Below are 144,179 nucleotides of genomic sequence, written 5' to 3' on the forward strand. Positions count from 1 at the left end.
GCATACATCTAATATAATAATAATCGGAGTTAAAATTCCACTCATAAATAATCTAATGCAATTATCAACTCAATTCATTATGTATTTCAAGTGACCTACTTAAATTCTGTAATTTAAGAAGTCCTGGTTATTCCTCTGTGCCCATTGCCACAGTCCCTGTTTACAGCCACCTCTTTCCTTTCTTTAATGGGCTCTGATTTCTCTAATGGGCTTTGGGCTTTAATTTAGGCTAGATGTGTCCTTCTATCCTTTCCCAGCAGATCTTTAGTCCCGTGGGTAAGTTCCTTCTCTTGTGTGATCTACATTTTCAGAGTCCTTAATGCTCCTTAATGGGCTTGTAGGACCAGTCATTTCATAAGAGGGCACCAAGCCCATGAGGGAAGGAGAATCATTCCTACTGCTGGATTGATGGTCGAAATTTATAGAGTCTGCTTTACAGGTTACAGATCCATCATCTCATACACACACTATCCTCTCTCCCAGAGTTTGATTATCCTCCAGGGCATTTTGCTCAGAGCTTCAGTCTTCCAAAGTGCACCTGTCATATCAGGCCTTGGTCTATCAGCTTCAAACCAAAATACTGTGAGGTCTATCTCACGTTTCCTTTTTCTTCTTACTGTGTAATCACTATAAATAAACTTTCATGTGGAAAAGAAAATAATTAATGGTATAGTTTTCATTGTTAAGAATGGAAAAAAAATCTTCAAACAACACATTGGACATGCTTGTAGATGAATACCATACAAGCCAGAGACCAAAAGATACTTCCAGAAAATTTCTTTCAGCACAGCTTTATATTGAAAAGAGTGAGCAATGCAAAAATGCATTTGCTTTGCTGTGCTCAAAATTACTTTGAAGATATATTGTTATATAAATGAACTAGAAGTTCTTGAACATGTGAGATCTCATGAAAATGCATTAATGAACATACATGCAATATTTTTAAAGTGAGAGTCACATTATACACTTCCAAGTTGCTCTAGGTCAACTTTTCCACTGAACCAGAAACTGGATCTTGAAAATTTGTCGAATAAATTGAGGAATAAAGCTAATTCTGTACCCTAAAGAGAAAAAACAAAGGTGATCTTCTACTAGGAATGTTCTGAGGGACCAATAAGCACATAGCCTGTTTTATTATGTTGATATTTTTAGTGATCGACAGATCAGTCATCGTCAAGGAATCTACAATGGTTTTTCTTCTAATTAGTGAAAGTGACTACCTTTCCCTAAGCACATTCTAGAGTTTTTCTCTTAGGATTCAACTAATCAGTAACAGTGCTTTGACTGTCACCCTGTCCTCAGAGTTCTCAGGAACAGCATCCCACACGTCCTTGGATAGAGAAGACTACAGAATGCGGTTGGGGGAAACAGCCTCTTTAGAAAAATGGTTCTGAACTTCAGTCCTGTGCTTAAAGAGGGGGCACTAAGACAGATTACAAATCCATGTTCTTCAAGTTTGACTAGCAGAGGATAAGGTCAATTTAAATTTCCCCTTGGTGGGAAGTGCACATTTAGGGAAAGCACATATACTAAAACAAGAATGATACATTAGCATGGCCCCTGAGCAAGAAGCACACATATTCATGAAGTGATCCAACATCAGACCTAAAATCATAAAAACTAGAATAAAACTTAAGCATAAACAACTTGACTTCAATCCTGATGATTATATTTAAGGTTTGACACTGCAAGCAAAGGCAACAAAAGCCAAAATAAACAGCTGGGGTTACATCAAACTAATAAGCTTCTGTACAGCAAAGGAGACCATCAACAAGATAAAAGCAACCTACTGAATGGGAGAAACTATTGGCAAATCCTACTTCTGATGAGGAGTTACTATTCAAAATACATAGAGAAGTCATGCAACTTAATAGGGAAAACAATCTGATTTACAAGTTGATGGAAAATCTGAATACCCATTTTTCCAAAGGAAACATGCAGACAGCTAACAGGGACACGAAAAGGGACAAAACATCACTATCATCAGAGAAATACAAATCAGAACCACAATGAGAGATCACCCCACACATGTCAGGATGGCTGTCAGCAAAAAGACAAGAAATAATAAGACTTGGTAAGGGTGTGGAGAAAAGGGAACCCAGGTGCACTATTGATAGGAATGTAAATTCCTGTACCCACGATGGAAATATGGAGAGTTCTTAAAAAATTAAAATAGATTCACGTGATCCAGCAATTCCACTTCTGAGTATTTGTCCAAAGGACATAAAAACGCTATGAAGAGATAACTGCACCCCATGTTCATTGCAGCATTACTGACAATAGCCAAGATACAAAAACAACCTGAGTGTCCATCAGTGGATGAATGGATAACAAATGTGATACACACACACAGAGGAATATTATTCAGCCATAATAATTCAGCCACTTTCCCAAACCCACACATGAGCTGCAGCAGAGAAAGACGCAGGATTCAGTGATTACTAATCTGGGGGAAAGTGGCACCCCAAACAGGGCAGCGGCCCGGGACCCGCCTCAGGGTCCGAACGGGATGTGTGGACCGGACCTCACCCACGCACCGCTCCCTGTGCGCCTCCCCAACGGCACAGCCCAGGCCTCACCCGCTGGCTCCCCGACCTGCGCGCCCCCACCAGCGCCCCTTACCTGCTCGGCGGCGGCAGCGGAGGCGACGGCACGCGGCGGCCCAGAACCCAGGCCGCGTTCCTCCTCCGGGAGCTGGTCCAAGAGCACCAGGCTCCCACCCAGCTTCCCCGCACTCTGTGCTTCTGTGCGCGCCCCTCCCACTCCCGCCCACAGCCCGGACGCCTGACTGGGACTCTTGCATTAGGGATGCTGCGAGCGGGGCCGGGTGCTGGGGCGGTGGGGCGGCGGGGCGGTGGAGCAGCGGGGCGGCAGGGCTGGCCAACCTCGTGGATGGGCCCCAGCCCCAACACCCCCACCCTGCCACCCACAGGGTTCGGGCACCCAACTAGAACCACCACAGACCCCGGGGCCAGGCCACACCCCCAGCCCCATTTCCCCTGCTGGCCTCCTCCCACCCAGTCACTGCCTCTCCACCCCAGACCAGGCCTGGTCCCCGACTGATGCACCCCCAACACATGGCTCTTTCTCCTCACACAGAAGTCCCCGCCCCCACACTGTGCCCCACTAGGTCCTAAGCTACAGCCCCCACAAACCAAGCTGACCCCTCATGCCTCACCTCAGGTCCCCCCACCATTCAGAGATAGCCCCCTCACCCTTCACCCCAGAATTGCCCCCCAATCCTCAGCCGGGTCTTCCCACTCCAAGTGGCCCTCACCCTGGGCCGGGCCCCCTAACCCCACAGCTGGGTCACTTCCACTCCCAGTGACCCCTCACCCCTCAGTCTGTCCTCCCATCACTGCGGGATCCCCCCACACCCAGAGTGCAACCCTAACCCAGCTGACCCCCTCACCCCTCACTTCGCAGGGGCAGGGCCATCCTGGATCCGATCACCATGGCAAAAGCCACCAGTGATCCCTGGCAGTGTGCAGGTGCAAAGCCCTGTGTCCCAGGCTCCCGGGCCAGGGTGGGCAGGGCTGGAGGCTGTTCCAATTCCTGCCTGGGTGCCCTGCCCAACACCACCCAACACTTCCACCCTGCACCACAACCACTCCCTCCCCACCCCAGCCGAGTGCCCAGTGCCTCATCTGAGCCTATGGAGAGGGTGGTCCTTGGTTGCACAGTGCTTACCAGTGGGCTCTGGGTGGTTGATGGCACTGCTGGGATGGACAGCAGGCAGCAGCACCGGTGGTAGCGGCAGAGGAGGGGGGCTGCCCTGGGAGAGCCAGTGGACTAGCTCTAATCTCCACTGCTGCCTGGACTGGGGGCAGCCTCTGCTGCCGCAGGCTTCTTGCAAAGAATTTCTCCCTGTCAGCCTGCTCCTGGGAGGCAGGTGGAGTGTGGACAGGGGAGCATGACGGCACCAGCAGCAACTGTAGGACTGGGGCTGCCCCATGCTAGAGTTGGAATTTGCTCCCATTTCCCACTTTCACTGTCACTGTCGCTGTCCGTGCCCCCACCCCAGCACCAAGCTTGACTGCACCAAGCTCGCCTCTCAGGAGCAGGCTGACCTGAGGACATGCCTCCAGTGAACCTGGGGCAGCAGAGGATGTCCCCAGGCCAGGCGGCCAGGAAGATGGGAGTAAATGCAAGGGCTTGCACACGGCAGCCTCACTTCCACCGTCACCACAGTCCTCGCCCCTGACTGCACCATACCAGCCTCCTGGGAGCAGACTGACCTAAAGACCTGGGCCCAGTCAACCTGGAGCAACAGAGGCTACTCCCAGGGCCAGGCTGCAGGGGAGATGGGAGCAAATGACTGGCTCCCAAGGGGCAGCCCCCCTCCTCCCACCGCTGATACTGCCGCTGCCACCCTCCCAGCCCCCGACTGCACTGAGACTGCGGTCTTACCAACGTGCCCGTAGAGGGAACACACCCCAATGTAATCAAAGCTATTTATGACAAACCTACAACCAGCATCATACTCTACAAGAAAAGATGAAAGCCTGTCTGCTAAAATCTGGAACAAGACAACGATGCCCATTCTCACCACTTCTATTCAATATAGTATTGGCAGTCCTAGTACAGCAATTGGACAAGAAAAAGAAAGAAAAAGGATCCAAATTGGGAAAGAACAGGTAAAACTGTCATTATATCTGGAGGACATGATACTACACACAGAAAACCCTAAAGGCACCACATAAAAAACTGCTAGAGGTGACAAAAGGTTCAGCAAGGTAGTGGGATACAGCAGCAATATACAGAAATCAGTGGCATTTCTTTACATGAAAGTACTAATCGCTTTTAAATCCGCATCCCCCAAAATAAAATACTCAGGAATAAATCTGCCCCAGGAAGTGAAAGGCGTCTATGCAGAGACCTACAAAACCCTGACTAAGGAAATTAAGGAGGACTTAGAGAAATGGAAGGACATCCCATGCTCTTGCATTGGAAGAATTAAGCATGTTCAAACGGCCATGCTGCCCAAGGCAGTCTACAGATTTAATGCAACCCCTATCTAATTACCCAGGATATTTTTCACAAAAATACATCAAATCATCCTAAAACTCATATGGAATCACCAAAGACCCAGAATTAGCAAAGCATTCCTGAAGACAGAGAACAATGCTAGAGGAATAACCCTCCGAGGCTTCAAACAATACTACAGAGCTACAATTAAAACAGCACGGTGTTGGTACAAAAACAGACCTACAGGATCAATGGAACAGGATAGAAAGTCCAGCAATAAACCGACGCACGTACGGTCAATTGATCAATGACAAAGGAGGCAAGAGTATACAATGGAGAAAAGACAGTCTCTTCAATAAATGGTGCTGGGAAAGCTGGACATCTACCTGTAAAAGACTGAAATCAGAACATTCTCCAACATCATGTACAAAAATAAACTCAAAATGGATTAAAGACCTCAATGTGAGACCAGATACTATAAAACTCCTAGTGGAAAATACAGGCCCAACACTCGCAGACATCCATTACAGCAATGCATTTTTTGAACCTGGAATATTGGAGATAAAAGCAAAAATAAACAGATGGGATCTAATTAAACTTCAAAGCTTTTGCAAAACTAAGGATGCCATCGACAAAACAAAAAGACAACCTATGGAATGGGAGAAAAATCTTTGCAAATGATGTGACTGACAGGAGACGAATTTCCAAAATATACAAAAGCTCATACACCTTCATAGCAAAAAAAACAAGTAACCCAATCCAAAAATAGGCAGAAGACCTAAACAAGCAATTCTCCAATAAAGACATACAAATGGCCAACAGACACGTGAAAAAATGCTTAGCATCGCTAATCGTCAGAGAAATGCAGATCAAAACTGCAATGCGTTATCTATCACCTTACACCAGCCAGAATGGCCATCATTGAAAAGGGTACAGATGACAGAAGCTGGAGGTGGTATGGAGAAAAGGGAACCCTCCCACACTGTTGGTAGGAGTGCAGACTGGTGCAGCCACTATGGAGGACAGTATGGAGGTCCCTTGAAAAACTGAAAATAGACCCACCATGTGATCCAAAAATCCCACTCCTTGGTATATATCCAGAGAAAAATAAAATTCAAAAATACACATGCACCCCAATGCTCACAGCAGCACTATTTATGACAGCCAAGACATGGAAACACCCCAAACATCCATCGACAGATGACCAGAGAAAGAAGATGTGGTACGCACATACATACATGTGGAACACTACTCAGCCACACAAAAAGAAGAAAATAATGCCATTTGCAGCCATATGGATGGACCTGAAGATTGTCATTCTAAGTGAAGCGGGTCAGAAAGAGAAAGAAAAATGTCATATGACATCATTTATATGAGGAATCTAAAAAATAATAACAATAATAATAAGGCTGCAAATGGACTAGTAATCATTTTCATTTCTTGATTATGTGTAAGCACATCTTGCTGTCCTTTAGGATCGGATTCTTATTTTGTAGTTGGCTTTATTCCTTTGGTAACTATGTAAGTTTCAAAATGTAGTCTCTTCTTAGAATCGGTAAGTAGTACACATACGTAAACTAAAAGACAAAAAAAGTGCAGTATACTGTGTATATGTCTCTACATGCAATAGAATGCGTATGTGCAGTCAGACTGTAGTAATTCGACCTAATAAAACTGGAAAAGGAGGGGGGAAAAAAGACTGACATATGGGTCAATGGAACAGAATACAGAGCCCAGAAATAAACCCAAAACTTTTGGTCAATTAAGCTTTGAAAAAGGAGGCAAGAACATAAAGTGGAGTAAAGACAGTCTCTTCAGCAAATGATGTAGGGAAAACTGGACAGCTGCAGGTAAATCAAGGAAGTTAGAATACTCCCTCACACCCTACACAGAAATAAATGCAAAATGGCTTCAAGACTTAAACATAAGACAAGACACTGTACACCTCTTAGAAGAACACATAGGCAAAACATTATCCGACACACACATCAGCCAAGTTCTCCTAGGGCAGTCCACCCAAGAAATAGAAAAAAAAGCACAAAGAAACAAACAAATGGGACCAAACTGAATTTATCAGCTTTTGTACAGCAAAGGAAACCATAAGCAACACAAAACGACAACCTAAGAGATGGGAGAAAATATTTGCAAAAGGTGAGACTGACAAGAGGTTAATTTCCAGAATACAGAAACAGCTCACACAACTGAATAACCAAAAATCAACTCAATCCAAAAATGGGCAGAGGAGGAGCTAAAGAAGAAATTCTCCAATGAACACATACAAGTGGCCAGTAATAGGCACAAGAAAAGAGGCTCAATGCTGCTGTTCTTTTATCAAAGGAAACTAGTCAAAACTACAATGAGGTGTCACCTCACACCAGTCAGAATGGCCATTATCCAAAAGTCCACAAAGAGAAATGCTGGAGAGGCTGTGGAGAAAAGGGATGCCTCCTGCACTGTTGGTGGGAATGTAGTTTCGTGCAGCCACTGTGGAAAACAGGACAGGAGAGAGATTCCCCAAAAGATGAAAAACACACTTGTCAAAAGCTTTTGATCTCAGGGGCAGGCCAACAAGCTCCCAAAGGCCCAGGCCTTGCCCGTTATTCTGCCCCAGGCCGCCTGTGCCCCACAGGGTCAGGGGCGGCCTCCGCTACCAGGGCAGGTCCACCTACTGCGGGAAGGCCACTGCCTGAGGGCCAGCCCGGCGCCCTCCCATCTCCCGGAGCTGCTCGGACTTTCCCAAACCCGCATATGAGCTGCAGCAGAGAAAGACGCAGCATTCAGTGATTACTAAAGTGGTGGGGAGGGGGCACCGCAACCGGGGCAGCGGGCCTGGACCCGCCTCAGGGTCCTGACGGCCACGCGGCCTGGGCCTCACCTCCGCACCCCTCCCTCCCTGTGCGCCTCCCCAGCTGCACAGCCCCGGCCTCACCCGCCGGCTCCTTGACCCGCGCGCGCCCACCAGCGCCCCCTTACCTGCTTGGTGACGGCAGCAGAAGCGACAGCAAGCAGTCGCTGAGGCCCCAGGCCGCTTTCCTCCTCCGGGAGCCGGTCCAGGAGCACCCGGCTCCCGCCAGCGTCCACACGCTCCGGGTGCGCTCCCGCGTCCTACGACGAAGGAGGCAAGAATATACAATGGAGAAGAGACAGTCTCTTCAGCAAATGGTGCTGGGAAAACTGGACAGCTGCCTGTAAATCAATGAAGTTAGAATACTCCCTCACACCCTACACAGAAATAACTTGAAAATGGCTTAAAGACAAACATGCAGACAAGACATTATACACCGCTTAGAAGAAAACATAGGCAAAACATTACCTAACACACATCTCAGCAATGTTCTCCTAGGGCAGTCTACCCCAGCAATAGAAATAAAAGTACAAATAAACAAATGGGACCTAACTGAACTTACAAGCTTTTGCAAAGTGAAGGAAACCATAAGCAAAACAACGCAACCTGCATAATGGGAAAAAATATCTGTAAATGTTTGACTGACAAAGGCTTAATTTCCCAAATATATAAACAGCTCTTAAAATTTAATAACAAAAAACAAACAACCCAATCCAAAAATTTCAGAAGACCTAAACAAGAATTTCTCCAATGAAGACTACAAATGGCCAATAAGCACTTGAAAAAAATGCTCAGTATCACTAATTATCAAAAGAAATGGAAATCAAAACTACAAAACACCAGTCAGAATGGCCATCACTCAAAAGTTCATGAATGATAAAAGCTGGAGACGATGTGGAGAAAAGGGAACCCTCTTACCCCGCTGGTGGGAATGTAGTTTGGTGTAGCCATTATGGAAAACAGTATGGAAATTCCTGAAAGAACTGAAAATAGACTTAACCTATGATCCAGCAATCCCACTCCTGGACATATATCCAGAAGAAACTCTAATTCAAAGAGATACATGCACCCCAATGTTCATAGCAGCACTATTTACAATAGCCAGGACATGGAAGCAACCAGTCATTGACATATCAATGGGTAAAGAAAATGTGGTATATAGACACAATGGAATATTACTCAGGCATAAAAAGGAATGAAATAATGCCATTTACAGCAACATAGATGGACCTAGAGATTATCATACTAATGAATTAAATCAAAGACAAATATCATATGACATCACTTATATGTGGAATCTAAAAGAATAACACAAATGAACTCATTTACAATACAGAAAGAGACTCACAGATGTAGAAAACAAACACGGTTATTGGTGGGAAGGCGGAGGGAGGGATAAACTGGCAGTTACACATAGGTGGTGTTACTAGACACAAGACAGTAATCTTAGGCACAGTATTCTATCAGGGAAATATTCTTATACTCAGAGGGTCATGGATGTGGTAAATATTCAATAGATTTGTAAAATGCTGTTTTCTTAGGCTTCTTTAAGCTTGTCTATAACCACTGTTCTAAGACAAAATAGAGAATCCCTTTCACTATGCATGTAAAGTCTTGCTTCCATGTCAGAGATTCATAAATACACATGGCTGTTGCTACCTGTTATGTGAAAGAACTTTAAACTTTAGTCAGAGTGTTCTTGCACTCTGGAAAGGAAGCTATACTCAGTAAGTGAGGCATGCAGTCAACTGATGAAAAGACCTGTAGAAGTAGTGTTTGCTGTGGAACTTAGACATTTTGCTGCACCTTGTATTCTAACAGTCCGTAGATGAGAAAGCCTGCCCAGATGCATGTAAACCCTTGTTCCCATGTGGATAGATAGATAGATAGATAGATAGATAGATAGATAGATAGATAGATAGATAGATAGATAATCACACTTCTTAAAATATCTATAAAAGTAATTTTAGACACAGTGTTTTTTCAGTGACAGAAAGTTACACACAGTAAGTGAGGCTAGGATTAAGTAGTGTAACAGACCTGTAGAGTTAGGTTTTCTCAGGAAGCTACTTGGAAGCTGAGTCATATCAAAACTTTTTAACAGTGAATTGATGTAAAGGCCTTTCATAGTATATATAAAAATTCCTGTTGAAATGTTGATTATATATAGATGTTGTCTTGAGCCCCATGATAGAAATGGCAGACAGTGTTTTTTCACAGCTATATTGTACAGAGTCATGCACCTGTGAATTAAGAAATCTCTGGACACTCCTTTCCAAGGCTTCTGTAAGCTTTGCTATACATAGTGTTCTAAGAAAGAGAATGAGAGCGTCATTCTCTCTGCATGAAAAGTCTGGTTTCCACACTAGGTATATATAAGGAGAGATACAGATGTATAGCTTTTGTAACTAGCCATATGAAAGAACATTTAGGCACAAGGTTCTTTCAGGGAGAAGCTGTACCCAGTAAGTGATGCATGTAGTTTTAACAGTGACTGGAGAGGAAAGTCTTCCTGTGTGAACGTAAAACAACAAGATAGACAGAAAACTTAGACACAACGTTCTTTTGGAGAAACACTGTTACACACAGTGAGTCATCCCCACGGTGAATCATTTAACATATTTATAGAATCTGATTTTACAGACATCTCCAAGCTTTGCTATATACAGTGTTCTTACAGACAATAGATGTGAGCCCCATCACTCTGCATGTGAAGTCTGTCTTTCATGTTACATATACATGCATACCTGCTGTAACTAACTATATGAAAGAAATTTTAGGCACGGTGTTCTTTTAGTGAATGAATCAAGTAAACAGCAAGTGATACACAGTCAAGTGAGTGAAGGACCGGTGGCCATAGGTCTTCTCTTGCTACATAGAGCCTTTGCTACACCCAGGTTGTTAAGCAGCCTTGGATGACAAAGCCCTTCATCTGCATGTAAAAAATTGTACCTGGATTAGATACATAGCCTTAGTGGGACTTTATGAAAGAATTTTATACACAGTGTTCTTTCAGCAGAACAAGTTACAGTGAGTGATGCTGGTAGTGACATGTTTAACAGACTTGTCAAACTACTGCTTCCTGGGTTTCTTGGAAGCTGAGTCAGAGCCAGGTTTTGACCGTGAAGATATGTAAGAGCCTTTCAGGAAAGTCTTGCTTGAATATACCTTATATACACATGCTGTCACTAGCTACACAGTAAAAATGCAGGCACAGTGTCCTTTCAGAGAGATGCTGTTGTATCCAGAGCGTCTCGCATGCAGTGAGTATTTAAACAGATTTATAGAAGCTGTTTTCCTGGGTTTCTTCACACTGCTATTCTGTGTTTTAACAAAAAATAGGTGAGAGCACCTTCCAACCTGCATCTAAAATCTTACTCCCGTATTAGATATAAATAGCTGTCTTTAATGTCTACATGAAACAGATCTTAGGCAGAGTTTTCTTTCAGTGGAAGGAAGTTTGCCTAGTGAGTGAGGCACATAGTCAGGTGAATAAAGGGCCTGTAGCAGTATTTCTTTCCTTGCTACAAATGAGCTTCCCTCTGCCCAGGGCTTTAACAACCCTGACATGAGAAAGCCTTCCCATCTGCATGTAAAGCCTTGCTATCATATTCAGTATAAGTATAGAGTTGCTAATAGTCCATGAAAGTAGGTTTAGACAGTCTTCTTTCAGTGAAAAAAAAGGACAAAAATGCGCAGGCTGACAGCGAGTGGTTTAACAGGCCTGTGGGATCACTGATGCCCATGCTAGCTGGGTGCTGGCTCATGCCTAGAATTCTGCCACTGGGTGGATGGCAGGGACGTTCTGAGTCCATGTAAACTCCCATTCCCATGTTCCTTATACTTAGAGGTCCTTACCTGCTGGCTTGCAGAAATCCTAGGCATGGTGTCCTTCCAGAGAACTACTGTTAAATACAGAGTCATGAGGTAGCGAATCTTTTAACAGATTTAAATGCTGTTTTCTCAGGTTTCTTTAAGCTTCCCCATAGCCAGTGTCCTAAAAGGAAGTAGAGGAGGGAGCATTTCAGCCTGTATGCTGATGCATGTAGTTTTTCATATTTATACACTGATGTGTGCAAACTAACAAGCTTGTGTATCTCTAATGTGGGAACGAGCTTTTACACATACATGAGGAAGTTTCCCACTTGGGGGCTGGCTGAGCACAGTGAAGACATTTCTCTGTAGCAGGAAGAACTCTGCTGCTTGAGGTCCTCTGTTCAGTTGAGCGTGTACATCACTCACTGGGTATAAGTTCCATTCACTGGAAGAGCACAGAGCCTACCATTTCCTTCATAGCTCTGCTAACAACAGCTGTCTGTCTCTAACATGGAATCAGGACCTTACATGCAGGGCGAAAGGAGCATTCATCTCTTGCCTGTAAGAAAATGGTTTATACCACAGTGGAAGAAGTATCAGCAATAAGCTTCTGTGAATCTGTTAAATGATTTACTACATGAATGACTCTCTGTGTATAAAAATGTTTCTCAGAAAGAACAGTGTGCCAATGATTTCTATTCTGTGTCTAATAGCATCTCTCTATATGTAATACGAGGATAAAACATTTATGCACTTGGAAAGCTTTCACATACCTTCTCTCTTAAAAACAAGGTGTGAATCATCTTTCAGGTAGCCCGGGAAACACTCGTTCTGTGGGTCTGATTTAGCGTTCACTGCCAGCTTCACTCACTGTGGGTACTTCCTGCCACTGAAAACTCACAAAGTCAACACCCTCTTGCAAAGAGCAGTAACAAGAGCTATACATAACTAATAATGCAACAAGCTGTTACATGCCGGTGAAAGGGATTTCTTGTCCATGAGCTGTTAGAACACTGGCTGCAGGGAAGCTTCTAAGTAGCAAGAAAACACTACTTACAAGTTCTTTATTCAACTGACTATTGTCATCACCCTCTGGGAATAACTTGTGCTCACTGGAAGAAATCTCTCCTAAAATGTCTTTCACACAGCTAGTAAAAACAACTATATACATGTACTATGGAAGCAAGATTCCCATACAGGCTGAAAGGTTGCCTCCTCTACTTCCTCTTAGGACACTGGATATAGGGAAGTAAAGAAACCTGAGAAAACAGCATTTAAATCTGTTAAAAGATTTGCTACCTCATGACTCTGGATTTAACAGCAGTTCTCTGGAAGGACACTGTGCCTAAGATTTCTGCAAGCCAGCAGGTAAGAGCCTCCATTTGGACGCTGAGTCATACTGAGAGTCCTAACGGTGCATGGATGCTGAAGCCTTTCTGACTGCGTGTCATACGGTTTCCACATTCTTTATGTATGCAAGTTCTTACTAGTTACATAGAGGGCATCTTAAACTCAGAGTTCTTTCACAGAAATGTTGTTATGCCCAGAGAGTAGTACATATAGTGAGTCTTTTAACAGGTTTATAGAAACTGTTTTCTCAAGTTTCTTCAAGCTTCACTATACCCAGGAAACATGTGAGATCCTTTCACTCTATGTAAATTTTGCTTCCACATTAGAATTTCTGAGCTCTTGCTCCTAGCTATATGAAAGGAACTTCAGACGTGCGTTCTTTCAGTGAACTGACATTATGCCCAAGGAGAGGTGCATGATGCCAACTGCATAAGGACCTGGATCAGCATTGCCTCTCCTGCTCCTCAAAAGCTTCCCTGTACCCCATGTCTAAGAGCCCACAGATGAGAAAGTCTTCCCTCTAGTGGAAATTCTTGCTCCCATATTAGGTACATACGGACCTGGTTAAAACTAAAGACATTTTAGACATGGTGCTCTTTCAGGAGAAAAAAGTCGCCTACGGTGTGAGGCTCGTGGTGAACTGTTGAACAGACTTGCCAAAGTGCTGTTCCTCAGGCCACTTGGATGCTGAGTCACGCCGAGATGTTTAACACTGAATGGATGAGAAAGACTTTCCAAGTCCTCTCTCCATGTTCCCAACATACAGATGTTCTTACTGACTACGCTGTAGGAATCTGAAGCTCAGAGTTCTTTCACAGAAAAGTTGATAGATTCAGAGTCATGCATGTAGTAAAAATTTTAACTATTTTCTTAGGTTTCTTCAAGTTTTGTTATACCCAGTGTTCTGACAGGAAATACAAAGGACATTTTTTCACTTTGCATGCAAAGTCCTCCATCATAGAAGCTGTTGTCACTACCTATAGGAGAGAAATTGTAGACATAATGTTCTTACAATGAAAAAAGTCATGCTCAGTGAGGGATGTATGTAGTTTAATGAATAAGGGACCTGTAATCTTTCTCTAATCAGAAGCCTAGTTACAGCCTGTGTTCTAAAGGCCATGGGTGAGAAAGCCTTTTTTCTGCATGTAAAAATTTTTTCCTATATCACACAGATATAGACTTCTTAGTACACTATGGAAGAAAGTTTAGACAATTCTGTCAGTCACAAAAAGTTAGACTGTGAATGAAGCTAGCAGTACATAGATTAACAGACCTGGACGGTTCATTTTTCTCTGGCTGCTTGGGTGCTTAGTCATTCTTGAAGTTTTTTCAGTGAATGGATGGGAAAGCCTTTTCCAGGGCATGTAAAATCCTGTTCTAGATTTTCAATATTTCGATGTTCTTGCTGGCTACATAATAGAAATCTTAAGCTCAGAGTTTTTTTCACAGGAATATTGTTATTTCCAGCGTTTAAAGCATGTAGTAAATAATTTAACAGATGGAAAGAAGCTGTTTTCTCAGAATTCTGAAAGGCTCACCATGCCCAGTGCCCTTACAGGGAACAGATGAGACCAACTTCTGCACTGCATCGAAGCCTTGCTTTCATGGTGGGCAGAGCGCTGTTGTCACCAGCTGGGATGCAAGACCTTTTGGCATAGTGTCTTTCAGGGGAAGAGCTGTACCCAGTGAGTGATGCACACAGCTAACTGGAAGACCTGGGGCAGCAGGTCTCTTGCTCATGAGAAGTTTTGTTATAACCAGTGATTTCACACCCAATAAATGACAAAGCCAATCCCTCCTCATTTAAAAGAATGTCCCCACATTAGATATATGGAGACTTTTGAATAACACTAGGAAAGAATGTTTAGACACTGTTCTTTCCTTGAAAAAAGTTACATGCAGTGAGTGAAGCTAGTGGTGACTAGTGCAAGAGACATCTAGAACTGCTGATTCCCAGGCTACTTGGATGCTGGGTCACAGCCAGTGTTTTAAGAGTGAATGTTTAGCAAAGGCTTTCCTAGCGCTGTAATAGAGAACAAATCTGACTCTATATTGGATCTGTTCCTTTCATTTTAACCACTGTGCCCGCCCTGCTTTCCAGGCTTAGTCTTGCCAGCTCTGCACCTTTTGTGAAACAATGTTGCCTTTAGCCTGACATCTACAGGAGAGCCTATTCTAGGGGCTCTGACCTTTAAGGATGGTAGCTCTTCTGCACTTACATAGAGATAGCAAGTTGCAAATCAGAGAATAACCTTTGTTTTGTTGGAGGTTTACAGGGACACCATGACCTGACCCACATGGATGGCTGAAAGAACAAAGAATGCCTGCAGCAAGAAGTTTGCAACAACCAAACACAACCTCTCCCCTGTTTTGTTCTGTTTTGTTTTTTGTATAAAATGAGCCTGCATTCTGACTGGAGCAGGATGGCTATCCAAGACACTAGTCTGCCATCCTCTGGGTCTGCCGGCCTTTGCAATTAAGTTGCTATTCCTTGCCCCAACACCTCGGCTGTCGTGCGGCAAGCAGAACGAGTTCTGATTGGGTAACGCTCCCCTGTTTGTTGCAGCATCAACAAAGCTGATGACAGTGGAGTCCCTTCTACCCTGAAAGGGGCAGCAGTTAATTCTGATGGGAATAGACACATTTTACAGATATGAGTTTGCCCACAGGACCTTAGCCATCATCTCTAAACAATGTTGAAACCACCAATACAGGGTCGCACAGGTTATCACCTCAGACCAAGGGACCCACTTTATGTCAACAAGAGTAGGAGTGGGCAACATGGCCAGGGGACCCACTGGGTCCGATCACATGATCTGGCACCAAGCAGCTGTCAGGCCCACACCTCCATGAATGATCCAGTGTCGGCCCAGGACAAGCTGCCCTCCCCCAGGAAGCTGTGTGTATTCACGTGAGTCACATGTATGTAGCTCTCCATCACCGACAGAACTCAGGGCAGAGGAGCAGAAAGGTGAAAGGAGGCCCTACCCTGACCGAGGGACCCACGTGAGGCCCTGGTGCTTCCTGTCCCTGCAGCCTCGGCGTCCCACCCTGGTTCACAAAGGTGAGAACACTTCTACCAGGGCACATGGCGCTCCAGCTGCTGCCCAAACCCTCTGAGATCTACAGGTCAGCACCTGGACAGGGATGACTCACCGCGAGGGCCGGGAGGAGGGAGACTTGGTGTCGACAGGGCGGGCAGGGAAGGGTGAAGTCTCGGGTTCTGCTTGGCCTTCTCTTGCTGCTCTCTGGCCATGTGTTGGTTGCGTGGAAAAGTACAGCAGGCAAGACCCAAGAAGGGGATGCTGACCTCTCCGGGATGAAGGTCAGGGTCATAAATCCAGGAAAGCCACTGAGACCAGCGGAGGCGCCAAATGAGGGTTAGGGGACCCTACAAAGGACAGAACAGGAGGGGACGATGAGTCCATGTATGGATAAACCCTTCTAAGTTTATCCTAAGACATGAGGACCCCCCGGAGCACTGGAGTTGTTGCTCCCAGTGCCCACCTGAGAAGCAGATCTGAACAGTGACTCCCAGACCACCCTCCAGGATCCTGGAGCACATCCCTCAGCTACAGGCAGCACAGGTACCAGGAATCAGCTCTCAGAGGCCAGTCAGAAGGATCACCTCCTCTGAGGATGGCGGCTCCACCCAGGGTCCTCCTCCCTTCCGGAGCAGCCCCACCCCCAGTGACGGATGGATGTAGGGGGTTGAGGCTCGGCCTTCCTGCCCCAATTTAGGACAATTCCAGAGGGCCCTTCCAGCCTGAGAGCTTCATCCCTTCCCACACTGCTGCAGATCAGATGTTGATCCTGGGACCCACTGCAATACACGGGAGGCAAGATGGCCCGAGTTTCCCAAGAGCCGCTCCCAGCTCAGTTCCACCATAGATGACTAGTTTCTACAGCTCTGTCACCTAATTACATTCAGAAAAGGGGAGGGGGGATCTAAACTTGACATAGCTTGGCTTTTTCACTCCTCATTTCATGGCAGGAGGTTATAGAGCCAAAGGTTTGTAAGAACCATCCTCCCAGTGTCCCAGCTCCTTCCAGAGTGTATTAGAGACCAGAGCCTGAGGTCAGATGAACGTGACAACATTGATGGGGAACACACAGCTGCTGTCTTGAAGCCCCCTTTTATGAGAGAAGAAACGACAGTGTGAATTCACTCTAGCTCTGAGAATGAGATGTCAAAACTGGTCCTGCTGTGGAAAATTCATTCAGAAACTAGTCAGCTTTCTTGTTTCTGGGTTGGGGGGAGGTAATTAGGTTTGCCCATTTATTTTTAATGGTGGGACTGGGGATTGAACCCAGCACACCATGCATGCTAAGCACATGCTCTGCCACTGAGCTATACCCGCCCACCCTTAGAAACTAGTCAGAAATACAAAGGACCAAGAAAAGCCAAGACAATGTTTGCAGAAGAAAAATAAGAAACAGAGCTTTTTCTACTAGATAGCAACGTCTTTTTAAAGGTGCAGTAGTAATTAAGGCAGCGCGGTTCCGATGTAAGAAGAAAGAAACAGACCAACGAATGAAAGAACCGTAAAGTGGACTCATACATACGTGGAGACGATTTAAAGCAGGGGTGGTGCTTCAGAGAAGTGGGGAAAGGGTGGCCCTGTGAATAAAGGATGCCAGGGCCACTGAATACAGATCACTTAAAAAAGAAATGGAAACAAATGTGATGCTACCTCATACAAAAATCAACTGCTGAGAGGGGGGAAGGAAGCAGCTGTGGTTATGAAGAAGGCAACATCGAGGATCTGACTGTGACGGTGGGCACACAGACCTATGTAGGTGAGAAGATTGTGTAGACCCTAATTCACACACACACACACACACACACACACACACACACACACACACACACAAATGAGTGCAAATGAAACTAGGGAAGAAAGCCCATAGCAATGTCCTGGTTGTGATGGTTTACTACAGTTCCTCAAAATGTCACCATTATGTGAAACTGGGAGAAGTGTACAAAGAATCTTGGATTTTTATTATTATATTTTTTATTTATTACTTTATTTGGGGGGAGGTAATTGCATTTTTATTTATTGATTTTTAATGATGGTACTGAGGATTGAACCCAGGACCTTGTGCTTGCTAGGCACACATTCTTCCACGGAGTTATCCCCTCCCCCTCTGGACTATTTCTTAAAACTGCATGGGAATCTGCAATTAACTCAATACAACCTTCTATTAAATTCCAGGTACAGCCAGACCTTGGAAATACTGCGAGTTCAGTTCCAGACCATGCGGTAAAGCAAATATTGCAATAAAGCAAGTCACACAAAGTTTTGGCTTCCCAATGCGTGTAAAAGTTACCACTATACTTCACCGTAGTCTATAGATGTGCAAGAGAGTTGTCTAAAAAAACAATATTCACACCTTAATTTAACAGTATTTTCTGGTGGAAGGAGGGTAGAGCTCAGTGGTAGAGCTCATGCTTAGCATGAACGGGTCCTGGGTTCCATCCCAAGTCCCTCCACAAACAAACAAACAAACCTAATTCCCACCCCCAAAAAACCGCCAAAATAAATAAATAAAAATATTTTCTTGCTAAAAAATGCTGACCATCACCTGACAAGGCAGGATTACCACAAACCTGTAATTTGTAAACTAACACAGTATCTTTGAAGTGCAATAAAGGAAAGCACAATAAAACACCGTATGCCTGTAAATTATATATTAAATGCAAAAGGCAAAACTACATGCGTGTGCCCCGGGAGACTGTTATAGACTGAGCTGTATCCTTCCCCAAAATTCCTTTGTAGAAGCCCCACCCCCAGTGGGGCTGTACCTGGAGAGGGGGCCAAATTAAGGTTAAGTGAAGCCCTCAGGGTGGAGCCCTAATCTGATAGGACTGGTGTCCTTCTAGGATGAAACACCAGAACCTCTCCCTCCCCGACCCCGCCACCCCTCCTCCTCAGCTCATCCAAAGCCTTTGGACCCAGAGAGAAGGCAGCCATCTGCAGACCAAGGACAGAGGTCACTCCAGAAACCACCCACAGTGGTATCCTGGAACTTGAACTTCTAATCTCCAGAACCCTGAGAAAATAAATGCGGTATTCTGTTATTGTATCCTGAGCTGACAAATATAGGAACATACACAAGACTGTTCAGTGTCATATTCGTTACACTAGCCTAAACCTGGAGAAAACCCAAAAGCCCATCAATATCAGGAAGGATAAATGATTTGTGATATAAATGTATATATATGAACATAAATACAGTGAAAGACTACACAACAAAGAATACAAGACTGTAAACCAACTATATTTCAATTAAAAATAAAAAATAAAGGAAAAACAACTACACAACAAGGAGATGAATGAAACACAACTACAGGCAACAAAATGGATCAATCTCATAAACCGTGCTGAATAAATAGTGCTGGACACAACATCATCCAATATGTATTTTTCTACTTTTTCAGAAATAAAGTAAAACTTACATATAACGTGCAGGAGCAAATGCTTAGATGATAAAACTACAAACAAAGACAAGGAAGTGATTACTATAAAAGATATTAGCATTTCTCTAACTGGTTTTAATGAAACTGTTAGAATGTATTCGGTATTCACTACAATGATAAAGGGGCACATGGCATGGGACCCTGGACTCCAATCTCAGCTGCCTGTGTGACCGTGAGAGAGTTGCTTCGTTTTTCCATGTTTGAATTTCAAGGCCATAATCAGAGGATCTATTTCAAGGGGCCATTTTGAATATTGATAATATCACATATCTAAAGCTGAACAGGACCTGTACTTAAGCTCTCAGATGTTAGCAAATATTTTTTTAAATGTTCTAGCCACTTTTAGCATTTAAGAGAATCTATCAGATTTGTGATTTAGTTAAATTTTACAAGTTTCATTCAATATATACATTCATTTAAAAATTGGAGCAAATTACACTTGTAAAAGTGTAAGTTTGGGATTATTAGGTGTGAGAGTAGTATACAAGCATTTAATATTTTTTCCTTAGAGAAATGTTGATTAATAGTCATAGATTAAGTAATCAGAGGTAAAGGAAGGTGTAAATAAGAGTATTCTTTGCAGTTTGGTACAGCCATTATGGAAAACACTATGGCAATACCTTAAAAAGCTAAAAATATACTTACTATATGATAAAGCAATTCCACTCCTGGGCATTTTACCCAGAGGGAACCATAATTTAAAAAGACACATGAACCGCAATGTTCATAGTAGCACTATTTACAATAGCCAAATGTAAGGAATCTAAATGTCCATCAACAGATGACTGGATAAAGAAGTTGTGGTGTATATATATAATGGAATACTAATCAGCCATAAAAAATAAAATGCCATTTGCAGCAACATGGATGGACCTGGAGATCTTCATTCTAAGTGAAGTCAGAAAGAGAAAGAAAAATGCCATATGATATCACTTATGTATTTAGTCTTAAAAAAAAAAGACAAATGAAGTTATTTACAAAACAGAAACAGACTCACAGACATGGAAAACAAGCTTATGGTTACTGAGGGGAAAGGGGGTAGGAAGGGATAAATTGGGAGTTTGAGATTTACAGATACTGCTACTATATATAAAGTACATAAGCAAAGGTCCTACTATATAGCACAGGGAACTATATTTAATGTCTTGTAGTAAACTATAATAAAAAGAATATGAAAAAGAATATATGTTATGTATATGTATGACTGAAACATTATGCCGTACACCAGAAATTGACACAACATTGTAAACTGATTATACTTCAATTAAAAAAAAGAGAGAGTATTTTTTCTCTTCAGGCAAAAGGAATCTCTCCAAAAGGCTCCCAGAGTCCCACCCTGTGTGCCTCCTGTTACATATGTTCCACCTTCCAGAAGCTGGCCCCTCCTCCAGGGCCCTGGGTTTGCCTCCCTCTTGCTCTCACAGGGCTTTAGGGCCACTATCATCCCCACCTGCCTCTAGGTTGTTAGCCTCTCCCTCCCCCAGCATCAGACCCAGCCACCATCCCATCGTATTCTACAGGGGGAAATAAATTAGTCATTGACTCAGTGCCCTCTTCATCACCAGCTATTTCTCTGTTCTCCACCTCTACAAAGATTACCCAGGTGTAACTATCCAGGAGCATCAATTTCGCTTACCAAACACAACCACTAGACATATTCCACACACGTTTCCATTTAAATTCTACAATTCCCTCCAAACTGGCTTTGAAAACTCACAGCTGCAGCTGAATTGTTCCTGTAAAGCTAGCAGAGAGCGGGGGTACACCAACCAAGGAATAGTTGTTTCCCTTCACCTGCCTGGACTGCTGGGCTGCACCCCCCAAAACAGGAATCTCCCTCCTTGATGCTCCCCCCTCTCCCTGGTGGGGGCCCAGGCAGGAAAGGCCAGCTGGATTCCAGAGCCAGGGTACTGGGGACTCATCAGATTCCATCACCCCCTCCCAACACTGTGAGGAGATGAAACCAGTTTTTGAAATTTTTTTCCTTTCCCCTTCATAACCTGGAAAAAATACTGACCAAGATGAAACCAATGAGTTGTTCTCTCTCTTGCCTTGAGACCACTGGCATTCTCTATGGAGTGTGTGTCTCTCTAAGTAAGCTTGCTTTCACTTAAACAAAACAAAAAAGGCGAAATCAATACAGATCATTTACTATAAAACCACTGAAACTTTCCTTAAAAGCTCGAGCTTGCAATAAATTGAAGGTAACAGAATTAAGGATGGGGGTCCTCATACCCATCGTCATCTGCGTCTTTCATGGCGCCTTAGCCTCCTGGACTCCATCTAGCAGAAATGCTGTCCCTGTGGTGAGGTCCGCCACCAGCAGACGTCTGGATAAGGGACTCAGCACCGGCCCCAGCCTTAAACCGACCGCCCGAGGCCCGTGCAGAATTTAGCACCCGTCTGCTCCGGGCTCTGGCTAAAATAAAAAGAAAGCAGCAAGTTGGGTGCAGGCCTTGAGGAGATGACCCTAGAGCGATGGTTTTCAAACTCTGGTGTGTATCAGAATTACCTGGAGGGCGTGTTAAAACACAGATTACTCGGTGCCACCCCTAGTTTCCGATTCCATGGGTCAGGGTGGGCGCCAGAGTTTGCAGTTCTAACAAGCTCCCAGGTGATGCTGATTCCGCTGGTCCAGGGACTAAGCTTGGAAACCCGGTGTCCTGGTTATCTAAGTGGTAGGGCAGGTCCGCAAGAGACTCTGGGGAAGACATCTCCTAAAGATGCTGCTCCGAGGACCCTCACCCCAGGGTGCATATATGTGTTAGATTTTCACCTTTGGGTCTAACCACAGACTCCTTCCCAAACTTATCGCTCTCCCTGCTCGGGACCCTGGACCCACACCCAGGGGTTTTTAAGAATTGGTGGCTGTTTTCGAAACTGTCCCAGGCCCCCACACTAAAGAACTGGAATGAGCCTCAAAGATGTGGGGAATGAAATTCACCTTCCCGGGCTCCTGGGCGGAGGAAGCATTCTCTGCTGGGGCCCCTGACACCCCTACCTCGGTTGTTGCGGATCCGAAGCTGGAAAGACATCGCCACGATGAGGAGCATTGTAAGACACTGGTAGGAGGGCGGTCCAATAATGAAAATCAGGACTCCGCATCCTGGGACCGCGCTCACCACGAGTAAGACCCCGAACCACCGGTGGAGCGCCGTCATCAGTTCACCTTCCAGGCCTATGGAGGGGAGGGGAGGGGTGCTGAGCCTCGGGGCCCAGGGTCAGGAAGGGAAGGGGCCTTCGGGGCCGGAGTCCACCCAGACTGGCCCACGGAGGGTCCAGGATTCCGGGAAACTTCGGGGGCACAACAGAGCCCTACCCGTGAGGAGTGACGTGGGCGGCACCGGACCGGATGCGACCTGCGGGCATCCAAGGGCGCGGGCTCCTGGCTCACTCACCGAACAGCACGGGCAGCACCCACAGCTCCACGTAGAGGATCTCTGGGTTGTGACTTGCCTGTCGTCTCGAATCTATCTCAGACTCAGGGCGCGAGGAAGCCCCAGGCACCAGAGCAGTGCCGGGAACAGCATCTGCCGGTCGCGGGGTGGAGGGAGGGATGGAGCTGGGCAAAGCGTCCTCCTACTGCCCGGCCCCGCCCCTTCCGCTCGCCCAGACCCGCATCCCCGCAGCCGCCGCGTCCCAGCGCCTCTCCGAATCAGCGATCCCCGAGCAGGGACGCTGTCAGCCACCAACTCTGTGGGCTAAGGGGCCTGGAACACCCCCCAGGCCTGCTAGGCTGGAGTTTGCCAGGGTCTCTGGCCGGCTGCACTGATGGGGCTCCTTGGGTGCCAAGCGGAGGGAATCCGGGAATGGGAGGAGGGGTGAAGCGGGGCGGCAGAAGAACGGAACCCACCCAGCCTTGGAAGACTCCACCGTCCTCCATGTCTTCTAGAAGGCCCTTCTCTCCAGGCTGAGGTCTCCCCTAGCCCTAGGAACCACACCCTGCCCACCTCGGGGGACCATGCAGCCGCTCACGGAGCGGGCGGTGGGACCCTGAGCTCCAGCTGAGTGCCTGCCCCTACAATTCAAGAACTCTTTCCAGGAAACGCATGCTCCAACACCTGAAACAACTTGTTTGGAGAGAGGAAAACTTGCATGATGTGATGAAAATGGTCCTTGACCTCTGATCTTCCTCCCCAAAACCTATAATCCCACTCTAATCTTGGTGAAAACCTTACACGATTTCCACGAGGGGCATCCTGTGCGCCTCAAATCTGTCAAGGTCATCAAAACCTATAGAAGCCTGGGAAAATGTCACAACCAAGAGGAGCCTAAGGAGGTGGTGATTATGGCAGGCAATGTGGGGGTCCTGGAACAGAAAAGGGATAGATGGTAAAAATTAAGGAAATGGGAATAAGTAGGGACTGTTTCATAGTAATGTGTCACTGTTGGTTGTTGACTTTAAAGATTATTAACAGTGTATGTAATACACTCTATAAAGGACGCAATGACAGGGGAAACTGCTAATATACAATATGGAACTCTCCTATCTGCTCAATTTTTCTATTAATCTAACACTATTGTAAAAAGTTAAGATCTAGTAGTAAAATTAACTACAGTTGACCCTTTAACAACACGGGTTTGAACTGCACAGGCCCCCTTGGGCGTGGATTTTTTCAGTAGTAAGTACACTTGGGAGTTGGCTGACTCCACCTGCCTGGTGGCAGGCAGGGAGGAACCCGGTATACGGAGGGGGAGCTGTGAGTTACCAGTGGATTTTCCACTGTGCGGCGAGTCGGTTCTAATCCTGGTGGTGTTCAAGGGTCAACGGTGATTAGGAAATACTTACAAATGAAATGATACATCTAGACTTTGCCTCTGAACAATCTAAATGTAGGAAATATAATACAAATGAGATTACTGGTTACTTTGAAGCTGAACAATAGATAGATTGGTTTCCTTACACTGTTTCTCTACCTCCTTTTGATCTATTTTTTGTAACAGAAAGTTTAATAGAAAGGAATGAGTTAAATCTATATGCCCAGATATGGGAAAGGAAAAAAAAAGAAGTCTGAGAGTATGTTATGAAAATTAGTTAGAAAAGGGAATATCATTTGTCATCTTATCCTTCCATACTGTTTATATTTGTATGTGTGTTTAAAATACAACATTAACTAGATAACTTGGCACACTTCCTACAAAGGAAGAAAGTCTATTTGAACCACAATGACATTTTTACTTAATCCTCCAATCTCAAGATATCTTTTTTAATTCCTTAAACAGAGTAATAGGCTTCTGTGTAATAGGCAGACCATAAATCCTGTGAGTTTCCCGCCTTCTGTTTTAGCAGTGTGGTTGGCTTACCTAGCACGTGCTGGGAACAGTGTGGAATGCACACTGACGGCATTAAAAAAAAAATCACCTCTTGTTTCAGGAAAAGCTTTGTTTTAAATAAAATACATCATTTTTAGATGCAATGGGAAAGTAAATCTTCTCCCTGCCAGTCTCCTAAACTGTGATCCATGAAGGTGATAATGAAATCTGGGGAAATACTTATTTTTATTTAAAAAAATTTTTAAAACAGGTACTGGAGATTGAACCCAGAACCTCATGCAAGCTAAGCACGTGCTCTACCACAGAGCTGTACCCTCTCCCCTCTGGGGAGATATTTTAATAAATGAAAAAGTCCAACAACGAGGGACATTTACAGAGAATAAAGCTGCCCAGGATGATGAACGTGCCAGGGAGTTCAGGGTGTTTTTTGTTGTTGGTCGTTGATGTCATTCTTTTTGCTTTGCTTTTGTCACAAATCATAAAAGACTACCGTGGTGACTGCTGCCTTCTGTGGAGCCAGGGGTTTAAGTAGCTTTTGTACCAGGAAGCCCTTGAACTAGCTGGAGCCCACAGGTTGAGACCCATGGCCATTCCCCAGGTGACAATCCTTCCCATATACGAGAAAAAGAGTTTGATAAATAACAATCTGAAGAGCAGGACATCAAGTCTGGAGCCATGCACTCCCTTCCAAAACAGGATTTACTCAACTTGCATTCCACAGGGCAGAGGAGGGGGGATGAGGAAATGAAATGTCCTTCAAAATCCTTCACTTGCTCTGGGGGGAGGGTATAGCTCAGCGGTAGATCACATGCTTAGCATGTATGAGGCCCTGGGTTCAATCCCCAGTACTTCCATTAAAAAAATAAATAAGTACACTTAATTACCTCCCCCCAAGAATTTTTAAAAAGATTTAATTTGCTCTATTCATAATCCTGTTTATCACTTTGTATTATTTTGTTTTGTTTTGTTTTTACTTCTTTTTTTTTTTTTTTTTTTTTTTTGGTGGGGGTAGGTAATTAGGTTTATTTATTCATTCATTCATTTATTTTTTTTTCAATGGCGTTACTGGGGATTGAAGCCAGGACCTCATGCATGCTAAGCATGTGCTTTACCACTTGAGTTATACCCTCCCCAGCTCCACTTTGTAGTGTTTTTATTAACACATTAAAAAAAAAAAAAAAGCAGCATTATCAATGCCCTGAAGTAGAGATAAACTTTTCTTATAAATGTAACCCCTGTCTCAGGAATGAGAAAGAGAAGCAGTTTCCTTACCCCCCCCCAGGGATCTGTAACCAGGCTATGTCTGTGGGCTTGGCCATCAACCAGCCTCTTTTCTCAATCTACTGCTCCAAAGAAGAGACAGGGCTGGACAATGGTCTCTTAGACAATTCAAGTCAATAAAGGGGCAGGGTATAGCTCAGTGGTAGAGTGCCTGCTTAGCATGCACGAGGTCCTGGGCTCAGTCCCCAGCACTGCCATTAAAAATAAATAAATAATCCCACTCCTGGGCATATATCCAGAAACAACTATAATTTGAAAAGACACATGCACCCCAGTGTTCACAGCAGCACTGTTTACAACAGCCAAGACATGCAAACAACCTTAAATATCTATTGACAGATGAATGGATAAAGATGTGGTATACATACATAATGGAATACTACTCAGCCATAAAAAAGTAAATAAAATAATGCCCTTTACAGCAACATTGTGGACCTGGAGATCATCATTCTAAGTGAAGTAAATCAGAAAGAAAAAGAAAAATCCCATATGATATCACTTTATATGTGGAATCAAAAAAAAAAAAAGACACAAATGAACTTATTTAGAAAACAGAAAGACTCACAGACATAGGGAACAAACTTATGGTTACCAGGGGGGAAAGGGGACGGCAGTCACCGTCAGTGCCGACATGAAGGTTTCTGCAGGGCCGGCAGGTGGGGCAGGTGGAGGGCAGTCTCGCGGAGTCTACATCTTGTGTATTCTGCAACCTGTGATCAGTCTTCTGATTCTCTGCTTTGTTACCAATTCATAATCATTCAAACAGGTCTGACATGTTTTAAAATATAAACATCAGAGTTGGTCATTCTAGAAAACGAGCCAGTGTAGACAAATCCTGTTTCCAATATCCTGAGAAAACTAGTGTTGATGCACACTTCTTCCCAGTGTGCTTAATTTTAAAGTAAGAATTTAAATTATGGGGTAGGAGGCTATAGCTTAGTGGTAGAGCATGTGCTAAGCATACACGAGGCCCTGGATTCAGATCCCCAGTACTTCTGTTAAATAAATAAATAAACCAACCTAATTACCTACCCCTGGACCCCCCCACCCCCAATTTAAATTATGAAAAATTTCACACATTCAAAACAGTTGTATAACAAAGGCTCATGTACCACCCCCTCCCACTTAAAAATGTTAGGATTTTCCACAGTTGCCTCACTTCTCTCTTCTTTAAAATAGATACCACTAAAGCATCTTTCCTTTCCCTCCCCACAGGGAGTCATTGTCCTGCAGTTGGTGTGTGTCTCCCATGTATGTTCTGCTACTTTCTCCAGTGCATTTCCAGAAATATTCTTTGACAGTTGTTTTAGAATAAATGGCATCTGATATGCAAACAGTTTTGTTCTTATAATTAGTTATGATATGTTTGCTTTTTTTTTTTAAATCCTGTAAATGGAGAGTGTCAGTCATTTACATATAAAGGGGATAATTTTAGTGCGCTGAATTCCCTCATTACATCATCTAGGCTCCAACAGTTATCTGAGAGGAGATAGTGAAACTAACTTTACTGGAGATTTTTATTTCTTCAATTTAATGTTAGAAATCAACATAATAATGCATACAAGTTGTAAAAAAAAGTCGGGGTTATAAAGTAAGTCTCAGTCAATTAACTAATTTTTTTTCAACTGTATGTATTGTGAATATCTTTTAGTTTAAATTGCTTTTCACCTTCTTTAAGGTGTCTTGTTTGTTTTGGGGGAGGGAGGTAGTTAGATTTATTTATTTATCTTTTTTTGATTTAGAGTGATACATACTGCATAGAGTGCACGCTGTTTCAGAAGGCGAGAGAAAAGCCATGCTATGTGGGGGTTGGGTGTTCAGGTTAAGGTAAGAGTAGATGTGCACTCCATAGACAGAGTGCAGAGTGCATGCGGTCTGGGAAGACGAGGGAGCGAGGGAGGGAGCGAGGCATGGTGTTGCCAGGTTTTATGGGCTCGGTAGCTTCACATGTCAACAAGTGGGGTATTTATTTATCTTTTAATGGAGGCACTGGGGATTGAAGCCAGGACCTTGTGCATGCTGAGCACGCACTGTGCCACTGAGCTACACCCTCCCCCAAGGTGTCTTTTGATGAATAAAGTTCTTAATATAGTCAGGTTCATCAGCCTTCATGGTAAGTGCACTCCTTGTCCTGCTTAAGAATTCCTTCCCCACCCTGAGGGCTAGAGACATTCACTCTCCTTTCCACTAAGAATGCTGGCGTTTCTATCATAATGTTTAAATCCTTGAATCATCTGGGGTTAATTTTCTTAAATTAGGCATAATGTAGGGATATAACTTCATCTTTTTATAAATTGATAGTTTTGTGCTTGAGCCATTCTCTTAAGGCTACATCTCCAACTTGAGGCCTCTTCAAATCATCTCCCTGACATTTCTGAGACTCCTACATGGAGCTTGAGTTAGCCACAAGGCTGGTTTGTGGCTGCCCAATCTCGCATGCTCAGTGCCCTGCACACCCCACCCTGTTCTCCTTCTCAAGAGGACAAGCTCCCACCTTCCCATCCCCTCCTCTCCCCTCCTCCAAGCGCTGGGGGGCCCAGCCTGCTCCAAGTTTACAGGGGTTTCCACTGCTTTGACTCATTTTTTCTGGCACCAGAACCCCTTGGCCTTCGGAATGCGTGGGGAGAGGATGCTGTCAACTCTTCCCCTAGAAACAAGTGTAATCTGTCAATGCAAGGGGAAAATGTGAGTTTTTACAGTATTTGATAAAATGTCATCAATAGAAAACTTTGTTTTCCTACACTCAGTGCCTTGACTGAAATTAACCCTATGGTTGATGGAGATACTTTCAAGGCCACTGTGCAGCACCGCAGGGGGTTGCATTCTACTCTGTTAATATTTTCCTGTAACAAAGAATAATAATGCTTGGGTTAGAAATGTATTTACAGTAACTTATCCCAACCTCATTAGTGTCATGGGACTATGAGAGCCTGATTGATTTAACATCTGATTCCCAGATGAAGCAAAATTTCACTGAACTTTCATGAAATGATTTTTGGAGCAGCCTGAGTCAGGAGTAGACAAGTGTTGCAAGGCATGCAGGTTGTGTACTGCTTCATTTACTACCATGCACCTGTGTGAAGCAGGATTTTCCTATTATGCTGGGAAAAAAAAAAAAACTAGATGTGGATCTGACTTAGCATTACCACACCTAACATTAAGCAGATATGTGATAAAAAGACACAGAAGCACTGTTCTCATTAAAATCGGAGGGTTCTGTGTGCCTCTTTATAACCAAATATAAGATGCAAATTTAAAATGATTTACTTCAAAAAAAGGAAGCTAATGCATTTATTTTTCATGAGTGAAAGCATATGATGTGGTATATTAATTTGCAGGTTTTGGTATCTGAGGCTGACTCACCAACACAGTGGGTAATTCAGTAAAGCAGGAACATGGGGTGGCAATCATTTATTTCAAAGAATATTAAGGTAAAAACATCACATGACTGGGCTTCAAGATGCTTACATTCACTTGTCACACCAGGGAATCCTTCATGTGTCCACTTCCATCATTAGCCAAGATCCAGGAGGTTCATGATGCACCCCAGTGTGTTTGTGTCACCTCTCAGCCATTTAACTTGCCTAATTGTCATGTTTTCTATTCAAAAAATAAATAAATTTCAGTACATAAAAATGAAGAGTGTAACAAATGATAATATATCCAACCTGACCAAAGAAACAAAAAGTACAAATGGAACAAACACACTGTGTGTACCTCTTCCCAACTGCCAGCTTATGTCACCTGGTGGCCCCACATGGAGCATCTCCTACAAGGCACTCTACTGGGAGGGTGTGTGTGTTTGTATGCACGTGTGTCAGCGTGGGGTGGCACGTTGGCCAGAGAGGTCCAGCAGTCATTCAGAAAGCACACAGCTTACCCAGGCAGGGGCCAAGCTTCAGACCTTCCCTGCTGAGCCTGTGCCCAGGGAGATCCGCAGCTCACTCTGGCTGGAGGAGGCTGGGTCACACGTGTCCCTCCATCTCCAGCCCAGCTGGAAGCCAGAAAGACACCCAGGTCAGCCCGTGGCCCATTTTCAGCCCTGCCCCACCATGGCCTGTCCAAATGCCACAGGGACTTGTCACGCATCTGGCTGGCAAGCGTTCCGAGCCAGAGCAACTATCCCCTCTTCTCCGCGTTTGCCCCCTGCCTGGCAGCCCTCTATAGCTGCCCTCCCACTCCCCGGCCTCTCAGCGCCATCTCCCCTCCTCCTCCCCGTAGTGTCTCAGCGTTTTCCTGCCTTTGGTGAGATGGGGCCATTTCTCTCAAGTGTCATTTTAAATGTTCAGGCTTTTAAATTTTTATTTTATTGAAGTATAGTCAGTTTACAATGTGTCAATTTCTGGTGTACAGCACAATGCTTCAGTCATACATGAACATATGTGTACTCATTTTCATGTCCTTTCTCACCATGAGCTACTACAAGATACTGACTATGGTTCCCTGTGCTGTGTAGTATAAACTTGTTGCTCTATTTTATATTTACCAGTCACTATCTGCAAATCTCGAACTCCCAGTGTATCCCTTCCCACCCCGTTCCCCTCTGGTAACCATAAGTTTGTTTTCTATGTTTAATTTCTTTTAGATTCCACATGAGTGTTGTTATATGGTGTTTTTCTTTCTGGCTTACTTCACTTAGAATGATGTTTTCCAGGGCCATCCATGTTGCTGCAAATGGCATGATATTATTTTTTTATGGCTGAGTAGTGTTCCATTGTATACATATGACACGGCTTCTGTATCCAGTCATCTGTTGGTGGACATTTAAGCTGTTTTCATGTCTTGGCTATTGTAAACAGTGCTATGAACATTGGGGTGCAGGTGTCTTTCTGTATTAAGGATCCCTTTGGATATATGCCCAGGAGTGGGATTATTGTATCATATAGTAAGTGTATTTTTAGTTTTTTGAGGACTCTCCATACCATTTTCCATAATTGCTGTACCAAACTACATTCCCACTGACAGTGTACAAGGGTTCACTGTTTTCCACACCCTCTCTAGCATTTACCATTTGAATATTCATGTTTTAATTATTTTATTGCAGCAGCGACATGTAAGAATGAAAAAGTGGCATCCTGGTGGCTGGGGGATGAGCCTATGTGTGTGTCCCTGTGCATGTGTGTATGTTCCTGTATGTGCATGTGTGCCCTCCATATGCCTGCATGGGGGTGGGGAGTGGGGCTGGAGCCTGTGTGTGTGACTGACATCTCAGGCACGTGGGCCTGGAAGGGTGTGTGAGGCTATGCTGGGCTGAGAGGCTGTGACCTGACCAAGGCCACACAGCCCGTCTTGGGGCTCAGGGCCCCACCCTTGCTTCCAGGCCTGTCACCAACCAGCTGGGGTGTTCCCTGTCATGACACAGGGCTTGGAGTCCTGACCCTAAGGGCCCCACAACTTCCCTCAGGAGGGTCTCTGGGGCAGGGGGAGAGGCTGGGCTTGGCATGGGGAGGTGGGAGCAGGGAATCCAAGGGGGGCCAGCAGCAGTGAGATGAGGGGAGTAGGAAGGGCCTCCTCACCAGGACTGGGTCTGTCACCCCAGCCAGGGGAGCCGCTCTTCTGCACAAGGGCCAATTTAGAAAAATGTGGAAAACCAAGTTTCAGGCTCCATGGTAGGTAAGTCCCATTCCAGACGGAAACAGCAAGATGTGACCCCAGAAAAAGTGGTAAGCGCACGTGAGCCATCGTCCCACCCAGAAAGGAATTCCCCCCAAGAGCCAGAGCTCACCCCACACCCACCCAGGGGACTGGGAGGCCTGGAGCGATGGCCCTGCTGGGGTCCCACTTCCCAGGAAGATGGGGAGAAGGGCCGCTGGTCATACAGTCAAGGCCCAAGGAGGGGAAGAGACCTGCCCAGGTCACCCAGCGCCAGAGGGCAGTCAGGTGGGACCCAGGCCTTTGGGCTTGTCACAGGCCCCCTTCTTAGTATAGGGGCACAGGCCTGTCTGGGAAAGAAGCATCGGGAAAGTGAATAACCCTGCAGACAGGGCTAAGTCAGCTGGCTGGCTGAGCCTCAGTTTCCCTTCTGTGGAACGGGGATGGGAAGGTGTCTGCTCACAGGGTCCCTGTGAAGCTAGAGATGGTGCCGCTGTGGTGCTGGGGAGAGCCCTCCTGGTCCTCCTTACCTGCGAAGTGGCCGGAGGGCCCTGGGCACGGCTCTCAGCCCTGTCCTGAGGGCCGATGGTGCCTGTCTAGCTGGGCAGGCTGCTGGTCCCTGCAGCCCTGACAGTGGCAGCTGCAGGGATTGGTGAAGGATGGGCCAACTCCCCTTCCCAGTCACCCTGGCCCATCGTCCCCCACCACGCACCCTGGGCTGGCTCCCTCTCCTTCCTGCCTCCTCTTGTCTCTGCTTCCCCCTACCCGGTGTCCCTCTTGTCACCTCCTGTCCCTCTTTAGGACACGACCCCCACATTTCTGTCACTCACACACTGTCTCTCCCTGCGTGTGTCTTTCTCTGCCTCTCCCCCAGGCCCTCAGGCCCTGAGCTCAGGTCTAGCCCTGTCCAGGGCCACAGAGACACAGGGCCACATCTCTCCCAGCCCTCCCATCCTCACAGCGATGTTCCAGCCCCAGCCCTGCTCACAGTGGAGGAGCCCGGTTACTGAGCTGCTCCTGCTGGCATTTACTGCTGCATCGCTGTTCCCCCCACTTCCCAGGCAGCGCAGCAGTCTCACCTTGACCTGTTTGTGGCCCAGCCTGGACCCCAGAGCTGCTGCAGGGCTGGCTGCCTCCCCCACCTGGAAGGAGGGAGGGCCCCGTGGGCTCCAGGGACAGCTGGCGCAGAGTGGAGTGGACTCTTTTTATACCCAACACCTTCTCCCTGGCAGTGGTGGTGCCCCACCCACTGACCCTGCCCCACCCACCTCAGAGTCAGGAGGCTGTGGGAGGATGAATGGCGCTCACGGGGCTCACTGAGAGCACTGCCGCCCACAGCCCCCCTCAGGGTCTGCCTGGAGCCGGGGCTGCCGGACAGCTGATGCGGGGTGGGGGCACGGGCCTGGTCAGTGCAGGGCCTCTCGCTGGATGCCCATGGCCCCCCCTGCACCTCATCCGTTCCTCACCATGAGACACGGCCACTTCATTCTGGTCATCTAGCTCACGACCAGACACCCCTGTCTGACAGGCCCCACATGCCCAGTGAGTGTTTACAGACTGAAGCAGCACAGCCATCACTAGATCTAGACACAGGCTGTACCCACCACCCAGGAGGAGCCCCGGGGCCCCTGCGGTCACAGCTGCCCTGAAGGGGTAACCTTGTGTCTGACCTGTCATCCTAGTTCCTGCTAGTTTGTGAGTTGTGTGCCCGTGAATCACTGCATGCCCTCAAGAGGGTGTGACCACTGGTCCTCCAGGAAGCAGACACTGATAGAGAGAACTGTGACAGATTCATTAGGGATGACAATAGGAGAGAACAGAGGAGGGGGCAGGATGGAGCAGGGAAACATTCGGGCCGTAATGCACCTCCGACATCTTCTCTAAACACATCATTGCCACAGCTGAGGGGCCCCTTCAGTTGTCAAACTGACTGTGCTATAAGGCAAAAAGAGTTATTTACTTAAATAGGATCTTATTTTTTCCCGATTTTGTCTTCTCTAATGTATGTATGGCCTCTGACGGACACTGTAGTCTGTGTGTGCATCTCTGTGTCTATACAGAATGAAAATAATTATTTTCACATCTGAGACACAGATCTCAAAACGTGCACATTCTCATAATTATGTTTCCTTCTTTAACTAGTAGGACTTAAGATTTAATAGAAGAAAGGGATCTTTTGCCTTATCTTTAAAGCAGAGAATGGTAAGCTTTGGGCCTGAGCTCTTATATCTTCAGTTTAATTTAATGTACTTCCTGAGGTCTCTTTTGATGATTCTGTGCAGACACTTTCTTTTAAACTATGAGAATGCTGAGTGAGAAATATGTCCCAGTCATTTCGCAAAACAATGTGTGTGCTTGACCCAACTCTCTTCACAATGACGTCAGGGAGCAGCATTACCCCCGGCTCACAGACAACGCTGAGGCCCTGTGGGGGCCCCACTGAGTCTTGGTGTTAGGGGCTGAACTGCAAGAATTCAAAGAATCAGAAATTGGATCTTGGGACATAAATGTGGAGATGCCAAGCTGACAGTGGTCATGGTGACAGGAGGGAGCAGGGGTGTGGGGACAGGGGTCCTACAGGGGGTCTCCTGATCACCCCTGACTTCCCCCAAAGAACCTGCCTCATGCTGAAGGGCAAGGCACCTGCTCAGCTGAACTAAATCCTGCCTGCACTTTTCAAATCACTGGGGCAAAAGAAAACTTCAGCCACACAAAATACCCCGAAAAAAAAACAAGCTAAATTTCAGTTTCTCTGGTATCCAGAGATTTCATCCAGACCCAGAACTTTCAGAAACCCAAGAGAACAATCATCTTTATATGAGGTTGTGAACTGAGGGCTTTCTGGAGGCAGTGGGTTCTGAAGGGGATACATGCATGGCTGCACTGAGTCCCCTGCACACACACGTGGCTCTGAGTGGACCTCACGCTGCATTCACATGGCCCGCCCTGCCGGGAGTGACCTTCCAGCTCCATCTGAGTGAACACAACAAACCGCCACTGGGCAGCCCCTCAACTTCTTTCTTCCCCTCCACACCCTCCTATTCACTCCTGTGTGGCTCACGTGTCCCTCTTCTGCACTCTGGGGCCCTGCATGGGCATGTCTGCTATGGTGACAAGCTGTCTGTTGTGAATGTCTCTCTCCCTCACTCGCTCCCTCACCTCTCGAGGGAACCCCATGAGCCCCTGAACTTAGGGATGTGCTTCACCCCTCACAGACCACCACATCACATGGTCCATGCAAGAGGCACATCTGCCAAACTGGGACTTCAAATTCATTTGATATTCTGTCAAAAGTCTCTTCTGTTCTATACAAGAGACGCCTGCTTCCCAGGTCAGGATGGGGAAATGACACAGTCCATCAGATGTGTATGCTGGGACGCTAGACAGATGTTACAATGTCCCAAGTCAGCTTTCCTCAGGCATCGCAAGGCCCTTGAGTGCCATCTCCCCTTCTGCAAAGACTCGACAAGGGAGAAGAAGCACATGCTCTCATCTTACCAAGTGCAGTAACTAGTGGCAGTGGGGGTGGCGGTGGCTGAGACCGCAGAGGCCACAAGGGTGGTGGGGGTGGAGGTGGCGAATAGCCTGAGAAGTGACGCTGGGCGGCCCATGCGGTGAGGCACACCAGGTGGTCCTGGAGAAGTACCAGGATCTTTGGAATCCACAGTGACCTACAGAACAGAAGAGAGAGCTGTGTTGGATGACAGACAAAAGGAACAACACCAACAGAACCTGAAACCCAATGCAGCAGCTGTCAGCACAGGGCACATTCCCCTCCACTGGGTGCCCAGACAGCAGCACAGGGCCACACACTCGACCTTGGGGATAAAACACTGTTGCCACAAGACACCACCAGTGTCTGTAAGTGGAGGAAGGCGAGAGTCCTTCCTGAGACGATGTACAGAGGTTCCAGCAAATTGATAAAGTAGGGCCTCCCAAACAGGAAGCCTCTCTATGCAGGACAACCCACCCTGACACCTTCCCCAGCTCCACAGAAGCATGGTCTGCATGAACCAGGAACACAGAGAAAGAAAGGAAGTGAAGGCCCGGTTTTCCACACATAGAATCAGAGCTGCACCTAGGTACTTGCTCTTTCTGCAGGACCCTGCCGGACCCTCTACTCCCTGTTCACAAAGGGCCCTCCTCCTCCGCCCTGCAGGGGCTGCCCCTGGGCGCAAAGAGCTCTGGGGAGGTGGGCATCCCAGAGTCCTGCGGGGGAGCTGGCCAAGGGCTCCTGAGGGGACAAGGCTGTCCTCAGAAGGGAGTCAGGCTCCGCTACAATCATCCCTATCCTCAGGGACGTCTGGATTTTACGTTCGCTAAGGAACGCACCCTACCTGCGTGCTACGGGAGAGTGACGTGGGGAGTCTCAACCCCACACCTGACACCAAAGGGACTGTTCTAGCTCGTGCGCAAGACCCCACGGTGTGCCATGAGACCAGCGAGCAGCTCTGACAGCTTCCAGGGCAGGCCCGACCCGGCGCAGGGTGGCGAACACAACGTACGCACTCTGGTGTGCATCGGAATTCCCCCGCAGGGAAGGAGGCATTTTCATGGCGGGCTCTTTCCCTTCCAGCCTCTACTCCCTGCTACAAATGCACCATCTCCGAGAGTCAGGCTTTTCTGCCCAGAGCACAACTGGAGGCAGCGGCCAAGACACACTTACCTCCTGAGAAAAGACAGTGACGGGCTGTGACATTTACCACACCCAGGAAGACTCAAAGTTGCACAAAGCACACGGTATAAAGCTGGAGGGCGGGCTTTGCCTCTTTTTCAGTTACCAGGATCTGAATGGACATTCTAAACAGGAGAATCACCTGGCCTGAGCCGGGAAACCAGTCAAAAGAATGATGACACAGAAATCTGTCTCAGTGACGCAGGAGCAACCCCAGGTGTAGGAGGTCAGGAAGGAGTCAGCTGAGCCAGGAGAAGTCAGTGTGGAGCGAGGGCTCACCCTCCTCACGCTGTTTCGAGAAACCCACAGTCAGAGTCTGCGGGCCCCAGCCTCTAAGCACTCCCTCATGGCTCCTGCAGGCACCAGCCAAGGCGACGGGCTCCCGGGGGAAGCAGCCCACTGACTCCTGGGCAAGAGTTTGAGTCTGAAAGGCAGCGACACACCACGCCAGACCTGTCACAGAACACACAGTCTGGAGACGAGGCCAGGAACAGCTGCCGGGAAAACAGAAAGATCACCTTTCCCAGAACGACGTCCAACAGAGCATGACCTCCTCACTTACCTGGGCCTCCGGGTCCGCCGCAGGTGGGCGGGCACTGCCGGGCCACACCGGAGCCGGGCCAGGTCCCGCATTGGCTAAAAACCACAGAAAAGGATGGAGGATTAGGCTTTCCTGTGAGGACACTGCTGAAGCAAAACAAAACCTTTGCGCCTTCCTTCCTTCCTTCCCCGTATCACACTTGTTTCTTGGAGGAACTGGATACTGACCCCAGGAACTCCTGCATGCTAAGCATGCATTCTGTCTACTGCTGAGCTATATATATACCCTTCCCCCCAGAGCACACTAGTTTCTACGCACAGAGAAAAAGAAATGTCACCCACGTTCACTAACTTACCCAGTGTATAAGCTTTGTGTGCTCCACCAACAGAGGTCAGTGTGTTGTGATCTGTTAGTTCCTCTGGAGCAACTTCTACAGTCCCAGTAATGTACTCTAGTTTTTTTTTTTTTGTTTGTTTGTTTTTGGGTTTTTTTTTTTTTTTGTATTCTGGTTTTTTAATTTCGGGCTCAGTCTCCCCTTCCTAGGAACACAAAACAACATAAAACAAGAACCGAACTTCAGAAACCATCATGTTCATACACTTGGTCATTCAGTCAGTCAGGAAGACAACAGTTACTTAGTGTATCTGTCAGATCATAAGCCCTATCCTGGGAAAAGCTGGCAGTACAAATAAAAGGCAGATTCTCCTCTCTGTTCTGCCAGAGGCACAGGATCCCTGAAAACAAATCAGCACAGAAAATTTCCAACAGCTCTACAACTGAGGTGAATGGGTACAGTAACACCACAAAGGACAGGAGAGTCTGCTGCACGTGGACAGCTCAGGGAATGCTGGGAAGACCGCACTGTTTCACAAAAGAGTGATCCAGTGCAGAGGGGGGATGTGGAGGGGCTTTGGGGAAGGGCAGCCTGAGTAAAAGGAGCAGGTGGGAAAGAGCGTAAGGCATTACGAAAACTAGAACACTGTTACTGGCAGTGGAATGGAAAGACCAAACATGCTGCCTTCAAAATGAAACATCATTTAATTAATTTCAAGTGAGGACAGCTAAAACAAGAACCAACTTCAAGATACACCTAGCTTTCCCAGGGATGAATTTCTTTTCAATATCCTCTAATAAACTCTAACAGAAAGACCCTGAAAAAAAGAATTCACATACAGACACTGATTTCACTAGGTGAGTCTGGAAAATTAACACAAATGCATTATCCAGTCCTATGGCATTAAGCACAGAATCACATCCTAAATTGTAAGTTAAAAATATGTCAAAAATTCTCATCAGCAAATCCAAACGTGAAAATGCACACTTCACACCAACCACCAGTTTATGTTTCAGAATCCCCTGATACTTATATATTCACATGAGGACATTAACAACAAGAGACAGTACCTCCTTATCAGAGGAAGAACCTTTTCCTTTCTGTTCTCCAAAGTGGCGCACTGACATACCATCTGTAAAATGTAGTTACAGGTACGTTAATGAGAATATTCATGAATGTAAATTAAAACTACCATATGTGTCTATCTCCGTCCATGGATATGTCAAAACAAAAGTGGCAGAGAAGAATTTCAAAGAGTTAGAGCATTCTCTGAAAAACATGCTTAAGTCATGGTTGGGATATATTTCAAACCAAGTAGTAAGAGGAAAACGTAAAAAGAATGGATATCGAAGTTGGATTTGCGCACTGTGTATTTCTAACATTTGAAGTTCTTTTTTCTTTTTCTTTTTCTTTTTCTTTTTCTTTTTTTTTTTTTAATGGAGGTACTGGGAATGAGCACACGGAATTCTGCATGCTAAGCAAGCATTCTATTTACCACTAACCTATATCCTTCCCCAAGTCAACTAGCTTCTCGGCATAGATAAAATAAAATACAAAAAACTTTCACTGTTCACTACCTTACAAAACATGTTAGTTTGCTGAAGCACAAAAGATCTTTGAGGCTTTCTTCGCCGTATCACATTAAGTCTCACATCAGACCGAGTGGGAGACAGGTCTCAGGACCAAGAGAGAGACCACAGGCCACGGGTTCGGGTGTTTCTTCCATAACTGATCATCGGCTGTGGAAGGTCAGGGCTCCACTCGCTGCAGACAATGACAGGGGCGGGCTTCTCCTCCAGGGAGTCCGGAACGTGGTCTCTGTTGAAGGCCCGTGTGCAGAACCGACACGTCTGCCCTCCGTCAGAGGGCCCTCTTTCCTTCTACAAGAGACACCTCCCTCCCCAGGGCAGGACGGGGAAGACGCGGCCCATCAAGTGCGTCTGCTAAGGGACCAGAGGGACACGGCCGTGAGCCCAGTCAGGGCCGCCCGTGCACGGGGAAGCCCTGGAGAGCGATCTGCCCTTCTGCAGCGACTCAAGGAAGAAACAGAGGAATATGCTTTCCTCTTATTGAGCAGAGCAGATGCTGGTGGTGGGCATGGCTGCACAGGGCACAAGGGGGGCCCAGGTGCAGGTGGCCCGCTGGAAGACGATGGGCCGCTCACGGGGAAGGCCACGCGGGCTGGTCCTCGGAAAGGTTGGGGCCCTCCGGCATGCAGGGTGCCCTGCAGGACAGAAGGTAGAGCTGGGTTGGATGACAGACAAAAAGCGCCAACACCGACAAAAGCCGAAACCCAACGCAGCAGCGGTCGGCATCGGGCACCCTCCTCTGCACTGGGTGCCCGGGCGGCAGCTAGGCGCCATGCACTCCACCCGCCCCAGGGCCTGCCTGAGGCCCCGGCTGCATAGGAGGCCTTGGGGACAAAACACTGTCGCCACACGTCAATGTGATCATAGGGCATATGTATCCAGGAATACTCAATCCATAGGCAAGGCCAGGAAAGGATTGTTCGAAAGGAAAATGGTAGTTCCAGAGATAATTTCAACACAAAATGGCCACTGGAACACAACTGGAAAAAATTATTTACCTGGGTTTCCTCTGCCTCCTGAGCTGGGAAGGCAGTGCCATTCCTCACAGGGGAGCCACCCGGCCCTGAAGCTGTAAAGGGAGACCAGTGCTGAAGGTGGATTCTCTCTGACAGAGGCCGTGCGGGGGAAGCATGAGCCGAGCCCTCCGTGCCCTCCTCCAGGAGCTCTCACTCCCGCCCGCGCCCCGGGCTCTTCACAGAGACCACGGGTCTCCCTCATGCCTCAGGTGACCCCAAGGACGAGGGGAGACTGGACCCCTGACCCATGATGAGGACACCACAGAGCCCTGATTCATGTGTTTTCATAGCCTATCACCCTGGATGGGGGCTCAGGGCTCAGATCCCTGGCAACCAGCACTGACACAGGGTACTCACAGCACACTTCAGGCAAATCAGTCTGTACACAGATTACACATTAAAGTAAGAAGAGTCTTTCATAGGAAGAGTATCAACAACCCCTGACTGTGAGCTCCACCTCTTCCTCCTCAGCCTGTTGGTAAACTGTTAAAATCCTTCTGTCTGACAGGACATGTCTTGTATAACTGACCAGATGTCATGTAAACATTTATGAAAGAAGTGGCCTCAATGACTCATGTTGTAATAATCGGCAAAAGAATGGTGAGTTATATGGAGAAGCTGGTGGGAGATTTTAGAATTACACATTAACTCTGGGAGAGGGAGACTACGTAGTCATGTCACTCACTAATTGGCTACTCTAGGTCACTGTGCAAGCTTTTTTATAAGAACGAAGGGACCTGCAAAATTAGTGAAGAAATGCCTGCTGCCTTAAAGCAGATCTTGAGTAGAATATTTATCCACCAAGGCAAATGAAGAAAAATGTTTTTCTCATTATGACATACTGCCTTCATTCTAAAATGTCGTCCATTTTCCTTAAATGAGAAGAAAATTCAGCCTTCAACACCGTGTCCAGGCGGGAAGAGGGGGCTGATGCTCACATCTTCTAGCGCACAGAAACCAGCCATGCCAGCCACGCCAGCCAACCAAGAGCCTGGGGGCGGCCCACAGTCCCTGGAGGGGTGCGAGCTCCACTGCTCACAGGGGACAGAGCCCTGCTGGCTGGTGGCATGTGAAGAAAACAGCATCTGTCACCTAGCTGTGAACCTGTTCCCTGCAGTGAGTGTGTGGTGTGGTGTCCAGGAAACCCGACAACTACCCACGGGGACAAGTAGCCCACTGGGCGGCTCCTGCTGCAGAAATGGAGCTGCCGCACTTCACAGTGCGCTCCTTACCTCTCAGGGGAGGATGCAGCCTGTGTGGTCCTCCTGGGGTGGGCTCCTGCCTCATGTATTCCTCTGCCTGCCTCCGTCTGCAGATTGCATCCAATCTTAAAGATAAAGAATGGCTTCAATATGAATTACACCACCAATTCCTCTACTAGGCACAAAACAACCAGTCCTTAAAAATCTCAAAACACCTGTAAAAATGTGTCAAAATTCTGTACCTCTGTTTCAGGTGGGCAACTTCCCTTCTCAGCTCAGAGTTTTCCCTTCTCAACTCAGAGTTTTCCCTCTCCAGCTACTGAGCCCTGAGCTGTGGAAGAAAAACACATCCACGTTCAGTTGTGGCCGACTGTGCACAAAGGGAAGGAAGGAAACAAATTCTTACCGAGCTGTCTTGGGCCTTCTCGGCAAGAGCGACCTGAAAAAGAACACATCAAGAAACACCCCATGGCTAGGGGTTCTCAGGGCCACAATAACTGTCTGCATCAGGTGCTGAGGACTCGGTGTGTCAGGAGGAAGGTAGGTTACCTGGTGTCTCCAAATGATCTCTGCTTCCCGCATTTGCCCGTGACATTCTTCAAGTCTTATCCTATGAGTTACAAATTGTTCCGTCAGAGAAGACACAATGCTGGGTATGCTGTTAAATAACCTGCCCAGTCCACGTTATCTGCACTGCACACTCACACACATCATCTCACTGCTCAAGACACACTGCACACGGCTGCAGAAGCACAGCAGGTGCAAAGCTGTCGCTGCAGCCACTCCTCCCGTCACTGTTACTTAACACCTGCAGGGTTCTGCGCTGACACAACTCCCCCTCCCGTTCTCAGCATTTCCCTCACGTGTCCTGTGCTGAGCATCTTTCATCATAAAGCTTGATTCTTCCTTTCCTTACATCCTGACCCTACTTCTTACAACTGGGTCTCCCCAGCAGCATGGGCATGTTTATTGGTCTGACTGACGCTACACCAAACTGCTGCCCTCAGGGTGAGAACGGTTTATAGCACCTTCAGAAACATCACTGTGAACCATCTCTCCTCTCAGTCTGGCCAGCACTGGGGACCAGGAAATTCTTAGTAACTTACTACTTGTTAAACATTTAACTTAACATTTGTAAAACTTAACACTTTTCCTCCAGTGTGAAACCATGTATACAAATGTCTTGTTTGGGTCTGTTTATGATATTGTGTCTAAACATTTTAGAAAAGTTTTCAAAAAATCCAACAGGTGTTTTCAGATCCACAGGTGTGGAGGAGCTGAACTCACTTGTACTGTTGTGTCTCCTCTTCAGCCAACTTTGCCTCCTCCTCTGCTACCAACAGCTGCTGCTTTCTCACCAGCTCACATCCGTTCATGTTCACTTTCCTGAGAGGGGAAAGAAACTCTGAAATTCTACCAGTTTCCCTCCCAGAAATTGGAAGGAAAGAATTCCATGTTCCTTTCGCCCTTCCCCATAAATGTTCAGGCTGATAAATACACAGGAAAGAATTAAAGTCCCCCCAGAAGTAAATATGAAAAAACTACACTCAGGCCTCTGACAAGTGTTTGGTATCTGGGCTTCCCTTCAGCGTCCCCACCCCTACACATCTGTGCATAAAGTAAACACACAGGAAAAGCCCACATGAGGTGTGCTCTGTGCCCCCCCAGGCTCAGTCTCCTGTGACTGGGACAGCACGAGCTCACTGTGTTTCAACGTGGGAATCAGGGTCTGACCAAGTCATCACAACCAAACACATTAGGGTAAAGCAAGCGTTCATGACTTGTTTGATTTCTCCCACAGAGAGCCCAGATTTCAGTCAAAACCTGGAGCAAAACCTGATCCTTTAGGAAATATAAGGAAATGTTTGTTTTTGAAAGCAGGTTAATGGGTGTGACGTCCATGACCTCTCCCTGAGAATGACAGGAAACTCTGGACTAACTATGAAATCCATGATCGAATGTACCAAATCGCTAACAAGCCAGGAAGGGACATGAGGCCAAGATGGAGAAGAAGAAAGCCCAGGACTGGGCCCACCTTCCCGGGGTCACCCGGTAACTGCAGAGGAAACCACTGAGATGCAGAGCAGCCTGGCAGCCGGTGCCCCCTACGCACGGGCACCGCAGTCAGGCAGCTGGAGCTCACGGTCCGTCAGCAAAGGTGATCCCTAGAGAGACCCGCAGGCCTTAGCTGGGATCCACGAGAGCTACGTGCCAGGAACAAAGGTGGACAGGAGACACACGGGCCTCACGAGGGCTGGCTGCACTGACTGATCTCAGCTGCTAACTGGGTTAACAGGATGCAGTGCTGCTGGCGCCCTGACCACCTCCCAGCTGTAATGCCCACCCTCTCTGCAGCAAGTTAACCTCACACGAGGCCTCAAATTTTCTCTATTTTCTACCCAATGTCTAGAGTTTATTAAAAATGATAGACACATGGCAGGTCATGACACTTTGATGTGGTTGAAACCTAAGGACAATAAAAATGGGCCTAAGGGGATCCAGATAATGAAGTGACTAAATCTGGTCCAAAAACCTGCTAGAATCTCAAACTAAATACAAACAAGACTCTGGTAACCAGTTAGAATGAACAGAAGCAGCAGATTACAGAAATCAAGGTCGAAAAATAAATGCACATCTGTACTGATTGAATATGGTAAAAAAAAAATATGGTGGTAAGTATTCTGAAACATATTACAATATCCACATAACTCCACACACCTATTCACACATTGTCATAATTAACACGGGAACGTCTTACCCTTCAGTGTCCATAGTTCTCTGTCCACCGATTTCATCAAGAACGTGTACTTTCTTCACCTGCCTTTGGAAATTGTCTTCCTAACCTTCTTTCAGAGATCCCGATGCAGCATGGTGGTCTTGCATTTTCTTTTTAACTTCTATAAACATAAAACAACAGGCTTTGTGTGTGCACATGTGCACTCAAGAGCTTGGCTGTGCTGGGGAGTGGAGAAAGGAGAGAAATCTGAAGGCAGGAATCCACTTTTTACCTTCCCAGTGCAAATTCATTGCTATTGCAGGGATGTTTCATTTTATTGCCCTCCCTGGTAATGCATATTTTTAAACAATTGAAGATTTGTAACACCCCTGAGTACAGCAATTCCATTGGTGACATTTTTTCTGGCAGCATTTGCTCATTTCTTATCTCTGTGTCACATTTTGGTAGTTCCTGAAATATTTCATTCTTTATCATTTTAATTAAAACAGGCATGACGTTCCTTTAAGGCAAAGCCTAATCCAGCGGAAGTCCCTAATTCTCAGCAATTCTATAAATCCTGAGAGAGGTGAAGAGGCTTCAGAAGAAAAGTGTGAAGCCAGCAGGGGTTGGCCCATGAAGTTTAAGGCAAGATTCCATCTCCACTGCATACCTATGCAAGGTAAGGAGGGAAGAGCTTACCCAGAAGCTGCTGGAAGTGCTCCAGGAGATGAAGCTAAGACAGCTAATGAAGGCTGATCCACTAAACAACAGGTTTTCAATGCAGAGAACTGCAAGGGGAAGCCACCCAGCGCTGTCACAGCTGGAGAGAAGTCAGTGCCTGGCATCAAGGCTTCAATGGACAGGCTGACTTTCCCATTAGTGGCTAACGAAGCCAGTATTCATTTAACATTATGAAAAGCCTATGTCCCATGAGAATCAAGTGAAATCTACTCTGTGCTCTATAAACAGAACAAAGCCTGAATGACAGCACATCTATTTACAACATGAATATTTTAGCCCATTGTTGAGACCTACTGCTCAGAAAACAAAACAAAACACACACAAAAAAATTTCTTTCAAAATATTACTGCTCAGGGACAATGCACAAGTCATCCAGGAGCTCTGATGGAGATGCATGAGATGAATGTTGTTTCCATGCTTAACACGACATTTATCCTGCAGCCCATGGATCAGGAGTAATTATGACTTTCAAGTCTTATTATTTAAGAAATACATTTTGGAAGGCTTTAGCTGCCATAGACAGTGATACCACTGATGGGTCTGGGCAAATGAATGGAAAATTTTCTGGAAAGGATTCACCATTTTAGATGCCATTAAGAACATTCGTGATTCATGGGAAGAAGTCAAAATATCAACATGAACTGGGGTTTGGAAGGAATTGATTCCAATCCTGATGTGTGACTTTGAGGGGCTCAAGACTTCAGTGCAGGAAGGAGCTGAAGATGTGCTGAAAATAGCAGGAGAACTAGAGTTACAAGTGGAACCTGAAGATATGACTGAATGGCTGCAACCTCATGATAAAATGTGCATGAATGAGGAGCTGCTTCTTATGCATGAGCAAAGAAATTGGTTTCTTGAGATGGAATCTACTGGTGAAGATGCTGTGAAGAAGGTTGAAATAACAAAGGATTTAGAAGAGCGTATGAACTTAGCTGATAAATTACCGCAGGGTTTGAGAGGACTGACTCCAATTTGGAAAGAAGTTCTACTGTGTGTAAAATGTGTCAGATTGCCTGCTACAGAGGGCTTGTTCCTGAAAGGAAGAGAGAATCCTGTCACAAACTTAATTGTGGTCTTATGTTAAGAAATTGCAAAAGCCACACCGATCTTCAGCAACTGCCACAATGACCAGTCAGCAGCCACCAACATTAATTCAAGACCATCCACCATAATGACTGTAACTCAATAAAAAAAAAAGTTAAAAAAAAGACCATCCACCAACAAAAAGATTACACCTCACTAAAGGCTCCAATGATGGCTAGCAGTTTTTAGTAATAAAGAGTATTTTCATTAAGTTATGAACATTAGGGTTTTTAGACACAGTAGTATTGCTCACTTAATAGACTACAGTATAGTGTAAACTCGACTTTTATATGCACTGGAAAACCAAAAAAAAAATAAATAAATCATTTGAATTATATTTTATTCTAGGGGTCTAGAACTGAAGCCACAACATCTCCCAGGAATCCTGTATGTAAGGTTTTATTCCCAACAAGCAACATACCTTCCAGGCTGCAGTCCCCAGTTGTCACAGCTCTCTGCATCGAACCCTCAGATCTGGTCTTCGAAACACCTGGCTGTAAGATAGACATGAGAAAAGACATTCAAGAAGTACTGATCCACAGCAATGTGAACATACTTAACACGAGAGGATTGTACACTTGGAATCAGCTAAGACAGGCCATCTGCTTTACGTGCATTACAGTACAATTAAACACTGACACAGTGATGCTCGGTTCTCTGAGGTAAGCATCTCTGGGGGTGAGTAACATTCCTTACTCTCTTCTTGCTGCTGAGCTGAACGTCCTCCTGCACATGCATTTCTTGAGACTTCACTGTGGCTTCACAGACATGAGATTTATTAAGAGCAATTTCAACCTAAAACATTCTCATTGATGACTAAATTCCCAAGAAAAATAATTTGAGTAGATATCAACATTTAATCTTCTAAGACATGAGATTGTTGTTCCTTGTGAAAGCTAATGTGTACAGTGGAAATCCTGCTGCAACTGGAGGCATTTACCTCAAATTCCTGAACTGTTCATTGAAACAGCACCTTTCAAGTTCTCTGGAGATGTTCCTTTTTCCAGTATCTTCACACAGGACACAAATAAAGTATGTACTAAGATTTCAATGAAAACTCAGGGTGATATGCCTAAAAAGTGTAACTTTTTTTTTTTCAAAAACAAAGTATTTTGTTAACTGCAAAACAAACCATAGAAAATAAATATACTAGCCCTGGTACATGTCCAAAGACTTTGGTGAGCATTCTCTCCAGAAGATATTAAGGCAGTAAATGATTCTGAACATACAAATTTTATAAAGAAAGGAAAGCAAATGTTATACATTCCCTTACACATGCTTGAAAGCATCTGGGACTTTCCCTGAATTTCGGTTTGGGGCTGAAGACAGTGCTCCATTTGAGAGTTTACAGCAGACAGGGCCTCTTCTTTCAAGTTCTAGCACTGGGCATCCTAGCAGCTCGTTCTGACCCTTTGCATCTTGCATTTCCTTCTTCAGCTGGTCCTCTTCCACTGCCAGCCTGCCAATCTCTTCCAGAAAGTCTTGGTTTGTTCTGATGGGCAGTTGCTTCTCTTCAACCCTTTTGGAATCCTGACCCCTCTCAGCCAGTATCCAAAACTACCCCTAAGTTTACTGTGATGGCAGCTGATCCAGGCTGGGCCCAGGACAAATGTCAAGCCCATAAAGAAATGCAGAAAAAAGAGACCTCCAGGCGCAGATATTTCCTCACCTCCACAGACTTCCTCCTCCCTGGACAATGGAAGGCACGACTGGACAACAAGGGGAAGCAAGGGTGGCAAACTGCTCATGTCAAAGAGCTCACAAATGAGTGTCCCTGGTGAAATATAAATAAAGTTTACCCAAATTCACATGGAAAATTCTGTTTAACATCAACAGGGCAAGGAGCTGTGCACCTAGTCTAGTAACTTCCTTCACCTCTCAGGTATTTCCTGGCATCTTCTGCGTATCTTGGAAGGCAGTGTGAGTGGTAAGAAAACTCTCTAGTTTGTGAAAATAAGACATATTTCCTAGTCTTTGAAATAGAAAAAGTCACAGAGGTTTTAGTCCATGAAATTCTGGGTCATTGTTCACAGAGAGGTTCCGCTCCTGGGCTCTCACACTCCGCTGTGGCCAAAAGCAGGAGGAGCGGGAGCGCGCAGCTCACCCAGGGCACAAAAAGCCTCAGAAGCCTGGCTATGGTCAACGTGGCAGCTCTTACCAAGTGTGGACTCTTGGCGTTCTGGTCCCTCACTGCCTGCAGCTTAGCTTGAGCAATCTGAATGATGTCATTCAAATATTCACTCGCCCTCTCAATGGTTTTCAAGTTCTCCTTCAACGAAACACTGAATTAGTAACAATTACTCATTACTTTCATTTCTGTTTTCAGAATGTAATCTAACAAGAGAAGAGGTTCGTACCTTAAACTTCAGTGCTTTCTCAGAGCGCATCTTCTTTTGCCTGATGGTCTCCTCTAAGCATTTCTTTGCGTTGTTGGTCTATGCAAAAATGTAATGAAGGAAACAGAATTACAAATACTAATTACACTGCTAGCTGAACCTATCTTGTGTGTGACCCCTTCCACTAATACAGAAAGTGGTGCTTTACATCTACGACACTTGCTTTATTTTTTTACTGAAATATAGTCAGTTACAATGTGTCAATTTTCTGGTGTACAGCATGTTTCAGTCACATATATATATATACACCTATGTTTGTCTTCACATTCTTTTTCATTATAGATTACAAGATATCAAGTAGAGTTCCCTGTGATCTACAGAAGAAATTTGTTTTTTGTTTTTTGGTTTTTTGGGTTTTTTTTTTTTTTAATCTAGGACACTTGCTTTGAACCTAAACCTCTTATGGAACATATGGAACAGGACAGTAGGATGAAAGAAAAGAGAGCCAAATAACTGAACTACCAGAGGGGGGAGGAACTGAAGGTGAAATCACAAAAAAAAAAAAAAAAATAGCAAAAGGACAAGGATACCTTCTGCACCCAAGCAGATATATTTTCTGCAAGTTCTCTGTTTTTGTTCTCCAAATTCTTGATCTGCTCAGTCACCTGCTTTAAAGTAACTAAAAGGAGATAAAGCAATTTCTCATATTGGCAAGAAAACCCAGTAGAATAGAATTATCATGATTTATTAGCAGTAGAAACATATCTGGCTGGCACTATGAGTATAATTAACTTTTTAGCTTTACTACTGTGCCTAAAGGAAGCAAATCTTACTGGCATTCTAAATGTGAGATCATTGAGATTCCTAGTTTAATTTTTTTCAAACATGCAGAAACACAATAGAAAGTCTTCCCCTAAATTCCCTCCCAGCTATAAGCACCATCCTTAGAAAATTCAATCATTCAAATACTTCTGACATCACGAGATGAAAAAGAAAACCCAAGCATCCTGTCCCCTTAACATTCTCTCCTCCAAATTACTAAGGTAAGTAAACATGCCCCTGCTTAAAAAAAAAGAAAGAAAGAAAGAAAGAAAATAGAACCCTTATCCCACGCAGGTTCACCCCACAGCCAGGCCCTATCTGCAGCACCACAAAAGGCAACTTCAAAACGTCACCTGACTGGGCCTGCACAGGCCTCCAGTGTCTTCCTGCTGCCTGGCAGATCGTCTTTCATGAAAACCATGCTGGGGGCCCTGAAGGACAAGGTCGCTGGAATTAAACACTTTGGTACCATGTGGGCTTCCCCAGCTAGTCACTGGAGGACCTGGATGACACACAGGCCCTAAATGACAAGCTTTTCCATCGCCAGGATGAGAATGTTACCATCACTGCTTCAGGAAAGTAGCACATGTAAAACAGCCAGTCACAGGTGACTCCACGTGTGAAGCCCTAGAAGGCAACCCTCAGAACCAGACTCCTCTCTCAGGCATCTAAGTCCCTCATCTGACCACACAGCGCACACGCATCTTCTCTCTGCCCAGCGGGGACTCTCTGATGCTGAGATCCTTCTTCTCAGCACCAGCCCTTCTGCATCAACTGTCACCAACAGCAGCACTTGAGAACCTACTGAGTGCCAGGCAGCCACCCTGCCCACCACGCACAGCCCCACTCGGTCAGCAGAGTCTATGAAGCCTGCACAGAAAGCATAATCCTCAGGCTGAATCACTTCCATTAAGTCCCCACTGCCATGAATGGCTCCCTTCACTTCTGAGTCACAGCCCATGGTTTCCCCTCTGCTGTGTCACACACTGCCTGGCTACATTTGCATCCCTCCCTCAGCCTGGAGAGTCCTGACAGGCTCAAGTAGTGTTTCAGCATCTTTACTTTTCACTAAGAGCCAGCTCATGTTAGGGACTCACTCCGAACATTAGACTCTTCTCATCACCTGCTTCCTAAAGGTTGCTATGCAAAATTAAACTCATCCTAGTCTCCCTACTCCTGTGACCCTCCTGGTCTCTTAACTCAATAGATGCCAACTTCCTCTACGATGTCATTTAGACACCATTGCAGGAGTAAAATTTTCAAGAGTTGAGAAGTCAGTTAGACATCAGAAGTCATTGTGTTTACTCTTAGTTGAATTAAAATCCACATTGAATCCTGGTATTGAGAAAATATTACAAAGGAAACTAAACCCTAATATCTTACCTCGAGACACTGGAGGCTTTACCTAGGAGAGGAAGAAACAATAAATTTGAAGTCAAAACATATAATTAGTAAATCTATAATTTCTAATAAACTATCAAAACTGTAATCCATTGAAATAACAATTATCACTTTGGTTCAGCATAACAATATGATTAAAAATCAGTAAAAATCAGAATTTCCTACTTAAGGCATGATCTTTCACTCACCATTTCTGACAGCACAATGGTAAATAACTTATTTTAGAACAAAAGATCTGTTTACATTCTATTAAATAAACACCACTCTATTCAATTTTCATAATGCATATTCATATTTAACAACACTGAACTATATTACTTTCATAATATGTTGTTGTAATGCATCATTTATCTAATTTTTTTTTTGTCAAACCAAACATCCACACTTAAGTCTAGAACCTGGATTGTTGTGTAATCTTCAAAAGAGAGAGACAGAGAGGAGAAAACTAAAAGAAAAATAAAGGCAAAATCTTTATAGTAAGGTTAAGATGCACCCCTTTCATTCAATGAAAGGTTTTCTGAAATCTTATACAGAGTTGACTGTTGAATTGATAAGCAATTGTAACATATGAGGTCGTAAGATTTGTCAAGACCACTAAAAACAAATGGGCATCAAATGAGACATCAGACGAGAATGAAAGTGAGCAATGGCTGTAGTAAAAGCACATGCAGCAGCAGGACAGACAGCGACCATTTTCAAGAAGCGAACGTGCTTCTTGACTCAGACACAAGTCATCATCTGAGGAGTAATAGTTCAGTAAAACCCAGGCAGGACTCCACTGTAATACCATGTAAAGACACATTTCCCTGACCCGTAACACATATTTCTTCATTCAAAACTTTAAGTAATGATCAGAGACTGAGGCCAGCCCCTAACCTTGCCAAGATATTGGAGTATCATCACAGTGTCGAAGCTCCAGTGGCAATAATGTGGCAATAGAAGAATGCATTCACGGAGGGCAAACAGAAAACCACAGATGTTCCCTTAACTTCACACTTGCTCAGGAACACTGAGCTTCCTTGTCCCCTGTCACCTAACACACAGGCAGGGGCAGGTGGGGAGAGAGATGGGCTCACCAAATACTTAACCTTCCTGTTTTGTTATTGAAGAGAAGAGTTTATAAATTTCCATTGTCTCATTGAGAATATACTGTTGTCTTGCTCAATGAGTTCTTACTATAAAGATTTTGCAACAAATTTCCATTTCAAAACTAATTTCAGTTCAAGTTAGTAATCTAAAAGGAAACAAAGAAAAGACTCCTGGATTCTGGCCCAGGCAGGCAAATAAAATGTCCAGTGACTATAAAAATTCCTATTAGGTGTGATTAAAAGGACACTGCCAGATACTTTAGTAATACTCACAGCAAAGACGGTGTTCCAGATGAACAAGAGAAAACTAGAAACTTCCCAGGAGGCAGCAATAAGAATAAGCTTCCACAGAAGTTCATAAACATCAGACCCAGGATGGAAAAGGAGAATCAGAGTGTGGAGGATCTGAAAAGATATTGGATATAATGAGGAACCTCAAAGACATTTTCAGTGTATCTGTGACACAGAATCATCTTTAGAAACCCTCAACCACATCATCAAATAGCTCCACAGAGAGGCGAGAAGGGACATTTGAGTTCAAAGGAGCTCTTGGGAGTGTGGACATGTTTACTGCCTTCATTTGGTAATAGTTTCACTGCTGCACACATACATCAAACACCTGATACACAAAATGTTAGAGATTTGACTTTGCTGACAGGCACATTGCAAATATTTTTAAAATACTTAACAGAACTTAACTTATGTATGTAGAAGCCAACTTTAAATTGAAAATAAACAAACACAAACTTACAGGGCATGGGAAGCCTCCATCTTCCATTGTATGTTCATGAAGTACCTGGACAAACCCCTATGAAATGTCTCTAAAAATACACCCAACATGTATGGGGAAAGAGCAATGAAGATATGTGTTAAAATACACAGAGATGTACAGAGATGTATTTCTACATTTATAGACTGGACATGAGTGAGAAAGCAGACCAGCTCTTAGAATAATGTCAAAATTACTACTCCAGCAAAAATTAATGATATATTTTAGCCCAACTATCTAAAAACCATGGAGGTTTTCTTCAATATTCACTTTGGTTCTGAACCAGTGCAAGTAATGTCAGACTTCTGAAATAAATAAGGATTTGTATAATAGAATTTTAATCATATTATACAAGATTACTCAAAGAATGAAGTTACATAAAAAGAGAACTCAAAATAATCAGTACAAATAATTTACATGCATATTTCACAGTACTGCACCTACGTCAATTAACAGCCACCAAGAAAATTAATTTGTATTTCTGGAATGTACAGTCACCAAAACAAAAGTCAAACACATAGTTTTGTAAAAACTAGATTTATAAGTATTATAGGAGGGAATAAATGCGCAATGTAATTTGTACTTACCTAGACACCAACTTTCAGTCTTGTGCAAATAAAACCTCTCTGGAAAGCAGCCTCTGAAATCAGTAACACTGTCATTGTAAGCTCTCACAGTTGGGGTCAGTAAAATGTGTGCTGGTGGAAAACACGCACTGTCTTTGCATAGCTGCCATCTGAGATAGTGGGTCTCAGCACAAAGGAGAGACATGCAGATCAAAGGCACAAAAACAAACACCATCTAGTCACTAAATGGTAAAACCCCCTCTTCCGTGGGCATGCTTGTAACACAATGCACTGTCTGAGCGCTGACATCAGCAGCTGCTTCCTACCTAGAGTCTATCCACCAGGGCCAATGGACTCAGGTTCTGTCAGCGGCCATGAGCAATGGTGGAGAAGGACAAGTTAGCTTATCCAAATGCTCAAAGATGTGGTATAGAAAGAGGGCTGACTAACCTGTGAGAACTCAGCCTCATTCCCTTTGAGGGAAAAAATCCAAACAAAGATGACCTAGAAACGCCCTCCTTAGTAGACTCAAAAGAAAGAGAACAGACTCTTCTTTGGGTGGAGTGTTCATGTGGGGTTGATTCTGCAAAGATTGTTCCTGACACTTGGTTTTTCCAGGTCTGTAAGAATCTGGTGGAAGCCTATCAGAACAAACCCACTTAAATCCATCAGGTGTTCTCGGTCTTTCTTTTTTAGGGTGTGGAGGTGACTTTTCCTAACACAGTAAAAATTTAACAGCATGTATCTGAATTTTTTTTTATTTGCACAATTCTAAGGACATGAGGGACACTTTGCTTTGGGGAAATCAACATTCTTCACAAGGACACGTCACTAAAAAAAAAAGACAACCCGTCCACCTCCTACTCACATCCCTCCTGAGCATTTCCTCATTATAAACATCACAGAAGGTTGCAGCCACTGATTTTAACATCAGCACAGCTCTCAGGGCTCCCCGATCAACCTAGCAAGACACAGAGTTCCTGGGGGCAGTCTCCAAGATGAAAAGGAAAGGGATAACTAAGAATTTGCTAGAAATCCAATAAAAATAAAAGCAAAAATAAACATATGGGGCCTAATTAAACTTGGAAGTTTTAGCATAGCAATGGAAACCATAAGCAAAACAAAAAGACAACTTACAGAATGGGAGAAAATTTTTGCAAAAGATGAAACTGACAAAGGCTTAATTGCCAGAATATATAAACAGCTCATACAACTAAATAAGAAAAAAAAAAAAACCCTAAATCCAAAAATGGGCAGAAGACCTAAACAAGCAATTGTCCAGTGAAGACATACAAACGGCTAACCGGCTCATGAAAAAACGCTCATTATCACTAATTATCAGAGAATTGCAAATCACAACTACAATGAGGTATCACCTCATACCAGTCACAAGGGCCCTCATTCAAAAGTCCACAAATGACAAATGTTGGTGAGGCTGTGGAGAAAACGGAGCTCTCCTACACCGCTGGTGGGAATGCAGGTTGGCGCAGCAACTGTGCAAAACAGTTTGCAGATTCCTCAAAAGACTAGGAATAAACTTATCATATGACCTAATAATCCCACTCCTGGGCATATGTCCACAACGAACCCCACTTCAAAAAGACACCTGCATCCCAATGTTCATAGCAGCACTACTTACAATAGCCAAGACATGGAAACAGCCTAAATGTCCATCAACAGATGACTGCATAAAGAAGAGGTGGTATATTTATACAATGCAATACTATTCGGCCATAAAAAAACAATATAATGCCATTTGCAGCAACATGGATGTCCCTAGAGAATGTTATTCTAAGTGAAGTAAGCCAAAAAGAGAAAGAAAAATACCATATGAGATTGCTCATATGTGGAATCCAAAAAAAAAAAAAAACATAAATACAAAACAGAAACAGACTCACAGACATAGAATACAAACTTGCGGTTGCCAAGGGGCTGGGGGGTGGGAAGGGACAGATTGGGAGTTTGAAATTTGTAGATACTGACAGGCATATGCAGAATAGATACACAAGATTATACTGTATAGCACAGGGAAATATATACAAGATCTTGTGGTAGTTCACAGAGACAAAACATGTGACATTGAATATATGTATGTTCATATAAAACTGAAAAACTCTGCTCTACACTAGAATTTGACACAATATTGTAAAATGACTATAACTCAATAAAAAATGTAAAAAAAAAAAAAAGAAGCTGTGGTATATTTTATACAATGAACTACTACTCAGCCATAAAAATGGTTCAAGTGATGCCATTTGCAGCAACAGGGAATGGATGCACCTGGAGAATGTCATTCTAAGTGAAGTAGTCAGAAAGCAAAACAAAAATACCATATGATATCACTTATATTTGGAATCAAGGAAAAAAAAAGACAAACTTATTTACAACACAGAAACAGACTTACAGCATAGAAAACAAACTTATGGATACCAGAGGGGAAGGGAGTGGGAAGGGAAAAATTGGAAGTTTGAGATTCATGGATACCAATCTATATAAAGTAGACAACAACTAGTTTACACTGTACAGCACAGGGAACTCTATTTAATATCTTGTAGTAATTTATGGTAAGAAAAATATGAAAATGAATATATGTATTTTCCTATATGACTGAAGCATTCTGTTGTACATGAGAAATGGACAACATGGTAAACTGACTATACTTCAATAAAAATATTTTAAAACTTACAGGGCTATTGACTATTTTTGTTACATTAAAATGTCTGAAAAGAATACACTTCAAAGAAAAAACAAAGTTGCTGTAAGTTAACAAACCAGAAAGCACAGAGCACAGATGACATTTCCCTGTTTAACAGACCAGCACCAACCCAGTGCTGAGACCCCACTGCTCCCAGGACTGCCAGACGTCACCACCAGGAAGGGCGCACACACAGGAGAGTGCACCTCACGGGGACGGGACCGGAACACGCACAACTTGAAGCAGGATCCTGACAAGCTTTCCAGGAGCCAGTCTCACTATGAATTCTAGTAAATAAGAGTTTCTCGCTTTTTAAAAAAAAACTGCCTTACTGAGATATAATTCACCCATTCCCGCATTTTAGGCATACAACTCAATGGCTTTTAGGATGTTCACACTTCCTTCTTTGATGCAATAAAGTAACTATTTCAGGTTTCATCCTGTCAACCTGCTGTTTGGTCCAAGAGGTCCTGCCAGGACTCAGATCTTGAGGATGCCCGTGGCCAGGGCCGCTCTAGGCTGGTCGAGAAACCTGTCCTGAGAGCCTCGGGCTTCACCAACGATGCGTTCCCATCAAGGACCCCATGAGAAAGCAGCTATTTAACCACAGTGTGAAAGAGCCCAGGAAAAAGGAGAACACCTGATGCCCGATGTTTACTCGCATTTGTATTTTCATATCCAGTACACCCCAGCACGTGGGACCAGAACATCCCCATCACCTCTGTGTCCTGGTCCTCTCAGGGCCCTGAGGCCCCCAGGCAGGAGGGGGGTGGGGAGGGGAGGGAAGGGGAGGGGGTGGGGGATGAGGTGGGTAGGGAGTATGACAGGAAGAGGGGTTGGGCACTTGAGAGGAGAAGGGGGTCACAGGAAGGATGAGGGCCAATCAAGCTCTTGAGGGGAGGAAGGAGGGTTCAGTCAGGTCAGGAGGTCAGCAGGTCAGGAAAACAAACAGCAGGCAAGCGGACTCTCAGGAGCAGCTGGAGGGGACGAGATGCCTCCCTCCAAGCCTTCTCCTGTCTGAACGCTGCCTTAGCAACGCCAGTGCTTTATGCCCTCTCTCGACCAATCACCTGCCTTTGCCCCTGGCACCTCACAGTGGACATTCCAGGTGACCTCACTTTTAGAATGTGCCCCGCCTAACTGATCCCCCACCACCAACTGCCATCCAACCCTGGGTCCTCTCTGCAAACTTTTCTGACCATATGCTTTCTGGTCCTGCCCAACCGATGTCCCCTGCCCCCTACTTCTGGGGTGCTCCCTCCTCCTTTTCCAAATTCCCAGGAGTTCCCTTGGGCAGTGGCTGAAAAACATATTAGGTAGACAATGACAGAACCAAGAGGAATCAAATATTCAGGCAGGGTGGGAGGTCCTCACTCCCCTTCGCTCAGCGCTGCACACAAAGTGCAGAGAGAACGTCCACAAGACGGAGAAGATCTTAACAGCACACCATCTTAATCACATCGCCACACCCATGTGGCCGTCCTCATCTGTAGTACACCTGTAGGTGACACATTGATTTTAAGTACATATGTTACATGCATAAAAATAAGCCCTATGGTTCTTGCCAAAAACATATAACACTATAAAAAATAATTATATACTGTCACACCCCCTACACTGCACTTGGGTGATTCACGTACATCCAGGTTCAAGGAGGCAGAAACTACCTGGGTGGGACAGAAGCAAAGTTGTGCTTTGGGGCAGTACTGGCTGTGAGGGGGCCTGAGAAACCCTTTTGGGGTGGTGGGAAGACTTGGTGTCTAGATATGGGGGGTGGTTGTGTTCACTCAATCAAGAAATACTGAGCACATGGGGCCTGCCAGTCTCAAGAGTCACAGAGACCCTCATATCTGTCCCCGTGAAGTGGCCAACTGCTGACAGTGAGGAAGGGATGAGGTGCCTGGAGTGGTCACCAGAGTCCAGCGAGAGAGCCCCGCACTCATCCAGGCTTTGGGCCCCAGCCCTGCCAGCTTCCCCCAGGAGCCCCAGTTCCAGGCAAACTCTGATGGGTGCTGAGGGCAGCAGCTCCCTCCTAAGTCTCAGGAGCTCCCACAGTCTGCCCAGTGCTCTAAGTGAGAAACGGGCAGGGGGCAGTCAGTGGTTTGGGACGCTCTGCCATTGACAAAGAGGAGTTGGGTGAAAATACCTGGCTCCTTACACATCCCTCAATCCAATTCCCCAGGAGCCCCTTAAGCCCACAGGGCCCTCCCTCCTTCCAGCTGGGGCAAGTGGCCAGCTCTGCAGCAGCTCTGGGGCCCAGGCTGGGCCAACTGGTCAAGGGCCACCGACAGGTCAAGGTGACTGTGCTGCCCAGGAAGAGGGGGGACAGCAGTGAAGCAGTAAGTACCAGCAGGAGCAGCCTCTGTAACCGGGCTCCTCCTCTGTGAGCAGGGCCAGGGCCAAAACGTGGCAGTGAGGGTGGGAGGGCTGGGAGAGGTGCAGCCCTGTGGCCCTGGACAGGGCTGGACCAGAGCCCAGGGCCTGAGGGCCTGGGGGGAGAGACAGAGACAGACAGGCAGGGAGAGAGACAGTGCGTGACAGAGAGAGGTGGGAGTCAAGTCCTAGAGAGTGACAGACAGTGATGGGGGAACAGGGTAGGGAGAGAAGATAAAAGACAAGGCAAGAAGGAAAGAGGGAGCCAGCCCACAGTGCATGGTGGAGGACGAAGGGCCAGGGTGGCCTGACTCTGGGAAGGGGCCCAGAGTGGAGGGGGACGGAAAAGGCAGGAATCCTGGCATCACAGTCCCTCCCGCGCTAAGGCTCTCACCTCCCTGGAGCTGAGCTCCCCAGGGGTCACTGTACTTGCGAAGACTGGTACGTCCCATTTTCCTTGGGACTGCTGGTACCAGCCTCTGTGTCTGTCCCTGTCGGGGCTGACGACCAGGAGAATGGGCTGCCCCTGGGGAGGAAACTCCAGAGCCTGCCCTGTGGGGAGTTGACCCCGACTCCTCACAGGCCCAGTGGGGCTGCGTTTCCAACCGCACTGCTGGGCCTTCCCGGTCCCACAGCCGGGCTTCAGGCACTGTGCTGCCTCCAGGATCCCCTGGCCTGGAGGGACTGAGTCCCATCCAGGGTGAGCAGGCTTCAGGGATCCTGGGTCTCCTCCTACTGTCAACCAGAATTCCTTCCAACCCTCAGGAGTTGGGACCGCCTGTAAATCACCAGTTAGCATCAGGTCAAACGTATTGAGGTCTCACACTAAGCAATAAAATGTGCCAACTGACCAAATTCAAAGTGCAGTGTTTCAATTACACAACATTCTCAATAACCCACTTTATGGATGAGAAGACAGAAGGGATGTGAATCACCTAAGGGTCTCGGGGCGGCAAGTGCTGTAACTTTACCCTGAACCAACATCTACCTTGGAAAGTGATTCTACCTGGAGCCCGTCCTGTGACCTGCTCCATAAGGTTCTGAGGAAGACCGCTGGCTTTTCCTTGGGAAATTCCTCTTGCAATGACATTAAGTCATGCATCAGTCAGGACAAACCGTGAGGATGTGTTCACGAGGGATCCTGACTCTTAACGGCAAGTCAACTTTGTCTCAGGAAATGGGTCTTCTATTATCATTAATTCGGGCACCAAGGTAAATAAGAGTAAAAACATAAAATCCATCATACATATAAGTACTTTTAATTTAAAATATAAATAACTTTATGAACTATAAATGGATGCACTGCATTGGTCCATGACAAACAGGACATTACATACATTCATTACAAAGAAGTGCTGTCATGGGTGGGGATGTGGTGACAAGAGCAGGGTCATTTTCAGCAGGGAAGGAGGTCCCACAGCTCTCAGTACAGGGTGGGTAAGTTCACAGTGCTTCTCCCCACGACCAAACTCTCACCACACACACATACACACACACACACACACACACACACACACACACACACACACACACACAGGCAAATGCACATAGATCCTAAAATGACCATCTACCTTCTGATCAGAAAAAAGATGAAGATATGTGCTCACACCACCTAACAACACACTGACCATACACACAGTTCCCATAATAACTTCTTAATACTTCAGTTCTCTGAGCCTCTGAAGTTCCCCTCACTTGCGCTCACCATCATCTGACAGAAAGAAATCATAAAACAATATTTCAAGTTTGATTCATTACAGTTCCTCTAAGAACTTATGTTATTGCAAGTGTCAGAAGAATATAAAGTTCAATTTCAGATGGAGTTTTTGGCTCAGTAGTTTTCATGGTTAAAAGCTTCCCCTGACTACACAAAATTATTGGCTCTACTTTTCTCATTCCGTGCTTTCTGTCCCAACTAAAATTTCCCTATACATCTCATTATTTTGGCTTTCAGCCAGTGGCCTGATGGTGCATTTTGTAGATAGTTTGATTGTTCCTATAGATCGCTATCTATTGATGAGCATTTTATTCTTTTAGTATTAAATAGAACAACTGACAATCTACAGCTTTTCCTGTAACTGGAGAAACAATAAAGCTTACACTGACGTCACTCACCAATACACTACCAGACTTACAGCTTGTCCTGACCACAGTCTGACCTCCTCTAGTCAGTGTCCAGAAAAATCAAGCCCACACACGTGTGGATGTGACTCTATAGGGCCAGCACGCCCGCCTTCTGCATTCACTTACTCTCAGTTGTCACTACTTTCCTATATTTGACCAAGAAGTTGCCCTCCTCCTACCCCTACCCTGAGCATTTCAAAAGAGTAACCTAAAAACTAAACTCTTCACTACATGCCACAAACTGTAATCGCATTACTAGTAGCCATAAGGTTAGCCTGTGAGTGAATTTAAAAGGATTAGAGTGAACATATGATAATTACTTTAAACAAAAACATTTTGACTCATAAAATCATAATTAACTTCATAAGTATCAAACGGCATTACTCTATATTACTATCCTCTTTGCATTTACAGTATCCTATATGGATACTAATATGTAAATCACACTTAATATCCCCATTACTATGCTTAGATGGCACAATATGAGTTTTCATTACAGCCGCTGTCACCACGCTCAGCACCCATTCTACATGAGCTGGCATAACACCTACCATCAGTGCTCCCCGCCTGTGCGGCTGCACCGGGACCGTCACTAACAGCTGTGGGATCCAATGCCTACAGTACTGATTATGTACAAAATCTTAACCTTCTTCAAGGCTAAAACTCATTATTCCAAACATTATAGTAATACAATTAACATGATTATCAAAAATTATATCCTCTGAATTAACACTAAACCTTATGGCCTATTAACCAGCCTTATCGGCTCATTCTTCCTGAATCAACTGACACTAGCCTTCACTTTTCACTAGCCTTCCTCTCTGTTAGTGCCTCCACTTGCATCAACGTCTCTTCTTCCACCAGCACACACAGCCAGCCAATTTCATCCATCCCAGCAATCATTAACCCCCAAAACTGTATCATCACAAATAACTTACTACAAACATCCTTAGACTTTCACACTTCACAACTGATCACATTCTATAGTTTAATCAAAACCCTAATTATTAGTCAAAACCCTAATTATTTACTACCCACTGAGAAAATCAGACAACATGATTAAATTCACGACTCTGTTTCTTACTGTATGTACTCCTTGGATCACTTCCACTTGTCACTGCACTTTTGCCCAGAATCTTGTAGCTTCCTTACATTTTATAATAATTCAACACTAAACTCAGGCAGCATCCATTTCTTAATCTGGTGCTTCCCCATGACCGACACATGCAAGAGAATTTATGGTAAATATGCCCCTTTAGGACCTGCTCCTTTGGTTCCCAAGAGCAAAACTGGAGTTTCCATTCCTGGACCCAGAGCACCTGCAGTCATGCTGCTCACACTAGGCAGCTGGGGCACATCATGCATTATAATATTCAAGCCCTTGGAAAACCAGACGGCATGTCCTGTCCTTGTGACCATCTTTGTGAGGAGTAATCACAAGCCCCATCTGTGCCGAACAGACTTACAACCACTCCCCGCAAGGCCCTCCACCAGCCACACACACTAGGAGCTGTGGGCATCCATGCGCAGACAGCGTGAGGTCCTAGCAGTGCTCCAGCCCTAACAACCACCCGCGCCTTACTTCATGGTCTGAACCACGCATCAGGCACCCAGGCACGGGGTTCAGCACTGGGAGGAGGAGCCCCCTCAGCTGGGGTGAAAACCAGCAGGCTTGCTGGAGCACTGTGAGAAGCTGAGCCCCTGCTCTTGAAGAGCCTGTGCAGAGACCCACTGACTCCCCGTCACGGCAGGGACACAGCAGGCTGAACACTGCCTGGGGCTCCGGCCAGCTTGCAGGGGTGGCTCAGGTGGGCTCCCTGGATTCCCCCAGGCTCCTGGTCCCACCCTCCTTGTTCGGTGCTGCTCCCCACTCAGGTGGAGGCTTCCACTGCCAGTGAGAGTGCACACCGTGGGAGAAAGTGGTGCTGGCCTGGGTGTGGCCCTGCCTCTGAAAAGATGGCCGGCAGTCACGGCCAGCTAGTTTGTCCCTGCACACCCTCTGCAGGGAACAGTACTAGCACCAAGGTAGAGCCTGCCATCCCCAGAACTCACTTTCCTGTGCACACCTGACAGGCGGTGGGGCCAGCTCAGGGCTGCGGCCCCAATCTCTCTGGCCCTGACCCACCCTCTGGCCACGCTGTGCACACCAGAAAAAAGGTTATACCAGTACAGAAGGGCCACTGCAAGCCCTCAGGCCTCAGCCACATCCCAAACCAAAGCAAAGACTGCCATCACACACAGGCGAGCCCCAGTCCCACAGAGCTCCTGCTCCAGCCCCACGGGACCCCGTGCCACCCTTGATAGGGCTGGAACAGTCACTGAGCAGAGAAGCCCCTGCTTGAACCTGGAACTGGCTCCAGTCCCTCTGACTCCAGCCCTGCCACCCCATTGCAGGGGCTGCCAGCATGTCCCGAGGGAAGAGGGCAGCCCAGGATCACTTCAGGGCCAGCTCTTCCCAACAAACCCGCTGGGCACAGAAGACTGCACAGGAACACGCTCACACAAGGACACACCTTTAACTCTGACAGGTAACTGTTTCACCTAATTTCACAGAGATACACAAAGTTAAAATGAGAATACACAGGAACATGTTTTATGTGAAAGAGTAAGAAAATAACCACAATGAAAATAAATAAATAACCTACCTGACAAAGAGATCAAAGCAATAGTAATAAGAATGACAGCTGAACTGGGAAAAAGAACAGAAGAACATGGAGAATTTTTAAAAAGAACTAGAAAATATAAAAAAGAACCAGTCAGAGAAGAACTGCAGGTCATACAGAAGATTAGACAACACAGATGACCCATTAGCAACCTGGAAGATAGAATAATGAAAAGCACCCAGTCAGAAAAGCAAGAAGAAAAAGCACGTTACACGAGGTTAAGGGACTTCTGAGACAGCTCAAGCATAGTAACACTCACATTATAGGGGTCCCTGAAGGAAGAGAGAGAAACGGTGAGAAAATCTTTGATAAAATTATGGCTGAAAACTCCTCTAATCTGAAGAAGGAAGTGGATATCCAGGCACAGGAATCACAGAGAGTCCCAAATGGGATCAACTCAAACCGACTCACACCAAGACATATCATTATTCAAAAAGTGAAATTTAAAGACAATGACAGAATTCTAAAGGCAGCAAGAGGAAAATCTCACATTAAAGGAAATCCTTCATAAGCCTATCAGCTCTCCTTACTGCATGTATTTTTAAAATTTACATACATCTACTGTTCATTGTCTCTAAGAAGGTTTAGAGCCTTAGCTTTTTTAACTTGCATAGTTATTAAAGGAACAAAGCCAACCACAAAATAAGAATTAATTCAAAAAGATACATACACCCCGCTGTTAACAGCAACACTATTTACAATAGCCAAGACATGGAAACAGCCTAAATGTCCATCAACAGATGACTGCATAAAGAAGAGGTGGTATATTTATACAATGCAATACTATTCGGCCATAAAAAAAACAATATAATGCCATTTGCAACAACATGGATGTCCCTAGAGAATGTTACTCTAAGTGAAGTAAGCCAAAAAGAGAAAGAAAAATACCATATGAGATTGCTCATATGTGGAATCCAAAAAAAAAAAAAAAAAAAAAAAAAGAGCATAAATACGAAACAGAAACAGACTCACAGACATAGAATACAAACTTGCGGTTGCCAAGGGGCTGGGGGGTGGGAAGGGACAGATTGGGAGTTTGAAATTTGTAGATACTGACAGGCATATGCAGAATAGATACACAAGATTATACTTTATAGCACAGGGAAATATATACAAGATCTTGTCGTAGTTCACAGAGAAAAAAAATGTGACATTGAATATATGTATGTTCATATAAAACTGAAAAACTCTGCTCTACACTAGAATTTGACACAATATTGTAAAATGACTATAACTCAATAAAAAATGTAAAAAAAAAAAAAAAGAAGCTGTGGTATATTTTATACAATGGACTACTACTCAGCCATAAAAATGGTTCAAGTGATGCCATTTGCAGCAACAGGGAATGGATGCACCTGGAGAATGTCATTCTAAGTGAAGTAGTCAGAAAGCAAAACAAAAATACCATATGATATCACTTATATTTGGAATCAAGGGAAAAAAAAAGACAAACTTATTTACAACACAGAAACAGACTTACAGCATAGAAAACAAACTTATGGATACCAGAGGGGAAGGGAGTGGGAAGGGAAAAATTGGAAGTTTGAGATTCATGGATACCAATCTATATAAAGTAGACAACAACTAGTTTACACTGTACAGCACAGGGAACTCTATTTAATATCTTGTAGTAATTTATGGTAAGAAAAATATGAAAATGAATATATGTATTTTCCTATATGACTGAAGCATTCTGTTGTACACGAGAAATGGACAACATGGTAAACTGACTATACTTCAATAAAAATATTTTAAAACTTACAGGGCTATTGAATATTTTTGTTACATTAAAATGTCTGAAAAGAATACACTTCAAAGAAAAAACAAAGTTGCTGTAAGTTAACAAACCAGAAAGCACAGAGCACAGATGACATTTCCCTGTTTAACAGACCAGCACCAACCCAGTGCTGAGACCCCACTGCTCCCAGGACTGCCAGACGTCACCACCAGGAAGGGCGCACACACAGGAGAGTGCACCTCACGGGGACGGGACCGGAACACGCACAACTTGAAGCAGGATCCTGACAAGCTTTCCAGGAGCCAGTCTCACTATGAATTCTAGTAAATAAGAGTTTCTCGCTTTTTAAAAAAAACTGCCTTACTGAGATATAATTCACCCATTCCCGCATTTTAGGCATACAACTCAATGGCTTTTAGGATGTTCACACTTCCTTCTTTGATGCAATAAAGTAACTATTTCAGGTTTCATCCTGTCAACCTGCTGTTTGGTCCAAGAGGTCCTGCCAGGACTCAGATCTTGAGGATGCCCGTGGCCAGGGCCGCTCTAGGCTGGTCGAGAAACCTGTCCTGAGAGCCTCGGGCTTCACCAACGATGCGTTCCCATCAAGGACCCCATGAGAAAGCAGCTATTTAACCACAGTGTGAAAGAGCCCAGGAAAAAGGAGGACACCTGATGCCCGATGTTTACTCACATTTGTATTTTCATATCCAGTACACCCCAGCACGTGGGACCAGAACATCCCCATCACCTCTGTGTCCTGGTCCTCTCAGGGCCCTGAGGCCCCCAGGCAGGAGGGGGGTGGGGAGGGGAGGGAAGGGGAGGGGGTGGGGGATGAGGTGGGTAGGGAGTATGACAGGAAGAGGGGTTGGGCACTTGAGAGGAGAAGGGGGTCACAGGAAGGATGAGGGCCAATCAAGCTCTTGAGGGGAGGAAGGAGGGTTCAGTCAGGTCAGGAGGTCAGCAGGTCAGGAAAACAAACAGCAGGCAAGCGGACTCTCAGGAGCAGCTGGAGGGGACGAGATGCCTCCCTCCAAGCCTTCTCCTGTCTGAACGCTGCCTTAGCAACGCCAGTGCTTTATGCCCTCTCTCGACCAATCACCTGCCTTTGCCCCTGGCACCTCACAGTGGACATTCCAGGTGACCTCACTTTTAGAATGTGCCCCGCCTAACTGATCCCCCACCACCAACTGCCATCCAACCCTGGGTCCTCTCTGCAAACTTTTCTGACCATATGCTTTCTGGTCCTGCCCAACCGATGTCCCCTGCCCCCTACTTCTGGGGTGCTCCCTCCTCCTTTTCCAAATTCCCAGGAGTTCCCTTGGGCAGTGGCTGAAAAACATATTAGGTAGACAATGACAGAACCAAGAGGAATCAAATATTCAGGCAGGGTGGGAGGTCCTCACTCCCCTTCGCTCAGCGCTGCACACAAAGTGCAGAGAGAACGTCCACAAGACGGAGAAGATCTTAACAGCACACCATCTTAATCACATCGCCACACCCATGTGGCCGTCCTCATCTGTAGTACACCTGTAGGTGACACATTGATTTTAAGTACATATGTTACATGCATAAAAATAAGCCCTATGGTTCTTGCCAAAAACATATAACACTATAAAAAATAATTATATACTGTCACACCCCCTACACTGCACTTGGGTGATTCACGTACATCCAGGTTCAAGGAGGCAGAAACTACCTGGGTGGGACAGAAGCAAAGTTGTGCTTTGGGGCAGTACTGGCTGTGAGGGGGCCTGAGAAACCCTTTTGGGGTGGTGGGAAGACTTGGTGTCTAGATATGGGGGGTGGTTGTGTTCACTCAATCAAGAAATACTGAGCACATGGGGCCTGCCAGTCTCAAGAGTCACAGAGACCCTCATATCTGTCCCCGTGAAGTGGCCAACTGCTGACAGTGAGGAAGGGATGAGGTGCCTGGAGTGGTCACCAGAGTCCAGCGAGAGAGCCCCGCACTCATCCAGGCTTTGGGCCCCAGCCCTGCCAGCTTCCCCCAGGAGCCCCAGTTCCAGGCAAACTCTGATGGGTGCTGAGGGCAGCAGCTCCCTCCTAAGTCTCAGGAGCTCCCACAGTCTGCCCAGTGCTCTAAGTGAGAAACGGGCAGGGGGCAGTCAGTGGTTTGGGACGCTCTGCCATTGACAAAGAGGAGTTGGGTGAAAATACCTGGCTCCTTACACATCCCTCAATCCAATTCCCCAGGAGCCCCTTAAGCCCACAGGGCCCTCCCTCCTTCCAGCTGGGGCAAGTGGCCAGCTCTGCAGCAGCTCTGGGGCCCAGGCTGGGCCAACTGGTCAAGGGCCACCGACAGGTCAAGGTGACTGTGCTGCCCAGGAAGAGGGGGGACAGCAGTGAAGCAGTAAGTACCAGCAGGAGCAGCCTCTGTAACCGGGCTCCTCCTCTGTGAGCAGGGCCAGGGCCAAAACGTGGCAGTGAGGGTGGGAGGGCTGGGAGAGGTGCAGCCCTGTGGCCCTGGACAGGGCTGGACCAGAGCCCAGGGCCTGAGGGCCTGGGGGGAGAGACAGAGACAGACAGGCAGGGAGAGAGACAGTGCGTGACAGAGAGAGGTGGGAGTCAAGTCCTAGAGAGTGACAGACAGTGATGGGGGAACAGGGTAGGGAGAGAAGATAAAAGACAAGGCAAGAAGGAAAGAGGGAGCCAGCCCACAGTGCATGGTGGAGGACGAAGGGCCAGGGTGGCCTGACTCTGGGAAGGGGCCCAGAGTGGAGGGGGACGGAAAAGGCAGGAATCCTGGCATCACAGTCCCTCCCGCGCTAAGGCTCTCACCTCCCTGGAGCTGAGCTCCCCAGGGGTCACTGTACTTGCGAAGACTGGTACGTCCCATTTTCCTTGGGACTGCTGGTACCAGCCTCTGTGTCTGTCCCTGTCGGGGCTGACGACCAGGAGAATGGGCTGCCCCTGGGGAGGAAACTCCAGAGCCTGCCCTGTGGGGAGTTGACCCCGACTCCTCACAGGCCCAGTGGGGCTGCGTTTCCAACCGCACTGCTGGGCCTTCCCGGTCCCACAGCCGGGCTTCAGGCACTGTGCTGCCTCCAGGATCCCCTGGCCTGGAGGGACTGAGTCCCATCCAGGGTGAGCAGGCTTCAGGGATCCTGGGTCTCCTCCTACTGTCAACCAGAATTCCTTCCAACCCTCAGGAGTTGGGACCGCCTGTAAATCACCAGTTAGCATCAGGTCAAACGTATTGAGGTCTCACACTAAGCAATAAAATGTGCCAACTGACCAAATTCAAAGTGCAGTGTTTCAATTACACAACATTCTCAATAACCCACTTTATGGATGAGAAGACAGAAGGGATGTGAATCACCTAAGGGTCTCGGGGCGGCAAGTGCTGTAACTTTACCCTGAACCAACATCTACCTTGGAAAGTGATTCTACCTGGAGCCCGTCCTGTGACCTGCTCCATAAGGTTCTGAGGAAGACCGCTGGCTTTTCCTTGGGAAATTCCTCTTGCAATGACATTAAGTCATGCATCAGTCAGGACAAACCGTGAGGATGTGTTCACGAGGGATCCTGACTCTTAACGGCAAGTCAACTTTGTCTCAGGAAATGGGTCTTCTATTATCATTAATTCGGGCACCAAGGTAAATAAGAGTAAAAACATAAAATCCATCATACATATAAGTACTTTTAATTTAAAATATAAATAACTTTATGAACTATAAATGGATGCACTGCATTGGTCCATGACAAACAGGACATTACATACATTCATTACAAAGAAGTGCTGTCATGGGTGGGGATGTGGTGACAAGAGCAGGGTCATTTTCAGCAGGGAAGGAGGTCCCACAGCTCTCAGTACAGGGTGGGTAAGTTCACAGTGCTTCTCCCCACGACCAAACTCTCACCACACACACACACACACACACACACACACACACACACACACACACACACACACACACACAGGCAAATGCACATAGATCCTAAAATGACCATCTACCTTCTGATCAGAAAAAAGATGAAGATATGTGCTCACACCACCTAACAACACACTGACCATACACACAGTTCCCATAATAACTTCTTAATACTTCAGTTCTCTGAGCCTCTGAAGTTCCCCTCACTTGCGCTCACCATCATCTGACAGAAAGAAATCATAAAACAATATTTCAAGTTTGATTCATTACAGTTCCTCTAAGAACTTATGTTATTGCAAGTGTCAGAAGAATATAAAGTTCAATTTCAGATGGAGTTTTTGGCTCAGTAGTTTTCATGGTTAAAAGCTTCCCCTGACTACACAAAATTATTGGCTCTACTTTTCTCATTCCGTGCTTTCTGTCCCAACTAAAATTTCCCTATACATCTCATTATTTTGGCTTTCAGCCAGTGGCCTGATGGTGCATTTTGTAGATAGTTTGATTGTTCCTATAGATCGCTATCTATTGATGAGCATTTTATTCTTTTAGTATTAAATAGAACAACTGACAATCTACAGCTTTTCCTGTAACTGGAGAAACAATAAAGCTTACACTGACGTCACTCACCAATACACTACCAGACTTACAGCTTGTCCTGACCACAGTCTGACCTCCTCTAGTCAGTGTCCAGAAAAATCAAGCCCACACACGTGTGGATGTGACTCTATAGGGCCAGCACGCCCGCCTTCTGCATTCACTTACTCTCAGTTGTCACTACTTTCCTATATTTGACCAAGAAGTTGCCCTCCTCCTACCCCTACCCTGAGCATTTCAAAAGAGTAACCTAAAAACTAAACTCTTCACTACATGCCACAAACTGTAATCGCATTACTAGTAGCCATAAGGTTAGCCTGTGAGTGAATTTAAAAGGATTAGAGTGAACATATGATAATTACTTTAAACAAAAACATTTTGACTCATAAAATCATAATTAACTTCATAAGTATCAAACGGCATTACTCTATATTACTATCCTCTTTGCATTTACAGTATCCTATATGGATACTAATATGTAAATCACACTTAATATCCCCATTACTATGCTTAGATGGCACAATATGAGTTTTCATTACAGCCGCTGTCACCACGCTCAGCACCCATTCTACATGAGCTGGCATAACACCTACCATCAGTGCTCCCCGCCTGTGCGGCTGCACCGGGACCGTCACTAACAGCTGTGGGATCCAATGCCTACAGTACTGACTATGTACAAAATCTTAACCTTCTTCAAGGCTAAAACTCATTATTCCAAACATTATAGTAATACAATTAACATGATTATCAAAAATTATATCCTCTGAATTAACACTAAACCTTATGGCCTATTAACCAGCCTTATCGGCTCATTCTTCCTGAATCAACTGACACTAGCCTTCACTTTTCACTAGCCTTCCTCTCTGTTAGTGCCTCCACTTGCATCAACGTCTCTTCTTCCACCAGCACACACAGCCAGCCAATTTCATCCATCCCAGCAATCATTAACCCCCAAAACTGTATCATCACAAATAACTTACTACAAACATCCTTAGACTTTCACACTTCACAACTGATCACATTCTATAGTTTAATCAAAACCCTAATTATTAGTCAAAACCCTAATTATTTACTACCCACTGAGAAAATCAGACAACATGATTAAATTCACGACTCTGTTTCTTACTGTATGTACTCCTTGGATCACTTCCACTTGTCACTGCACTTTTGCCCAGAATCTTGTAGCTTCCTTACATTTTATAATAATTCAACACTAAACTCAGGCAGCATCCATTTCTTAATCTGGTGCTTCCCCATGACCGACACATGCAAGAGAATTTATGGTAAATATGCCCCTTTAGGACCTGCTCCTTTGGTTCCCAAGAGCAAAACTGGAGTTTCCATTCCTGGACCCAGAGCACCTGCAGTCATGCTGCTCACACTAGGCAGCTGGGGCACATCATGCATTATAATATTCAAGCCCTTGGAAAACCAGACGGCATGTCCTGTCCTTGTGACCATCTTTGTGAGGAGTAATCACAAGCCCCATCTGTGCCGAACAGACTTACAACCACTCCCCGCAAGGCCCTCCACCAGCCACACACACTAGGAGCTGTGGGCATCCATGCGCAGACAGCGTGAGGTCCTAGCAGTGCTCCAGCCCTAACAACCACCCGCGCCTTACTTCATGGTCTGAACCACGCATCAGGCACCCAGGCACGGGGTTCAGCACTGGGAGGAGGAGCCCCCTCAGCTGGGGTGAAAACCAGCAGGCTTGCTGGAGCACTGTGAGAAGCTGAGCCCCTGCTCTTGAAGAGCCTGTGCAGAGACCCACTGACTCCCCGTCACGGCAGGGACACAGCAGGCTGAACACTGCCTGGGGCTCCGGCCAGCTTGCAGGGGTGGCTCAGGTGGGCTCCCTGGATTCCCCCAGGCTCCTGGTCCCACCCTCCTTGTTCGGTGCTGCTCCCCACTCAGGTGGAGGCTTCCACTGCCAGTGAGAGTGCACACCGTGGGAGAAAGTGGTGCTGGCCTGGGTGTGGCCCTGCCTCTGAAAAGATGGCCGGCAGTCACGGCCAGCTAGTTTGTCCCTGCACACCCTCTGCAGGGAACAGTACTAGCACCAAGGTAGAGCCTGCCATCCCCAGAACTCACTTTCCTGTGCACACCTGACAGGCGGTGGGGCCAGCTCAGGGCTGCGGCCCCAATCTCTCTGGCCCTGACCCACCCTCTGGCCACGCTGTGCACACCAGAAAAAAGGTTATACCAGTACAGAAGGGCCACTGCAAGCCCTCAGGCCTCAGCCACATCCCAAACCAAAGCAAAGACTGCCATCACACACAGGCGAGCCCCAGTCCCACAGAGCTCCTGCTCCAGCCCCACGGGACCCCGTGCCACCCTTGATAGGGCTGGAACAGTCACTGAGCAGAGAAGCCCCTGCTTGAACCTGGAACTGGCTCCAGTCCCTCTGACTCCAGCCCTGCCACCCCATTGCAGGGGCTGCCAGCATGTCCCGAGGGAAGAGGGCAGCCCAGGATCACTTCAGGGCCAGCTCTTCCCAACAAACCCGCTGGGCACAGAAGACTGCACAGGAACACGCTCACACAAGGACACACCTTTAACTCTGACAGGTAACTGTTTCACCTAATTTCACAGAGATACACAAAGTTAAAATGAGAATACACAGGAACATGTTTTATGTGAAAGAGTAAGAAAATAACCACAATGAAAATAAATAAATAACCTACCTGACAAAGAGATCAAAGCAATAGTAATAAGAATGACAGCTGAACTGGGAAAAAGAACAGAAGAACATGGAGAATTTTTAAAAAGAACTAGAAAATATAAAAAAGAACCAGTCAGAGAAGAACTGCAGGTCATACAGAAGATTAGACAACACAGATGACCCATTAGCAACCTGGAAGATAGAATAATGAAAAGCACCCAGTCAGAAAAGCAAGAAGAAAAAGCACGTTACACGAGGTTAAGGGACTTCTGAGACAGCTCAAGCATAGTAACACTCACATTATAGGGGTCCCTGAAGGAAGAGAGAGAAACGGTGAGAAAATCTTTGATAAAATTATGGCTGAAAACTCCTCTAATCTGAAGAAGGAAGTGGATATCCAGGCACAGGAATCACAGAGAGTCCCAAATGGGATCAACTCAAACCGACTCACACCAAGACATATCATTATTCAAAAAGTGAAATTTAAAGACAATGACAGAATTCTAAAGGCAGCAAGAGGAAAATCTCACATTAAAGGAAATCCTTCATAAGCCTATCAGCTCTCCTTACTGCATGTATTTTTAAAATTTACATACATCTACTGTTCATTGTCTCTAAGAAGGTTTAGAGCCTTAGCTTTTTTAACTTGCATAGTTATTAAAGGAACAAAGCCAACCACAAAATAAGAATTAATTCAAAAAAATACATACACCCCGCTGTTAACAGCAACACTATTTACAATAGCCAAGACATGGAAACAGCCTAAATGTCCATCAACAGATGACTGCATAAAGAAGAGGTGGTATATTTATACAATGCAATACTATTCGGCCATAAAAAAAACAATATAATGCCATTTGCAACGACATGGATGTCCCTAGAGAATGTTACTCTAAGTGAAGTAAGCCAAAAAGAGAAAGAAAAATACCATATGAGATTGCTCATATGTGGAATCCAAAAAAAAAAAAAAAAAAAAAAAAAAGAGCATAAATACGAAACAGAAACAGACTCACAGACATAGAATACAAACTTGCGGTTGCCAAGGGGCTGGGGGGTGGGAAGGGACAGATTGGGAGTTTGAAATTTGTAGATACTGACAGGCATATGCAGAATAGATACACAAGATTATACTTTATAGCACAGGGAAATATATACAAGATCTTGTCGTAGTTCACAGAGAAAAAAAATGTGACATTGAATATATGTATGTTCATATAAAACTGAAAAACTCTGCTCTACACTAGAATTTGACACAATATTGTAAAATGACTATAACTCAATAAAAAATGTAAAAAAAAAAAAAAGAAGCTGTGGTATATTTTATACAATGGACTACTACTCAGCCATAAAAATGGTTCAAGTGATGCCATTTGCAGCAACAGGGAATGGATGCACCTGGAGAATGTCATTCTAAGTGAAGTAGTCAGAAAGCAAAACAAAAATACCATATGATATCACTTATATTTGGAATCAAGGGAAAAAAAAAGACAAACTTATTTACAACACAGAAACAGACTTACAGCATAGAAAACAAACTTATGGATACCAGAGGGGAAGGGAGTGGGAAGGGAAAAATTGGAAGTTTGAGATTCATGGATACCAATCTATATAAAGTAGACAACAACTAGTTTACACTGTACAGCACAGGGAACTCTATTTAATATCTTGTAGTAATTTATGGTAAGAAAAATATGAAAATGAATATATGTATTTTCCTATATGACTGAAGCATTCTGTTGTACACGAGAAATGGACAACATGGTAAACTGACTATACTTCAATAAAAATATTTTAAAACTTACAGGGCTATTGAATATTTTTGTTACATTAAAATGTCTGAAAAGAATACACTTCAAAGAAAAAACAAAGTTGCTGTAAGTTAACAAACCAGAAAGCACAGAGCACAGATGACATTTCCCTGTTTAACAGACCAGCACCAACCCAGTGCTGAGACCCCACTGCTCCCAGGACTGCCAGACGTCACCACCAGGAAGGGCGCACACACAGGAGAGTGCACCTCACGGGGACGGGACCGGAACACGCACAACTTGAAGCAGGATCCTGACAAGCTTTCCAGGAGCCAGTCTCACTATGAATTCTAGTAAATAAGAGTTTCTCGCTTTTTAAAAAAAACTGCCTTACTGAGATATAATTCACCCATTCCCGCATTTTAGGCATACAACTCAATGGCTTTTAGGATGTTCACACTTCCTTCTTTGATGCAATAAAGTAACTATTTCAGGTTTCATCCTGTCAACCTGCTGTTTGGTCCAAGAGGTCCTGCCAGGACTCAGATCTTGAGGATGCCCGTGGCCAGGGCCGCTCTAGGCTGGTCGAGAAACCTGTCCTGAGAGCCTCGGGCTTCACCAACGATGCGTTCCCATCAAGGACCCCATGAGAAAGCAGCTATTTAACCACAGTGTGAAAGAGCCCAGGAAAAAGGAGAACACCTGATGCCCGATGTTTACTCGCATTTGTATTTTCATATCCAGTACACCCCAGCACGTGGGACCAGAACATCCCCATCACCTCTGTGTCCTGGTCCTCTCAGGGCCCTGAGGCCCCCAGGCAGGAGGGGGGTGGGGAGGGGAGGGAAGGGGAGGGGGTGGGGGATGAGGTGGGTAGGGAGTATGACAGGAAGAGGGGTTGGGCACTTGAGAGGAGAAGGGGGTCACAGGAAGGATGAGGGCCAATCAAGCTCTTGAGGGGAGGAAGGAGGGTTCAGTCAGGTCAGGAGGTCAGCAGGTCAGGAAAACAAACAGCAGGCAAGCGGACTCTCAGGAGCAGCTGGAGGGGACGAGATGCCTCCCTCCAAGCCTTCTCCTGTCTGAACGCTGCCTTAGCAACGCCAGTGCTTTATGCCCTCTCTCGACCAATCACCTGCCTTTGCCCCTGGCACCTCACAGTGGACATTCCAGGTGACCTCACTTTTAGAATGTGCCCCGCCTAACTGATCCCCCACCACCAACTGCCATCCAACCCTGGGTCCTCTCTGCAAACTTTTCTGACCATATGCTTTCTGGTCCTGCCCAACCGATGTCCCCTGCCCCCTACTTCTGGGGTGCTCCCTCCTCCTTTTCCAAATTCCCAGGAGTTCCCTTGGGCAGTGGCTGAAAAACATATTAGGTAGACAATGACAGAACCAAGAGGAGTCAAATATTCAGGCAGGGTGGGAGGTCCTCACTCCCCTTCGCTCAGCGCTGCACACAAAGTGCAGAGAGAACGTCCACAAGACGGAGAAGATCTTAACAGCACACCATCTTAATCACATCGCCACACCCATGTGGCCGTCCTCATCTGTAGTACACCTGTAGGTGACACATTGATTTTAAGTACATATGTTACATGCATAAAAATAAGCCCTATGGTTCTTGCCAAAAACATATAACACTATAAAAAATAATTATATACTGTCACACCCCCTACACTGCACTTGGGTGATTCACGTACATCCAGGTTCAAGGAGGCAGAAACTACCTGGGTGGGACAGAAGCAAAGTTGTGCTTTGGGGCAGTACTGGCTGTGAGGGGGCCTGAGAAACCCTTTTGGGGTGGTGGGAAGACTTGGTGTCTAGATATGGGGGGTGGTTGTGTTCACTCAATCAAGAAATACTGAGCACATGGGGCCTGCCAGTCTCAAGAGTCACAGAGACCCTCATATCTGTCCCCGTGAAGTGGCCAACTGCTGACAGTGAGGAAGGGATGAGGTGCCTGGAGTGGTCACCAGAGTCCAGCGAGAGAGCCCCGCACTCATCCAGGCTTTGGGCCCCAGCCCTGCCAGCTTCCCCCAGGAGCCCCAGTTCCAGGCAAACTCTGATGGGTGCTGAGGGCAGCAGCTCCCTCCTAAGTCTCAGGAGCTCCCACAGTCTGCCCAGTGCTCTAAGTGAGAAACGGGCAGGGGGCAGTCAGTGGTTTGGGACGCTCTGCCATTGACAAAGAGGAGTTGGGTGAAAATACCTGGCTCCTTACACATCCCTCAATCCAATTCCCCAGGAGCCCCTTAAGCCCACAGGGCCCTCCCTCCTTCCAGCTGGGGCAAGTGGCCAGCTCTGCAGCAGCTCTGGGGCCCAGGCTGGGCCAACTGGTCAAGGGCCACCGACAGGTCAAGGTGACTGTGCTGCCCAGGAAGAGGGGGGACAGCAGTGAAGCAGTAAGTACCAGCAGGAGCAGCCTCTGTAACCGGGCTCCTCCTCTGTGAGCAGGGCCAGGGCCAAAACGTGGCAGTGAGGGTGGGAGGGCTGGGAGAGGTGCAGCCCTGTGGCCCTGGACAGGGCTGGACCAGAGCCCAGGGCCTGAGGGCCTGGGGGGAGAGACAGAGACAGACAGGCAGGGAGAGAGACAGTGCGTGACAGAGAGAGGTGGGAGTCAAGTCCTAGAGAGTGACAGACAGTGATGGGGGAACAGGGTAGGGAGAGAAGATAAAAGACAAGGCAAGAAGGAAAGAGGGAGCCAGCCCACAGTGCATGGTGGAGGACGAAGGGCCAGGGTGGCCTGACTCTGGGAAGGGGCCCAGAGTGGAGGGGGACGGAAAAGGCAGGAATCCTGGCATCACAGTCCCTCCCGCGCTAAGGCTCTCACCTCCCTGGAGCTGAGCTCCCCAGGGGTCACTGTACTTGCGAAGACTGGTACGTCCCATTTTCCTTGGGACTGCTGGTACCAGCCTCTGTGTCTGTCCCTGTCGGGGCTGACGACCAGGAGAATGGGCTGCCCCTGGGGAGGAAACTCCAGAGCCTGCCCTGTGGGGAGTTGACCCCGACTCCTCACAGGCCCAGTGGGGCTGCGTTTCCAACCGCACTGCTGGGCCTTCCCGGTCCCACAGCCGGGCTTCAGGCACTGTGCTGCCTCCAGGATCCCCTGGCCTGGAGGGACTGAGTCCCATCCAGGGTGAGCAGGCTTCAGGGATCCTGGGTCTCCTCCTACTGTCAACCAGAATTCCTTCCAACCCTCAGGAGTTGGGACCGCCTGTAAATCACCAGTTAGCATCAGGTCAAACGTATTGAGGTCTCACACTAAGCAATAAAATGTGCCAACTGACCAAATTCAAAGTGCAGTGTTTCAATTACACAACATTCTCAATAACCCACTTTATGGATGAGAAGACAGAAGGGATGTGAATCACCTAAGGGTCTCGGGGCGGCAAGTGCTGTAACTTTACCCTGAACCAACATCTACCTTGGAAAGTGATTCTACCTGGAGCCCGTCCTGTGACCTGCTCCATAAGGTTCTGAGGAAGACCGCTGGCTTTTCCTTGGGAAATTCCTCTTGCAATGACATTAAGTCATGCATCAGTCAGGACAAACCGTGAGGATGTGTTCACGAGGGATCCTGACTCTTAACGGCAAGTCAACTTTGTCTCAGGAAATGGGTCTTCTATTATCATTAATTCGGGCACCAAGGTAAATAAGAGTAAAAACATAAAATCCATCATACATATAAGTACTTTTAATTTAAAATATAAATAACTTTATGAACTATAAATGGATGCACTGCATTGGTCCATGACAAACAGGACATTACATACATTCATTACAAAGAAGTGCTGTCATGGGTGGGGATGTGGTGACAAGAGCAGGGTCATTTTCAGCAGGGAAGGAGGTCCCACAGCTCTCAGTACAGGGTGGGTAAGTTCACAGTGCTTCTCCCCACGACCAAACTCTCACCACACACACACACACACACACACACACACACACACACACACACACACACACACACACACACACACAGGCAAATGCACATAGATCCTAAAATGACCATCTACCTTCTGATCAGAAAAAAGATGAAGATATGTGCTCACACCACCTAACAACACACTGACCATACACACAGTTCCCATAATAACTTCTTAATACTTCAGTTCTCTGAGCCTCTGAAGTTCCCCTCACTTGCGCTCACCATCATCTGACAGAAAGAAATCATAAAACAATATTTCAAGTTTGATTCATTACAGTTCCTCTAAGAACTTATGTTATTGCAAGTGTCAGAAGAATATAAAGTTCAATTTCAGATGGAGTTTTTGGCTCAGTAGTTTTCATGGTTAAAAGCTTCCCCTGACTACACAAAATTATTGGCTCTACTTTTCTCATTCCGTGCTTTCTGTCCCAACTAAAATTTCCCTATACATCTCATTATTTTGGCTTTCAGCCAGTGGCCTGATGGTGCATTTTGTAGATAGTTTGATTGTTCCTATAGATCGCTATCTATTGATGAGCATTTTATTCTTTTAGTATTAAATAGAACAACTGACAATCTACAGCTTTTCCTGTAACTGGAGAAACAATAAAGCTTACACTGACGTCACTCACCAATACACTACCAGACTTACAGCTTGTCCTGACCACAGTCTGACCTCCTCTAGTCAGTGTCCAGAAAAATCAAGCCCACACACGTGTGGATGTGACTCTATAGGGCCAGCACGCCCGCCTTCTGCATTCACTTACTCTCAGTTGTCACTACTTTCCTATATTTGACCAAGAAGTTGCCCTCCTCCTACCCCTACCCTGAGCATTTCAAAAGAGTAACCTAAAAACTAAACTCTTCACTACATGCCACAAACTGTAATCGCATTACTAGTAGCCATAAGGTTAGCCTGTGAGTGAATTTAAAAGGATTAGAGTGAACATATGATAATTACTTTAAACAAAAACATTTTGACTCATAAAATCATAATTAACTTCATAAGTATCAAACGGCATTACTCTATATTACTATCCTCTTTGCATTTACAGTATCCTATATGGATACTAATATGTAAATCACACTTAATATCCCCATTACTATGCTTAGATGGCACAATATGAGTTTTCATTACAGCCGCTGTCACCACGCTCAGCACCCATTCTACATGAGCTGGCATAACACCTACCATCAGTGCTCCCCGCCTGTGCGGCTGCACCGGGACCGTCACTAACAGCTGTGGGATCCAATGCCTACAGTACTGACTATGTACAAAATCTTAACCTTCTTCAAGGCTAAAACTCATTATTCCAAACATTATAGTAATACAATTAACATGATTATCAAAAATTATATCCTCTGAATTAACACTAAACCTTATGGCCTATTAACCAGCCTTATCGGCTCATTCTTCCTGAATCAACTGACACTAGCCTTCACTTTTCACTAGCCTTCCTCTCTGTTAGTGCCTCCACTTGCATCAACGTCTCTTCTTCCACCAGCACACACAGCCAGCCAATTTCATCCATCCCAGCAATCATTAACCCCCAAAACTGTATCATCACAAATAACTTACTACAAACATCCTTAGACTTTCACACTTCACAACTGATCACATTCTATAGTTTAATCAAAACCCTAATTATTAGTCAAAACCCTAATTATTTACTACCCACTGAGAAAATCAGACAACATGATTAAATTCACGACTCTGTTTCTTACTGTATGTACTCCTTGGATCACTTCCACTTGTCACTGCACTTTTGCCCAGAATCTTGTAGCTTCCTTACATTTTATAATAATTCAACACTAAACTCAGGCAGCATCCATTTCTTAATCTGGTGCTTCCCCATGACCGACACATGCAAGAGAATTTATGGTAAATATGCCCCTTTAGGACCTGCTCCTTTGGTTCCCAAGAGCAAAACTGGAGTTTCCATTCCTGGACCCAGAGCACCTGCAGTCATGCTGCTCACACTAGGCAGCTGGGGCACATCATGCATTATAATATTCAAGCCCTTGGAAAACCAGACGGCATGTCCTGTCCTTGTGACCATCTTTGTGAGGAGTAATCACAAGCCCCATCTGTGCCGAACAGACTTACAACCACTCCCCGCAAGGCCCTCCACCAGCCACACACACTAGGAGCTGTGGGCATCCATGCGCAGACAGCGTGAGGTCCTAGCAGTGCTCCAGCCCTAACAACCACCCGCGCCTTACTTCATGGTCTGAACCACGCATCAGGCACCCAGGCACGGGGTTCAGCACTGGGAGGAGGAGCCCCCTCAGCTGGGGTGAAAACCAGCAGGCTTGCTGGAGCACTGTGAGAAGCTGAGCCCCTGCTCTTGAAGAGCCTGTGCAGAGACCCACTGACTCCCCGTCACGGCAGGGACACAGCAGGCTGAACACTGCCTGGGGCTCTGGCCAGCTTGCAGGGGTGGCTCAGGTGGGCTCCCTGGATTCCCCCAGGCTCCTGGTCCCACCCTCCTTGTTCGGTGCTGCTCCCCACTCAGGTGGAGGCTTCCACTGCCAGTGAGAGTGCACACCGTGGGAGAAAGTGGTGCTGGCCTGGGTGTGGCCCTGCCTCTGAAAAGATGGCCGGCAGTCACGGCCAGCTAGTTTGTCCCTGCACACCCTCTGCAGGGAACAGTACTAGCACCAAGGTAGAGCCTGCCATCCCCAGAACTCACTTTCCTGTGCACACCTGACAGGCGGTGGGGCCAGCTCAGGGCTGCGGCCCCAATCTCTCTGGCCCTGACCCACCCTCTGGCCACGCTGTGCACACCAGAAAAAAGGTTATACCAGTACAGAAGGGCCACTGCAAGCCCTCAGGCCTCAGCCACATCCCAAACCAAAGCAAAGACTGCCATCACACACAGGCGAGCCCCAGTCCCACAGAGCTCCTGCTCCAGCCCCACGGGACCCCGTGCCACCCTTGATAGGGCTGGAACAGTCACTGAGCAGAGAAGCCCCTGCTTGAACCTGGAACTGGCTCCAGTCCCTCTGACTCCAGCCCTGCCACCCCATTGCAGGGGCTGCCAGCATGTCCCGAGGGAAGAGGGCAGCCCAGGATCACTTCAGGGCCAGCTCTTCCCAACAAACCCGCTGGGCACAGAAGACTGCACAGGAACACGCTCACACAAGGACACACCTTTAACTCTGACAGGTAACTGTTTCACCTAATTTCACAGAGATACACAAAGTTAAAATGAGAATACACAGGAACATGTTTTATGTGAAAGAGTAAGAAAATAACCATAATGAAAATAAATAAATAACCTACCTGACAAAGAGATCAAAGCAATAGTAATAAGAATGACAGCTGAACTGGGAAAAAGAACAGAAGAACATGGAGAATTTTTAAAAAGAACTAGAAAATATAAAAAAGAACCAGTCAGAGAAGAACTGCAGGTCATACAGAAGATTAGACAACACAGATGACCCATTAGCAACCTGGAAGATAGAATAATGAAAAGCACCCAGTCAGAAAAGCAAGAAGAAAAAGCACGTTACACGAGGTTAAGGGACTTCTGAGACAGCTCAAGCATAGTAACACTCACATTATAGGGGTCCCTGAAGGAAGAGAGAGAAACGGTGAGAAAATCTTTGATAAAATTATGGCTGAAAACTCCTCTAATCTGAAGAAGGAAGTGGATATCCAGGCACAGGAATCACAGAGAGTCCCAAATGGGATCAACTCAAACCGACTCACACCAAGACATATCATTATTCAAAAAGTGAAATTTAAAGACAATGACAGAATTCTAAAGGCAGCAAGAGGAAAATCTCACATTAAAGGAAATCCTTCATAAGCCTATCAGCTCTCCTTACTGCATGTATTTTTAAAATTTACATATATCTACTGTTCATTGTCTCTAAGAAGGTTTAGAGCCTTAGCTTTTTTAACTTGCATAGTTATTAAAGGAACAAAGCCAACCACAAAATAAGAATTAATTCAAAAAGATACATACACCCCGCTGTTAACAGCAACACTATTTACAATAGCCAAGACATGGAAACAGCCTAAATGTCCATCAACAGATGACTGCATAAAGAAGAGGTGGTATATTTATACAATGCAATACTATTCGGCCATAAAAAAAACAATATAATGCCATTTGCAACAACATGGATGTCCCTAGAGAATGTTATTCTAAGTGAAGTAAGCCAAAAAGAGAAAGAAAAATACCATATGAGATTGCTCATATGTGGAATCCAAAAAAAAAAAAAAAAAAAAGAGCATAAATACAAAACAGAAACAGTCTCGCAGACACTGAATACAGACTTGTGGTTGCCAAGGGGAGGGGTGTGGGAAGGGACAGACTGGGATTTCAAAATGTAGAATAGATGAACAAGATTATATGGTATAGCACAGGGAAACATATACAAGATCTTGTGGTAGCTCATAGCGAAAAAAAATGTGACAATGAATATATGCACGTTCATGTATAACTGAAAAAATTGTTCTCTACACTGGAATTTGACACAACATTGCAAAATGACTATAACTCAATGAAAAAGTTTAAAAAAATCTATTTCTCTGAAATTTAACTGCCTCCTCTGCAGAACAAGAATGACCCCAGCTACCTTCAATTCCAGAAAGTTATAACTTTGAATTATTTACGGTTTTCTGAAGTTGAATGGTTTGTGATGAAAAGAATTGTTACTATGAAGTGGCTGTTCTGAACAGGTATCTTACCTGCTTGTTCTAATCAGCTTACACCCATGAAGAAAACAGCCAGAAAGTGACTAGATCAATAGTAGTCTTTGAGGCCTGTTTTTTGAAAAACGTAACTGAATAGAACAGTAAAATCCCTGGACATGCAAAAGTTGTACTCCCTCTCTTTGGGGGCAGTCACAAGCTTTTGAAACATGTGGAAAAGAAACTGACCTGACCTTACCCTGATAAAGAGCACAGCAGTTGAAAGGACCACAAGTATGTAGTAGATCGAGCGAGTGAACCTGTCGAATCTCTACTGTTTTACAGTGAGCTGTAGTGATCTCAAACAGGTATGTACTTTTCTGATCCACAATTCTAGAAAAGCAAATTTTGACTGTAAAATGTATTAAGAAATTAACTTATTTGCCATGTGTTATCTGAAAGATATGGGGAGAAAAAAACCTGCTGTGAAAACATTTAAAAAAAAAGGTTTGACCACATTAAAAGAGTGAGGCACAAAAGGAAAAAAGCATAATGATTTTTTCTCCCCTAAACTCCTGGCCTGAATATGTCCTCCAAAAGTCCCCCTTACCAGATGGCTAACCCAGCGAGAGAAGACAGCCCACTTGATTTCAAATGTGAGAGTCATTTTTTTTTAACTTAAATGAGAGAAGCTATCTTGGCTTCATTATATCTAAGAGGAGAGCTCAAGTGTTCAGCATGTGGATCTGATTTGAGGGTAAAAGTGTGAGTAAAAGTGTGTCTTTTTTTTTTTTAATAGAAATTGTATGTAATCCCCAGCAGTGGCAAGAACCATTTGCTAATACTAATTGTTGCTGGTTGAGAGCAGAGTAGGAGATTGTTAAAGTCTTCCCTAGCAGAAACCTGATCTGTGGAGACGGACATCACAGGAACTGCCATGCGGACTGCAGCTGGCAGGAGAGGACCACGGTGTGGACAGTGGTGTGGGCACCGGCGTCCCCATCTTCCCTTTGGCAGCGGAGTTAAGACACAGGAAACATCTCTGGGAGTTCGCCAGGGGCCCGAATGCACATTTGGCATCCTTTCCCTCCCCAGCCCCTCCTCAGCCCCGGATCTGACAACAAAACTTGAAGTGGGTGTATTTCTAAGAACATATGTTTTCAAAAAATTATTTAATGATGTGGCTATTCTAAACTATGATTAATAAAAGTACATTTAAGATTCAACATTGGTGAATGTGCCCTGGGAGCTGGCTGGCGGGGCAGCAGTGAGGGCAGGCTGAGTGCGTGGAGCAATGATGACCCCAGACCGCTGAGGTGAGGGGCCAGGCCAGGCCTTGCAGAGCCAGAGAAACTGAGTCCCACATAAGCACCGGTGAGGGCTGCTTCCTTCCGCCCACAGACCTGGCCTTTAAGCTGCTCCCAAGCCAATGAGTCCCTTGAACCCCATGAAACCTGCCCTGCCCCACATGCCACGTGGTGATGGGGATGGTCCCTTTGCTTATGAGGCAGTGCCTTGGCTACAAAGTGCTACTCAGCCAGGAGGATCACTGTGGTCACAACCATGTGGGGAGTTGCAGTGGGGCACAGAAAAGAGGTTTTGGGGAACCCCAGGGGCCCTGCAGGGAAGCCCTCATCTCCCCTCCCCACAGCTCCATGATGCCTGGCATGGCAGGAGGCAGCTCTGCCCTGAACTCCCTGCAGTGCCTGGGGCAGCAGGTGTTTGGCGAGGGTGGCACCAACAAGGGCTATGTGCAGCAATGGGTGTACGGCTGCAGAGACTACCCCAGGGGCTCAGGCTTCACCATCGGGTATGCAGGTGGCCCGGCGGGGGGTCCAGCAGGCCTAGGCCTCCCCTCACATGTCACAAGGCCCTCCACCAACTTCACACAAGCAGCGGTGGTAGCTGCCCAGGCTGCTGCCACAGCCAAGGTCACAGCCACTGTGGTCACCCTCCAGGAGAGACAGAGCCAGGAGCTGAGCCAGTACAGAGGAATTGGGGCTAAACAGCTTTTTAACTGCCAGTTCTTGCAGCACAGAGGTCCCTCAGGGCCCAGTGTTCCCAGCAGCAGGAACTCTACCAGCGTGGGAGGGCTGATGGGCCCCTTGGGCATGAGCCCTATGGGCATGAACCCCACACCTGGGCAGTGGGCATGGTGCTCCTGAATGCAGGCCAGCGCCTGCCCCAGCACGGGTACCCTGGGCCTCCCTAGGCCCAGACACGACCCCAACAGGGCATCAAGAGAGCCTACTCCAGTGAGGTGTAGCCCACGCAGCAATACCTGCAGGGAGGCCAATATGGGCCCAGAGCCACCCAGTTTGCGTCTGGCCCTGGCCAGCTTCCTGTCTCCTCCTCCTACCCTGGGCACAGGCTGTCCCTGCAGCAGGGCGGGAGCCAGTCCCTGCCTACCTCTGGCCCTGCAGGGCTGCACTACAAGCCATTTCGTCCCCAGCTACCCCAGCTCCTCACTGCCAGGGAGCCTCACGCCGCCCATGACCTCTGGCAGCAGCATCCCCTACACGTCCACCAGCCAGGAGGTCAAATCTCCCTTCCTGCCTGACCTTAAGCCCAACGTGAGCAACTTGTCACCCCCTGGCAGCAGCCCGTGACCAGCTGCGGCTGACCTTCCCTGAGAGGGACGATGTGATCCTCGAGCCCTTTCCCCTGCAGCACATCCTGGCTGTGAGCAACCTCACCTTCCAGCTCTGAGACTCTGTCCAGACCCTGATGCTGAGGCCTGACCTGGAGCTGCAGTTCAAGTGCTACTACCATGAGGACCGGCAGATGAACACCAACTGGCCGGCCTCGGTCCGGGTCAGCGTCAATGCCACCCTACCCACCATCGAGCATGGTGACAAGACCTCCCGCAAGCCCTTATACCTGAAGCACGTGTGCCAGCCGGGCTGCAACACAATCCAGATCACCGTCACGGCCTGCCATAGCTCTCACCTCTTCGTGCTGCAGCTGGTGCACGGGCCTTCCATCCACTCCATGCCACAGGGTCTCCTCCTGCCCGCTGAGCACTGCATCATTGAGATAAAGTAGAACTTCAGCAGCGGCACCATCTCCAGCACCCCTGGACCCAACGGAGGACAGGGTGGCACAGACTGCCACCAAGGCGTCACTCAAGTGCCGCATCACCTTCAGCAGAATCCAGCTCCCTGTCCAAGGTCACAACTGTCACCACACGCAGTGGTTCAAGCTAGAGTCTTATCTACAGCTCAACTGTGAGCAAGAGACCAGGAGGTGCCCTGTGTGCAGTAAGACAGCATTGCTGAGGGTCTGGAGGTGGACCAGTACACGCTGGGCATCCTCATTTACATTCTGAACTCTGACTATGAGATTCTCATCAGCCTCACGTGCAGTGGGAAGCCAGTACCTGTGAAGCCTGAAGTGCACATCAAGGAGGAGCCAGTGCTGCAGTGCTGCTGCACCGTGAACCCCGGCCTGTGCTCATGCCCAGCATGATGGAGATGATCAATGCCCTGGCCTGGTGCCACTCCCTTCAGCCCCTTGCAGCACCCAGCCCCCCTCAGCTCCTGCCCCTGGCGATTACCCCAGCGAGGGTTCCAGCTTCCTGGTACCAGGGACACTTCTGGACTCCTTCCTGCCCACCATGCCCAGCACCTCGACCCTTACTGAGTTCACCCAGGGCCACCTCCCATCCCCTATCAATCCAACATTCCCAGCAGCCCCAACACCAGATAAGTCTGCAGCCTGCCTCCCAGGTCAGATGGCACCAGCAGGTCACCTGGACCCCAAACCATAACCCGGGGCCAACAGGGCTTCACACTCCCAACCTTGGAGGCCCGCCAGGGCCCCAGCTGCACCATCCAAACCCTCTCCCTGGGTCCCGGCAGCCCCTGGGCCATGAACTGGGGTCTCATTGGTGAGCTGGCCTTCAGTGCTACCACAGGCATGATGGGCACCCCCCACCTGGGGCAGGGGAGGCCCCAGAGCCAGCCCTGGATCTGCTCCCAGAACTGACCAACCCCAATGAGCGGCTGTCCTACCTGGGCCCACCCGACCTCCCCACAAACAGCAACGATGACCTGCCAACTCTCCGAGAATTGATCCCACTGACCTCCACCTGAGATGTGCTCACAGATGTCATATACCTGCCCCAAGCCCAGCCCACCTGACACAAGTGGCCCTCCCCACGTGCACACCTGGAGCCTGGGCCCTGGATGCCTGGCCCCCGAGGCTGGAGGCAGCCCTGCATGGGGTGGGAGAGGACCCCAGGCAGTGGCAGCCACTGGCCCAGTTAGCCAGCAGAACTGTTTGTGCTGAGTTGCCCAACCCTGCCCCCATCCACACCCAGCCCATGCCTGTCCAGCCCCACCTGGTCCATGACACACCTGCCACCCCTTACCTCAGCATCACCCAGGTCCCCCCACCCCTACCTGCTCCCACTGGCCTGCATCTTGTCCAGCATTGACCTTTCTATTTCAATGGCCCCTTGGTCCTGGCTGGTGAGGAGCAGGGCTACTCTCTCCTGGGGCCTGATCTCACCCAGCCCACTGTGTGCAGTGGGGGTGGGGTCATCTGCCAACCTGAGGCTTCAGGCTGAAGCTGGAGATGGGGGCTCTAACACACAACACTGTACATAGTACAGAAACACATAGATACAGTGTGGCTAGTCCCTCTGTGCAGCCAGGGTCTCTGTGGGCTGGGCCTCCTGCCTGCACAGGAGTGCAGACAGGGAGGGGGTGTCAGTGAGGGAAGTAAGTTACTGCCTGCTGGGGGTGGGGCTCAGACTCAGTTCCATGTACAGACTCTCCAGCAGGCTGCTCCCTCAAGTTCCCCTTTTCTGTGAAAGTGAAGAATTGGTCCCGCTGTGTGTTTTAAAACCATCTCCCCTGTGTCCACCCCAGGGCCACACCAGGTTGGGGAGGAGGAGCTGCTGCTCCCATCCGTGCAGGGCCTAGTCATGTCCCCTGTCTGCCTGTCTCTGTTAAAGGACTCCCTCATGGTGGGGGAAAAAATACAACACTGACAAGTTAGAAAACCACCAAGTAAGGCCAGATGTCTAAACTGACTTGATGCTTTAATTTAAAACACCAGCATCAAGTTGGAACATGTTTTTTTTCCTTAAAAATTATTTAATTTCAAAGCTAGATAGTCAAAAAACAAGTTTCAGAGCTAGGAATATACTGATTAACAAGTTATGACTCTAGGGCAGTGAAATAACTAAACAGAAATGGCTTAGCTCTTGCAGATGCACTAATCTAGATTTGATATTGGTTCAGAAATCTATGTACAAAATTAAAATATGTAATCTATCTTGATATTTGTTTTCTTTCTATGTCCACAAAATGAAGATTTTTTTTTTCCTGATCAGTTTTTCATACAACAGACAAGAAAATCTCCTGGCACTGGTCAGAAATGTTTATACCTTGGGAACGTCACAGCAAACTGGCCTCTTTCAGTAGACAGACAGCAACCCCTCACTTACCTTAAAACTAAGCTGCTCAGTGGTGACATCCACAGCCTCACTGGTATCCACCAACCCCAGGACGCTGGTAAGACTGTCAGGTTCTAACCAAGTAATTTTCCAGCAAACATTCTCCCATATGCTCTGGAACTTTCCTCTGCATCTTAGCATCTCTACATAACAGCTCCATTACAGTGAGTCACTGCTCCTACAGCCACGGGGCAACTCCCAAGTCCTGACGGAAAAGCAAAAGGTCTGTTATTATCCAAGTCAAGCCACAGAGAATTCTTACACAAAGTACACTCACCTCTTCTGCCTGGAACCTAGAAATGCCTGCCTTCTAAAATGCTAATTCACTACTCTATACATCGTCAAGACAAGGGGCCTTTCTTAGTGAACCCTGGATCATGAAAATGAACTTTTGATTTTGTACTTATCGTGACAGTATCTGAGAAGCCCGTTGTAAGCTATAATATAAATTATCTTATGTTTTAAATTGTTGTGGGACATGTAAAATTTTTGCTAAACTACTCTTATATTCTTTTGATTTAGCTTTAGTTCACTAACACCTAGAAGTTTCTCCCCCTACCACAATCGACAATGCAGGGACTTTGTATGAATCTGTCAATTCAGTGTCAATGGACACTGCATGGCTTCCTCCAAATAGTAGAGAAAGGTGCCTGAGCATAGCTAATTAGGGAAACACATGATAATATCAAGTGGATGTTCTAAACTGACTTTAGAGAATCAAGGGTGACACCTGTCCCCACTATTCATTGCTATCAGCTTTTCTAAGTGTAAAAACCCACACACAGTTATTTCCCATTTGTTAAAGTTAATACTCTAGCTTTCCAGCCCCATGTGTACTGTCACCATTTTACAGACAAGGAGATATAGTCCCAGAGTCCTGAGTAGAACTGGGACTCAACACTCCTACCCTTCATGACACTCATCTAAAAAAGTGAAAAGAGCAAGTACAGATCCTACAATGGGAAAAGCACAGAGCGGGCCACCCTATGAAAAAGAAAGTAAAATAAAGAAACAAGAATCAATGTGGTTCATGAGTCATTTATCAGATTTTGGTTAAAAATGTCTCAGTATCTTTGTAATATTACAGATTATAACCCTATGAGAATGCTGCCTTTGGCTAATAAGATAAAATCTTGTCCTGCTGCATGGCATGGCCCTTTAGGCTCTAAACATTTAAGAGAAAAACACTTTTTTCAAGTTAGTGTTGTATGCAAACATTATCTAGAAATACACTGTTGTTTTTAGGCAAATTTTAAAAAAGGCTTCTTGGTTTGTTTTGCTTTAAAATCCTTAGTGGAGGCTGGAATTGATGGGCAGAAGTAACAGTGTGCCACCCACAAGGGTGAAGCCAATTTCCTGGCTTCTCATCCTCATCCAAGGTACGTTTCCTCTAGTGAGTCCTTCTAGATTGATGTTCCAGTTTCTCCAGCTACAGAACAAGACAGTTATCGAATATTTACCAGGATGCTCCCCCCACTTCCTTTCACTGGTGCACATTTGTACTGGCATTCCACATCCAGTCTGTGGCTCTCTGCCATCCCGAGGTTCCTCCTACACTGTGACACACTTGAAGGCAGGGCCTGTGTCCCAGGCCCCAGGACCAAGTCTGGCACATGACTGAAATGAACTGATTAACTGGGACTTGCAGTTTCCATCTAACAGGTAATCCTATCTAATAGACCAGTGTTTCTCAAACTGGGCTGTGAATTGAAATCACTTGGGGAACTAATGCATTTTTTAAGAAAAATTAAAATTAAAAATTAAAAAAACTAAATGCAATAACAATAAATAAAAAGGGTGAATTCAGCCTTATGTTTAGTAAGAGGACATTTTCAAAAATGTTGCTGCATGGGTCCCAATTCCTGAGTTTGATTTAATTTATCTGGGATGTGACCTGAGTATCAGAATGTTTTAAAGCTCTCCACATGGTTCTAAGGAGAAGCCCAGAGTTAGACTCGCTCTAATGCTTCCGAAGTAATGAACACTCCCAGTGATCCCATGTTCTCTGGGTAACTGCGATGTCCTAGGTTATCTCGGACAGTTATTTTCCTTCCCTCTAGGACCCCATTCCTTGCTCTTTTAGAATAAGCAAGGTGACTGTTAAAATTAGTTACTTGCTTCTAAACCAGTATATAAATCCATGCAACATGAAATGCTCCCCCAGCCTCAAGTGGAATGCATTTAGATTGTATCTGGAGTTGGATTTGAGCAACTTTCTTCTAGAGAGAAAAAAAAAACCATCTTACAAGCCCAGGCCCAGGAAACACAAGGACTCTGCCTGTGACACAGAGATCTTCCATGCCAGTAACCTGAAAAATGTAATCTCTAGAAGACACGCACACATCATGCTAGCATAATTTTATAGAGTAAGACCACACAGAGATGTTTTGGGAAGCCATTTTTACAAATAAATTGGCATGATTCTTGCATTGTTACTGAGTCCAAACTCAGTCTGCTCATTGCAAGACAGGCCAATAAACTGGGAGACAATGTGCTGCAGCAAGGAATAGCAACTTTATTTGGAAAGCCAGCTGACTGAGATGATGGCAGGCTAATGTCCTGGAGAACCATCTTCTCCAAGTCAGAATTCAGGCTCCTTTTCTACTAAAAAGGGGAGGGAGTGTGGTTGGTTGCTGCAAACTTCTTGGTGTGGGAAGTCTTTGTTCTTGCAGTGGTCCACGTGGGTCAGGTCACGGTGCCCTTGTAAAAACCAACAAAACAAATGCTATTTTCCATTCTTCAACTTGTTATCTTTATGTAAGTGCAGAGGTGTTAATACCCTTAAATGAGAGATCCTTGAGAACAGGCTCGCTTGTTTATTTCAGGCTAAAGGCAACATTGTTTTACAAAAGGTGCAGAGCCAGCAAGACTAAGCCTAGGAAACAAGGTACAGGGTTAAAGCCAAAGGAGCAGATCTGACAGGAGTCAGATGTGTTCTTTTCTATTACAGCATCAATAGACAACGTTTCTCTGAGCTCACTGGCCCTGTGCTCCAAAGTGAAAATTGGCTCCTAGTCAACTACAGGATAACATGACTTACAAGATCCTTTGTGTTCTGGCTCCTGCCTACCCTTATTTCTGTTCTGTTCCTCACCCACTCCTCCCTTTCCCCCTCCCCTCAACTCTGAGCACTTCTTACTCTGTGGATCCCTCCCTCAACCCTGAGAGCATGTTGCCAGTGCTGCCCTGACCCCACTGTGCAGCTGTCATTACTTACATTCTTGTCTCCATCAGTAGACTGTAAGCTTCTTGCAGGGCCATCCTCTGTCTTCAGGATCTTTTTATCTCTAACACCTGGAACAGAGCAGAGGCTGAGAAGACATTTGACTTGTTAAGTGATTAAACACCAAAGTCCATGCTCTTTCAAGAGCAGAGAATGTTAGGAGGTAGCTAAGTTGTCCTGATCAACCACAGCTCGGGGTGTGACCTGAATATGCAGACCTTGAGTCACTGCATTAAATAAATCCAAGAAAAAAAGAACAACATGAAAGGTGGCTGTGTGTTTTCAGACAACACCAGCAAATTAAAGTAGTTTATTTTTATTAAGTCTGTTTTCAACACTTGATGGAGGAACTTTGAAGGATCAGTATCTGTGCTTGAATCTACCTGGAACACTGGTTAGTACTGATCTCTTTTATCTCCTTTGTTTCTGCCAGAAATGGAAAACTAACCTATGTGTCAAGGTTTAACCCCAAAGAACTCAGGCCACTATCTTTTTTTTTTAAGGGAGGCACTAGGGATTGAACCCAGGACTCTGTGCATACCAAGCACATGCACTACTGCTAAGCTATACCTCCCACCCCAAGCCATTTAGCGTGGGTTCTCTGGTATTCATTCAGCTTAACTTATTCATCTTGAATTGCAATCAGGTGGGTTTTTTTCACTTAACAATTTACTCACCTGCAAACAATTTGTACCAACAGGCAGATACTTAAGAGCCCACTGTCATCTGTGACAGACACTGTAGCCAGCCACTAACATGATTTCCTTGTCTTCCTGGGTAAGGAGCAAGACTATGTGTTCCAATGCTTTGCCATCCTGTGTCACCTGACACTAGCCAGGGATGGATGAGCAGAAGTGGTGTGAGCCACTCCCAAGCTGGGCCCACAAACATCTCCAGTGCACACTGTCTGATGATACTTTTCCTTTCCTTTTCCACCAGCTTGAAGCCAAGTGGTGAAGACAGGCAGAACTGCCAGATGCGAAGAGCCTGCATCACCAAAACCACGTGGAGGAAAACCTGCAGGGCTTCACATGAGCGTGAGCAAGCATCAGACTTCCACTGCTTCACGCTACTGAGATTTGGGGGTATTATCAGTATGAGTGGTAACACACAGCCCCACCCCGGTTCCCCTTCTGATGGAGCTCTGCACACTACAGATGCAGAAATGGGCACCCCAGCTGCCACGGGTGTCTGGGAGACTCAGCAAGCACTCAAGGCCTGGCAAGTGCACTGGGGATTTGGGCAGGTCGAAGTATACCCTGGGATCTGTACACATCTCTGACATGCCTTTACTGCGGAGGAGTGCACAGGCTTCAATGGCAGTGGCAGCAAAAAATCCCGTCTGCCTTACATATCAAAGCAAATAAAGCTGGTATCTAGCCAACGATCCCCTAGGAGCAACCAGTGCACCTGTGTGGTGCAAATCATGCCTATGTAACACAACATGGGTACTGTGCATGTGGGTAACAGCTGAGTCACTGGGCACCACCAGTCCAGCCAGAGAGCCTGAGTGGCTCCATTCCCCCCACGTGCTCTTCCACAGGCCCTCCCTCCTTCTCCCTCATTCACTGCCTGTCCTCTCTGCCTCTCTACTTCTTCATCTCTTCTTTCCCTCCTTATTTCCTGACTGTCCCTAGATCACAGAGCATCCTGAAATGAAGCTAACAATTTAGCTCTTTAAACAGCACTCTCAATTTCATCTGCTGCTGACAGCTGATAAGATAGAAAATTTACCTCCTTTTCTCGTCTTTTCCCTCACTATACATTCAACAGGTGATTTTCTTTGGTTTTTTAGAATACATCAGAATTCAACAGTCTGTCAAATGACTTAATAAAATCCAGTTCTTACCTTCTGTTCGTCCATTTAATATATTTTTTCCTGTTTGATCTGCAGCCCCAGAAAAATGATCAACATACTTCTGTGGTAGACTTTCAGAGATACTCTGTTAAAATCAATATTAATAATGAGTTGCATAAAGATTTCCTCACCCCTTTCTAAGAAAATACCTGCATTTCTCACCTAATTTTTTTGTTTCCTCCTTTAAAAGCAAGTAGACTTAAAAATAAGAGAAGCATATCTTGGAAACCCAAACATTTAAACAGAAAACTTCACATACATTCTCTAGATCAAGTCTATCTTTTAGCTTCACCTGGCTTTTGACTCAGTAAATGGAACATGGAAAGCCAAGGTAAATATTTTCACAGACAAAATATTGACTTATATTTCATATTTCAACAGAGAATTAACTACAAAATGCCTAACTCCATTTTGCATTACCCCATAACAATGGAAGGCATTTTAAAAAATTGTTTTCTATGCATAACTGAAATGCTTTGCTGTACACCTGAAACTAACATTGTAAATCGACTACAATTAGATAAAAAAATTAAATATTTATTTTTAAAACAAATTCTTTAGTAAGTATACTTGCTCCAAATTAAAAATATTTCTAAGGACAGATACGGTTTTAGTATTAAAATAACATATTTGGCATGAAAAGCAACCTTGGAGTCTGTCACATTGAGTATTGACAGAACATTGTAGAAGCTGCTTCATTTCAGTAAACAAAGGCTTAGCACAATCTATTATTTGATAAAACATTTACTGGTAGGAAAAATGTTGAATAAATTAGCAAACTAGTAAGAAAAACACAGATATTTTAATAATAGCAAAAAACTTTAAATATAGTTATGCAACTCTTACAAAAAGTACAGGAAGCTTTAACTTAATAAGGGAAAAATAAGAAAATTTATTTCTTAACCATCTGCGTGTGCTAGGCCCTTATTATGCACTTTTTCCTACACACAACAATAATAAAAATGGTTATAAGGACAGTTACCCACTTGCTGATTCCTGGCCACTGTAAGGTGTTGGGGTACAGGAATGAGCAGATGTGACCCTCTGTGCTCTCTGTCCAGAACGTCGCTCCCCTGGGCCTTCACATGACTGGCTCCTTCCCTTCCTTCACTTGGCAGATTTGGTCACACTCACATCTGTGCTGACTACATAAATTCTGCACTTACTCCACCCATCCTAACTACAAAGTCCCCCACTGTGGTCTAACCTAACATTCTCCATGTTCATTATCTGAAGGACTTACTGTGACTGAGAGAGGATTCCTGTTTCCTTGTTCTTCTGTTCCTACCACTACAGCCTAACCCCTCAATTGGTACATTCAGTGTCTAACTGCCCAGCACACAGCTGGTGTTTGGGAACAAGAATTTCTTTAAGGTCAAAACATGTAAAATCTCAACACAAACTCAAGTACCAAAGCACTCTATACCTATCAGAGATCTCCAGTAATAGTCTCCTGAAACATAACACACCCCAAATGAGAAACCCACATGTCTGCTCTGACTTTCCCTTGCTTATTAACTCTGCCATTTTATTGTCCTTCAGGTGTTAAAAAGTGTCCTCAACACTTAGTAAGTCATTCATTGCCATGGCAATCATCCTGTCTTACATTTTATAGCACCATTTACAGACAACAACGTTTTCACATTTGTTACCACGTTTGTTCATTACACATACCTGAGAGGTAGGTGTCAGTACCATTTTTACCAATGAGGTCACTGACAAACAGGTCAAACAAGTTTTTCCAAGACCCCACAGCACATCACAGAACCAGGGCGACACATCTGTTGACTTCAAATACAGTGCTGTGCCACTAGGCAGCAGCTACCTGGATTCCAGCCCTCAGGCTCCTCTAGCCTCTTTCCACAGCTGTCACCTGAGAACAGGTCATCACTGCTCTATACCTACATTACTTTGAGCACGGTCACCGTAAAGGTACTCAATGCACATTATTTGAACTATCCAAAATGAGTTCTCATTAAAACATCACTAAACCAAATTGTTAGTATTATAACCCCACACATTTATTACTCTCAAACGCACTTTTGCTTCTTGGTGTTTTGCGCTATATACACCGGTTTTATTAGGTGAGCCTGGAAAATTAACAGAAGTGCACTATGCAGCAATATGACATTTAGTGCAGAATGATTTTATTAACTGTAGATTAAAAATATAAGAAGAAAACTGATGGGCAAATGCAAAGGTGAGACAGTAAATTCAAAGCATTCCTCCATTTATGTTTGAACATCACTCAATGCTTACATTTTAAACTGATGATGATGATGGTAATAGACAGAACCTCAGAATCCCAAGGAGATTCCGTATCTTCTTTTTTCCTAATTTCAATGCTGACATCATATCTATAAAATGTAGTCACAGATACATTGATGAGAACATTTACCACTGTTCATTTTAAACATACATATAAGCCTATCTCCATTCCTGAATATTTCAAAAAAATTAAGTGGCACAAAAGAATTTCAGAGGGTTGAAGCATTCTCTGGAAGAAAAGCTTGGTCGTGGCTGGGATACTTATGAAGAAAGGTGGCAAAAGAAAAACACTTAGACTGGGATTTCAAAATGGTAGAACCGATAAACAAGATTATACTGTGTAGCACAGAGAAATATACACAAGATCTCATGGTAGCTCACAGGGAAACAAATGTGACAACAGATATATATATGTTCATGTATAACTGAAAAATTGTGCTCTACAATGGAATTTGACACAACATTGTAAAATGATTATAAATCAATAAAAAAAAGTTTAAAAAAAAGAAAAACACTTTAAAAATGGACATCATATTTGGATCTACACGCTTCAGATTTTTTATATTGGCTTTTTTTTTTAATGGAGGTACTGGGGATTGAACCCAGGAACTCCTGCATGTTAAGCATATGCTCTGCCACATACTAAGCTCTACGCTCCAGTGATGGGCAGGCAGGATAAGAAAAGCCTGGGACTTTGATGGACAGTTTGGGAAAGATTCCAACCACATCTTCATTTTCACCATCATAACTGTCCTCAAGAAAGGTTCTAATTCCTGGTCTCATAATGTCATATTTTCCTTATACTATTGTGAAAACAAGATAGAGTAGGTGAAAATATCTGTAATTTCAAATCAGTGAACAGCACAAGAACAACTTCAAACAACTTAGTTTTCCCTGGGCTGCTGAGAGCCATAACTTAGCTTTGTGAAGCTTGGTTTCAGGACATTCTAGAGAAGAAAATAACAGCTTTAAGAATAACAAGTATGAAACTAAATAAAACAATTAGAACATTCCCCATTACTATATGATTAAACACAAAGAGCACAGGCTTCGGAGTCATTCAGATGTGGGTTCCAATCCCGGTTCTGACCTTTGCCGACCTGCATCTTCTCCTGGGGTGAGGATTATGAGGGGTGACATCAGGAGCTCCCAGGTGTTACTTTGCTTACCCTTCACTGCTTATTCTACAAATACTGTGGTAGCCATTAGACTTTCTTGAGCAAAATGATCTAGAACGAAAACTTATCCTTGGAAGCTAAGAATACCATTGAAAAAACTAACATTAAGAAATTAAATTGATTGTTGTATTTTGAAATGTGTCTGCATGATTTACATGTGCATGAATTATCTTTCACGAGGGGAATATGAGAGCTTATAGTTTTTAGCAGAATCTTATTTGGATGGGTTAGAACAGCAAACAGTGTAAGTTACTTCTATTCCAGGGGTCAAAAACCTAAAGACAAATAATTGTTTAAATTCAGCTCCTTCAAAGAAAGAGGAATAAACAAGAGAAAATCTGAGGGGCAACGACTCATGAATGAAAGCCACACACACTAAACAGAAAAAATTAGGTTAGGGGTAAATCATTAAAAATATAAAGTAAAATAAGTGGGGCAGGAAGAGGAAGAAAAGAAAAAAATGAGACATGACTAGCCCAGTACAAACTTCAGGCAAGAAAAAAAAAGAAAATTTAAGAATATACCTCAATAAAAAAAAATTAACTAGGAGTTCAAAACTTGTAGATACTGACAGGCATATGCAGAATAGATAAACAAGATTATACTGTATAGCACAGGGAGATATATACAAGATCTTGTGGTAGCTCACAGCGAAAAAATGTGACAATGAATATGTGTATGTTCATGTATAACTGAAAAATTGTGGTCTACACTGGAATTTGATGCAACATTGTAAACTGACTATAACTCAATAAAATAAAATTAAAAAAATGAGTAATAAGGTATGTGGAGAAATACATATATTTCATACATATATAATAGATCAGTGATATATCAGCATTGTTAGGGATATACAATGAACAAAAGCCTGTTTTATGTTTTTATTCTATGTAAGATATGTATAAATTATATAGATAAGTATATGTATTGTTCTTCAGCAAATTTTACAAAAATGCCAAAATGTGACATATATATGTATAAAACAGAGGCTTTTGTTCCTAGTATATATCCCTATTGATACTGATTTGTATTACTCTACAACTATTTGTTTATAAATACTACTATAATAAAGAGTTTCATTTTGTCACTGTAAGTCATTCAATTGAACATGGTCATCTATCACTACCTGAATGCTATAAATTACTACGAGAGAGAGAGAAATAGATTTTTTAAAAGTTCCTAACACATCAACTTTCCACCTGGAGAAAGAAGTGGTAATGAGAATTCTAAGGAGAATATATGGCTTGAAAAATACATTTAATGGAACATGAAATGGGGCTAAGGAGAAGGTTAAACAGTTTTAATCTAAAATTCTAAGCTCACACTTGGTGGACACTGAAAAACACACTGCAACCTCTTTCCTACTTATCACATACTTATTTATTTCCTTGCTACTTATGACGTACTTCCTCATCACAGCAACTGAACTTACACATCCTAAACAAAGGGAATAGAAATTTAAGTCATATTTTTAGAATTCAAATAGATTTCATGCACATAGAGTGTGCATATTATATTACCTGTAACATGATACAGAATTCCATTTGTCTCTTCATGTATTCACATTCAAAAAATACTAAAATGCATCATACATTTAAGGCCTTATCCTAGGTGCTCCAGGAAATGCACAATTATGTTTCCTAATCTCCAGCAGTTTATACTGATGCAGGGGCTACAAAATGAAAATTTAAGTATACTATAAAATGTCTGAAATGTGAAATTCTAGATGTGACACAAGGACTTTGAGGACATATTTGTTTAAACTATAGTACAAAAAAATTCTAAAGTTGTAGGTTTTATCACATGGTTCTTAAAAGTCTTCTTCGAGAACTAGTTATCATTTTAGAGGAAACATGTATTCTCCAATTATATGAAAGGGTTTTGAATGTACTCTTAATGGAATGATTTTTAAAACACAGAGGAGTCCCTTTATAATATGGATTTGGATAAACAATTTTAATTTCTAAATTTCTACAATTCCAGCTATTATTTTAGTCTTCATGCAGAATCAAAGATAGACACAGAGGGAAAAAACCTCTCTCCTAAAAACTCGATGGTACCAAAAAAAAGTGTCCAAGAAAAAAAATTAGATGATACATGGTATATAGTTTTGGAACTGAAAGGCCCCAGGAAGACTCCATGATTATTCCAGTAAGTAACTGTATCTACTAAACAGTTCATTTAGGCATGAGTGTTACAAAAGTCACGCCGAGATGCTTTAAAAGGCAGAGTAAGAATCCGTCTCCTTGGCAACATTTCATGCTTCCTCCATCGTGGGAGAACTTTTCCCAATACAATTTTCCTGTCACTATATGTTTTCTAGTCCACTTTGTCCTCAGATCCCATCTTCAGTATTTAGCAAAGTAAAAAGAAAATTCAACTAGTCATATTTTTATAAAACAGTTCACTCTGACCAAACTTCCAACACAAACATGCAACAGTGATAGGTAGACCACTGCTCAATTTTAAGAGTAAATACTACACAAAACTAAATTCAGAGCAGAATTAATTTCACGAGAACACTTTACCTTGGACTCAAAATCTGAGTCTTCATCTGATGAAGGCCACGAGTCATCAAGATCAGGTTTGTTGGGAAGCCCTTAGAGCAAAAATACACAACAAAAATGAGTGATTTCATTTCTTTAAACAAACAAAAAAATTCTGCTGACGGACAAGAAAGCAGATTTAAGAGCCAGGCTGTCTGACGGTCAAGTCACAGGTCAGCTACTTGTGACCTATGGAACCACGGGTCAGTCAGTCAACCCTCCTGAACCAGAGTTGCCTAATGAGTGAAAAGTCAGCTGTAACAGCACAGCTGCTTTGCACAGCTGTTGTGATGACTGTGTGAGGTAACAGATGTGAAGCACATAACAGTGTCTAACCCAGAGCAGAACAGTCATCAAATGTTAAGTTTTTCTCTGTGTTCCCTTAGTCAACATATAATTTTTAAATATGCATAAAATCCTACCTGCTTAAAGCATCTTTCAGAACTCCTATTCACCCTGAAAGAAAAAAAAATACATTTTAAATCAGCAAAAGAGAAATAGAGAATATTACAAGTATAAGACAGAGGCTTTTTTCAAAAGCATTCCTTTGGGAACACACCTGGCGACTACCCTAGAGTGAATACTGAGTACACTACTGGTAGGCAATTAATACATAAGAGCCACTTCCCCTCCTTTGTATTTATCAAATGTGAAAAAAATAAATGCTATATATCAAAATTCGATACCTCAAAGTGAACAGCTCTTTACAAGGACGACAGTCCTAACCAAACTCTGTGAGGCTGAGAAAAACAAACAACATCATCAATAGAATCAGTACCATAAACTGGCACTGTCACGCTTAAATAGCACGGTATTTCTGGCCTGCCATCCTTTATATGAGGGGTCGGCAAACTACAGCCCACAGGACAAACCCACCCTGCCATTTGGTTCTGTAGATCTAGTGTTACCGGAGCACAGTCATCCGGTACTATCTACAGCTGCTTTCACACTGCAATGGCACAGCTGAGGTGACAGAACAGACACCACATGGCCTCAAATATGGGCTTTCTGACTCTTTACAGGAAAAGCTTGTAGATCCCTGCTTTATGTCATAACCAGAGAGCCCTAATACTGAAATCTAATCCTCTTTCTCATCTGCTCAGAATTCTCCAGTGAATCCTGCAGCAGGTATTACTGGCCCCCAACCTGACAGCTGTTCCTTTTTCATACTTCCTCCATTGTGGCTGTTACTAATCTAAAACAACACTAAGGTTAAAAAAAAAAAAAAAAAAGAACACACTACTGTACCTTTTCCACTTATCAACTGCATGTATATTTACCCCTTTCTTTACTAGAAATTCTGCCATTTGCTCTTTGTTTTCACTTACAGCAAGTAGCAGTGGTGTGAGGTCATCCTGTAAACAGCAAAAACAGTTTATAATGTACAAAATTACATATTTCAAAACTGAGTGTAATACTTGTAACAGTCTCTGAACTTAAGCATATCATATTCAGTAAATAAAGAGTGGCCCCTCCCCCTCACCCCTCTGGGCTCCTACTCTTTAAAACGTTCCTCCTTGACCTCTTCAAAAGATTCACTGTGAAGTCATTCTCTAAAACTCACTTCAAACGTTTACTGGCTCCAAGAAGCTTCCCTTCTACCGGTGTCTACCAGGCATTCCTGTACTTACCTTTTTGCTCTACTATTACTCTCAAAACTCTCAACACGGCTCCACAGAGAACCATTTAGCTACTGAGTCAACTGCATTTTTAAGGAACCAGACTGAGGGGAAAGATATACTGTCTGCAATATGCATAACCTATCCAACTACAATCATGACCAACCTCATCAGGTTAACAGACATTCCAATGGGAGTATGATTATTTGCATGTATGTGTAAAGAAAAAGTTTTTTTTTAAAGCAACTTTTAAATTCTAATTTGAAAAATTCAGTCCCATTCTTGAGATTATAAAATGTGAACTAGATCATAAATTAATATCAACTGTCTTTAAAATCTTGAAATAGTTATCAAAATATACTATAAAACAGGAATTGTAAAGTCAAATGCTTACAGAGGCAAAGTAGGTGACCCGTGTAACTGAAGGTCCCAGGTAAGGACAGCAAACCGGAGAACACACACCCCACTAAGAAGGGGCCACCTCTGCACAGCAGAACACACAGCAGCCTGGGCTCAAAGGGGACCAGATTTGTTTCTTTTGGAGAAGTCTGAAATGCACATTTCTGCATGAGTCTCCTAAATTTTAAATGTTGATTCAATGTGTGGAGGCAAACTGAACATATCCAGGGACCACGTTTACTCTACAGCCCACCTGTATTTTTCTGTTTGCTGTGTTTCCAAACAGTTGGGTATAAAGCAAATATTTTGACATAAAACCTTTCCTTTCTTTAGTATCATATGTTTTACAGAAAATAAACTGGGCCCCAACATGTCATAATAATTGCTATTAAGACACAATACCCACCTCGAGAATTTTTCCAATGCCTACTAAAACTACAATCTGTCTGTTTCACAATTTCCCTTATTTTTAATGAAATGGACAAGTAGTTCATAAGATGGCTGAAACTAAATTATTAAAACAATTCTCATCTGTTACTAATTTCATGGGTTTGGATGTTTGAAACTGCCATCTTGTGTGGTATACTTATATGTAATAGAATACTATTCAGTCATAAAAAAAGAATGAAATAATGCCATCTGCAGCAACATGACTGGACCTAGAGATGATCACACTGAATGAGGTAAGTCAGAAAGAGAAAGAAAAATCCCATGTGATATCACATAGTATATGGACTCTAAAATATGATACAAAAGAACTTATTTACAAAACTGAAACAGACTCATAGACATTAAAAACAAACTGATGGTTACCAAAGGGGAAAGGGGGTGGCGGGGGGAAAAATGACCAGTTTGGGATTCACAGATACCAACTACTATATATAAAATAGATAACAAAGTCCTACCGTGTAGTATAGGGAACTATACTCAATATCCTGTAATAAACCCAAATGGAAAAGAATATGAAAAATTATGTGTGTGTGTGTGTGTATATATATATACATATATAAAACTGAACCACTTTGCTGTATCCCAGAAACAAACACAACACTGTAAATCAACTATACTGCAATAAAAATAATAAAACTGCATTTTGATTATGCCAGCACTCAGTGAATCTAACAGATATATTCCAAGAGTCTACCACACAGCTTTAACCAAAAGAAAGGCCATGATTTACTATGATTGCAGTCAGGAAAACCCTGTTGGCCCAATGACTTGGATGGTAACAAAAGGTGCAAAATACTTAAAGGGCTCTACTTATTAAATCATTCACCATAAGCCAATTTCTAAGACTGTCTGAGTGTCACTGAATGATCAGTGGTTGGAAGGAAAAAGGAGTTATTCTTCAAGCCCACAGATACTGCCAATAATATTCCTTTTAACTTGTCAAGCACAGAAGTAGAGACGGGATAAAAGTCAGGCTTATGTGGCTGGAAAGGAGAGCACTGAAGGAAGTAGCATCTGTCAAATCTCCCACTCTTCTAAAGAGAGGGCTTTTTTTGAGATCTGTGAATTTACAGGTATTACACGTATCCATTCAATAGTTCTTAACCAAGGGTTGTATCAGAATCTCAAGGAACTATTTCTAAATATCCATGGTCCAGGCCTTACCAGATTTATTTAATCAAAATCTTGAGGGTGGAGCCTAGGCTTGTAAATTTTTTGTAAATTCTCCCAGGCGATTGTGGTTCACCAGCACAATTCTAGTTAAGAACTCATGCAGGAGACAACCGACCACTGCAGTCTTTCTTACCCATGTAGCCAGTTCCTTCTCTCATTTGAGGATTTGCACAAAGAAAATTGTGAGATAAAAGTTACTTAACAAAACTGCATTTCACTGTCCTGGGTAAACAGCAGTAGAACAGGGGCTAGTCAATTCAGAAACAACTTGATTTTATTATCTATGCATTCCTTACTTCCCATCAAGACATCCTAGATTTGAAAGCCAAGTCTAGACTCATCTCAGTGGCTGTTTCTGCCAGCATAGGACACTGGGCCAGTTAATTATCTGTCTTTCTCTCCTACTTTCCACTTAATCATCACCTGTTCACCGCCAGTGTGATTTCCTTAGAGTCCTCATAAAACTGATCTCTCCCAAGTTTACAGTTCACTCCCTCTCTTTCCCAAAATGAGAATGATTATCCCTGACAACTGAAAGGCAGCTTGCCCACCTACATAAACAGAAGGAGAAGGAAAATAAAAACAAAAACCTCCTCTTGGTAATTCCCAATTGTCCAATTTCCAAACTGGCCTGCATATTTCAACTGCTCTCTCCAGTCTGTTTCTTTCTTCCCTCTTAAGCCTTGGGCAATGAGAGAGAAATCACTTTTATATAAATCATTTTTTAAATAAAACAGGAAATTATCCACAGCAGCAAGATTTTGATTATATTGTCAGATGTTTTTGTTTGAGTATTAAGACAAAGTCTATTTCCAAGACAAGTTTTGCTTTCTTCTACTTTTATGCTAATCAGAAAGAAATCTGAGTGGGGAAAAATATTTGAAAAAAATTTTTATTTGCAACAAAAGCAATGTTTTCATAAATATCTGCCATAAATAAATAAAAGAAAGCTGTACCTTTCATGCTTCAATGGAAATCTCATTATTTAAAGTGAAATCTCAGACAATTAAGTTCTTTCCAAATATTTCCACTCAGGGAGTGCCCGAGACTCCAATATGTAAAACTGCACCTACTATGTCAGCGGAGGGCATTCCTGGCAGGGCTGCAGCAGCAGGAGGTAACATGTCCTGGAGCAAAAGCAGAAAGACCAGCTTCGCCATCACCTGTTCCCCATATGTAGCCACAGCCCCGCTGAGAAGCTGCACCAGGCTGAGCGTGGAAGACCCCAAGGTGTACACGGCAGGCCGTGTGGCCACCAGCACCAGTGAACACCCCTGCTGGCTGTCAAACATGACCTGACCTCATTCGCCCTGATCGCAGAACTGGGGGTCCTGGGGTACTCAGGGCCTGTGGCCTACTGCCTCCCCTGCCCAGGTGCACTCACCCAGCTCCCCTGCTGGGTACTGGGTCTCCTTCCTCCTTCCACCCATGCCAGTAGCACCTCTGCCTCCGCAGTCAGCCCCCACCATCATTTCACTCCCCCCAGGCTTTCATCTTCTGTGGACTCTGAGCTACCACCTACTCCCAGGCACTTCCTAATGGGGCGGTGTTCCTTCCAGGGTAGAGGAGGGGCTGGGAGACAGAGCTCTGCCCTTTCTGTGGGCACCACCTTTCTCTAGCCCTGGCTATGGCTTTGGAGTTGTTTCCATGTAACAGGGCCTGAAGTATTGTATTCATACTATAAATATAACACCTGTAGCTAAAAAAGACCCTGTACTTCAAATTATTTTGTAAATAAAGCTAGTGGAGCTATTATACCTTGTTTCTTGTTTCAATATTGGCATTGTAGGAAAGCAGCTTTGCTGTAACTGAAGTATTTGCAAACAAGGCAGCGTAGTGGAGAGCGGTGCTGCCAGTGATGTCCGTGAGGTTTGGGTCAGCACCACCTTCTAGCAGAACCATCACACTAGGCCGTTACCACGGAAAGAAGAGTGCAGGAAGGGGAGGGGATGGTTGGGACTGACTGTCCTCATAAGCTGTATTCATCCAGCCCCCTCCTCCCACCCACTTACATTCTGATGCACTGAGTCAGCCCAGTTTTTTTCCTGCGTCCCTGGCAGAAATGAGATCTTGCTCTGTATAAAGTTGGTTCCTACCACTGCAGGAGCTGGTGAGAGTGTGTTCTCACCCGACCTTGCAGGATGGGCCTCTGGGCGAAGAGGAAGTGAGCAGGACATGGGGCTTCTCTGGGCTGCGGGGAGAACGCTCTTAAAACACCTTCATGATTCCTTTTTTGGGATTCAGGATGGAGATCCTAACACTGGGAAAAACCAGGCCTCTTCTTCACCCTCCTTCCTTTCTCCTAGAAAGATGAGGGTGCCCTGCTGGCCTGGGGGTACAGCCCAGCTGGGGCTTCCTGACTGAGCTCAGCTCTCAGCTCCACTGTGACTGATCATCAGAGATCCTTCAGTCTTCAGCCAGGTGCCCTCTGCTTCCAGGTACCCTGTGTTCCTGCTGGGCCATAAAGCTCTCCCCACCCAACACCTCCCTTTCCTTCTGCCTCTCGCAGGAATATTCTGAGGCCGAGTTTAGGTCAATAAAATGGCCACATGCGTGATTTCTAAAAATTCTGCACAATGGCTGTCACTTAAATATATCAATCTACCATCCGGAAGCTCCCTCCCCTCTGCTGTAAAAACATACTTGGAAATGAAACTGGGAGGAGAGGCACGTGGCCAATCTCTGCCAAAGGGGTCATCACTTTGTGGGCAGTGGAGACCTCTGATCTGTGTGAAACCACCCTGTTTCTGTGCTCTGGCGGTGACACCTAGTATGGAACATGCAAGCTGACTTGCCCGGGTGCCAAAAGCCTGCCTCATAAACGGAAACTCCAGACAGGAAGTTTGAAAACCTGGACATGATTTCTGCCCGGGCTGAGGTTTTTCTGTGTCCCCAGCAGGTCCTTCCTGTGTAACCTATTTCATAGCAGTGGCTTAGGTTTTCTCAGGTTTGGGGTGCTCTGCCCATTGCCCCTTATCTCCTACGATTTAAAGTGGCTATTGATGGTATCCTTACCCGTCTCACCTTTCTGGAATGCTGCCTAGTTTGGGGGTTGCTTTCATTTCTTGTTTGGTATTCACAACCACAGATGTCATGATAGATGAGGATGTGGAGGTAAGTGACCCAACTCAGAGTCACAAAGGTTGTTACTGCATAGGAAGATAATTCAGATCCCCAAACTTCTGGTCTAGTGCTTTTTCTTAAAACTACATCATGCTTCTGGGGGAAAAGCTGGGGTTATACACAAGAGGCCTTGGGGACATGGGACGGGGCCCAGGTTTACCTAGAAGTGCTAAGTGCAGTGGGAATTGGGTACCATGTGCAGTGAGTAAGAGGGAGCTTACACCTCCTCACTGACTCAGAGGCAGTGACGGCCTCCTGGGGTGTTGGGAACCCACCAAATAATCACAGCCTCTGACCTCCCGGAGGACACTTCATATTGGAAGATCATGGTTGCCTCCCCCTACCTTTCCCACAGCAGAACATACTGGTCCAGGCAGGCAGGGGCTAGCAGCATCTCCAGAGGATTCTCCTTCAGGACTTGGGGATGAGGCCAGTTTGTGTGGCTTGCTTCCCTGCCTTCCTCCATTGCTGAGGCCTCCCACCTTGGGTGGACTCTCTGAAGGGCCTCCTGCCTCCCCCCTTCAGCCTGGTGACTTACCCCAGGGGACGTGTGGCTGTAGTGGGTCCAGTACCAGGACTCCCAGCTGGCAGTGAGGCTTGCCCTGGGCTAGGAGGCTGTGTCTTGCATCCCTGAGGGCAGGTCTTATCTGCTCCACCATCATACACTGCACAATAAAGGGGATTAAAAGAAGAAAAAAAACCTAGAAATCTTACTCGATCAAAATAATTACTTGTCATTAAAAAGCCTAAAGGTGAAAAACAATACTTGAAATTCAAAACAATATAAGTAACCCAAAAAGGTTAACAGTATATTAAAAAAATTCATTGGCTCTTATTCTATAAAGTTACAGTTACAGAAATACCAAGGGGACAATCAAGTGTGTTTTACCTAAAAGAGTCTTCTGATCTAGTGGATGGGGAATGAAAAAATGCCAGTCTGAGTATCTGCACTGTAACCACAAAACAAAGCTCTGGTATGTTCTGTATTTTTTTTTTTAATGCATTGTCCTTCGGTAGCAATACTAGGATCATTCTGTATTTTTTCTAGAGACAAAATGGGATTTCAAAACACTCTCCTGAAAATAAATATTTCCCCTTCCTAAGATTTATACTGAGAATGGTCACTGCCTTGGGGAAATTAAAATATAGGCCATAATGGTGACTATTTAATTAACATACTTCTTCCATAGTCATTATTAATTGCTAAAAGAAAAGTGTAATCATATATATATACATACATACACACATATTATTTATATGTGTGTGTGTGTGTGTGTGTATCATCCTTGAATGCTGTGCAGGAATCAAGGAAAGACAAAAACCACAGCTCAGGGCTGGGTCCTCTCATTTCTTTGACTATACTGACCTCTGATAGCCACTGAAGGACTCCTTTTCTTTTTTTTAAACAAAGAAGCTTATTTTCCCTTTGTTGTGTGCCTTAACATTATATCCCCTGGAAGGAATCCTTTCACAATGCACATGTGTATTAAATCATCACCTTGTACACTTTAAATATCCTACAATTTTGTCAATTATACCTCAGTAAAGCTAGAAGGAAAAAACATGACATCACCACTAATAAGTTCCTGATCGATATGCCTGTCTTCACAAAGGATAGATGTTTACAGAATGTGGAAAAGGGGACATCATGTTTAGTTCAAGACAAATGATGATTATATAGCTTTCATACACTCATTTACTACATACTGACATGTGCCTGTGTGCAGAGTCCTGTGCTACTAGGTCCCAAAGAAACAGGGAGAACAGGCCCCACACAGACTCTCTATCAGGCCCTGTCAACTAATAGTGACAAGCACGGACCAAGAGAAGCACAGAGGGTGGTGGAGATGCCAGTGGGGCTGGGCCACCTCAGACAATGCTTGGAGGACAGCAAGCAGACAAACAGCATTCCAGGCAGAGGGAACAGCACGTGGGAAGGCTCTGGGATCAGACAGATAGGTGTGGGTTTAAGAAACTTGTGGAAAAGAAAAAATAAGAAACTTATGGAATAATTTGTGCCTTAAAGCACAGAGGTCAAGGGTAAGGGTGGCATTTAACAAGACCAAGGAGGTGAGCAAGGACCAGCTTTTGTGAATGATTTTTAATTCTGCAAGCACCCAAATTTCATTAAGAGCATTATCTTTTTTTTCCTACTAAAGCAATATGACGGGTCAAATCCAAAACTTACTACATGAGAAATTCTATTAATCTTTCAACCTACAATCACATCTTCCGGCCTTTCTCCACTATTATCCTCTCTCCTCTGGTACATATTCTGTGTACCACTCACTGAACAAATTAATCCCTCTAAGGCTGCCACCCTCAGGGCCTGAGAGACTGTCCTGCCTGGTCATGGAGTAGAGGTGGCCTCTGAATGGACCAACCATGGACACCTGACCCAATGACCCATCCATGGGGGCCAGCCACCCATGCAGAGCTCCTTGCAGTACTCTGAGGATGGAGGTTATTCAGCTGAACCAATGTGCTCAGTCTAGACTGCGACTAGAGAACAACACCTTAGAGGTTGGACAAGAGATAGGAGAATGGAGCTGGCCACAAAGACAGCCTCTGGCCCCCAAAGCACAGGCCCTCATGCTTACAGCACATCCTCTTTATCCCGAGCTGGCCTGAGTCTTGGAGGCACCTCATGAGCCTCATGGATTCAGCACCTCACAACTTCTCTGCTATTGCACGACCTCATGTTCTTCTGTTACCCATGTTTAACTTAATCTTTGTCACATTAGCCATCTTCCCACATCTCTGAAGACAGAGATCACATGTTTAGCCTCCTTGTATCTGTCATGGCACTGTAAGACCTCAACACATACTTGATGGATGGAGGGTGGATGGATGGGTGGGTGAATGGATGGATGGATGGGTGGGTGGACAGATGGGTGAATGAATGAGTGGGTTGGATGGATGGATGGGTGGGTGGGTGAATGGATGGGTGGTTTTTGTGCCCCTGCCCTGCTAGATCTCAGAGCTAGGGGAGTTGGCAGCAAACACAGGAAATGGTGAAGGAGCTGGGGAGAAGGAAAGACTGGGGAACAGAGATTGATGTGGCCGTTTAAGGTCACTGGAGATTTTAAAGTAAAGATAAAGTAGGTTAGCCCAACCGTTCATCAAAAGTCATCATTCTGGGACATAAAATTTGCCATATAATAGCTACGTATTCATTACTTTGTTTTAAAATACTCAATGCATGCAGTAAGTAAAATAAACATCACTTAATCAGTTTCATACTAAAAGGTGAAGTGTTTTAATCTTCAATTGTTACATTACATAAAAAGGCAACAATGATTAAACCTCAAATATGTTATAATAAAGGCTAACCCATTGATAGCAACAGTAAATTAAAAATAAACCACTTGAATTGTCTAGATGCTCAGATTAATGTTTTTCTGTTCACTGAATAAACGACTTTGGAGATATTTCCCCCACCTGACCTATTTAAATCATATTAACATTCCCCCCAGAAAATATATTTATACTCACATTTACTTGCACTTGAATGGACCAGTCACCAAGTATTGGATGGGAAGATAACTGGAAAGTTTTGGGAATGACTCCAAGATCATTTTCTTCTGACTGCTGGATCAAATTTGATTTGGGGTCCTACAATGAAAACCACACGTTTAACTAGATAAAGCTGGCCCGTATACATGTGGATCCTAAATGGTTATGCATGAAGCCATGCAGTACGCCCAGGCAAGGCACATACAAAATGTGGGACACAGATGATTCTGGAAAATGTCAGCTCTATATGACTAAAGACGACAAATCAAAATTTCTTTTCTCAGGTTTTCCTGGGAACACCTTTACTCGGCTCTACTTTTTCATTCCTGGCAATATATTTCCTTCTACATGAAACACTACAGCATGCACATCACCAAACGTGTTGTTGGTGGTGGCACTGAGAGAAAATTCCACTGTAGGGATAACAGGCCCCGTGTGGTAAAGGCCCACGAAGTGTCCAGCACTCTGCCTTATCATTACCACTCACACGCCACTCAGTCATTCCGATCCTCCTTCAGGCTAGGGTTATCCTCACGTTGTCATTGAGAAAACTGAGGCCAGAAAGGTTACATAAGCCCTCAACTGTAAATGACAGCCATGGTCCAATACCACAGCCCCAGTAAATGGTGGAATACAGGATTCAAACCCACGTCTTTTAACTCAACAAAAGTGTGCCACAGGGGTGTTTAACCAAGTGGGTGCGTGCAAAACACTTCAGTCTTCTTATGCTCTCCCAGACCACGAAAGCTTCATGCAATATTCATCCAAGCCAATCCGGCAGTCATCCCAGACCCCCCTCACCTGCCCGGCCCTGTCAACTCTGCCTCTTTAATTTCTCTCAAATTTGTCTTTTTCTTTCCACCCTCACAATCAGCCACCATACCCTCTGTTCTAACTATTGCAACTAATCTCCTTGCTCCAGTCTTGCCCCTTAATCCATATTCCCCCAACAGTGTCATCCATCCGAAACATGGACCTGAGACTGAGGCTAAGTGGTTGAAATGCTTGGTACAGTTCCTGGTATGTAACAAGCAGTGAGGGAACACTGGCTACGATCATCATATTAGACCAGCAGGTGACGATGACTTCTGTCTACGGGATGAGATCCACACTTCTTGGCATAGCTTAAAAGGCTTAGGAAGTTGACCCCACCTACATTTTTAGGCACATCCTCCTCCAAACATAGATTTGTTTGCAGTTTGCCCCCAGGGCCCTCTTGGCCTTGGCAACTGCTGCATGGAATGCCAGCTCATCCTTGTCCAGCTTCTCACCTTCTGGATGTGCCCGCACCGGGCAGGAGAGCCCTAGTTCACCTAGAGTTTACCCCTCTTGACATCTATTATTGTTTAAGGCACTCATTTGTTTTCTGGGTTCTCTTTTTTTTTTTTTTTTTTTTTTTTTGATGTTTATGTCATTGTCATTTTTTTTTGGTTTTGGTGTTTCTTCCCTAGACTATGAACTGGCAGCCAGGATCAAATATTTTCCCTTGTTCTTATCCTCTGACTAGAGGTAGTGGGTTGGCCTGGTTATTAGAAGCCATAAGAAACCTCTCTCCCCGAGCGAGGGAGAATGTGAATCAGTGTAAGTTCAATGCTGAGAACTGAGCAGGAAGTGGTCTAGGGAGCCAGGAACAAACTGTTAAAACCAAAGACCACAAGCAGGTCAGGAGTAAGCAGGTCACTGTCCTCACCAAGCCCAGGGGCAGGCAGGCACTGTCACCAGGCCTGGCTCTCCTGTGCCTGCCACGGCATGATGCGTGGGAGGGTTAACGGAGTCAAAGGGTCAAACACAGATGAAGACAAAGAGCTAATAAATACACACTGTCTAATACCTAAGGGAAGGCAAATAAAACAATGAAGCCCGTTTTTCTCTTGTCACACTGACAAAAATAAAAATATTAATTCCCAGTATTGTTTAAAACGTAGGGAAAGAAATGTTCCTAGTTCACGGATGTATTATTTTTGTGAAGGTGCGCATTTCTCCCACAGTCCTACAAGCAAAGGAAATCAGAACCAAAGTGTGATGGCCTGGACAATCTGGAGGGCTGGGAGTGAATGAGATGATCTGTCTTATGTCCCAAACCTGTCCTGGACCTGGGAACATCACCAACAAGGAGCACACAGAGAATGTCTTTACAGAGCACATCGGGATTTGAACAGGCAATGCACAGTGGCATCACAGCAGAGCCCTGCAATTGCATGTGGTCACCCCTGCTAGGATGCACACAGGCCAGCCAAGTATGACATGAAGCGTGCCCATCACAGCTGGAACAGCCATGTGGCTGGAGACACTGGAAAAGTGGTTCCCTATGCTCTCTGCATTGTATCTGGACAGCTGTGGCTCTCCATCAATCCCCTCTGCACAGCACAGCACCCACTGCCTGTGCCAACGTCTCAAGCAATGAAATTCCTGGCTGGAGGATGTAAGTATTTCTGCCACTTCCGGGAGTCCTGGATGATGCACAAGGTGTGTGTCTAGCACATAAAATTAGAGATGTCAAATCACTTTAACAGGTGGTCTCTCACCTAGCCAGGGATGAGGTTCTGGGTTTGCCACCACTGCTCCAGGCCAAAGGGTCAGAACACAGTCACAGGGCAGACCTCAAGCCAACAGCACCAGCTCCCACAAGGTCATTCACCTGTACCAACAGCAATAACCTTCAGGAAGGGAGGTGAGGGTAGAAGCCAGCATGCCAAGTGCCATCACGGTGTTGAAGGCACTTGTTTACACAGCATAAGGATAGACAGGCCAGATGAAGCCAGAACTAGGGCAGAGGTTTACTCCACCATAGAAAGGCCTTTGAAGACCCTTTGCTTCCTGAGGTCAGTTATCAGGGCATAAGAAATGAATAATATCCCAAGATCCCCCAGTAAAACACTGAACATGCCTGAATGTGCTTTGATGGTCAATATTTTAACTACATCCTCCAACCATTCTTGGCTGGGCAACATGGCTCCCCCAGATTTGGCTCCCGTAGCTCTAAGGTGTGCTTCACACTAGCCTGCAGGTGGCACTGTGCTGGCAAGTGCGACTGTCCAAGTCAGGAGCTTTCATTACACTAAAGGCTCACTTTTCTCCGGGAAATTTTTCCAAGAAACCAGCTATTCCACACTGAAAAACGTAGAAAACATCACAGTCTGGTGAACCCTGGCCCAAAAGACTGTTTCCAGGTGGATGAGTGCAGACACAGTGTACAGGCATTCACATCAATGGTCTGACCTGGCCCCTGCAAATTACGAGCAAGGAGTCGGCTGGACCTGAGTTCACATCCCCGCCTCACTACCTGGATACAGAGAGCAGAGTTCAGGCACCCACACGCATGCTCATTCACTGGTCCCAAACACTGCGTTCCAGCTGCAATTTCAGTCTAAACTCCCTTCCCTGTCCAAGCAAGCCACACGTTGGCCAGGCCAGCAGGATCCCAGGACCAGAAGCAGCAAGAGGAAGGTCTCTCTGAGCACCTCTGGGAAAGCCAAATGTGACAGGCTAAGTGCAAAATCAGAGAGAGAAGCCCAAGGAATCTACAAATCTGAAGTTTCAAAGGCAGATGCTAGAGCAGAAGGAGGAAAAATTATAAAAATGCACAGACCAGCTGTCCAGAATCAGCAGGGTTAGTTTCAGGTTAATGCCTAGAATAGGCAGTTTACCCAGTGCTGACTTTTATTCACCTAAGACAGAAAGAGGCAGACTGAATAGGTAAACAGCCAGACACAGGCAGACATTTAATTCTAAGTCCTGCATTTTCCATAAAATTTCTGGTATAGACTCAGTTCTCAGTATTTGTGGATAAATGATGGAGAGTGGGATGAAGGTACCCCTAAACGCTGCTCTGAGAGTTAACATGAATTGAGAAATGCTACTCACTGTGTCAACCCACTTCATTCCAACACAGCAGCGGAGAGTGGAGTACGGGCAGAAATTCACAAAGCTGCAAACTCTGAAGTCACATCAGTTCCATTCAAGAAATACGCACTGAGAATGCCAACCAATGCCTTGTCTGCTGCAGACATCTTGGCTTGAAGTTATACATATACATAGTGTTTGCCATGTTTTTGTTTGTTTAGCTTCTAACAACAAAGAAACTAAGAAAGGGAATACACTGAACTGAAAAGCCTTTTACCTTCCATTCTGTGTTACTTGTCAGAACATTTAGGGTAACCAATGTGTCGGACTGAGGGGTACACTTCAGTTCTCAGAGAGTCTCAGCAAACTGGGATGTGTTGGCCACCCTATTCCCATGTAATCATCAAATGTCTAGTATTCTCCTCAGCTTAAGCACAGAAAGCCAGATCCAGCTGGTTCTCAGCTGTCTTCAGCTTGGTTCTCTCAGGAAAACTCAGTCTGCTAACCATGCTGCCTCCGGAGCTCAGAGTGTTCAAGCAGCAGAGGCCAGTGACTCCCTGCCAGAGGGGGTTCCTATTCTAACCACAGCTTATGTTCAATGAGCGCGTACTATGTGCCAGGCACCGTCCGAAATGCCTTACATGAATCATCTCACATAAACACCACAAAAACCTTTGGAAGGCATTTTCATTGTTATTATAATAATACATTTTACAAAAAAGGAAACTGAGGCTCCAAGAGAATTAATCTTCTCCAGATTCCAGAGCCTCAATCCATTCTTAGAGCAGTGATCCTTTTAAGATGTTAAGTCAAATCACTTTATGCCTGTCTCCTCAGAACTCTCCAGTGAATTCTCATTTCACTCAAAGTCCAAAGTCCATATCATGGTCAAGATCTTGTATAACCACTCCTCCAGCCAACCTACCTGTTACCTGATCTCATCTCCTAATATCTGTCCCCTCACTTCCTGAGCTCCAGTGTACTGCCAGCTGGTTCCCCCAATGCACCTAACAAGCTCCCACCTCAGGGCCTTTCCACATGCTATTCCCTGTTTGTGTAGGCTCATTCTTTTAGTTCCTTAAGGTCTCTGTTCAAATAGAGCTTCTCTAACAACCCTACAGAAAACAGAAAACACACACATTCTCTCTCTCTCACACACACACACGTACATACCTATTCCTTTATATATACATATGTGTGTACTTATTTATCATCTATCTACTATCCACTGGAATAAACAGCTTGATGTGAGCAGAGACTCAATGTGTTCTGTTCACTGCCCTGTCCCTTCTGGACCTAGGACACATTAGTTTAATAAATGTTTGACAAATGAATTAATCAATGAAGAAGCCAAGACTGGAACCCAGAGCCTGAGCACTCAATCCAGTGCCCTACCATTCCCCTTCCTGGAGAGACACCCCCATGTTGGAAGGGAAGCTCAGCCATGTGAATTCTAAGACATCCCAGTACCAGTAATGTGAGCAGAACTTCCAAGATAGTTTCAGGAAGGCAGCTTCAACTCAGTTCCTTTCTGTCTGGTACTTACCTTATTAGAATATTTAAAGACGTTCTGTAAGGCTTAAAATCTAAGAGTGTAACAATCTGAAATTTCACTTCTTGCTTTGGCTTATACAGGGGCTTGTCTGTTTGAATGAAAACAGTCATTACCATGGTTTCAAGTGATAAGCATGTACTATTTGAGAATAAAATCACACCCTGGGCACATCGAGGCTCATAAATCTCATTGGCACTGTTCAGAGGTAGCTGTGGGGGAAAAAAGGGGTCAGATGTATCAAGGTCTCCTTACTCTATCTCAAAATCTGTAAGTTAATTGTAAGTTAGGATTGAAGTTTTAAATACATACTATTATCAAAAGTAATTGCAATGTTGAAAAACATGTCCCTCCTAGGCACCAAAGTTAAACAATTTGTTTTTTTCTTTCAGCAACCTGGAGTCGGCTCTCAAGTTAAAGCACAGGGCTCCGGGCCTGTGGGAGGCACGTCCCACGGCTCTCCAGCAGTCACCCTGTCATTTCCTACACCAAGCGCACTCTTCCTCACTGACGCCCTTGTGGGTCAGAGTACCTAACAACCCTCAGCGCTCTATTCCACGCTTCACCCTGCCTGAGGCAGCCCATGGGTGAAAGGACAGCTGCACAAGATTTGTTTTCTTGCCGTACCTCTTCCAGGATCTCCTACCTGTTCTACAATGCAGTCTCTTCCTGTATCTTGAGCATCATGTCAGGTCTGGGTAAGGATGCCGGCACCATGGTTTTTGCTGTCTTTATCTTTAATGGAAATGCCACTTCCTAACAATACCATCAACAGACCAGAAGCCAGACTCAGCAGCTCACACAGTGTCATCTCACCTCACAGCAGTCCTTCAGGTGGGAGCTCTAACACACATCAGTTTACGCACTGGGAAACTGGGGCTTAGAAGGGCAAAGGAAGGTGCTCCGGGTCACAGGTGGAGTCATACCCAGGATGAGCTACACTACTCTAACAAAAGCCTTCACATGGTGGTTCTTGAGTATGTTCAAAGCCTCTCTGACCCTCCTCCCTTGAAAAGGTAGTGCCTAATGCCCTAGGGACTTGCTTCTCAAGAGCAGAATGACGCTCCGTCATTAAAAGGACAGCTTCTACCTGGTTCTCTCTTCCTTGGATTCCTGGCTCTGGGGGAAGTCAGCCACCATGTGATGGGGACACTCATGAAGCCTGGGCAGGGCCCACATGGGGGAGCCTTCACGTGACTGTGGCTCTGACACCGTGAGAACAGCCTCATGAGACCCCAAAGCAGAACCACCCAACCACGTGGCTCCCCAGTTTCTGACCTACAGCACCTGTGAGAAGTGAAACAAGCTTATGGCTGGTTCACACCAAAGTTTGAGGAGAACAGGCTACACAACAAGAGATAACTAGTACACCTGACTTTTAATTCATTTTCATATTCATAAATCTGAGATTCTGAAACTACATTCTGCCTCTTTTGCAAACAGTATTTGTCCAGAGAGCTCCGAGCAGATTTTCCAGCAATAGCAGCCACCAAAAGGACAGCAATATGGAAAAGGAAATGAAGGAAATGTAACTGTAGAATGGTCAGCAGAAAACAGGGAGGAAGTACTGATGTCTGCTGTTTACTTGGAAATGCACTTTAAACATAAGATGAATTAATGGACAAAGATGAGTAGATGGACAGGCATGAGACGGAGCAGGTATGGTCAAATTCTAAGCATGTGCTGTAGGAGTGCTCAGTATGAAAAGCTTTCACATTTTCTTGGATATTGGAAATTTTCATAATAAAATTTGGGGCGAAACCACCAGTAACTTCAGCTTCAAATGACCTCTGGTACTGGTTTTAGTACCTTCTGGCTCCAGGTTGTTCTAGGCACTTGGGATTCAACATGAACCAAGATGTGTGCCCTAGAGGGATGAGAAACTGGCCTGAAACTTGCATTCTTATATACTATTCCCTCAAATGATGCTTCAGTCCTCACAGATTCCTGAATACTGTAAGTAGAAAAATACATATGCCAGGGACCAGCATACCATATGCTTACATATGGAACAGATTTGATAAAATAGTTCATGCTTAAAAAATTTGATATTTGATGGAATGTCTATGATTTGTATATAATTTGATGATTTTTAGTGCCACAGAGGCCCCAGGACAGACAGTAGATAGAAGATATGTCAAATTAACAACACAGAGGCCTAAAACTAAAGAGGTCTATTAACCATGAGGTGGCCAGAGAGTTAGAGAATTAGAATTAACACAAAGGTGTCCAAAACGTTTCACTTTGTCCCCAACTCCATCCTCCTTAAGGAGTTCACACAGGAAAGATGGTACTATCTTTCTGCTCCTTTCAGCTACCCTAACTAATTCTCTTTTTCAACCCTCCCATTAGAAACCCTACCTCCCCATATGTAAAATTTAGGTGATTTGGGAACCTCAAAGCTTCAGTGCTAATCCTGGAGGTGGAAAGTCAGAGATGACAATATGGACTTGGCACAGCAGTAGACCTGTGGTGACCCTGTGAACCATGGAGCACCACTGTACAGATGGGGGCATCATCATGGACCCTGGGTGTCAGTACAGATCTTGGCCCTCCATTGTCAGCAGTAGGGGGACATAAGAAGAAGGAGACTGTGGAAAATACTGTGGATGTTAAGCAATCCTTCTGAAAGATTCTCTCTGTGCCAGACCTGGATGGGTTGTAACCTGTGTCCCACAGTGGAGAGGACCCCAGAAGATAATAAAAGCTCCTGATCTCTGCTGGTCAATTGCCTTCTGCCTCCTTGGGGCCACAATTACCGAGGCCACAGGGCTGGGGAAAGATGTAGCTTCCACAGACAGACATTGTCTGGCAGAAGGACAAGAATCTAGGGTTGCACAGTACCAAGGGCTTTGATCAACAAGGTATCTTCTGAGTAGAGCATGGTTGATTCTTAGTTATGCTAAGTCTATTTTGTGTCTCTTGGAGTAGATGACAGTTCTCCACCCAGAGTACATGAGGGAGGCATTGTCAAAAAGGGTCTTGAGGGACAATAAATGGATTCCTTATTCTAATCTGGGCCATTTAAAACCATTTCCCCTTCTCTGAAAGACCAATTGTCTTAAGGAAACTGAGGCAACAAAATAGTATTTCTCCAACTTTACTTCATTAGTAACTCCAGTTATCAAAAGTAATAGAGATTTTAAATAACTTTCAAAATAAAATTGAGAAATTTAAGACAGCAGTTTCTATTTAAATATATATTGGTAATTAAATTTAAACTTTAAAAGCATTCTGATTTTAAAAACTACTCCCTCATTTTAAGTTGATTTCTTCACAAAGAGAATAAAATAATTTTTCTAGCATATTTTGTACAAAAAAAGTCTTTTTTCACCAATAATCTTTGATTTGTTACAATCATTTTCTAATTTTATTGAAAATTTTTTAAATATTATACTAGGCTTAATACATGTTAAAACTGTATTATAGATCCCAGTCCTTGCTCTGAAATGCTGAAAATAAATTTGGAAGTCTTCCTTGATCTAGCTCAACAGATGCCACATAAAATAAAATAAGCCAATGCGTCTCTAATTTTAAACAATAGTGAAATGTCCCCTTACAAAGACTAATAAAAATCTGAGGACTAGAGTTGAATGCCCAGATGGCAAACTAAAACAATGGCTTCCACAGTGGGGTGTGTGCATCTGAGCACTGAAACAAGATAACCCACTAGGATCTTGGAAGAAAACACAACTTCTACTACATTTTCAACCTAAAAATATAGAAGGTGACTAGTGCCTTCATCTGGTCTGGGTGTCAGATGGTCATGCACTAATAAATAAATACTTTTCTGAGGTATCCTGTGAGAAAAGCCACCTTTCATTGAAGGCTGACGATGGGACCTCACTTACTTGGCTGCATTCTCGTGCTTCTGACCATAGGCTGGATCAATGAAAACCATCAGTTTCTTGTTTACATCCAAGGAAATCTCCAACTAGAGTAGTCGATTGAAAAAATGTTCATAGTCATGAGGGTACAGAATGACCCCACTGCTTAGATTTTATGAATTTAGGAAAGCTTTCATGATTAGGCCAGAAAAAAAAAAAAGATACAGCATGTCTATAGTCATCTTCTGGGGGTGTTTTAAAGCACAGCAGACCTCAAAACAAGCTCAGGGGTTTTTTTAAGGGTAAAGGTGCATAATTAAATAAGTACAAATAGCTGAAAACAGCATTAAATACAGCTTTTACAATCTAACTTCTACCATTTGCTGTAAACATGGATGCACTTGTGAGTATTTATGTGATTGGGCATCAGACGGCATTCACCCTTACTAAAAGCCTGAGCAATGACAGAACTCTAACAGGCATTTCAAAATCCAGCCCTGATGCCAAACAGTTGTGCCTTTCTGTCAAGTCACTTCTGAGTCTTGGATTCACCACTTGTAAAGTGAAAGTGGGAATGGACCAAAGAGACTTCCAACTCCTATCATCTCTGACTAAAGCAGTGCTGACTGGCTGCTGCTACGGCTGGCTGAAATCTCAAGAAATCTGGAAAAGTCAGGGTGGGAAAGTGTGACAGAGACAGACGGTGTGCGGCTCAGGAATGAGGGCAGAAGACCACTTTCCGTGTTTCAGCTGCTCACAGACTTGTGCAGCGAGCAGAAACCCCTCCACCACGTGATGTCTTCATTTTCCTGGGGTGTCCTAACACAGGGTTACTTCCAGGAAAATCGATTTTCAAGGGAAATAAGTGTGGTCCACTAAAGGGTAAGTATGCAAGAACCTTGGGAAAGCGGGAGGACAGCACAAACTTAACTCTTGGACGGCCTGGAAACCACTTCTGCCCAGCGGCACCCTGGTCGGGGCGGCGCAGCCCCGGACTGGGTCACGTGGGACCGCGGAATTACAGCCCAGCAGGCCGGGGGAGGTCATCGCCTGTCATGTAGGTTACTCCAACCAAGCCTTGGTGGGAGACTTCTCTACCTCAGGCACGAGAAAAGCCCATCCACGCCCAGTGTGGCATCCTGAGGGCAAATACAAGAGCTTCATGGGTCTGCCAGTTTCTCTGCTGTGGTACAGTGGCTCAGAGGAACAGCTTCCCTTGGTTTCCTCTCCAAGCCCCTGTTCTCCCTCCCATAGGAGCACAGCGGGTATCGCCTATCGCGGCGCCCCGCCTCCGCACTCTGCGGCCTGGGGTCCCTCTCTGACCCGGCCCGCTCCCGCGGGCACAGCGAGCCTCCCAGGTCGCGCTGTGGGGAACCAAGCGACAAATGCAGCGCTGGGCACCCCAGTTTTAGCTGAAATGCCAGCGCCGACGCTGGATGTCGGGACTCTCCCACCCCCTGCTCTGGGCTGCCGGCTGCCTGGCCACACTCCTCGTGGGCTGTGGTCAGAACACCAGTCTGGCCGGAACATGACTACATCCACGACTTGACCGATCACCACCACCAAGCCAGCCCCGGTGCCACTGCCGACGCTCCCGACACTCCCCACTCCAGCACGGGCCCAGCGGGCTTCCCGAGCCACCCGTCCTGCCCGCCGCCCTTGCTGCCAGTGGTGAACGTGGGGCGGGGCCCAGGCAGGCTGCGCCTGGGCAATGTGGGGGCCCATTGGGAAAATCATCTTTATAGCACATAGAAATTACATTTTTACTTCTTATTGAAGGCTACTTTTACTGTGTAAAAAGTAGAAACAATGAGCTAATCATGTATTTGTTTAGTGTAGTCAAAATAGTCATATCATTAGCAAAAATTCACGAAGACCTTAAAAATAATTTAAAATATTACACTCAGAAGCAGTAGGGTGCAAGTGAACTTTAAAAGATGGGTCTGTTTTAATTGAAAATTAGTAAAAATGCAGGACTGTCTATTTTTTCCTAAGCACTATCAAATTTTCCCAATTCATGACTAAGTCTTTAAAATTCTGTTTCACTAAAAGAGGAACTAGTCCTAAATATAACCTCTAGTAAAGCTTTCAATAAGTAATTGTTAAGACACATACAACAGAAATGGCATAATATTAAAGATAAATGTAGGATGTTGGGGTTAGTATTTCTTATTGTTAAGATCTTAAAGAATACTAGCCAATTTCTTGTTAATGAGAGCTGGGAGGAGCACAGTTCACACGAGCATTACAGCCCGGGTGCCCTTGGACCACCTACACGCCTGCTCCTTTCAGCCTCTCTTCACTCCAGCCTGTGATCCCCAAACTTAAACATCACCCCCTTCCGCTGTCAGGCAATTGTATGACAAAGGATTCATCTGAATCTTCTCATTGGAATTCTCTTCCCACGGAGTTACTGGTACAAGCGCTGGGGGCCAGCACCTAACCTCTGAGGTTTACATAAATGGGATCTACTGTCTTACTGTCACTATGATTGGGGTTTTTCCCCCACATCTGTCTGCCTATGCCTTTTCCCCCCGCTTTTCTATTGTTACAGCAGCATATTTCTTAGTAAGGTTAGTATAAAAACATAGGTAAGAAGCATAGTTTCAACAGAATATAAGTAATTTTTACAAAGGACGGTTTGGGAGCACTATATTCTCTAAGAATCCCTCAAAGGAAAGGGGCTTCTGAATGTGTTTCTGAATAGGGGCAGGGAGGTTGTAGCTCAGTGGTAGAGTGTGTGCTTAGCATGCAGAAGGTCCTGGGTTCAATACCCAGTACCGCCATTAAGTAAATAAACCTGACCACTTACCCTCCCTCCCCCTAAAAAAGAGGTAATGGGGGAACCTGGCTCATCGGGTAGCACTGACCCTACATAAGTATGTAATGTGGTGTCAGGGTCAAAATTATCAGTCATCTATTCCCAGGAAAGTCCATCGAATTGCACCTCATTGTGGATGCTGTGGTCTACTCAACTGTACAGTAAACATGGGAAGGTCCAAAACAAAACAGTAATAAAAGCATAAAATTTCCAAATCAAAGTTATGGGAAGTAGGATTGGCTCACACACAACCTTTAGTCATCAGGTTTTACTACTCTCTCAAAATCAAAACTTTCTGTAGCAAGTGTTGCAGCATGTGACCATCTCCCTTCACCTCCAAGGCAGCCCCTGGGCCAGAGAGACGACACCTTCACCCTCCTCCAGGGCTAGGACAAAGCCCAGGTGAGCAAGGCACTTGCCCCAAGTGCCAAATTCAAGGGGGCATCAAAAAATCTCTAATAAAGATAAATAAATTTTTAACATTTAAAATATTTTAAATTTTTAAATGGCAAAAGTGATACAAAAATTAAATTATGAACCAAAAAGTCAAAACATTAAACAAAGGCAGGATCACTATTACTTAAGTTTCCTTTTGCCTCAGACTCCAATACGGCTCAGCAAGGCAGTGTTCTTTTCCAGAACAGAGAAACTGAGACAGAGCATCAATAACACACCCAAGACTATAAGGCTCATTAGGTCAGAAGCAGGGAAAAACCAGCCCAGGTCCCTGTGCCAAGAGCCCAAGCCAGTCCCCAAGTGAGGTTCTCTATTTTATATGAAGATCTCTGCTATGAGTTTGAGGAGGCTAATATAATAGCCAATCTCCCAGAAGTAATATTATTCTTAAATAATCTGAAGGGGGAACTGAACTCAAGTCAAACTCACAAGGAATGCAAATTGATATAAAATCCAATAAAATATTAATTTCTTTATTTCACTGATGCAATGTATATCTTTGAAATCAAATTTTTAAAATAAATACTTACTGATGGAAGAGTAAGTGTCTTGAAAGAGCCCAAAAAAAAGAAAACAGTCATGATTTGAATATGATGATATAATACAACACTCCTAAGACTCAATCCTCTTTCAGATGCAAAGGGAATCATAAACTTACAAAACCACAAGTTTATTTGGTCAAACCAAAACAATTTTCCTAAAGCCCAAAATACCTGAGAGTTGTTACAGATTCTAGTGCCAAGAACTAAGATTTGAAAGGCTGTCAGTGGGTGAAGCCCCCCAAAATCAGTTAAGTTCTGCTTCTGCTTTCCATTTTTATTTTTGCTGTCTGTGCTGCTGCTGCTCCTGCTGCTGTTTAAGCTTGTCCATTGTCTGAGGGACACTTCCTACAGTGCACAGAAGCAAGCTGAGGTCCATTTCCTGTGCTCTCACACACTCAGGACACAGGGAAGAGAGGGAGGCACTAGTCACGTCGGGGAGAGCTGGGACTCGTACTTGACCCATTAGTACTAGAATGATGCAGACTTTTTTTCATGTAAGTTCCTAAAAAAAGACTGCTAATTTAGCCCATGCCAATTCCTCATCAAATCTATTTATTGCAAGGGGAAAATTGTTTCAAGTTCAAAATAAAAGAGTACTCATCCAAAGCTCTTATTTAAGTGATATGAATTCAGAGATGGTGACAGGCCCTCAATTCCTTCATTCATTCGAGAAACATTTATTTCACCACAGTGAATGGGACACACATGGTCCCTCTCTCCTGGAGGCCACATGTGTCTACCCCGAGGGAACAGACAGGAACAGCATGGAGCAGGGTTAAGCAAGTAGCCTCTGCAATCAGACCACATCAGTTCCCTCCTGAGCCAGCTACATACGAGTCCTGTCCTTTACAATGTTACCTGACCCTCCAGGTTCTTTCATCATCCATAAAATGAGGGTGCTAATAATTGCAACCATCTCACCAGGTGGTTGTAAGGAGTAAGTATGCCAATGCCTGTAAAGGGTACAGAACAGTGCCTGGCACATAAGAAATACTCGATAAACGTAAGTCATCACAGTGCCAGAAAGCTTGCAGAGTCACCCACTGGCACATCAGTGTGCCTCTACAGCAGTGTTCAATGACAGAGCACTATATCAATAAAATACTTAGTACCCATTTCCCCGGTCAAGTTAGATTTATAAAATATATGTAAGTATGTAACACATAAATATATAGTTTCATATATCATGTAATGTTATAAATACATAATTTATATAATATATTAATGTATATTTAAATATGTCATAATTTCTGTATAATATATAAAATGTTTATATATAAATCTAAGATATATTTTATAAAAATATACATGCACTTTCTCAACCAAAGTATTCAATATTTTATTTTTTTAGTTTTTCTCAATAAAAGAAATAAAAGTATCTTTTCCACCTACACTCTTATAAATGGTCTTATGCACTCTCAGATGTGGGCACCCCCACTGTGACCAGTGCCCCAATGGACCTCAGTGAAACACAAATATGTTTTTAGGAGGAGACAAGCAATGCATCAAAATCACTAACCACTCAGTGCAGATCAGTTTTTCTAATAACTGTCCCCACAGGAAGCAAAGAGTAGGACTCTGAAATCATAGGCCACTGGACAGAGTGCCTTGGAAAGCTGAGGGAGGGACAGCTGAGCAGATAGATACAGCAAGTGCAAGCAGAGGGGGGTCAGCATGAGTCTACTAAAGCAAGGAGCTGGATGAGACAAGACCAGAGGAGGGAGGGGCAGTGGAGATGAGGCTGGACCAGATCACAAAGTCCCTTTAGACAGGTGAGCGTCGCCGGGAGGGTACAGGTCACAGTTACCCCAGCATTCTGTGTCTAGCATTTGTCACGAATCTTTTTTGATTTAGCACAGTATTAATATGAAGTGGGTATAATTTGCACAAGATTTAACTCAGGAAGCGTGTAAATCATGCTTAGGGAATATCTCCTTTTGTGGGAAGAAACTTCTGTGCATTAAGTTCTTGTTTTTAATGGGAGAGGTGTATTCTATGGTGAACTGAAGTGAAATTGAGAAGCCCCAGAGATGTTGCAGCAACTGAAGTGGGTGAAACCCCAAAAGTACCATAAATAGAGACTATTGACAAGTTCTGTCTTGTAAAAGTATTTGTTGAAAAGAGGCACGGTACTCTGCAGGCAGATCTTGCAAAATATTTGGGCTGAAACACTTAAACAGTTCAATATAGGGGACAGAAACTGGCATTGGGAGCCTGGGTAGCCACTTTGTTTATCTTTGTAATAGAGAAGAACAATCTGACTCCACATGAGGTCTGTTCTTTTGGCTTTAACCCTGTGCCCTGTTTTCTAGGCTTAGTCTTGCTGGTTCTGCACCTTCTGTAAAGGAATGTTGCCTTTAGCCTGAAATATACAGGAGAGCCTACTCTCAAGGCTCTGACTTTTAAGGATATTGATACTTTTGTACTATGTAAAGATAACAAGTTGCAGAATAGAAACTTAACTTTCGTTTTGTTGGAGGTTTACACGAACAAAGGATTCCTAAACCAAGAAGTTTGTACCAACCAACCACACCCCCCTCTCTTAGGTGTAAAAGCAGCCTGAAGTCTGACTTGGGGAAGTGGACATTAGTCTGCCATCCTCTCAGTCTGCCGGCTTTCCAAATAAAGTCGCTATTCCTTGCCCCAACATCTTGTCTCCTGATTTACTGGCCTGTTGTGCAGCGAGCAGAACGAGTTTGGACTTGGCAGCATCTTAACAGTCCTATTCCCTCAGCCACAGAGGTTCAAAATCTCAGTTCTCTTGGTCTCCTTTCTCTCCTCAGCTCTATTAGTCATCACCACAACCTACGGATTCTTCTTCCTTAATGTTTCTCCCATCCCTTACAGTTACACACAAGCACTGCAGCAGTGGAACTAATTTTAAGATAATTTGTGATATACAAGAACTTCCAAAAAGTAAATAAAAACTAGAAAATTTCCCAACTCTTCTGTCAGTTCTTCACACTACACAGTGTGAAGTTAATTTCAAGATCAAGATCAGAATAACTCATCCTCAAAGGAAAGTTGCATCACAACCACTGTCTATCTAGGGCTGGGTTCCCTGGGAAGCAGACTCTGAGATAGTTGATTAAACTACAAGAGGTTTTATACAGATTTCCTGCATTTTTTAATACATGATCACTTTATTGAATTTGTTTATTATTTCCAATTGCTTTTCAGTTGATTTTCTTGTTTTTTTTTTTTTTGAGGAATGCAATGACAATATCCATAGATAATAGGAAAAGTGCTTTCTCATTTAGAATATTAATGCCTTTTACTTTTTAGCTATTTTATTTAGCATGTTTATACTGTGTGAGTCTTTAATCAGAATGCTTAGTTACACCAATAAGCAGAATACAAGTTATTGGTTTTTATATATGTGTATGCTATTAATTTTATTGAATTTTTTAAAAAATCAGGATATTATGGTTTTTGGAAACCTCTCATGATCAAATAATTTCCCCTTTGATTCATTAGTATGAAAAAATATAGTATTAGATGTCCTAAAAAAAAAAAGTGCAAGAGGCTTTGCAGGGACTGTGCCCGGGACCAGCATCTGGAGAAGGGAAGGGACTAAAAGGAGGCAGGACTAGGGAGAGGGAGGAGGGGCCACAATGCAGGCTCAGGACAGGTCTGTGAGGCACTCAGAAGCAGCACTGACTCCTGAGAGTTGTCCTGAGTTGAGGAGGGGGTGCCTCTGGGACAGGGTGACTCTAGCTGGTGCAGTCCCCGAAGGGGCTGGCTCAAAGGGCAGTACTCCCAGCAGCTTCAGGGAACAAGTCTTCATCCCCGATGGGCAGTACCTGGACAGCACAGCACAGCATCCCCACAACGTCCCACCGTGGAATGAACTGCAGGGGGCTCCGCCCCAACCAACCGGGACCCTTGATTATTGAGAGTCCCTGATTTTCATGACTTCAGGATAAATCAGTCATCAGGGTTGACTATTGTGTCAGCCCAGCAACCGGAGGAAACACTGTGCTTCCTTTTATCATGGCCTGACACACCATCTTACCTCCCAACACTCACAAAGACTAAAGACCAAATATGTGTGTGTCTGTGCAGGGGATGGATTTAGTTTTATCTAAGTGACACCAAGCAAGGAAGAAAGTGAAAAAACAGCTTTAAGTCTCCAACCCAAATAAATCTAGTAGACTGATGACAAATTGAAAGGCAAGCATTTCAGCAATTTAAAACACTACTCAGATTTGAAGTGAAGGAAATCCCATTCATAGAAATAATTTTTTAATGTTGCTCTTCATAGAGTCAAAGCTTTGAGCAGTTTCTCACTTGAGAGAAACTGAAAGGGACTGGACTGCATGCCTGAGTCCTACTGTTCTGACACATGACTGTGTCCATCACAGACCCAGGAGAGAGAGCCAGAAACAGAAGCCACACTTCAAAACTAACGTAGAGGCAGAGAGGCCCCACTCATGCCTAATTCTTGCTGGATTCAGGGAGTGACTCGAAGGATGTGCAGAGAGATCCAGCTTAAGGCCCCCTTCCTTGCCCCATGCATCCTTATTAAAAGGTCGACTTCAAGTACTTGACTTTTTTCAAGTTGGTGTCGTCCTGCAATTCAAATCCTTTAGTTGTTACTATTTCTGACACAAACTAAGATAGAAATGCAATATGGTTATGGTGAAACACTGCCCTGCCCCAGAAATGTCTAAGACTAGAACTGCTAGAAATAGCCCTCAGAAACAGTCCCCTTCATTACCCAGTTCTGCTAGAAGATAAATCTATGTTAAAACCAATCTTTTCTTGGCAGGAAGTTCTTGGAGGCCCTCACAAGATAATGATGAAATAATGATACCTATCATGTATTTATTTGTGTTTATGTGGCAGGGGAAAAAAATGAATCCTAGGAAGATCCAGACCCCATTGATTTAGAAAGTCCTCCTTTATCTACATATTGTTACAACTGGAGAAATCAGATAAAGCAAACGATGTGAAGGCAAGGAGGGAGAAATATCTTGATCCTTCAGCCCTAACCTTACAGGAAGCATCTGCTCTGATAACAATGACTCACAGCCTCTGATAGCAAAGTTAACATTCTCTTTTGAAAGAGGGAGAGTGCTCCGGGCAATAGTGTTTTCAATAAAAGTGTGTCAACTGAGTCCAAAACAGCCCCTGAAAGTAGCACATTTTCTTTCTCTTTTTCAAAGATCCAGCCTGCTCCCAGGATAGGGTTGTCCGACCCAGTCTTGAGCACTTTAGCCTTCCCAAAAGCATATGACCAACTTTCCTCCCAAAGGGAAAATCTAAGAATAAAGTTTAAAAACCAAGTCACAATAACATGCACCCCAGTGTTCATACTATTTGTTTATAGAAAAAAAGAAAAGAGACTGATAAAGGAGACTGCAGAAGAGACAATGTAGGAGAAATTCTAGAATAAGGGTGTGCAAATGCACAAGCAAAGCCCAAATATCTATCAAAATCATCCTTGTTATTCTGGACCTCTGCCCTGGAGGAAAACTGCCACACTACTAGAGCCAAAGTGATCATTCTTAATGAACAATGAATGTGGAACTACCTTAAGTGTTGTCTGCTGTGACTTAGTATTTCAACATTTTCTTAGCTATTATTATAAAAGCAAAACTCATTCATTTTCAGAATAAACAGTTCAATAATAAAAGTACAGATCCACCCCCACATAAGGTGGAAACGATACTTCTGGCATCTTCTTTGACGTTACTACTACTTACAATATTAACAGCTATTGTTTACTGCGTGCCCAGTAGGTACTAGTACTGATTGTAACTTCGTAACAACCCTGGGAAGTACCTCATCCCCATTTTACAGAGGCTCAGAGAAGTAAAGTAACCTGCCCAAGATCACACAGCTAATACTAAGACTCAGTCTCAGATCTTAAGCACTAACTACATTTCCTCTCCAGGGAAACAAGGCCTCCCACTTTCCTGACATCATACCTATGAAAGACAAAGTGGTCTGGCACCTGCACTTATCAGCTTTTCCTGACTCCTATCCCAAACTAACCCATTCAACTTCGCAGTGCAGAAAGAACCCTGGATGTAGATATACTTTGATTTTATCTCTTCTCATGATGGAGTTAATTTCTCTGTGCTGGTAAACGATAAACATTTATAATGAAGTACTGTGGAATCCCATCCATCCTTCATTTCATACCCTTACATGATGTTTTTAAAAGATAATTCTTAACACGATAGGAATTTATGCCTCAATTTTTGGCCTCTGACTAAACATCTAAATATGCATCTGGTTAACAGTTTATAGTTGGGTGGTAGGATTGCAGGTGATTTTGGTTTATTTCCTTTATTTCCCAGTGTTTATCAGGTTGTGAGCACTGAGTATAGACTATTCTTTCAATTAAAAAACAAAGTTCATTTTAATCAAAAGAAAATGTTTACATATTTTAACTGTTTATCGTCCCCTCCTCAAATTATTTTTCCCTTAGTATTGAAAAAGAAGACATTCCTCGACCCAATTTAATCCTGGGCCTGGTTAGAAAAAAACTTAAAACAAGAGATGTGGGTTCTTTTACCAATGGTTCCCACTTTTACGTTATCTGTCCTTTTTCCTTCTACTTAAAAAACTGAAAAAAAAATCCATAAAACTAGATTTTTAACTACAGCTCATCTTTTCCTTCCCACAGGACTACTTAGTAAAATCCTCTGCACTCAATAAAGAAATATGGTTATACATGGTTTGTGTAAACCATACATAAGTATGGTTTTGTGTCAGACTGTTAACGAGACCCATCTCCTCTTCTGGGCACACACTGGTCCACGTTCCCAGCCTCCTGTGCAGCTAAATGTGGCCATCAGAAAAGGAGTGGTATGACCACATCCAGGCCTGCCCTATTAAAAACTCCCAAGGGAGAAATTCCATGCTCTTCCACTGCAGTGTTGGAAACCACATATTAATGATGATGGAGCCACAAAATGGAAGGAACCTGGGTCTCAGAATCTCCAACTGGAAGAGCATCTCAGGAACACCATTTTGGACTCACATGCGTAAGGATTAAAGTGTATTATGCAGTGGGAAGTAAGTGGGTTCTGTTTGCTTGTCCAGAGTTCTTTCAAAGTAACTTCTTAAGTGGTAGATGTTTACAGTGTGAAGAATATTTTTTAAGTTAAAGAAGTAAGTTTTTGGTTCTACGGTGCCATCTCTTAAAAATGCAGGGAAAGAAAAATAAACTAGGAAAAATGAAGAGCACAATTAATCAAGATGTTACTGTTTACCAACTTTCTCTTTTAAGAATTGTGAGGTAGATAAATAAAGCCTTTCTCATATAAAAAAAAAATGTATCATGTAAGCTACTGAAAATGTAGGGCTTCTCCATTAACTCACCTAGCACACAGCTTTATCAACATACTCCAGTTACTACTGCAGAAGGGCAAGACTGCTGTTTATCTTACCTTTTTCAAAGACTCCTTCTGCTTCCAGCACAGAGACGGTGAGGTTGGCCAACATCTTGACCAGCTCCACCTTCACAGTGATCTGTGAGGGGCTGTGTTCCAGAAGCTCCACCCCAATAGTCACATTTCTTCCAGGCCTGATGATCCCTGGAGCTGTCAGCAGAAACTTGGGCCTAAAGGAGGGGAAAACAAAGTTTCTTAGCTGCACATCTCTGTTCTTTCAAGATCCTCAACTCTCACAGATAGTGAGACAGTCTCCCTGTACTGTGCCAACTGCAACTGTTCCAATTACTGTTGCCCCACTGCTCCATTTAGCAATGGCACTGACACGCTATTATGACAGTAACACCCATAATCAATTTTTATCCAGCTTTATTGATATAATTGACATACAGCACCATGTAAGTTTAAAGTGTACAGAGAAGGCTCTTACATAACATCATGATTATCCTAAGTTTATTGAATATCCATAATCTCATTTAGATACAAAATTAAAGAAATAGAAAAAACGTAGTTTTTCCTTATGATCAAAACTCCAAGGATTTACTCTTAACTTTTATATATGACATACAGCAGTGTTAGTTGTATTTATCATGCTGTACAGTCTCATAAATCAATTTTAATGCAGTAATTCATGCACCACTAGAGGATGGCCTGTGTTATGATTTCCATTTTATAAACTACAAAGAGCACAGGACAGCTTACCCTGGGACATGCAGAAGTTACTGCCAAAGTATAAGCCTCTAAATTCCTTTACAGAAGATCTCATCCCAGCATGGCTTTTTTTTTCTTGGCTTAAACACACACACACATTTTGCCTGTTTCTTATTCAAATCTTCATGCTTTGGCATCTACTCAAGAAAACATCATTTAACCAACACCACTGATTAAAGTATACCATCTGAAATTCAACTATCCTTGGTGACTTTACCAGGTACGGAGCATAAGAACTGCTAAAACAGCACTTTCTCTGCCAGAGCTAGGGGTTAGGGCTCAAGAGCAAAAGCCTTTGCGGAGGTGGGGGGCCAGGGGGGTTGCAGGGGCTTTCTATCACTTGGGTGCCTCACGAGTTACCTTCCTACAAAGTCTGTACCTGAACCCATGCTTCAGTCACCTCGGCCACACCTTGCCAACGCCAAAGTCGGGATATCTCGTTTAGGGGGGAAAAAGTCTTCCAAAGAAAAAGGCACGTTATTTGGGAGGAAAAAGCTGAGAAAAACGCAGAGGCAACATGGACTAAAAGTATAACTACCGTCTTTAGAAAGCAGTTATGGGCAGAGACCTTTCAGCAACCTCCTCGGTGGAGAAAGTAACTGTTCCATGGAACACTGAGATCAAGCGACAGACGATCAAACCTCCTGGCCAGGGTCTGGCTGGGGATCACCTCTCGTGCCCCCCAACCCCACGTGCTCCTACCCGAGGGCAGCGGCCAGCTCTGAGCTCCATAAGCAGAAAAGGTGGCGCAGAGGTCACCATCCGGGGACCCAGCATCTTGGCAGCCTGTGCCCAGGGACTGTGGGCTCCCAAAGAAATTCGCAGGCACTAGGGGATGTGGCCTCCAACCTCCTCTGAAATTTGTCCCAACTCTGGAGTTTAGCAATCTGCACTGGGCACACCCCGGAGCCCAGCAGAGGGAAGGATCTAAATTGAGCTGGAATTTGGTAGCTCCATCCCTCCCAGACCATCACAATGGTGCTCCTTGCTGCCCTGGCAAACATCTCAAACCCAGGGCAGGCCGAGTGTGGTCAGCCCAACCTGGCCCCAGCCCCGGCATCCCTGCTCCCTGAAGAGAACATAGGGCGCCTGGCCCACCGAGTTTCTGGGGCTGTTTACATTAACGCTCCACCAACGGTGCCCACTGTGTACAAACAGGCCCATCCTTGCGTGGAGAAATTCATAGCAGTTATGTGAGGTGGAAAAAAATCAGTCATTGTCCTCCAGACTATGAGTAAAAATTTTAGAGAAAAGGTGAGTGTGCATGCACGCTCACTCACACACACAGGTAGTTGTTTAATGTCTATAAATAGGCACAAAAGAAAACTTTTTTCTTTGAGACAAAAAGTAAGGTTTATGTCCAAGAAAATGTGGTTTCTCAGCTTTAAAAACAAAAGGGAGAAAAGAATTCTGGTACACGTGGAAGTTAGGTGTCACCCCTTGGATCTCTGAGAAACAACTATGTGGGAAGACACTCCATACTCTGGGCTGTCTCTAAGCACATCTGCTACAGGAAGAATTTATAAGCACTGCAAGGCTTGGAGCAATTCGCATCAACCCTGTTAGGACCAGGGTGGCTCTCCTGTCCCCAGGAGGGCCAGTGGCCCATGGTGCCCGGCAGTGGCTGGGCCCCAGCTCCTGCAGTCTGGCTTGTGTGCAGCTCCTTTTCAGCTCCTTGGCACTGTCACCATCTTTAGATGACTCAGGTTCCACCATGACTACACCATAAAAGCCGGGAACTGCCAAAAACTGTCAGAAAACAGGCACATTCAGTTCCTGACAACACAACATTTATAATTTTCATGGAGAAAAGGTTTAGATGCTGGCATTTTGATATGGGGCAAAATGCAAAAGGGAAAGAGGTCAGCAAAGACTCGTCACATTGGCAAAGCTATGGGCTAAATGGGGGGGAAGCAACACCTAGACACGGTGTGGTTTTGGCGTCCAGGAAATGCCTTCCTTCCTTTCCTGTGCCACCCTTCCTCACCCTGCTGAGCAGCCTGCAGGGGTCCCTGGGTCCTCCTGTCTCCTGCAAGCGCCTATTTTAATGGCAGCATCCTGTGCAGGCAGGGCTCGGGTAAAGTAAAAGGGCAGGAGTGGGCACAGGACCTTGGTACAGACCCTGTCCCTGACACAGCCGTTACTGCTTGGCCTGGCCTCCTCACCGCTGTTGTGCAAGGTCCAGTGTGGGCTGCGTCAGGGGTTAAATCAGCACTTCTAAAGCTCTGTGTGCATGAGAATCAGAGTGAAATGCACATGTAGCCCCCTGGCCTGGCGGACTGAAAAGGTGACGGTCAAAGTCGCCTAGCACCTGCTGCCCTCATCCCTTCGCGGTGCCTAACCTGAGTGCAGCGCGCAGCCCCACGGCAGCCAGCGCTTCCTCCCAGGTTTCCTCGCCCCCCCAACCCCAGCTCGCGAGGCCAGGCTGAGAATGTGACCTCTCCGGGACGCACGGCTTGGTGCTCGCTCCCATACCCCTGGGAGCCTCGGGTGCCAGGGCTCGCGCAAGGCTGCCCCTGCATCCCTGCCCCGCCCCCAGCCGCCCTCCAGGCGCCCCAGCTGTCTGTCTCACTGCACAGCACTCGTCCCCCCAACCCAATGGCTCCCAGGTCCCGCGCCGGTCCCCGCATGGCTTTGTACCGGTGGCTCGCACCTTCCTCACCGAAGACATCCTAGGGCGCTACGAGCAGCAGATGCCCAGGAACAATGACCAATCGCTCGTCAGTCAGCCGGCACAGGGATTCTGGCCGCTGCCTCAGCTCTGACCAATGGGGGCTCCATGCCCCGGCCGGCTTTATGGCTGGCGCCTGCGTGCTGGGCGCGCGGGGGAGGCACCGCGGGCGGCACACAGAAGCGCTGACCAGCGCGAGGCCCCCCGGACTGGAGAGGGGCGGGGCTCACGCCAGCGGAAGCGCCAGGCCTCGGACCCGTCACCCCAGCACGCGCATTCACGCTGGTCGCCCAGCCTTATTGGCAGCCATGATTTGGGAAGCGCGCGCACCCCCGGCCCACCAACTGTTGCATGGGGAACGGCGGGTAAGGCGCGGGAAAGCGGGTGTCTCGAGCCGCCCGAGGATGCCGCCGCGTGCCCGCCGCCCACCGTGCTAGGTGCCTCCAGTGGCGCGCAGTGCGCAGACGTCAGCCATAAGGCCCCAGAGTGCAAAAAGCTCGAGCAGGTTAAAGCGGTGGCAGCGGTGAAGAACCCTGGCCTGGCACACTGAAAAGGTGACGGCCAAAGTCGCCGAGCGCCTGCTGCCCTCATCCCTTCGCGGTGCCTAACCTGAGCGCAGCGTGCAGCCCCTCGGCAGCCGGCGCTTCCTCCCGGGTTTCTTCCCCCCCCCCCCCCCCCCAGCTCGCGAGGCCAAGCTGAGGATTTGACCTCTCCGCGATGCACGGCTTAGTGCCCGCTCCCATAACCCTGGGAGCTTCAGGTGCCCGAGCCACGCGCAAGGCTGCCCCTGGGACCCTGCCCCACCTCCAGGCGCCCCAGCTGTCTGTCTCGCTGCACAGCACTCGTCCCCCCAACACCAGTGGCTCCCACGTCCCGCGCCGGTCCCTGCGTGGCTTTGGCCAGTGGCTCGCACCTTCCTCACCGGAGACATCCTCGGCCGATCCGAGGAGCAGGTTCCCAGGAAGAAGGCCCAACCGCACGTCAGTCAGCCGGCCCAGGGATTCTCGCCGCTGCCACATCTCTGACCAACGGGGGCTCCTTGCCCCGGCCGGCTTTATGGCTGGCGCCTGCACACTGGGCGGGAGGGGAGGCACCGCGGGCGGCCCACAGAAGCAGTGACCGGCGCTGCGCCTCCGGAGAGGAGAGGCGCGGGGCTCACGCCGGCCGGAGCGCCAGTCCTGGAACCCGTCACCCTGGCATGAGCATTCACGCTGTCCGCCAAGCCCGCTTGGCAGGCACGACCTGTGGAGCGCGCGCACCCCCTGGCCCACCAACGGTTGCGTGGGGAAAGGCGGGTAAGGCGCGGGAAAGCGGGGGGGTCTCGAGGCTCCCGAGGATGCCGCCGCGGGCCCGAGGCCCCCTGTTCGTGGTGCCTCCGGTGGCGCGCAGTGCGCAGGCGCCAGCCTTAAGGCCACAGAGTGCAAAAAGCTCGAGCAGGTCAGAGCGGCGGCAGCGGTGAAGACCCCTGGCCTGGCAGACTGAAAAGCTGATGGCCAAAGTCGCCTACCACCTGCTGCCCTCATCCCTTCGCGGTGCCTAACCTGAGCGCAGCGCGCAGCCCCTCGGCAGCCGGCGCTTCCTCCCGGGTTTCTTCCCCCCCACCCCCACCCCAGCTCGCGAGGCCAAGCTGAGGATGTGATCTCTCCGTGACGCACCGCTTGTTGCTCGGTCCCATACCCCTGGGAGCCTCGGGTGCCGGGGCCTCGCGCAAGGCTGCCCCTGGGTCCCTGCTCCGCCCCCAGCCGCCCTCCAGGCGCCCCAGCTGTCTGTCTCGCTGCACAGCACTCGTCCCCCCAACCCCAATGGCTCCCACGTCCAGCAACGGTCCCCGCGTGGCTTTGTCCCGGTGGCTCGCACCTTCCTCACCGGAGACATCCTCAGACGCTCCGAGCAGCAGGTGCCCAGGAACAAGGCCCAACTGCACGTCAGTCAGCCGGCCCAGGGATCCTCGCCGCTGCCGCTGCTCTGACCAACGGGGGCTCCTTGCCCCGGCTGTCTTTATGGCTGGCGCCTGCGCACTCGGCGCGCAGGGAGGCACCGTGGGCGGCCCACAGCAACGGTGACCGGCGCGAGGCCTCCGGAGAGGAGAGGGGCGGGGCTCGCGCCCGCGGTAGCGCCAAGCCACGGACCCGTCACCCCGGCACGCGCAGTCATGCTGGCCGCCCAGCCTTATTGGCAGCCACGACTTGGGAAGCGCGCGCACCCCCCGGCCCACCAACTGATGCGTGGGGAACGGCGGGTAAGGCACGGGAAAGCGGGGGTCTCGAGGCGCCCGAGGATGCCGTGCGCAGTGCCTCCAGTGGCGCGCAGTGCGCAGACGCCAGCCATAAGGCCCGAGACTGCAAAAAGCTCGAGCAGGTTAGAGCGGTGGCAGCGGTGAAGAACCCTGGCCTGGCACACTGAAAAGTTGACGGCCAAATTCGCCGAGCACCTGCTGCCCTCATCCCTTCCTGGTGCCTAACATGAGCTCAGCGCGCAGCCCCTAGGCAGCCGGCGCTTCCTCCCGGGTTTCTTCCCCCGCCCCACCACGGCTCGCGAGGCCAAGCTGAGGATGTGACCTCTCCGCGACGCACGGCTTGGTGCTCGCTCCCATACCCCTGGGAGCCTCGGGTGCCCGAGCCCCGCGCAAGGCTGCCCCTGCGTCCCTGCCTCGCCCCCAGCCGCCCTCCAGGCGCCCCAGCTGTCTGTCTCGATGCGCAGCACTCGTCCCCCCAACCCCAATGGCTCCCACGTCCCGCGCCGGTCCCCGCGTGGCTTTGGCCCGGTGGCTCGCACCTTCCTCATTGGAGACATCCTCGGGCGCTCCGAGCAGCAGATGCCCAGGAACAATGCCCAACCGCACGTCAGTCAGCCGGCACATGGATTCTGGCCGCTGCCTCAGCTCTGACCAACGGGGGCTCCTTGCCCCGCCAGCTTTATGGCTGGCGCCTGCGCGCTGGGCGGGCGGGGAGGCACCGCGGGCGGCGCACAGAAGCGGTGACCAGCGCGAGGCCTCCGGAGAGGAGAGGGGCGGGGCTCGCGCCGGCGGGAGCGCTTGGCCTCGGACCCGTCACCTCGGCACGCGCATTCACGCTGGTCGCCGAGCCCGCTTGGCAGGCACGACCTGGGGAGCGTGCGCACCGCCCCGCCCAACAACGGTTGCGTGGGGAAAGGCGGGTAAGGCGCAGGAAAGCGGGGGTCTCGAGGCACCCAAGGGCCTCCGTGCCGAGATTCTGGGAATGGAGAGGTTCGTCCTGATGGGAAACAAGCCTGGTAAATCAGTCAGGATAGTGATAATCCCAGTTTACATGACTTTAATGTCACTGTTAATCACACTTCGTTCCCAGAAGCATCTGGTTTGGGCACTAAATTACATGCTTGCTCTGAACTTAAATCCCCATTACATTTGCAGAGCACAGATCAAGTTGCAAGTGTTTCACGTTCTACACCTTAGGAATTATACCTGTACCCAGTTTTTTGTCCCATAAATAGCCTTTATCCTAGTACCTTGAGGAATATACTTGTATATAAACAATGCATATATAAAATCATGATTCTTAGAAAGTTAAAGTAGGCACAACATGAAAGATGGCTGGTTCTACTTTTCACTGGGCAGCTTGATTGTCCAGAGATCCTTAGTAGGATAATAAAATAAAGACATGTATGACTCATAAATTACTACTAAACTCATAAATATAATAAGGTGTTATTTATTCTTGTCATAAATTCATTTTTCTTACTTTCATTTCTGTTAAATCACTAGTTATATTGAGATCAACAAAATGTTTACATGGTTTATGTACTAGTGATTATAATACCAAATCAGATGACCTTTCTTAAAGTATTGTCCTTCTGTGTTTTTCTTAATTTCACTTTGGGGGAACTTCACTCTCCTGAGGCAGTCACATTAGGTCTGTTGATAAAACTCTTAGAGTAAAGTTAGGCTCAGAATTTAGTTTTCAGGGCACATCAGAGTGAAGTCATAGTGGTTCTGAAGTGTATACAGATCATAAGAAAAACAAATGGATCACACAGTATCCTTAGAAAAAAAACTATTCCACTCTTCAAATTTCCTGTAGTGCATCATCTAGAAAGAGTCCTCCCTGAGCTCGCCTGGCAAGCCCTGGCAGACAGAAGTCCTGAAAAACCGTCCCAAAGGAGACAAGGGACTTTTTTGGGTAAAGGTCTTTCCCATGGATGGAACTAAAAATACCCCCAAGATTCCAGAGAAAGAAAGAAATGCAGAAAGGGTCCTAGGGGGTCCAAACACTACGGAGAAGGACTGAGTACTGCAGGGAGCAGGATGGGAAGGCGCTGAGGTAGAGAGGAAGGTAGGTGGTGAGGACCCGCCTTTGGTGAGGAGGGGCGGGAGACTCCTGGGACCCTGGAAACACGGGGGCACAGGTGATCCACAGACCGGCTCCCCACATCACTCACATCTTTTGCTGCCCACTGGGAAGAACTTCCAGAAACAGGACTCTCAACACAATGAACAGATACCTGTCCACAGGAAACACACCTGGAAGCAGTGCCCATCAGTCCTCATCCATACAGATCTGCTAGTAGAGGATCTGTGAGCAGCGCCCATTGGTCCTCATCCATACAGATCTGCTAGCAGAGGGACAGACTGAAAATCAGCACATTGCAGGTAATTAAAAGTCCCTCTTCCAATTTCCTCTCTTCAAAAAGAAAAAAGTGTAACTCAATTACTCCAAGATCAACAAAATAGGCTCAAAAACATGTTGTGATTTTTTTTAATGAATTAGAACAGCAAACATTAAAAACAAAAATGGATCAGTAACAGAAGAAAGTAAAAATTGTTGATTGGACTCAACAAATAAAAGAAAAACACAAATTCAGTAATTTAGTCTCAGAAATGAAGGCTAAATTACTAGATAATGGGAAAGAACATTCAAATAAAAATGTAATGAGACAGTGAAGGAAGGCAGAAAAGCAAACAAAAAATAAAATGAGGCAAAAAGTAAAAAGTGTCAGAGAGGAATAGGCTGAAATGGAGAAAGGGGCTACTGAAGAACAAAACCCAAACAAAGGAGCAGGATTCATCTGTCCAGCTGTAATAGAACATTCCAGAAATAAACTGAAGATGGACAGGTCCACCAGGTGCCTGGCATAATTGACCCAGAATGATGTTCTTAGAGACATATCCTGTTAAAACTCTCAGATTTTGAAGACAAAACTTTCCCTGGAGCTTCAAAGCAGAAAGATCAAACACTTTCCAAGGGCAAGAGAGTTAACTGTGCATCAGACCTCTTAAAAGCAACATGCAAGCAAAATAAAAATAGGAGCAATAAAGCAGTATTATCAGGAAAATCAAGGGAAAAAAAACCAAACCAAGGATTTTGTAAACAGGATTTTTGGCAGAATTTTGTAAACAGCCAAAAGTGCTGTTTGTGTTTCAGGCCAGAGAAAAACAGTCTTATGGGGACTCCTACACACTGTCTCTGGCTTCACTACAAGCTGCCTCCATCTACAAGGTGGCTGCAGGGAATCAGAAAATCCTGCAGTGAGAAATTAACATCCTACCCTGCACAAGTAGGACTAGGACAGGAAGGGAGGGTGACGGGGAAACACCCTGTTTCCCACCACTTACACCTGTGTCTCTTGTTCATGTCTTTTACACATTTTGCTATTCTAATCCTAATGATTTGTACTAGCTTTTAAAAAATATATATAAATAGTAACACTTTATCATCTAAAGTTTGTGCTTATTTCCTTTGTAATCTCCACATGTTTCTGATGATGTGTGTGGCAAGGATTTTAAACTGACTGCAGCTACATGAGGTACCCTGTTGCTTTCATACTCTTTTCCACACTGTGCGTTTAAAACTCTTCCCTATTTACTTGCGCATCAGGTATTTTTCTCTTTTTCTGCATATTACTATTTTTCACCCTTGATTTCTAATCTGCAAGGACATTATTTCAGAGTATGATGTGAGGGAAGGATTTAACTTTTATTTTCATGAAGGTAACCAATTTGATCTGAAATAGCTGAGGAACAAACTTCCCTTCGACTGATTTGCATTGCTAATTAATTATGCAGGCAGCACTTACACACAGGGAAACCAGGTTTGGAATTGTCTGTTTCCTTTTAACTGATTTGTCTTTTGTCATTGTTGTTGCTGCCAGGACTGTGTCATTTTACATGTTGGGATTTTTACATTCCTTTCACACTTTTTCTTACGAAAGTGATCCAATGAGTGTATTTGTTGTTGAAAATGTAGAAAATAGAGAAGCCAAGGAAGAAAATGGAAACCATCTATAAACTTGCCATCAAGAGGCAACCACATCTATTGTTTTGGTTTATAGCCTTTCAGGCATTTTTCCACATACACATTCTATGTATTTACTTATATATTTAGTTTCTCTTAAATTGGGGTCGATCTATATATGGAGTCTGACTTGCTCCCAAGTGCTGCCCCTCATCCTCCCTCTCCTCTCCCCTCCCACCCCTGGCTTTTGATGGGAAGACCTTGGTGAAACCACCGACTCCGATCTGCTCTGAGTCACATTCTGCCCCAGAACTTTCCTGTTCAATGATCTCTGCCTCCCAACCAGTGTCCTCCAGGAGGACATTTTTCTCGTGCCGGATGGAGTCTGGTTGGACCAGATGCATCGTCCTGTTCAAGGACTCCTCTCATGTGTACAGTGGTCCAGTCAACTTGATGCATTATCTTTTCCAAGCCAGAGGAGAATGGCAAAATGGGTCATCACATTTAATTGTAAATGAACTCTGAAAATCTGAGATGTCTCCAGATACCAGGGCATGAACAAGGGAATATCAGTAGTCATGGAAACGGGAAATTCCTGTAAGTCCTGCAGATGAACACATTTCCCCGTCAGCAGGCCCGGAGCTTGACAAAGGTCAGGAAGCTCGTTTTCTCCTAGACTCGGGCTGTAAAAGGGAAGCAGCTGTCACACACCTATCAGCTCCCACAGTCATTTTTGGAAGGATGGATGGCAACATTGGGACTGAAATGCAAGTGTTGGGGATTTATTGTGTAGGAAGAAAGCTGCTTCAACTTGTCAAGGACCTGCCTCCTGATGGAGGTGGGGCACTTAGACCAACAACTCAGCTTCTGTGATGAGCCTCCCGGCTGAGGGTTAAACAGGTTATCCCTCCAGCCGCCATGTGCACACTCACAGTGAGTTTAAAACCTTCTCCAAAGGAATCCTGCTGGGAGTGTTGAGGCCCACAATTACAGTAAATGAAGATTCAGAATTAGCAGAAGCGTTTCACTAACTAGAAGCATTGAATAAGTACCAGCACATGGATGGTGCTGTGGTCTTCCAAGGGGAGAGAAGCAGCTGACCCCAGGAAACGTTTTATTTATTTGCTTTTTAAATGGTTTACTTTTCTTATGTTTAAAAAAGTAATAAAACAGCCTCCAGCTCAAAGATTAGGATGCAGATAAGGAGAGCAAATACTTTTGTCTTAAAATGTATATACACACACATGCAAATACACGCATTACAGCTATCTATGTACAGACATACAGATAAAGCTACATTAATATCTGTAAAATCTATCCACCTGTCTATCAAATACCTGCAGATGGATACCCAGCAAGAATTAAAGGAATTTTTGTGCGTGTGTGTGTAGGATCTTATAATTTTTTTCCTTCAATTTCCCCCGTTCAACATGATTTTTAAACTGTTATTTATCAACTCTGATGATTTTCAGTATAAATCATAATTCCTTGAGTTGGAGTTTGGTAAAGGGCTGGCAGAATCCATAATCAAACGTCCAGAAAGAGAGACTGAGGAGAAGACTGGAACAAGAAAAGGAAGCAAGGAGAGGCACAGGGAGGGGAGAAACTGATGGGGAAGGTCTTTCCAGAAACGCTTTCTCGCCGGCAGGAGTGGCCCTGTTCTGCACCCGCACAGCCAGTATGGGAGGTGGTGCTCTGCATCTGAAGCATTGGACTGAAATTTCTCATATGCAGGACTTGTTCAGACACAGGCTTATTTTAGAGACAAATCTGCCAGTGTTTCTAAAACTCTAACACTGCGCTTTGTGACCTCAGCAAATCTGTGGTAGGAACTCAAATCCCTGAGGTTTCCACCAGTATCCGTGACCCCGAAAGTGATCACACAGAAGGGTCTGCACCGTCGCCACTTAGATCAGTTTGGTCTCTCATTCTTTAGTCACAAATTTTGACCCATCAGATGTAGGGCGATGGAACGTGAACAAGAAAAAGAGGTGTTATACATGTGGGAAAAAATTTTAAAGCTAAGAATTTCCATTTCTCCAAATCTGTGCTCAATGTTTTCCTTACCTCTAAGTTTATTCAGGAGTTCTCCTTCATGGGAAAAAAAATACAAACATGAGGATTGTTATGGAAATGTTTCTGTAATTCTGGTGAGCATGTTTTCCAAAGTAAAAATCAAGACACTTAACTTGTCCAGGATCTGATGAACTGAGATCAATTATTCTTTTTTGGGAAGGGAGGTAATTAGGGGCTTTTATTTATTATTTTGACGGCGGGACCAGGGATTGAACCCAGGACCTCATGCATGCTAAGCACGAGCTCTACCACTGAGCTTTACCCTCCCCTGGATCATTATTCTGAGTGGGGCAGGTGGGCTCTGTCCCTGAAGCCAAGTCTTGCCCCTCAACCCCACCTTCAGCACAGAGAGTCACTGGAACCAGCCGTCTCTCTCATCAGCAGGGGTCCAGGGAAGCTTTCATTTCACAGGGGCCACAGTGAGCAGCTGTGACAGAGGCCACATGGCCTGTGAGCCCTGAACTACTTTGTGTCCAGCCCTTTACACAGGACATTTGCCAAGTCCTGTTTTGGGGTGTGGACCAACATGAGGCTCAGGACCCCGAGTTGCCACTAGGGAAGCCCCAGTCCAGAAATAAACATCTCTTTCTCAAGCACAGTGAGCTCAGAAGCTAACGAGGCTGCCCACCATAGAGATCCTGCCTGGACCACAGCTCCTAGGAGGCTCTCTCAACCCCCTCAAGGTCCCTTCACTGCCAGCTTCCGAATCGGGCTGGCCCAGGAGGCTGGGTCTCCCTTCCCTTGGTCCACGACCAGGCTGGGTCTTTGGGTGCTGGCTCTCACAGCCCTTGACATATAAAAGAAAACAAAGTCACACTCCTTGATCACACACAACAGCTAAATTGGATGAGAGGAAAATTGGGATTTGAATCTCTTTCTTCTTGGGCAACACACAAACAAAAATGGATTCCTCGGCCATCAAAATATGAGGCAGGGAGTTTGAATGGCTGAGAGGTCTGCTGGATTTTTACTCTTAACTAAGCGTGCAAGATGAGTACCAAAATCATTACATTTGTGTGTTTTTAATGGCTTGTCTGGGTTGTGTTTGGCCCGTAGCTTGTGACTGGGCTGGGCACCAGCCAAGATTTTTAGAATTCACACAGTTCTGTTTCCACATAATTATTTGGCAATTCCTAGGGCTTCTGCCATCCCTGTAGGTTATTTTTTTGAGTCTAACAGCACATTGGCTTATCAATCACCTGGCTAGATTACACTCTGAGCCCTTTCCTCATGGAGGCATGAAGTGCCCACCAAGGTCATGGCCACCCCTGTGAGTTGGGGGGTGGTCACAAGACTTCCTCTTACCTGTGATTTGGGGGGGCCCCATCAAGCTGGCTGCTGCCTGAGGCTCTCTGATGAAGCCCCTTGGCGAGGATCAGGCCAGCAGGGCTGGTAACTGGCTGTGATGTTAACAGAATGAAAACACTGGTGAGGGCATCCCTCACCAAATCAACCCTTACGTCGGCAGAACTGAGACCTTCATAACACGTCCCATTTCACAGAAAATACACTTCTTGGTCACAAATACCAATCAGTGATTCCTTCTTTCAACAGCTCTCTTGACTTTCATCTGGTTTTTATTATCCATGATGTTTCTGCTGTAGAGCTTTATAATCTTGGATTCACTTTTCCTGAAAATTGAAAATTAAATAAGCTTTGCTTAGTAATTACAAAATATGAATGGCCTTGTCTTTTAAAGAGAAGTGGGCAGAAAATATGACATTTTGTGGAAAATAACAGAAAATAAATTATAAGAAATACTTTGTGCTTTTAGTACTGAGATACAATACAGTTTACGAAGCATACATTTATTTGATATCTTTAATAAGCATACTTGTATTTGACATTTCAATGTCAACAATACAAAATGAATTCTTCCTTTGAAAAGGTGAATTATTGTTTTAAATGTGTACAAGATATATTTATATGTGAAAAACAGAAACAGACTGACAGACATAGAAAACAAACTTACGGTTATCAAAGGGGAAAAGGCAGGAGGGGTAAATTAGGAGCTTGGGATTAGCAGATACATACTACTGTATATAAAACAGATAAGCAACAAGGCTCTACTGTGCAGCACAGGGAAGGATATTCAGTGTCTTGTAATAAGCTATAAGGTAAGGAAAAAGAATATGATAAAGAAGATAAATAATACATATGACTGAATCACTTTGTTGGACACCAGAATCTAACACAACATTGTAAATTAACTAGACTTCAATAAAAAAAGAGGGATCAAAAGCAAAAAAAAAAAAATGCATATATATATATATATATATATATATATATATATATATATATATGCATAAAGAAAGAAATCACACACAGGAAGGTAGGGATGTGTGGTTGTTCCCCATGAAGGTGGTGTTTTCTCTGTGCTGAATCCTGTCAACAGCCCCATCACCCTGACAGGCGGAGAGGGGCTGCTTTGTGTCCTTTGTGTCCTTTCTCTCCTTTCTCTCTGCAGCCTTAGTGGCCGGGGTGTGCCATCCTGACCACAGGGAAGGCTGCTTCTTTCGGCCTGGGTTCCGAGCCTGCAGCTGTGCTAAGACTGCCCCGGCCCCTCACCGGGCTCTCCCACAGGCTGGGACCTGATCACAGACACAGTCCTGGCCAGACCCACTGGTGATGACCCACCTTGGCAAAGTAAGGCCCTAACAGCCCACAAATGCCCTGGGGGTCCAAGATCTCAGAAGTACGGGCAGAAGGCCGGGGCCACTGGGCTGGGTGGGCTGCCCACGGCCGCTATACATGACAGTCGGTCCCTTAAGATCCAGGTGGCTCCTGGCGGAGAGGATGCCCCATCCGGCTGTCACAGGGCTGTGCCAGGGTCAGACTGGTCCTTGAGGGCTGGGGGTCCCTGGGGGCACTCAGGGCCTCTGCTCCTCTCAGGTGCACCCCGGAGTCGCAGGAGTAGCTACTGGATTTTGGTTTTAGTTCCAAGTGATAGAAACCTGTATTTTAGCCACTCAGAGTGAATGAAAAGGCCATTCCTTTTGCGGATAGCTGTTTCAGACAATGTTGGTATCTCACTGAGGGAAACCACGCTGTATTTACACGAAGCCCAGAATCCTAGGGGCAGTGCGGCCCCGTCTCCCCGTGACGTGGGTTTAGAATAGTGAACCATTTGTATTTGGGGGTGATGAGGGGATTTGTCCTTAGATTCTTATTGGGAGCCATTGGCTGCTTATTCTCTTAATTTATTTCTGGAAAATAACTGTTTAGATTAAAAAAAATTTTATTTAAAATAATTTGAGAAGCTTGTACTATATTTTGTACTATTTATTTTCTTCTGAAGAATAGAGTTAGACAAAATGGTTTTTAAATATACACATATATAAAATATATGTACATATTTATATTTATATGGTATACACATATACACATATATACTTATATAAAATATACAATATTTTATATAAGTATATGTTTATGTATGTATATATAACTTAAAGGTAGTTACTCACATTTTATGGGTAGCATAATAGAAATAACTAGAAGATTGATTTTAAAAACTTTAAAGTGTTTGCATATTATATTTAGTAAAATGTGCTAAGTATTTTTTACTTTGATACCATCTTAGAAATTTATCAATCCAAAGGACTCTCAGTGTTTCAAATTATTAAATTTATTAAAAAGTTACCCTTTGATGACTTTTAAAAGAAAGTTGCTAAAATTTCATGAATAGCATGCTTAGGTG

At 45.3% G+C, this 144,179-nt stretch overlaps 1 protein-coding gene and 1 pseudogene across 5 annotated transcripts; one reads left to right on the top strand and one right to left on the bottom strand.

Moving 5' to 3' along the window:
- Positions 1-29,411: 29,411 nt before the first annotated feature.
- Positions 29,412-84,561, bottom strand: LOC105061924 (uncharacterized). Of its 5 annotated transcripts, none has more exons than XM_074352605.1 (22): positions 84,429-84,561; positions 51,425-51,556; positions 50,046-50,067; positions 49,016-49,093; positions 48,431-48,519; positions 47,862-47,939; positions 47,663-47,773; positions 45,926-45,998; positions 43,723-43,861; positions 42,252-42,350; positions 41,514-41,574; positions 41,371-41,403; positions 41,207-41,295; positions 40,995-41,089; positions 39,745-39,815; positions 38,735-39,381; positions 38,228-38,289; positions 37,179-37,362; positions 36,845-36,918; positions 35,106-35,278; positions 29,896-30,009; positions 29,412-29,615 (listed from the first exon to the last, which is right to left on the bottom strand). In XM_074352605.1, exons 17-22 carry the CDS (start codon positions 38,282-38,284, stop codon positions 29,600-29,602), a joined length of 618 nt encoding a protein of 205 aa, XP_074208706.1. In that variant the 5' UTR covers positions 38,285-38,289; positions 38,735-39,381; positions 39,745-39,815; positions 40,995-41,089; positions 41,207-41,295; positions 41,371-41,403; positions 41,514-41,574; positions 42,252-42,350; positions 43,723-43,861; positions 45,926-45,998; positions 47,663-47,773; positions 47,862-47,939; positions 48,431-48,519; positions 49,016-49,093; positions 50,046-50,067; positions 51,425-51,556; positions 84,429-84,561; the 3' UTR covers positions 29,412-29,599. The 5 variants fall into 5 exon arrangements, 4 of the variants coding, with proteins under 4 accessions (XP_074208706.1, XP_074208709.1, XP_074208707.1 ...); XR_012502139.1 differs by lacking the exon at positions 29,412-29,615 and adding an exon at positions 33,278-33,387; XM_074352608.1 differs by lacking the exon at positions 29,412-29,615.
- LOC105070767 (zinc finger MIZ domain-containing protein 2 pseudogene) lies at positions 82,528-85,642 on the top strand (annotated as a pseudogene).
- The last annotated feature ends 58,537 nt before the right edge of the window (positions 85,643-144,179 follow it).

Source organism: Camelus bactrianus, chromosome 25 (genome assembly GCF_048773025.1).
Source record: "Camelus bactrianus isolate YW-2024 breed Bactrian camel chromosome 25, ASM4877302v1, whole genome shotgun sequence".
In the NCBI taxonomy this organism is placed as follows: Eukaryota; Metazoa; Chordata; class Mammalia; order Artiodactyla; family Camelidae; genus Camelus; species Camelus bactrianus.

Coding starts and splice junctions, on each gene's coding strand:
- LOC105061924 (XM_074352605.1), bottom strand. CDS start 38,284: ATGTCAGTGCGCCACTTTGGAGAACAGAAAGGAAAAGGTTCTTCCTCT. Junction 36,919..37,178: donor ACACAAAGCTTATACACTGG/GTAAGTTAGTGA, acceptor TGTGGTTTTTAG/CCAATGCGGGACCTGGCCCG. Junction 30,010..35,105: donor GCCACTAGTTACTGCACTTG/GTAAGATGAGAG, acceptor TCTGGCTTCCAG/CTGGGCTGGAGATGGAGGGA.